The 144179-nt window shown below is 43.5% G+C and overlaps 2 protein-coding genes across 2 annotated transcripts; both read left to right on the top strand.

Moving 5' to 3' along the window:
- The first annotated feature begins 49091 nt into the window (after window positions 1–49091).
- Window positions 49092–109008, top strand: LOC139220800 (E3 ubiquitin-protein ligase HECW1). Its single transcript, XM_070852649.1, has 29 exons — window positions 49092–49118; window positions 53966–54287; window positions 55861–55968; window positions 61841–61935; window positions 70169–70244; window positions 70923–71092; window positions 77356–77498; window positions 77772–77872; window positions 78127–79088; window positions 80334–80913; window positions 86978–87070; window positions 91534–91690; window positions 92941–93044; window positions 93368–93474; window positions 93572–93757; window positions 94917–95051; window positions 96571–96685; window positions 96818–96914; window positions 97476–97559; window positions 97648–97754; window positions 101275–101389; window positions 101848–101961; window positions 102950–103102; window positions 104660–104758; window positions 104892–105021; window positions 105146–105292; window positions 105379–105493; window positions 106651–106849; window positions 108897–109008. Exons 1-29 carry the CDS (start codon window positions 49092–49094, stop codon window positions 109006–109008), a joined length of 4953 nt encoding a protein of 1650 aa, XP_070708750.1.
- Window positions 109009–116928: 7920 nt separating this feature from the next.
- Window positions 116929–141116, top strand: stk17a (serine/threonine kinase 17a). Its single transcript, XM_070852656.1, has 7 exons — window positions 116929–117104; window positions 125974–126186; window positions 136744–136891; window positions 137082–137208; window positions 137303–137351; window positions 138102–138281; window positions 140533–141116. Exons 1-7 carry the CDS (start codon window positions 116929–116931, stop codon window positions 140882–140884), a joined length of 1245 nt encoding a protein of 414 aa, XP_070708757.1. The 3' UTR covers window positions 140885–141116.
- The last annotated feature ends 3063 nt before the right edge of the window (window positions 141117–144179 follow it).

Raw genomic sequence — 144179 nt, 5'->3', positions numbered from 1 at the left:
CTTCGGCAAATTCGAGTTGAGGAAGACAAGAGCTCTTACTTTTGCCGGCTTGAGGCGACTTCTCCTCTCTGATATTATTTGTCCTGTCTTCGAGAACACTCTTTCAGATGGAACTGATGTTGCCACTAAACAGAGCTTCTTGACCATGATGTTGGTAAGGCTAGGGTATACAAGGGCCCGGCTTTTCCACCACACAAGGGGATCTTCATTTCATTTTTCACTTCATTTTTCGGGAAGATGCTCCTCCAGATAACCCCGCATCTCCATGATGGCACCTGCTGTGGGGTTTCTGGTTGGCGCTGCTCCAGCTAGCTGCTCACAGGGGTGGGAGATACAACCATTTTATAATGAAATGTGATATTATACATCCTACTAAATTTAAAGAAAAATGTGAATTATATTTGTCACCTTTACCTGTTCATGGAAATAGCTCCAAACAACTGACTCTGGTGCAGCACCGCCTTCTCCTTCCTCAAGGACTGGCTGCTGGGTGGGTTCACTGCTGCTTTGGAGTCTTGCTGCTGCAGTTGTTACTCTTTGAAAGGCTTCATCTGCTGCACTGCTGTCAGTGAAAGCCATCTTTTTAAATCGGGGATCAAGTGCAGCAGCATCTGCAAGAGTGTGGTTATATTCCATTCTGCGGAATTTAATGGACATATTTGAAAGCAGACAGTTGGCCATGTGTTTTGCCTCCTGGGTTGTTGCCCTCCTCTGAAAATCCGACGTGGCTCTCTGCAGTCCCCTGGCCAGCACGATTACCTTTGAGACAGTCATGTAGCTAGTGAGGAAATAATGAATATTGTTAGAATGATACAATTACACTTATACTAACAGTGATATATTGCATTTTTTTACACAAGTATCTTATGATCTCAAATTAATTCATTAATTATCAGGGAATTTCATGCATACTATAGAAATCTACTGCTGACCAGCTGGCTACATACCTTTCTGCACTCAGTTCCACAGTGACCTCTTCGAATGGCTTAAGGATGGTGCACATCTCCTGCAAAATGGTCCATTCATTTTGAGATAGAGTTCTGATAGGTGCATTTGTGACGGCCAGGGTGGAGATGATGGGGTTTTTATTATTGAGGAAGCTTTGCAACATGTAATAGGTGGAATTCCATCTGGTGACACAGTCCTGTTTGGGCCGTAGTATGTCCATTTTCATTTGGAGCTGTGTTTCTTTCAATTTTTCAGCACCCACTGTGCTTCTGTGGAAGTATTCAGCTGCCTCTTTCACTTTTTCAAGGATCTGTTGTTGACTTTTGAGGGCATCTTTAACCATAAGGTTCATTGTGTGAGCCAGGTGGGTCCATCCTGTGATTTGGATAGCTTTTGTTATGTTTGCAGCATTGTCTGTTAAGCAGCACACCACTTTCTTCCCAATGTCCCACTCTGCTGCAATACTCTGTAGCTTCCTTGCCAGGTTGTCTGCTGTGTGCCGCTCACTAAATTCAAAACAGTCAAGTAGGCAGGAGTGCATTTTAAAGTCTTCAATGAAGTGGCACGTTACAGACATAAATGAGGTCGTCACTCTTGATGTCCAGTAGTCTGTTATAAGGCACACAGCTGATGCTTTGGACACATGCTTTTTCAATGATGCTGCTTCCCTCTCATACATATCAAATACTTTCTGGGATATTACCCTCCTGCTTGGAAGAGTGTAGGAGGGATTGAGAGCATTGCAGAACTTTTTAAATCCTCTATCTTCCACAATCTTGAATGGCTGAAAGTCAGTGGCAATCATTTTAGAGAGTTCTTCATCAATTTTTGCCTGTCTCAGTGGGGTCAAGGCAGGTGTGGCAAAACTGTATTGAGTGAGACATGTTTGTTTGGTTCTTGTGACAGGAATGGTTTGTGTGGAAGAGGAAGGTCCTTCGCCAGATAATGATGTGGGCCCAGTGGTGTCTGAGGGAGCGTCAGGTGATGCTGGTGCTGAAGACAGAATAACAGTGGCATGGTGTCTCTCACTAGCTGATGTGGAGGCAGAACTAGCGGACTCAGTGAAAGAGGGACTGACAGAGACGTCACTCTCATTAGTGCCGGAGTCAGTTCGTTCTTTTCTGACATCTGACACTATTATTGTTGAGTTTTCATATGGCGGTGTAAGTTGTTTGTTGATCCGGACTTGAAAGAGATGTTTTTCCGACAAATATTGCATTGTGCTTTACCTTGCCTGTCGTCCCCAGAAAAGTGCATCCAAATGCTGCTACCTTTCCTTTGGCTCATTTTGTTATTTTTTTGTTTTTTTTCACGCGGTGAAATCTCCTCCTCCCTTATACACCAGCAAATGCCTTTAGTCCGGTCGGGCGGCGCTCTGTAATATCTCCTCCCCTAAGTCAACTGGACATGGAACAACTGCCAAACCGCCAGATTCAGGTGAACATCTCCCATGTTTGTTTACCATGGACTGTACATAAGAAGTGGACATCACTCGTTTCTTTGTGGGCTACTGTTTTGAATCCTTAAGTGTGTCATTTTGGTTGTCGCCATCTTGGTCTTTTGAGACAGACGTGACGTTGGTTAGTCACAGGGTAGACCCACCCAACAGTATGTCCTGCTTTATTGTCTATTTAACTCCAAATGGGGCCATATTTCACAAAACGAAACACCATACTGTATTGAAAAAGACTTGAAACTAGTGACTGAGACCATAAACTCATAAGGAAAACTGTTCACTGAGTCAATAAATCAAGTAAGAAGTCGGCTCATTTTCTTGCAGACTTCTATACAATTGAACTTCTTTTGGAACCCCCTGCTGGAAAGAGTGCAGATTTAAGGCATTCAGCATTGGCTTCACTTTAAACAAACCCAGAGGCAATATTCACTTCTTTTATATAGTCTCTGATTTTTACCAAAGGTGTCTCCAACACAGCAAATTGTGTGGATGTGATGAGCCGATGTTTAACTGCTAATTGCAGCTCTTTGGTCTCTGATGTACAAACTCTCCCTCCTTATACCTGTCAGATGACACACTGAGCCTGTGGAACCAGTCGAACAATGATTACATTTCAAAGAAATGTATTTAAATCTATTAAAAGACACAACCATAAAATTATACTTAAACTACAATTTCATTCCACAAAAACATTCCACGGTGATCAAGAAGTGCAGGAAAAACAGGAATTTTAACACCAGGACTGCCAGCATTCTAGAACCCGCTACAGGTGCCACAACAATCTGCCAGACTGCAATAGGTCATTTAATAACATCTCTGGAGTATGTTTTGACTTACTTTAAAAATTGCATCATCTAATATTCTAATGATATGATTGTACAAACCACTCTTGAGTATTTGAGTGAATGAGATGCTGGCGGCCATGTCCCAAAGTGTACCTTATATGGTAATAATACAGCCTATAATATGGCAATTGCAGCATGTAAGCATGCAGCATTTATACTTTGGACCATGTGGTGGTCCAAGATATAAATGCACAGAAATCTTGTGTTTTATTTTAGTATTTTCTGGGATCCAGAAAAAGAAAAAAGAAAAGAAAAGCATTGGAAAAGTTGTGGGCAGAACAGCTTTTGTTATTTGCATTAGAAAAACCCAAACGATCTGTCAGACCATGTGGCGGTGCGTGTGTTAAAAGAATGTACTGCGTAGGAGAAAGGAAAGAAAAAAAAGTACACAATAGCCCTTTTCAACCTTGAGGGAAAAGCACAGAAATAAACTGATTCAGATTTGAACACATCCACTTTCACACCACTCACGCATCATCCGATTTGGATTGTGATTATTCTCCTGTCCAGCGCCCAACTCTTGCTTCTGATATTTGGGATAAACCTACATTACAAGTGTGGACAATGTTTTACAGTAATCATCAATGAGAGACTTTTTCAGATTTGTGTAAAACACAAATGTGACACACACACACACACACACACACACACAGTGAGTCACTGCCACATGTATTTTGTGCAGCTTTGTGTGCTTTCAGTGGTAATATAGCAGGTTGCATTGTGGGTACATGCCCTGCACCCATGTCATTTCCACACCAAGAAAATTATTCTAATATGGGAGCGTGAAATCATTCCTTTAGGGAGAAACTGCATGTACTCAATCAACCCTGCTAAGACAGCAGAGAGGCTGGCTGACCCTGTGTGTGTGTGTGTGTGTGTGTGTGTGTGTGTGTGTGTGTGTGTGTGTGTGTGTGTGTGTGAGAGTGTGTGTGTGTGTGTGTGTGTTTGCATGCACACATGCACATAAATCCCTCAGGTTTTCCGTTCTTGCCTCCTCATCCATCCGTACCAACCATCAAACAAAATGCACGTCAAGCAGTGATGCTGCTCTTGTCAAAGAGGGGTGGTTTTGGAAGGCTTTAACAGTTAGAGGGATACTCCACAAATTCAGTGTTGCATCTTTTGTTGGAAACTGCCTAACAGGGAAATACCCACGTCCTTAAATCTCCACACTACAAGTTTTTAATGAAGGCTTGCTGTTAAAAATGTGCGCTCTCCGAGCCACGCTGGGCCTGATGACATCCCTGTGACTTTATCAAGGGTCTTTTTTTCAGACAGCAACTTCGGAGCTACAGAAGACTTTATGCAACTTCTTTCCCAGGCTGAGCAGTGCTAACTATGACATGGCAATTACATTTTTATTACATTTCATCGCAAAATTAATCAAATTAAAATCTGCTTTTGAGGAATCAGGGGTAGTGAGGACAGTTTTTGGGGTATTTTCAGGGAGATGGAAGTCTTGGTGGCTTCATAGTTTAGACAAAAAGGAGAAAATGGAAGTAAAACACTGAAAAAATAAAAGGATATTTTAACTTTATTTAGATTGTCTGCTAATACAGTTGCACCTAAAATTATTCGACGCCCATTGCAAATTAGGTTTATTGGCAAAATTTACAAACTTTCAGCTGTGTTCAATGAACAAATCAAATTAATAATAATATTACAGGTGGTTTCTCCAAATTCAACACAATATAGCACTTTCAATGACTGCAGTTTCAAAAGTGTTCAACCTCCTCTTGACAAGCATCTTTAGTTCTTAGTAGAGCACCTTCTGCTGTTCTGACCTGCTGCAAACATGATGCACAGCCAGACACCAGGTTCTGACAGCGTTCCTGAGGAATCTGAGCCCATTCCTCGTGGACAACAGCCTCCAGCTCTCTGATGTTCTTGGCTTTGTGTGCTGCAGCCTCCTTCTTCAAATCCCACCAGAGATTTTCTATGATTCAGTCAGTCAGGCGACTGTGACGGTCACTCTAGTATCTTCCAGGACTTTGTCTGAAGCCTTGGTGGACTGTGAGGTGTGTTTGGGATCGGGTCACTTGAAGGTTTTTGGCCTCCTGCCTCCTCAGAGATCTGGTGGCAGCTGTTGATAGCTTCCTCTTTCTGCCACGTCCAGGTAGTGCAGCCAGTGTTCCTGGAGCTTTAGCTTCCTTTGAACTTAGGAACTATGCTTCCAACAGTATCTCCGGGAATATTCAGTGCCTTTGTTATCTTTTTGTATCCTTTTCTTTGTTTGTGCAAGGCAATGACCTTCTTTCTTAACGTTTTGGACAATTCTCTTGACTTACCCGTATTTCTGACATGCAACAAACCCCCAGCCAGTCCAGGTATTTGATGTCTTCAAACTCAAGCACACCTGCAACTAATGAGGCCCTCGATTAGTTGCATCAGGTGTGATTGAGACAACACCTGATTTGCAAAGAAGTGCTCTTATTAAGGATTCTATTCAGAATAATTTGAATAATTTGGAAACGTCAGTAGTCATTATCAGTTGCATTTTGAATTGAATTTGGAGAAACCACCTGTAACATTCTTATTATTATTAATTAATTTATAATTAATAATAATTAATAATTAATTAATATTACAAAATTGATCTCAGCCCTGATAAACTATGTCACATGTGTTTGAGTCATGAACTTGAGGTCGTCTAAAAAGCCAAAAGGCTTTAATGAGAAATATTTTCTCTCTTTATTTAGCTGCTAATGTTATGTGGCAGGACAACCTTTCTCTGCCAGCCTCCACTAACGTGAGAAATGAGCAATCTGGTCTAAATGAACATACTTTACAAACTCTGATTTAACTGCAGCTTTTTAAAGTCTCGCGCTGATATTTTTGGAGCGGGGTTGTCAATAGTTGTTGTTTGAAGAAAAATACTTGTGTGGAATCTCATCATTTCCCAGAGGAATCAATTCAGGTTAAGAGCCAACACACGACCACTAATCAATTGTGCTATAATGTAAAAGTCAAACTGCATCTTCATCACAGCACTTTGAAAGCAAAATACACTTGAGCTAATTGCCTCAGAGTAACCCGAGCACGAATATGCATCTATATGACATCAATTGAAATACAGGACATGTGACACACACACATGCACATGTATAGAGAGACAATGTGTCCATCTCTGGCTGAACATCTAATGTCAAGGTGCCTTTGAATGAGGCTCCCATCTGCTTCAGCAGGACAGCACACAATGTCTGTTTCATGCCTACACAGATGGAGAGGACTGGGAATCTGCCTCCACACCAAGAAAGGTTAATGCTGCTGTCATATTAGCAGCACCATTTCTAAACCATTTAGACCAGAAACAAAAGTTTGGACAGAACAAGCCAAGGACAAATGACTTTGTCATCTCAAATGCAGATTTTTTTTTTTTAGCAGCACCTCTTTAGAGGCCTGCCGAACCTGCAAAATGTCACTGAAAAACTCTTGTGGAAGCAGGTCTCGATTCTTGAGACGTCAACACACAATACCCCTTAGGCTGCCTATCATCAAATATTGCAATTAGTCATCACTATATTTCTTTCTCCTTTCCTCCTCCTCTCTCCCCTTTTTCCTCCATTTGCCCCGCAGGGCTTTAAATCTCTTCATAATGAAATAAATTTACCCTGCAATATTCTAGTTTCATGAAGCATCAACTCACATTTCACCGTCATTAAGTAAGGCAGTTTGCCTTTGTTAAACAGCACTTGACCTGTCACACCATCTCCCACACCCACACTCATCTCAACAGCCCACCTGCTGTCATTCTCCCACTGCAGCCTCGCAGCTTGGACTATGTAGTTGATTGTCTACGTAAGTTTGCCTACAGACAAACAGAATGCCACGTTGAATATAAACGTAGGTTGGGCACCAGACAGAGTCACCTCTCAGCCATCTGGCTACACTGAAACAAGCTTTTGTGGCATGTGATCCCAAACGTTTGAACAGAGCCGCATCCTCCTTTACCCTGTAAAGCAGCAGAATCAAGTCGTGAAGACAACATTAACATATCTTCACCATGTAAGTTGATAGGATCATCTTGCTCAACCTATTTGGACTTGTGTCTCTGACCATCTGGCAAATGTTCGTCCAACACTGAATCTCCTTCGGCTCTAATTTTAGTGCCTAAATCCAAGGGGAGCTGCAGATTAAAGTGAAAGTTCTCTGATGGTTCATCACTACCTCTTTCACACTTTCACATTGTTTTCACACTGTAACTCCAAACATTGTTCTTGAGAAAACATTTTTTATGTGCTGCCCTGTTTAAGCTACAGTAAATGCGCATTGACAGTCACTGATTTATTTACATGTAAAGGTTCCCCAGGGGGTTTTGACCTGTAGTGATGCTGTGGAGCAGTGCTTTAATGAATGCGCCCTTGTTTCTTTTTTTCCGTCTTTCCTTTGAGTGTGACACATTTCTGCCAGTGGTTTCTCATTATTGTGCTGATCTTCATTAAACACAGCAATGTGCTAACGAAGACAGTGAAGAAGAGCTCAAGCAGGTAAACATGGATAAAAAAAACAGGTTCAAATTTTAAATTTTTACAAATTTCCTTTGTAAGGAAATTTCAGGTAGGAAGTGCATTTAACACCTTAAAGAGCAACTTGCAGGTTAGAGACCCCATTCAGTCAATGTGTGGGAAAATAATCTTGAATAAGAAGTATAAAAATATACTAATATATTCCCTGCAGTGACTCCTGGAATCATTTTTGTGAGAAGAATTTTACTCCCGGAACTGCCGTAACATAAGGGAAAGCAGTAGATTTACACAATAGAAATGAATGGATCTGAAGCTAATTTTGATACTGAGGAGGTTGTAAATATTTTTCATGCAACTATGACGGACCACAGCCGTATAATTATGAGCCTGTTTGCCGTCCAAGAGATCAGGAACAGACGAGGGAGAGAGAGAGAGAGAGAGAGAGAGACTGCTGCCTGATTACAGTTACTACATGTGAAACGCTACTTCTCATTGCTGAAATCATTAGAAAACCAGACATTCGGTGCACAGAGCACGTTTTGGTTGTGTCTCTGGGTCCGTGACCACCGCCCCTTGAGGCAGCAGAACCATACCTGTACATTTCTGAACCAAAGTGTAAATATCCCATAGTGTAAATATTTATTTCATCACAGCCATATATTTATATTTGTATTTATTTTGCTATTGCTATTTTTTTCTTTTACTATTGCTTCTTTTCACTCTCCCTGTTCTATTGTTGCTGCTGTAACATGAGAATTTCCCCCTATGGGCGATCAAATCAAATAAAGAAAAGTCTAAAGTCTAAAGTCTAAAGAAGCTGCTCCCTGTGAAGCAGCTGTGTGCGCTGAAGGAACAGCAACAGCTTTCAGTTTTAAAACTCTACTATATCACCTGCAAGATAATCCTCCAGTCTAAAATGAGCGCCACAAATAAAAGTGTTTTATGGATGGAGCAGAAAGTCCAATTTCCTCACCTGCACTAAATGCACCCAGGCACAAAGCTAACAGCTGTCCTTTTCCTGCTGGGAAAACTGAGGACTCCGTGTGCAGACAGGTTAGAGTTTGTGCAACCTGCACTATAATTTACCTGATGATATATGTTGAAATGCCACCAAAAGCTACTGAAAGCACACCAACTCACTGTAACAGATCGTTCAGACTCCTACTACTGCAGCCGACAGGGACTCCATTATGTTAAGTCATACGCTGTTGACAAAAAGAGCATTTTCAGGAGCTTTTTGCGGAAAACGGGCACTTTCTCCTCTGAATTTCTGCCCTTATATCTTGTAAATCATGTGAAATCCTGCATTACCCTTAAAAATTCATCATTTTCAGACAAGGTTGAATATGAATGTCAGAAAATAACCTGCAAGTTGCTCTTTGAACCTCATGGAAACACAATGTGCTTTAGTGAGAAACACTGAGTTTCATTTACATTGGGATATACCCATTCCAGCGTTTCCAAAAAATCTTCTCCTGAGTTGACGTGTTTAAAAAATGAGTCCCTTGTAGTGTAATTGATGATGACAGAGATTGTAAAGGTTGGCACAAACACCCCATGCAAGGTGTTAATGCACAAACAATGCATTACAATCAGATCAGCCAGACACCTTGGGATGTGGTCCGATTGCGCGTACACCTGGCTGAAATCCAGTCTGTACAGTTTGGCCACATTAGTGAGAAAAAAATCCATCAAACAAGTTGAAAGGTCACGTAACTCTGCCTCTGTCAGCTACATTAAGGAATCTCTGCAGTCAGACACTAAAGCCCACAACCATGTCAAAGGAAGAGCTCATAAAATGGTTCCCTTCATCTATTTATCAACAAGTCCGCCAGCCTGCTCCACTTTTCCAGTGTGCACATTAAAATCCAATCACAATGTTGGCACAATTGCAGTAACAATTCATTGAATGCATTAAAAATGTTAATATATGCTGACTGTAATGGTGTTTAAAGAGGCACTGCATATTTAAACATGTTTTTTTTTTTTGAGCTGTGAACTAAATTATATGATTGTGCTGTGATGAAAACACATCCAAGCTGGTGGTTATATTAACCTTTCTTATCAAATTCAATCAAAATCAACATTTCAAAATGAAGAAAATGGCTCAACACACCCAGCTTCTGTTTTGAATCAGCCCTGAATCTTGCATGGTTGGGATGAAATGTACAGGGGAAAAAAAGTAGTATTGGCACCTTCTAATCCTACTAGCAACTCCTGTCTCTCACATCCTCGCCGCCCCCACTCCCCTCCACCACCCTGCCCACTTCATACGAGTTATCAAAACTTTACGGTGGGAGGAATTAGGCTCAGACCTGGGGGTGAAGTTACACCCTGCACTCCGTTCAAACAGTAAACCACGGACAGAAAATCTCTGCCCTTCTTCGCTCTCATCTGACACAGTGGATGTCATCATTTCGCTGAGGGGAACAGCTTACATCATGAGTGGGCTTTAAATGTGTACTAACATTCAAACCAGACAGGCACACTTCATTAACACACTTAAAAGATCATCTGATCGAAGAGCTGCAAAAAGAAAATACACAAGAATTCAGATGCAGATTGTTCATTAAATCAGCCCAAGCATATGGAAAGCTTCAGAGCGGAGGCAGCTGATAGAAGAAGTGAATCAAAGAGAATGTATTTGTGATCTGAGATGAAATCCTCCATATTAACAGTTGAGTGACAAGCACAAGATCAAGGCGATACTCAAAGGCAGCAGCGTTTAAAGGGTCTGTAATATGCATATTAGACATTCACCACACATTGTCACTCATGTTTGACAACAACATAAGGAATTAAATAAGAGAACTCAGAAAACTTTCAATAGATGTGACGGGTGAGGGGTGCAGAACTCGCATCACCTCAGAATTAGTGAGAACATGAGAAATGACAATATATTTGTCATATAGCTGTCATATAAAAGCTAGTTCACCGACCCCTGCAATGAGACCACAGTTCATGTTCTGTCTCTAACAAGTCACTGTTGGTTACTCATAAGACAATCTTTCTCTAACCCTGACAAGCTAGTGTTTGTCGCCTAAACTCTGACACAAAATCCAATGGATAGATGATGGTTTGACTTTCTTCTGTCATTGCCTTTCCCCTACATGATTTGATACTATCTCTTACAACGATCCAAAACAGGAAACCACCTGCCTCTACTCAGGCAGACTTAGGCATCCTCCAGTGGGCCATTATGGAGAGACCACACAGCTTAGAAATGGCAGAAGTGATAAATGGTTGCAGCACATCCTAACTTTGACATTTTCCCTCTAGGTGACTTGCAGGAGCTGCTGTGAGACTCCTTAATGACATGAAAAGTTCTTCCAGAGGGAGATATAGAAATGTTAACTTTAAAAGTTTTGGAAAAACTCAAAAACTAAAGGCTAAAGGTTGTTTTTTTTTAAACACCAGGCATTCTGTGGGGCAGGAGCTGTGTGGACATTGCTTTGAACACTAGCATCGTCTTTTATTGAGTCATTCCACAACACCATGGCCTTTCAGCAAGTTGCATTGCAAGCTGTAATGAAAAGTGCATGAGGAAACGGTACGAGTCAGGCAGTCAAGACATGTTGGATTTTCTGACTGCAAGAAAGAACACGCATTGAACCAATATTATTGTATTCTGCGAAACTGGAAGAATGGTTGGAACTTTTACCTAGCAATGTATAAAATAGTCCTATTCAGAACCACTTTAACGAGCCACAGCCAAATGAAAATAAAGCTGCAATTTTTACAATCAAAGTGTCTTAGGTAGGTCGGTATGATGCAAGGGACTTTTTCAAGGCTATATACCACCTCAGTCGAGCTTCTGCAGATTACCATTTCTAGCCACACTAGCATCAAAAAACTTTTCATCTCGACAACTATTGCAAGGATTGTCATGAAATTGGTTATTACGTTCATGATCTGTAATCTTATTAGATTTTCACCTAACTACATCATCAGGTCAGAATTTCAGTCTGAAACTTTGGTCTTTATAACAAATACCTGCAAAACAAATGACATTCCCTTTAGCCACAGTTGTACTGACCGGCAAATGTTTCCATGCAAACATGCCAAACTAAGGTGGAGAGAACAGGAACCATTATACATGTTGAACATCAGCGTGTTAGCATTGTGTTTGTGAGCATGTCAGCATACCGACATTAACATTAGCCTCAGTGCACAGGATAGCAATAATATGCATGTGGTATTCTGAAGACCCTAGATTTTTCTAAACAAATTATAGCAAATTTATTTGGGGAAGCAATTTTGGGCTTTAATAATCATAAAAACAACTCCATGAAAGGCTTTAAGTTGTTCTGTATATTGATTTACAGTGTCACTGGAAACTCCGGTAGCCTTCACATATCTGATATGTCTAGGCAACACCACCTCTTCCATATTTCCACCCTTAACCAATCCGGAATGATGGCCACCAGGCAGTTATCCATATGTGACCCATTTACAACCAAATAAAAATGACCAACTCCACTAAAATGAAATATTTCAATGAAACTCCGAAAATTATACAATGTTGTTGAGCCTTCTGAAGAGACCCATCCCCAGTCAAAGGAGAAAAACTGGGACATACATCAAAGAAAATATTCTTGGCAAATACAACATTTCATATATGAGATTGTTAAAATGAAACGATAATGACCACTGTACGGAAATCAGACTCCCTTTATTAAATTCATTGGTACAGGTTGCTAAGCAAAACCAAATATGGCAAAACTTGTGTGAGTTTCACACCTGGCCAGGATCAAGAAGCATAATGCCAGCAGCTTTAGAAAATATCTCACCTTCTTTTTTTTGTTTCTCCCACCAAAATGGAATATTTTCACATTTTCAATATAAGATGCTTTTTATCATTGTTGTATGACCCAAGTGAAATACATATTCACTATCAATATATTCACCATTTGATACAAGTCATACTTGTACAGAAAGGTCAAGTATTTTCAATCAATTAATCAATCAATCTTTATTTATACAGTGCCAATTCATAGCATGTTACCTCAAGATGCTTTCCATAAAGAGCAGGTCTTGACCAAATTCTTTGATTAAGAGACAGACCCAATGATTCAACTACCAGAAGGTGCAGATGTTCAGGTCCAGATGTTTAGGACATCTGCAAATACCTTGGGATTCTGCAGGCATATGGGAACCATGAGGAGGACACAAGGAAGTCAGCAACAACAAAATGTTATGACCAAAAGCACACCCAAGAGGACAGACTCAAATGTTTGATGCAAGGCAAACAGATGGTAAAAAGGTGCAATTCATTGTTGTACAAGAAAAACAAATACAAAGCACCAACAAACAGCCATGATCAAAAATACTTCCTACAAGTACTACCTGACTAGACTCTTAAAACTCTCAACAAGGTACTAACAGTGACTTAGATTGCTGAAACAGTCGACACAAAGCACAAGAGGATCTGACACAGGACAGGGGAAAACACAGACAATATATATATCAGAGAAGGAAGCACAGGTGGAAATAATCAGGGTGGGGCAGACTATCACAGGACTGGGAAACACACAAAGGCAGGAAGTCAAAGGGGCCTCAAACGAGAAGGAAAAGTTGAACGGCACAATAAAACAGGGAATACATAAAACATATGAACTAACCTTAACAAACTTGATGAGACATAACAGCCAAATACCTCCACAAAGTAAGGCAGGTCCTGAAAAGTCGGCTGAATGGGAAGAACAAGGTCTGAGCCATCAATACGTACACCCTTCTAGTCATCAGATACCCTGCTGGTATAATAAGCTGGCCAAAGGAGGAGACAGAGGCTACTGATGTTAAGACAAGGAAGCTCCTCACAATGCATGGAGGGTTTCATCCCAAGTCCAGCAGCCTGAGACTGTACGCTGAGGGGAGCGAGGGAGGCCGAGGACTGGTGAGCGTCAGAGCCACTGTCAAGGACGAAACAACCAAGAACCAGAAATACATCAGGGAGAAGTGAATACCTCAGGTAGCAGAAACCTGACCATGCAGAAGAGGAAGAGGAACCTTCCTGGAGGGACAAGCCCCTACACGGCATGTTCCACCAACCGATAGAAGAGTTGGCTGATATCAAGAAATCCTATGAGTGAGTGGAAAAGGCTGGGTTAAAAGACAGCACAGGAGCACTAGCACAGCATGGCAGCAGAAAAGCAGGCACTTAGTACATCATCAATAGAATGATCTAATCCTAATCTAGATCAATAGAGGCGAGGGTCAACCACGCCAAGCAGGGACCCCCGGTGCAGGCTGTGCAGAGATGCTCCTGAAACAATCCAGCACGTAATAGCAAGGTGTAAGATGCAGGCAGGAACAGCATACATGGGATGCCATAACCAAGCGGCTAGCATAGAGCACAGGGACATCTGCACTGAGCATGGATGGAAAGTCCCACAGTCAGAATGGAATACGCCTCCCAAAGTGATTGAGAATGACTGAGCTAAGATCCTGTGGGACCTCCAGATCCACCCTGACAAGGTGGTGATGGCTAACCAACCTGACATTGTGTTGATTGACAAACAACAGAGGAAGGCAGTGGTGATAGATGTAGAAATCCCGAGCAACAGCAACATCAGGAAGAAGGAACATGAGAAGCTCGTAATACCAAGGGCTGAAGAGAAGCTAGAAAAGATGGTGGTGATTAAAGGCAACAGTGGTGCCAGTAGTGATCGGAGCACTGGGGGCTGTGACCCACAAACTGGGAGAACAACTGGCTCCACCAGATTCCAGGTACAACATCTGAGGTCTCTGTCCAGAAGAGCGCAAAATTGGCGGCAGCTGGGCTGACGAGGCTTTTTTTAGGGGCGGCTACTGCCACCCCAGCAGAGCCTCCTGCTGCTTACCATTCCATAGCGGGTTCTCTGGATTCTCAGGAGATTATCTACTTCATTCACAAGTCAGTCAGTCTTTCATTTGCCAGAGCTGCCAGATGGTCCATCTGTGTTTCCATGCAGGTGACTCAGCACAGAGTTTTGACAACAGTCCTATAATTATGCCGCGTACTCAAAACATGTCCTCATCCTTGGAATTATTCAATTATTCTCCCAAAAAGCCTCTTTCCTAGTAATTCATACAGAATTACAGAAAAGCTTAGACCTACAAAGACTGGGCACCTCACAGTAGCCTCAAAATCATCAGTCATCCATCATTGCAAGTATCAATGCAACAATATGGAAAACTCCCAAGAAATATAATAACAATATACTTAAGGTATCAAAAGACAAAGTACTTCTTCTGACGGACAAAAATCAGAGATGGGAATGGCACATGAGGAAGACCAACAGGAGCGAGGAGGAAAAGTAACTGAGAGATAGGGCCAGGGGAAAACAAGGCCACAGACACACACACACTCCATTGGAGGGGAGGGGGACAAAGAGGGCAACTGGAAGGCAGACAGGGACACCAGTCAGCCAGCAGAGAGGATGTCCACAGTGTTACAACGCATCACAGAGGCAGCAGCAGGGTCAGGAGCTCTGCCTCACCATGTGAGCACCCTTCTGGAGTTGTGCAGCACTTTGGCATGTGAGACATGAGCCTGGTAATGGCGGAGGTGTGCCCCGTGACGGGTCGTCCATTCGGAAGGACTGGCGGCAGAATCTGGGCATGTAGTGGCAGTCATCAGTGAGGCCGTGGCACCTGGGGCAGACGGCCAACTTTTGAACATTACATCCCCACTCTTTTGGGACTTTTACATTTTTACATTCCTTTTTTCAATCTTAGGCTAAACTTTTTTCCCTTTCAAGTCACATAAAGTTCTCTGTTTTTCTTTGTGTACTGTCTGGGAGGCCCATGCTGCTTTTCCCTGATTTTAAAGAACCTGAATCTCCATGACAACCTAAGCAGGGCAAGGCAAATTTATTTATATAGCACCGTACAGATACAAGGCAATTCAAAGTGCTTTACAGGGACATGAAACACTATAAAAAAAGACACAGACACATCAAAATTGCATGTGAAAGATAATAAAAGCATGAGCAAATAAATAGTTAAAGCTTCAGAGAAGATGCATTAAAGGACAGTAAAAGCATGTGGATAAATAATTACAGATTAAAATAAAGTTATGGAGCTCATTTATTAGAAAGCCACAGTAAACTGTGATGTTTTAAGGCCTGGTTTAAATGCGCTGACAGTTTTAGCAGACCACATTCTGGGAACGCTGAGTTGACCTGCTTACAAGTAAGTTAGTGATGTATTCAGGCCCAAGACCATTTATTGCTTTGTAAGAAAGTAATTTTAAAATGTATCCTTTGGCCTAAGCTCACTAACCTACCTTGCATTTTCTTATTTCATATTTATTTCCAGAAAATGTTCACTGATAAAATAAATGAAACCCCCATTGCAAATTAAGTGTATTGGGAAATTTTCAGAAATGAACAGTTCAATTAACAAAAACTAATAAACTAAAATTACAGGTGGTTTCTCCAAATTCAACAATATGCCACTTTTAATGACTACTGCAGTCTCAAAATGATTCAACCCCTTCTTGGAAAGCAAAGCGTACTTAGCAGAGCAGCCTTTTGCTGTTATGACCTGCTGCACACACGGTGCACAGCCAGACACCAGGTTCTTTACCCCTTCCAGCACAAACATCCTCCCACCACTATTTTCCGGTATTACTTATGCTGTCGGTTGTTATGATAGGAGGTTTAGGTCTTTCCTTTTCTGAGGCAGTGTAGGTCTTGCTGGTGAGTTGTGGTGCTTGGGCAGGGGAGCTGGAGTCCTGCCGGTGAGATCAGAGACAGAGAACCAACCTGTAGTCTTTTTTTACTGCCATGTTGGGAGGAGTCATCCCTGCAAACTGGAATCTACTACTGTCAAGCAGTTGGCTGCTCACAGGTTAGCAGGGGCGTAGCAGCATGCCAAGGGCTGAGGACTGAGCCAGACACAGGAACTGCCAGCCCACCGGTCCAATCAGTGACACTGTGATGCTCTCATCAGGGGCCAGCTCTGTTCACTCACTGGACTCAGTCCTACCACACATTTTGGAGCTGAGGTTTTAAAACTAAGCTTCTTCTTTTTTATCAAATCAATTGCGAAGATCTTGGATTTATTTGGTAACTGTTCATATTGAACAGTGGTACCTCACAGGTCACGGAGAGAAGCAGTGCAATACAGCACACAAACATGAGCACACACGTACAGCAGGAGGTTAACCAAAAGTCAAGGACACCGTCTCTATAGGTGCATCATGGATGATAAGAATATCAGAATCCTTCTGTATTAAACTTTTCTCTCCTGATGCAGGCCTGGAACTCTTCCACACTGTGCTTTGCACCGTGCACTCCTGTCTGTCTTTCAAAGTGTTGTATTTTACTTGATTTTATGCTTCTGTCGCGCTTCCTTTGTATCAATTACCATAATATAAAATGCCCCGAGTTCTTTTCCTTAAATAACGTCCTAAACTATTGCTTGTGTTTCTCCCTTTTGATGACAGGTCCTGCATGGAGCCTTAAGAACTTAAATTACGACGGTATATCATTAACCTTGACCTTATCACTTCATCCCTCAGCTTTAAACTGTGACCTTTCAAACTTTTATCAAACGGACCGAGAGGAAAAATAATATGAAATGATATTATTTATTTATTTATCAAATGATTATAATTATTTTAAATGAAATAGAATAAAATGAAATCACATTCAGGGTTAGAGTATTTCTTAGATTAAGCTGAGCAAAAATTACACAAAACAAAAATGATGGAAAATGAAATGACAGGCAAGTACCCTTTAAATCTTTAACTTGTGACACTATTACACCACAATACAACTGTCAATTATCAGTGTTACCTTTTTCACTTAAAGCTGGTATAAAATCTTAAACGCTGTATTTTAAAAGCTGTCATTTCAGCTTATAACCAAATACCAGTGTTAGCAAGAATCAACTGCATCAGAAATGTACAGTTTTACTCTTGTGGGCCAACAAATAAAGAAAATTAATTAAAAAAAACAGCAATAAGCACAAATAAATCAACCCCTCAGGCCTGAACGCAGCTTGGGAGCGTGCGTGTTTTTATCGCGGTGCACAATTACCTTTAGTCATCTTAATAATTGCTCATACATGTAGCTGCAGATTGAATTGTGAGGACATTAGGCAGAACCTTCAGTGCCTTTTGATGTGTTGTAAGTAGATAGTCAGCTGTGGCTTCTGCACCCATTTCTGTGGCACAAGGCGCATGTACAGGCAACCTTGAGCTCAAAACACACAGCTGCTAATCTGGCTAAGAATCATACCTAAAAATACCAACACCCTCACCACATGGGAGAACAAAGACAGACCTACATGTGAATCTAAAGCCTGAAACAAAAAGTAGGATGTCTGGCCTGGATTCAAATCACGGGGTCTCATTGGGAGAAATCCACCGGACTCCCGGCAGAGCCCCACGACTCGGCCATGACGTTACCAAAAGGGGACACACACACGACTCGCTCACAAAGCAACATCAAGTAAGAGGCTCGTGTCTGGGCAGAGACAGTTAGGACGTTAGTGCGTAGTTGTGAACTACAAGTCCTGTTTGTAAAGATTCTGTTGCTGCTAGTTTTCTTTCTGCATTGCCTGTGTTTCCCCACGCAGGGGACACGAACAGTGTTTTATCAGTGAAAGGACCAGCGCCATGAAACAGAGTTCACTGGTGGCTGGTCGCTGGGTGATAAAATAGACAGTTACTGTGCGTTAAGACCTTCTTTGCTTTGCCCTGAATGCTTTCTTTTCTCCTTTCTTTCCTTACTAACATACACGTGTTCCACATATCTTTAAAAGTGCAGTTGGTGCCATTGAACACTCAGCAGTGTTCTGCACCCCCTCCTGTTAGACCGGTACATTTCAGTCTCCATTGTGCTCTGTGCACAGTTCAACTCTCTCATGGCGCTCATCCGCCATCTTGGACTGTCCACATACATGAATATGTCACCTTCTTGCCGTCTCCTCCTTGCGCCTCCCTCACACACACACACACACACACACACACACACACACACACACACACTGTATCCTTGCCTGTATCTTTTAGACTTATTAGTAATTTGTGCCAACAGCTGCTTGTAGATTATTTGAATAGCAGATGTTTATTGAATGAAGTATTATTGATTAGTAATAGCTGGTCAGTGCTCAGATTCAAACCTTCCTGTTCACTTTGTAAACGTAAGATAGCGTATGCATATCAACATTTTTACGTGAATCCCTTTTGAGACTGAATTCACAGTTTGGTTATTAGTTAGAGTTGATATTTTTGAAAGCACTGATAATAACTAATTGTTTATTTTTATCCATTTACTAAATGCAAAGTGAGCGAAGAGAAGAAAAATCTAAATCAAATCAATAATTATAATCTTTTATTGATCCGCATGGGGGAAATTCAAGTGTTGCGACAGCCCAATGTACAACATTAAAGTACAAGATTTAAAAGTGCAATAGAAAAAAAGTAACACACTTAGAAAAAAAAAAAAGTAAGTATGATATAAGTAGCAGCAGGTATGACAATAGTCTGACAATATCTGCTGTGACCTCCCTTTGCCTTCAGAACAGCAGCAGTTCTTGCACAGTCAGGGATCTTGTAGGATCATATTGAGGTGTGTGATTAACCAGTTCTACCAGACAGGTGCTGATGATCCTCAGTTTCATATGTAGGTTGAAACAGTCATAAAGTGAAACAGAAACAGCTGGAGGAGGATTCAAACTGGGGGAGGAACAGCCAAACTGTGGCACCAAGGTGAGGCTGGTGAACAGTTTTATCATGTTCAGACTGAGCACAGCAACAAGACACCAGGTGGTTCTACTGCATCAGCATGAGGACCGTAGACGCAGCGGTCAGTCGAGGAAACTGTACCTGGAAGAATTGATGCTGTTCTGAAGGGTGGTCACACTACATAATGATTTGATTTTATAATTTTGAAAGCATCCTTACTTTACAGCATTTCTTCACACCTGCCTAAGACGTTTGCACAGTACTGTATATAGTGTGTATGTATGTACATATCAAGGCTTTTATTTGGTGGCCATTATCAGTAGGAAGGTAGCAGCGCTGCAGCTGTGTCTGTGTGGACGCCACACGCATGGGAATTACAGCAATTCAGTGAAGTATTGCTGCTTCACCCAAGTATCACAAATGGGTGGAGGTAGACAGTGTGGCCCTGGCATGGCATCTAGCCAGGTGGAGATAATTAGTAGCCTAACATCACAGACCAGTTTAAAACATCTTTGTGAACCCACTTCCAGGTTTCAAAATATTCAAAAATATCAGCTTTGCACGTGTTTAATGAAAAAGGCATTCAACACAGACACATACTGTTGTCCTATTTTCACAGTGTTACTGTAATCTAAACGACAGGTACAAGAGTTAATGTTTCCCAATTAAATACAAACAAATCAGCAACATTGTGTGAGCTCACATTTTGTGATTTAATTACTGATTTGGCTGTTGGTAAGTGTAGCACATGAGAATCCACAGCCTGGAGGGACTGCCACAGTTCCCCCACCAATAAGTGACATCCAGCTGGGACAAGATCCCTCTCCATCGACAGCCTGAGGCCACTTTCTAGCAAGGCACAGGCATTATGAGCTCAGCCAAGCCGCTTGGCGACCATGTCAAGGATATCGTCGCTACAATTAAAAACCGCCAGTGTGCTGATGCCGTCTTTTTATTTTTAGTTGACATGCACGTCTCGCATGAAACATCGCTTTCATGTGCCACAAATATGCTAACTGCAGAGAAAGCACAACTCGTGTGAGTAACGCAACATCCTATAGCCAGAGAGTGACATTAATGATGCTGTTGATGACAACAGTGCTGACGATGTTGGAGAGGTTGCACATTGTACGGCGAGGCTAAGCAAATGTATGTGCATAGCACCGCTCAGACACGAGGCAATTCAAATAATAAAACAAGACACAGAAACATTAAAATTGCATGTAGGTGATGATGATGATGATGATGATATAATGCTGTGTCAATGGACTGTAAGCTGTTATGCTCTGAACAATCCTCCTAGGACATTTTGATAAAGTTTCCTGTGAGTGTGTAATAAGGCACCAGATCATGTGCCGTTCTCTCCACCTGCCCAGCGAAGCTCTATAAAGAGAACATTAGGGAGTCAGGCCAGCATGTGCAACCGAACTGGATAGCGCAGATGCACTTGGTTTCCTCTGGCACAGCTTTACTGGATGGCAAACACGGCAGCTGGACAGGTGGTGTCCGTCTGGGAGAGGTTATTGAGTTGTTTGGCCTCCCATACTTTTGAGCATCACAGACTTGAGGTGAAAAAGTGCACAGAGCCTTCATACGCTGTATACAAATCACCAACAGCTATAATTGAATTCTTTTGTCTGAAACAATGATTTCTTGTAAAGTACTCAGTGTCAAAGAGCCCCTCCCTGTGTTTTCCAGATCCAATAGTGTTTTCCTTTTGAACTAATTCAACTTTCCTATTTCCTTCGTGGTCTGAGATGCTGATGGAGCAGGGCTGGTCGGAGCAGGGCCTTGAGTGAGAGTTGAGAGGAAGAACACAGAGGGGCATGAGGAAGGCCATGCTCTGTTTTTGTGTCACTGGAAACTAAAAATCCTCTGTCACTGTTTCCTTCTTCCATTGTTCATTGTTTCTTTCTTTGTTTTTTTTCACTGAAGGTCGGTGAGTACCCTAACATGTCACTAATAATCTCTCACTGCACAGGAGAACTGCGTGTCCACACTCATCTGCACTAATTATAATAATAATAATAATAATAATACATTTTATTTATAATGCACTTTTCATTTGGAATACAAATCTCAAAGTGCATTATGGGTTAGGTTACACAAGGAACTGAGTCGGTGAACTCCAGTGGATTTACTTTAAGATTTTGATGATAACGTTTTCCTTTGGTTTCTCCCCAAAAAAGTTTGACTAAGCTGCAGCTTTGTTTAAAACCTGTCCGATCATCTGACTGCTCATGTTTCTTGTTCTATTGTTCATAGCTGTTACAATATTGCCTTGTTTCCGATGATTGCTAAAACCATAAAGCTAAATTGAATTTGTTATTAACCAGAATTATCCTTAAACCTATGAACATAACACTCTCTGTGAAAACAAAGCGCATGCCCTTTTCTGGGACTTGTTTCTTGGACCATTTCCTCTCTAAACCGCTGGTATTACTAGTGTGAAACTTGTGCAAACTGCACGAGCGTGTCTTAAACTTGCCCACAGACCATCCAAAGGTTCGTCTTCGTCCACTCCTACATGCTTGTGTCCGAACCATTTTGCTCACTAACCAATCTGCTGCTACAGACCAGACCATACTAATATATCATTGTTGTTATTTCATATTCTGACAAATTAACGATCTCGATATTTGTCGTTTTTGCATCCCTTTTCACGAGTGGATGAACCTTAATCCAACTTTACAAGTGCAGATAAAGGGAGGATACTGACTGCAGAGAATGAAGACACGGGCAAAACATTAAAAAAAAAAGGGCCAGATTGTTCCATCAGTTATGTCCTTTTTCTTTATGTAGTTAGTTAAGAAACAAGAAAGCTGAAAGGTAAAATACTTTATGGACCCAGGTGGTGCGATGTCCCAAACTTGTTTTGAAGATGAAATGAAAATGTTTTCCTCTTTAAGACCTTTAGTGAACAGTGGTCAGGCAACATTGCGCCTCTCGTAAAACACAGTTTAATGTAATGGTCAAAGACAGCGCGCTCATAAAAACAGTGTGTGTTGGAGTGTCTGCGATGGCACTTGCCGTCCACAGATTTATGTGTGACAAAATGAAGCACCTGAAGAAGCAGCATGTCTCTTAAATGGAGGGGAAATCTTTCGGCATCAGCTTAAACAAAGAGCGAGCCACACAAAAGAGATGGTGGCATTAATCATCTGGAGTGAGATAAAACCCCGATGCTAGTGATCACCTGCCGCCTGCTCCTCACTGAGCGCACTTAAGTTTATTGTGTCCACGTTATCAGTTATAACAATGCAGCGCGTGCTACGGAGTGTGTATTTTACTCTGCTATTTTGGAATCTGCAGCCATCACAACGGGAACTATGCAGTTTGACCTGTCCTCAATCATAGTGTTCAATCTAGAAGTATGTTTCCATGTTATCCTCACCCCATACCTCCTTCAATGTCTTGTTTTTTTTAGTATCTATTCCTTTCGTATTTAATAGTAGGCCTACAAATCTTTGGGATCATTTCTATCCATGCACTCTAAGAAATGAAATGTTACATTGACTAATTGATTCATTTAGTTATGCCTACAGGTCCACACAACTGGGTTGACCAAATGAGAAAAGGACAAGACAACTGACAGGCAATACATGCTGTTAACCCTAGAACGATTTCATTAACGATTCCCTAATTTTGGGCCCCCCATGATACCTTTTCTTCATTTTATGAGACGTTGTATAGGGGACAATAAAAGAACAGTACTTCAATTTGCCATGTATTGTTGTACTTTGATATATTTTGATGTGAAGTAAAATGGTTAGTGATGGTGTCACTAACTGTTAGGTTGGTGTTCTGGGGTTGAGCAAATCTCACCAAACTGTCTGAATGAAATGCTGCATCATGCAGTTCTGTTTAATTTATTTTAATGCACACACGTTACACAAATAAAATGGATTTATGGCGAAGAATTTTGTTGTTGTTGGGTCACATCAGAGCACATTTGTAATCTAATCCCGAAACCTCATACTATTATGTTAATACCGGGGATCTCTTGTATTGATTGTCAAAAATGCTTTTCAGTATTTTAACGATAAAACAATCATGTAAAGCAAACAACATCCAGGTTTCTCTTGTTTGCTGTACATAATAGTACGAGGTTTCAGGAATACAGAATTGTTCTGAATTGAACCGATGGAACCAAGCTGTTTAAAAACCAATGTAGAATGTCGGAACGTGCTCTTCATGCTTCCCTTGTACGTGTGCAGTGGACGCAACTACGCATTAAGACAACATGTTCTCTAGCTCCTGTTAAGGTGCTCTCAGCAGTTTGAGTAGTTCTGTTGTTAATGATTTTTAGCTTGATTTGGTCCAGCAAGACGACCTACTGTATATCAACGACCACTGTAAAGTGAGAATTTTGGATTTTGGACTGCTAGTTGGTCAAAACAAAGCAATCTGAAGGCCGAATATTGATCAAGTTTGATCATTGTTAAGTCAAACCTTGACCAAAAATACCAAACATTTGCTGCTTCCTGTTTCTCCGCTTGCTGCTGTAGACACTTTACTTCTTGATACTTTGAATGGCTCTTGACAAAATATCACTTGATGTCATGCTTGTGTGATCTGACCTGATGTGGTGAAGTTTAAGAGAACATTCATCACACTTCGTAAAGCTCCCTCTGGGGACAGTACATTTTTCACATGTGCAGTAGTGGAGTGTAGAGTGCCCCCCCTTCACTAACCAATCAATTGCTACAGACCACATGCAACATTTGTTGACGTGAAAATGTGATATTACTGATCAATCACAGATTGCATTCCTTTTCATGAGTGACTGAACCCTGTTAAACGTTAAACTGACTGTAGAATATGTGGAGCCACGAAACAGAAACATCGTGCCTTTGTACGTCACCATAGTTTCTGCAGGCCTCGCCTAGTTTAAGAATAAGCCAGCCAAACTCTGAAAAGATGGCAGTGAAGCCCTCTAGTGATGATAAGGCCCAGAATTAATTTGCAAGTACATACATTTATCAGAGACCCTGCATATTCCTCAGGTAGATTACAACAATTACAGAGTGATATGAGTCCAGAAGGGGTTTGGGCGTTCAGTACTCTACGTGACCAAAGCTTCATATCAATGCACTACGTACCAAACTTCACCAGACAACTGAGTAATCCCATGTGTAGCAGCAAAAGATCCACGTGTGATGCTAACGTTATGTGAACAGTGTGTGTCCTCATCAGTGGATGTTCTGTATCTAACCATAGCAGGATACAGCTACAAATAAATATCTAAATATCTGGGATTTTTTTTGGATTTGAGGTGAGAATCAGCAAACCAGATGGCAGATAAATACTGGCTACCACATCAAAGGTGTGGCTTTCACCACAGGAAACCCAAAACACCATGAAGCTTGGGGGTCATTGTGCTCGCAGTACTCCAATACCTGTGGACGCTGAAAACTTCTTGATCAACATCCTTGGATACTTTGTCTGATGGGCTTTTGTGGATTGTGGGATAGATGTGTGAAAAACACTGGGAATGGTGAAGTGTTTAGCACTGATTAATTAGGGATCCTTCTATGAAACTGTGTGACTGTGTGTGTGATAGTGACACAAATAATACATGCGGGGTTGTTCCTCAGACCTTGCTGCACATTGCTGTTAAATACATTCAAACGTGGTGGAAGGCACAAAGAGAACATTAGGGAGTCAGGCCAGCATGCACAAGAAGCTCAGAGGACACCTCCAGGATAGTAATGCTGCCCAAAGTTAGACTAAGACTCAAAGTCAGCAGGAGAACCTGTGGCATGCAGCTGGAGGAGTGTTGTGGTGCATGGATGTTTGATAGACAGTAGCTGTAGGAAGAACAAGATGGAGCCAAATGGCAAAGGACCAAATGTCCTCCCATTTCTGAGTCACATACACTTTAAGTGTTTCAGATACATTGGAGACTGAGGATGGATTTGACTCAGATTTGACTTGATCGGCTATTTTTCAAAGAGTACAAGACAGACAATTAAAACATAGAGACAAGTACAGTGTGTAATGTGATATTTAATCCAGTCAATTAGTGTTTGTCCTTATTTCCTACAGGATCGCACAGAGCCCCCACTCTGGTGAAGTGGGAGAAAAGCTGCGGCTTCTTCATTGCAAATTGTGTGTTTGATTTCTTGCTATATGTATTCAAGGCATTCCTGTTTCAGGGCACAAAATATAGGAGGAGAGAATGGAAACGTCCACAAATATTCCCTGCAACAGAGTGGCTGTGCAACATGATTTAAGAATTAATCAGACTAATTAATATCTCCTGCAGTTCCAAAATTGTCTTTATTTCAACAAACAAAGTTCACAAGCTGAACCGTGGCAGGGTCACGCTAAATTGAAAAATGGCGGTTGTCCGAAATATTACACTCCTGACACTAGTTTGCTTAGTAGACGTCCCCCACTGTCCCACTAAAGTGATGCTGAGCGAAGTAATCGAATCCAATATGCCGCCCCAACAAACTCGGTATGTCCCTGCAACGTCGGGATTGTGTTGTTTAGTTTGTGACGTTGGAACATCGTTGCTTCATTACATGTAAACTGCTAGAACCTGCCCTCGTTAACGGGGACGTCACATGTGACATCCCAATGGTGTAGAGTGACGTCACCAAAAAGTCATATGTGACATTGCAGCAACGTGAAAGTGAAAATTAAAGTGCCGCCACATTCCTCCAACAACTGGCACCATTTTAATTGCCAGAGCATTATATCACTTGTGATCGTAGGTCATTCTAGCTTTCCAACGGCCACCGCTAGTGCAGCGAGACTAGCTGAACAAGCAGTGCCAGCCTCCTAAAACTTTCATCATCAAACACTTGTCTCTGAGTCTAGCCTCATGGAAACCTGGATTAGCTGCTGTAGCTAAATGCATTATGATCTCCTTCTGAAGCAACTTGCAGGCTGTGAAGCGTATCGGGAAATTGGTCTAAAGTCTTTTTATGTCTGTGGATTCCAGGCCAGGGCTCCCAGAGCAGCAGTTCAACACAGACCATCTTAAAATGGTCTGGTACACATCCAAAAAGAGAGAGCTATTAATAATAGAGAGCACATCAGAGCGTGTGACCCCTATTATCTCTCTGGACAGTCTTTTGGGGATAATGTCAAGGGGACTGGATAACGGTCTCATGTGCAACTCAATATTCATAAAGTGCATTCGCCTGAGGCAACGTAACAAATCTGGACAGAATTCAGGTGCAACAGAAGACCACTGCAGGTGTGACGTTAGCCCTGATATGATCAAATTAGTAGCAGAGGAAGCATCTGCCGTTTACTGAACCCAGCACTTGTATCTAGTTCCTCTGTGTGTTCTTTTAATTCAGTAAATGTCACCTGGAGAGCAGTACCAGGTCTGTGTTGAGCCAGAAATGTGTCATAAACTTTTTTTGTGGCTAATATTTTTTATTATAGTAGCAAAACCATAAGAAATAACATTGTCATTCCATTTTTGTAAGCAGTTTGTGATAATGTCTGCCATAAAATGGTTAAAGTGTGAAGTTTTTCTTGACTAAAAGAGCTTAGACTTGATATTCACTATCAACTGAACCCCGGTGGTATGGGATATGGTGTATTCCTCCAATCATGCATTGGTACTTGTCCCACTGGGATCTGACCGTCTTTTAGAGGATCATGTAGGGTAACTGTTTTGTTATCCCTTCCCTCCTGCTGGGAAAAACAAGAGCAGCTCGTGTGTATTAGAGCTCTCCGCCACTTTGTCTGTCTGCCTCCCACTCTTCTGTGACTTTAGAGTTTGAGTGAAGTGGACAGAAAGAATAGACCCAAGTCATTTAGGGGTTGAATGGGTCTTATGGTACACTGTATGTACAGTACATTTGGCTTGCTGTGTCACATTCAAAGTTGTGGGTGGTGGAAACCGCAATAATTGGCCTTTTACGGCTGCAGGAAACGTGACTGCTGCTGCGGAAAACAGCGCCATGAGAGCAGCGTGAGGGAGCCAGAACAGTCAGATTGGGGGTTGGACAGCTAAACAATAAGATGAAATTGACTATAACGCTCCGTAAAGCCAAGGGGAACTGCACATTCAGGTAATAATTCCCTGCAGTTTATCACTACAAGAGACACCTTTCAAATTGTCACATTGTACCAAACAGATTGAACACTGCATTCATTTGCTAACCTTGAATCCCCATCCTCGCTGATATTTTCTGCTAAGCCTGAGATATCATACTTTAGTCCCCGTGTGACTGGAGAAAAGAGTTTATTTCAACATAGGAGACTTAATTAAGAATTAACCTCTCTTCTTGTTGACAGTAAGATTGTAGGCGTCAGCACAATATGCGGTACAATATGCATGGGTGAGAATCTTCAGTCCAGTTTGGGAGTCTTGTTTCCTAAGCAAAGGTAAGTAAAGGAAACACTGATGCAGGCAGATGTAGTAATGTGATGCTGTGAAGAGGTGAAACAGTGAGGCGTTGTTCTGAGGTTACTAGTAGCTATATAATGTGTTTAACTTCATGTCTTATCAATCCATCAGCATCAGCAGCTCATCAGTTTCAAACTGCTGACATATCAGTAACATGACAAATCCCTTCTGCAGCCGACTCCGGAAACTGGGTCGTCTCATCGAGGAGCTTCACATGTGTACAGTTTGTATCGGCGCATCTTGCCGTCTAAAAGGGCAAAGTACACTAAAATCTAAATTAAATCAGTAGAATGTGTCTCAAACAGTCATTTTGTGAACAGTCAGAGTGTAACTGTGAGCTGACAGCACTGCTGACTGCTTCTCTGCCCGTCTGTCGTTAAGGATCGGACTTTTTCTAAACAACTTGGACAGAACGTAGCAATGACAAGACAATGAACACCTACGACTTTTGGGATTCTTGACGTGGCTTTAGAGGCCAATCCTGGAAGCACTTCAGCAGAATGGATGCATACTGTGCCTGGTGGGAGCTCTCCTCTCTCTTTCAGTGGTCGCTGCGTAAAGGCTCGTGTTTTGTCCCAGCAAGACCTACAGTACATGCGGCTACAAGTGAGTATCCCTCCGCCACAGCGCAGGAGAGAACCACTATCTGTGGAAATGCAAAGAGGAAACTTTGTACTAAACAGACTGTAACTTTGGAGGATCTCGCTTGAGCTCAAACTGCTGAGGCCGTATAATAAAGAACAAGAACTGTGGGGTTTTTTATTATTTATCTGTGAGCTCCATGCTTCCTGACCAGTGTGAGCAGGAGAATCAATGACACTGACCAAGTGTAGATACAGGCATGTGAGTATTATATTAAGGCATATTTGAAAACTTCAAAGCTATCCTTCAAAGCTGCAGTGGCTACACAATAATAAATACAGCACGAGTACTACTAGCAGGAGAAGCTACTGACAGTAGTTACTGCTGTAGTCACATTAGAGGCAATGTAGCAGTAGCAGTAGATTTCAAAACTCCTGGTGGTAAAAAGCTCAGAAGAGCAAAATACATTTGTCATTTTGTCTATTACTATTGGTAGTAACACTGGCGGTATTAGTTGCAGTAGTGGTAGCAGCCTACTGATGATGGTAAATGGTAAATAGTCTGTATTTGTACAGCACCTTTCTAGTCATTTCAACTACTCGAACCCTTTTCCATCACATCCTCATTCACCCATTCACACATCATTCATTCAGGAGGAATCTTGGAGGAGACTGTTCTTTCACACGCTGAAGTTATGCTTCAGGAGCAAGTTGGGGTTCAGTGTCTTGCCCAAGACGACATGCCGACCTTCTGATCGACTCCACCTCTGAGCCACAGCCGCTAGTTGGCGGAGTGGTAGTAGTGATGGTAGCAGCAGCAGCAGCAGCAGTGATACCAACAGTAGCACTACTAGTTTTAGTAGTCACAGCAGTAACACTGGGACTAGTAGTAGTAGAAGAAGTACTCACAGTTGTAATACCAGTTATTAGCAGCAGTAGTAACAGTGTGAGGAAACAAGCTTTATGACAATAAGTAGCAGTTGAGGTTTTAGTAGTATTACCAGCTGTGGTACTGCAATAGTGCTAGTAGTTGTGACAGAAGCAGCAGCGGTGGTAGAGGTGGTAGTGGTGGTAGAGGTGGTAGAGGTGGTAGTGGTGGTAGTGGTGGTAGTGGTGGTAGAGGTGGTAGAGGTGGTAGAGGTGGTAGTGGTGGTAGAGGTGGTAGTGGTGGTAGTGGTGGTAGAGGTGGTAGAGGTGGTAGAGGTGGTAGAGGTGGTAGTGGTGGTAGAGGTGGTAGAGGTGGTAGTGGTGGTAGTGGTGGTAGAGGTGGTAGTGGTGGTAGAGGTGGTAGTGGTGGTAGAGGTGGTAGAGGTGGTAGAGGTGGTAGTGGTGGTAGTGGTGGTAGAGGTGGTAGAGGTGGTAGAGGTGGTAGTGGTGGTAGAGGTGGTAGTGGTGGTAGTGGTGGTAGAGGTGGTAGTGGTGGTAGAGGTGGTAGAGGTGGTAGAGGTGGTAGAGGTGGTAGAGGTGGTAGAGGTGGTAGTGGTGGTAGAGGTGGTAGTGGTGGTAGTGGTGGTAGAGGTGGTAGTGGTGGTAGAGGTGGTAGTGGTGGTAGAGGTGGTAGAGGTGGTAGAGGTGGTAGAGGTGGTAGTGGTGGTAGTGGTGGTAGAGGTGGTAGTGGTGGTAGTGGTGGTAGAGGTGGTAGTGGTGGTAGAGGTGGTAGAGGTGGTAGAGGTGGTAGTGGTGGTAGAGGTGGTAGTGGTGGTAGTGGTGGTAGAGGTGGTAGTGGTGGTAGAGGTGGTAGAGGTGGTAGTGGTGGTAGTGGTGGTAGAGGTGGTAGAGGTGGTAGAGGTGGTAGTGGTGGTAGTGGTGGTAGAGGTGGTAGAGGTGGTAGTGGTGGTAGAGGTGGTAGTGGTGGTAGAGGTGGTAGAGGTGGTAGTGGTGGTAGAGGTGGTAGAGGTGGTAGAGGTGGTAGAGGTGGTAGTGGTGGTAGAGGTGGTAGAGGTGGTAGTGGTGGTAGAGGTGGTAGTGGTGGTAGTGGTGGTAGAGGTGGTAGAGGTGGTAGTGGTGGTAGAGGTGGTAGTGGTGGTAGTGGTGGTAGAGGTGGTAGTGGTGGTAGAGGTGGTAGAGGTGGTAGTGGTGGTAGAGGTGGTAGAGGTGGTAGAGGTGGTAGTGGTGGTAGAGGTGGTAGAGGTGGTAGTGGTGGTAGAGGTGGTAGAGGTGGTAGAGGTGGTAGAGGTGGTAGTGGTGGTAGAGGTGGTAGAGGTGGTAGTGGTGGTAGAGGTGGTAGTGGTGGTAGTGGTGGTAGAGGTGGTAGTGGTGGTAGTGGTGGTAGAGGTGGTAGTGGTGGTAGAGGTGGTAGAGGTGGTAGTGGTGGTAGAGGTGGTAGAGGTGGTAGTGGTGGTAGTGGTGGTAGAGGTGGTAGAGGTGGTAGTGGTGGTAGAGGTGGTAGTGGTGGTAGTGGTGGTAGAGGTGGTAGTGGTGGTAGAGGTGGTAGAGGTGGTAGTGGTGGTAGAGGTGGTAGAGGTGGTAGAGGTGGTAGTGGTGGTAGAGGTGGTAGTGGTGGTAGTGGTGGTAGAGGTGGTAGTGGTGGTAGAGGTGGTAGAGGTGGTAGTGGTGGTAGAGGTGGTAGAGGTGGTAGTGGTGGTAGAGGTGGTAGAGGTGGTAGTGGTGGTAGTGGTGGTAGAGGTGGTAGAGGTGGTAGTGGTGGTAGTGGTGGTAGAGGTGGTAGAGGTGGTAGTGGTGGTAGAGGTGGTAGTGGTGGTAGTGGTGGTAGAGGTGGTAGAGGTGGTAGTGGTGGTAGAGGTGGTAGTGGTGGTAGAGGTGGTAGAGGTGGTAGTGGTGGTAGAGGTGGTAGAGGTGGTAGTGGTGGTAGAGGTGGCGGCACAGTGATACACAGTGACAGCGCTGCTAGTAACAGTATCAGCCGTCATACTTACTAACCAAATAGTAAATTAGTGTATGTATGCCGAGTTAAATGTGCACTGGGTCTGTGCTTTTGTGGGCTGTGTTCATGTATGTAGACAAAGGATAAAGAGTCAGGGCGCAAGCATCTCACTTTAGTCGTGGCAATAAACTTGAACTTGAAGTAGTTCTCCTAGCGGTAGAAGCAGCAGAGGCAGGTGTAAACGCAGGACTGGTGGTAGGAGCAGTTTTAGCAGCTGTTGGAACAGTGTGAAAGGCTGCAGGGCCACAGTACCAATAACAGCAGTACTAATCTACTAGTAACAATAGTAGCACAGGTAGTTACAGCAGTAGGGTAAATTGTATTAGTTGCAGTGACCGTGTGAAAGCCAGCAGCAGTATTTGAAGTATTGAACGGTTCAAAGCGTGAATATGAAAATATTAGTATGAGCCTTTAAAAGCTGCTAAAGCCTGTTTGATTGTGTCACCTTCACAGCGATGCAGGCTTTGAGAAAGAACAAGACAAATACAGATGGGAGAGCAAAAGGGAGGGTAGAGAGGCAAGGCTGGTGGTGGTAGACAATGTTTTGTTCATTGCAGCAGATGCTGTGCCTTGTGCCGCTGGCCAGTACAGGAAAGGCGAAGCAATACCTAGTGAGACACACACATACATACTCCTCCTTCTTATGTAAATACCAGACTGTGCATCGGTGTGAGAGAGGGAGACAGACAGAAGCACATGATGTTCCGGGGAGCGCACAGGCGAGCCTTTTTCAACGCTTCGAAAGCAGCGAGGAGAATGACCACACTGCCCTCTAGTGCTGGGATGAGGCGCAACACCGGGAAAGACTGCAGATGATTTTTATCTCTCCCTCTCCGAGCAAGAGAACGAGTGGTTTCTCTCTATGACACTTCACTCCGTCTGCCTTGTTTCTCTCTCTCTCTCTCTCTCTCTCTCTGTCCGGTCTTATCCTTTATGGGGTTCAACGTGTGGCATCTTTAAAGTGATGGATCTGCCGTCGGGCTTTGTGATGCAGACTCCCCTTCGCCTCTTCTCCAGGATGCCGTGTGCGTGTGTGTGTCTGCATCACAGCTGTCACACACTGATGGGTTGATTTGATGTGTTTCATTTACCAAGTGACTTTATTTGAGCGACGCCTGGCCATGCAGGTAAAGGACTAACAAAACGGGAAGTAGACAGGCTCGTAAGGCAAACTGTCATGGTGTCAGCTGGGTTTTGGGATCTGGTGACGATCTGGTGAGGATTATAGCCAAATCAGGTTTTTTTTTTTTAATATGTCACCAGTTTGTAGAAATCCCACTGACCTCAGTATGTGTCCTCCAGCTGTAATCTAGTTTCATTGCCTCCTTGATTTAAAGCTGCAGGAATCAATATTTTTTTAGAGCAACAATGGATCAAATGACAAATAAAGTGAGGGTATATGACAAATCCACAGATTAACTATGCTCAGCTTTTCACCCCAGTTTGAAATGATGTGTTTGGCTTTTTTCTGCCCGCACGTTCTGCTCTCATCAACCTCATCTCGGCAGCATAACACGGCCGCTTTCAGCGAAGAAGCTCTGATATCCATAGCTGCATAACGCACTGGATGCTAGCCTGGATAAATGTATGGAGAGAGACATCTCTGAATCACCACCCACGTGATGCAGAAGTAACAACTCTTCAATCAACACGTGGAAATTGCTCCTGCAGTTTCTGTGTTGAATGGGATCGATGTCGGAGGGGGCCGATGCATCGCCTGCGACCGACTGGTCAGAGCGAAGCACAACACGTGTCACATAATGTAAATGTACTTCCTAACAACATGTGAAATATTCAGCACACGTCTGTTACACATATACTAATGTTTGTCCCCGTGTTATATGTTCGACATACATTACACGCATGGAAACGCAGTATTGCACATGTTGTTGTTGCTGCTATTGTGGCCTGGACAAGAGTTTAAGAGGAAAGCGAAGTTTTACTTTGAAGAAATGTTTTAGACGCCTAACACAAATCCAAAGTTTTTGACTTTAAAGCCCACATCTTTCGTCAGCTCGTGGTTTAGCACCCTCCCCTGGTGCCCATGATGGTTCAGGACAGGATCTCTGGAGAGAACTGACTACTAATAAGGAAGAGAAACTGCATTCATTTTAATTACTCTCCACACAGCTTTGCATCTCAAGCCCAAAGCAGAGTTATACGGACAATAATGTCAGTTTAAAGGTAAACAGACTGGGATTTGTCTACTTTAACTGCTGTCAAATTAATGTTGTTGCTCTAATTAAACGCATGACAAACTTCCCCCAGTCTTTGCATCAAAGGCCTTTTTACGTTATTTAAACTCACATTAAGATTTTATTATCAGAGATTATTATAAATTATTATAAATACTTTTATATATTTATATTTTACTTTGTGTTTGAAGTTTATTCTTATTCTTTTGGAGCTGTGTGTAACAAAAACCAGTTTCCCCCTGGGGATTATTAAAGTAATTCTGATTCTGATTCTGAAGATTTTATTATCAGAGATTATTGGACTATATATTAGATTTATATAATCCTTATATATCCCCACAGACTGCAGGACATTTTCACCCTTACATACAGCATACAGTGCATATTAGCAGCATGAATACTGTTCATGTCCAGGCCTGATCTAGCAGGGCCGTGCCTCTGATTGTTGGAATCTTTAAGTGCTGAATCAAAGAGGACAGTTTATGTAAAATGCACTTTTTCATGCATGTCTCAAACTATGAGAAAACATACTCCTGCTCCTCGGTGTGATTATCTGTCAGTACGTGTGTGTGAAAATGCTCGGTTTAGATTCAGCCCCCTTTGTGACATCACACGCGGGGCCTTTTGAGCATGTGACCTCCTTCAGCCCTTAACCCTTTAACCTTCTGCTCAACCATATGGTAGAGCACATTTTGACTCACTATATCTTATTGAAAACATGTTTTACTTACAACATCTTAACCGTTTGGTAGAGGCCAATATTTCAAAAAATGTGGGGTCTGTTCATAAAAAAACATTGATTTTTGTAATTAGTGCCCCAAGGAAATAAAATATATAAAGAATACATTTTTTCATTGCTTTTTTCTTGGTGAGGACGTTGAAGGGTTAAGCAGGCTGACGGTCCTGCCCACTGAAAACCTGAATCCGCCTCGCTGTCCGCCGTCGTTGTTATCTCTCCAACGCTAGCTCTGGTAATGATGATGATGTCGAAGGTACTAGCAAAGCACGCAAAGTGTCGCTGCTGCTGCCTCCAAAAACCCAATAACAGCCTTCATGGCCTCACCCTACCTGAGGAACTGAACACAGACATGTCCTCACAGTGACTGTAAAAACTGGACTATTCACCAGACTTGAGACTTGAAGCTGTACGTTTTGCTGCGTTTCGGCAGGTTCGCCTGTTCAACTTTGCGTTCGAATGTCGCTCAGCTGGCGTGGCTCTGCTTCGGAGACGGCAGAGCTGATGCAGGAGTTGGTGGGCGGTGTCTGCCAGTTAGATAAGAGCAGACAGGGTTTCTCAGGAGGGGGCCGCTTTAAGAGACAGGAGGCTGAAGCAGAGCGCTCGGAATGAGGGTGAATGGAGCAGTATGCACAGTATGAGAAAGATAATGAGTTAGAGCACATAAACATATTCAAGTAGGACTCCAAATATAAGCATGAACCTGAAAATGAGCAGAAATATGTTTACTTCCTTTCCGTCTGCATCTGTTTGATCCACTGGATAGCTGACCACAAGAAGGGGGCATGACATCATCGGTAGCTACAGAGGAGGTCAGGCTGTTGAAAGGCAGGAAAATGGGTAACACCAAATAATTATCCTACTTAACCACAAAGGTAGTGGCAAATTGATGGGTGATAGCAACATCCACTGATGTTTCCTTGAACTGGATGTCTGCTGGGAGCTCTTAAAGGATAACTTTGGTATCTTAAACCTGGGTTTAACTTTTGGAATTGGTCCAGCCTTAGCCGGCAGCTACAAAGTGGGCTCCAATGGCTGTGTTACAATCCTTTAGAGTTAGGTTAGGTCAGTATAGCACTAGTGATTGTTAGTTAGTTATTGCAGTAAAGGCGGAGTGGAGTATTTTACTGATCTATTATTGTTTGAACTGGACGTAACTCTTTTTAAAGAGTTAGCTTGGATCCAACTCTATATTTGCGTAACACACAATAACTCAAATCAGCTAACCAACCAACAGCAGCAGCAGCTCCAGTGTTTTTGTCCCTGGAGCATGGTGGCTTTGTAATTAGTCTTTTAGTGGATGTACTTTGATTATTTAAGTCGCCCCAAAGGATTACACTGCAGCCATTGTAGCCCATGTTCCAGCTGAGGTGTATACTGGACCAAGTTTCCAAACTTTTTGTACCTACCAGTCATTTCAAACCTAAAATATGTAGAAATAAGGCCCAGGTGCAAAAATATCAGTAGTCCAACCACCTGATCCTGAAGTGACTCGATCTAACTGTGGGTGTGAACTTGTGGTATTGGACATCACAAACAAAATAATCCTTCCCCTCACTCCTTGTCCTTTTGCTCATGTCTCAGTCAGTGGAAAGATGAATAGGCAGCTGCTGCTCCTTGTGCTTCAATGAATCAACCATAATGGATAGGAGCTGACGGAGGGACCGGGAAAATGAAACCGAGAACTGGAAGTAAGAGGAGGAGGAGGAGGAGGAGGAAGAGGAGGAGGAGGGGAGGTGGTGACTGTGTAAGCCTAAAGGGAGGAGAAGGCTGGGAGATGACAGTGAGTGACTGGAAGCGAAGAGGAATGAAAGGGAATAGGAGATAATGTAAGGGGGTGGAATGACAGGGAGATGGAGCGATATCTGGGGACAACGAGCACAGCCGGCCCAGGAAGATGTAAATGGCTGTTACTCATTTACATTCATACGGGCGATTTTCTCTGCGCCACCCTCTCCTCCTCTCAATCTCCCTGTCCTTCCTACACAAAAGCACAAGCGGAATGTAAACCGAGTCCTCGCACAGTGATCTCATAACGCGGCGACTATAAGGCTGCATAACGATGCCTGAGCTGAAAGACTCCGGTTATTTTTAGAGCTCGCGAACGCTCTTGTGAACTGAGTAGTTTGGAATCAGACATTCTGGGATATCACACGGAGGCATTAGTAGCTTCCGTCCAGCAGATGCCACCAGAGGTTCGATCCTCTCGCTCTGATCTCTGCAGCACACGACTGAAATGCTACAGCATATCACACCACAGTCGTTCTGAGGCAATGGTAACCAGCCTTTAATGCTTGGAACCCCTTAAGCTGTGTCACAGGCTGAGGGCTGTGCAAAGACTTTTCCTGTTTGAAGCCACTTGAATCTTTTTGCAGGTCTGAGCAGCTAAAAGATTCCTAAATCACTTGCTCAGTTCTTAAATGTTGGCCTTTATTTACCGCAGTGGCGCACATCGCCCTGAGACTTATACACCATTGAGTCAAATTTGAACCTAGACTCCATTCAATTGCATATCATCCACATCGTCTCTGCTGCCCAGTGCACTACAGCAGCGCTCTACCTTCGAGACACAATCCGTAAATGGTGATATCCATCCGCTGCAATACAGAGCACTGCAACGTGTCACAGGAAGGTGGTTTGGCCCAAAGAAAGTCGTGCAATCACACAAATACGCTCACTTTGTGTCACTGTGTTTTCAACAGTAAGCTTGGATCCGTAACAGTGTTGTTACAGCACTAACCCTCGCCCTGCCAGCTGAGGCGATGGGGAATTACCCTCTAAAGATGGGTCAGCAGGACCAAATCCATAGAGGTTTGGGAACAGCCTTTCAGTGTGTGTTTCAATGTTGAAAGGAGGCAGAAGCGAAGAGCTTCACCAGTGTTACCACAGCTTTACCGCACATGCTGTCCACAGTCAGCAGTCAGAGTGCTTTGGTCTAACCGCTCACACACTTCACACGCTGCATCCCTCATGCCGCCACACCGAAGGGACAACACGATGGCGGAAGCATGTGAGTCGTTATATGTTGCAGCAGACCTCAAACTGACATCAGCCCCCTCCCCCCTCCTCCCTGTCTATCAAGCCACACAGGTTGCACCGGCTGTCAGCTCCCGTCACATGAGTAAAATGGTTTGTGCAGATGCAGAACGGTTGCACTTGTCTGACAGGAGCTGACAGCTGAGAACCTGTCACCGTCTCACTGTTACACTATCCAGAGGGCTGCTGTAAACCTTTGAAATGCATTTCTTATTAATAAGCTGATATCTGCACTTTTCTGTTCTTATTGGTCATTCAACGAGAACAATGACAATCATTTGTCTTCTTCTGCGTCTTTTACTGTCTTTCAATTATTGTATTTGAGATGAATCAACAAGCTAATAGAATGATACCAGTGGTTTTCTTTCATTCTTTAGCCCATTTTCCCAAAATCAGACCTGAACTGAGGAAGAAAGCTTTTGGGTTTTCTGCACCCACTGTATGGAGCAATCTCCAGTCTGAGCTTCAACTTCAAAATACAGTAACCCTGAAGGATCGGAAGCTACGGTGGAATTTAGTGAACCCAGGGCGACTGTGTGCTAATGTTTTATTTGATCATGGAAGCGTTACTCAAATCTGGGTTTTCTATGTGCTTTCATGTTATTCTTTTTATTGAAAGTGTGTGCTGCTGCTATTCTTGGCCATGGTCTCCTTTGTTTAGGACATCCTTGATCTCAGCGGGACAAACCTGGTTAAATAAAGGCTGAATGAAATCAGTTTTAAAAAGTCTGTTTTCTAAAATCGACTTTTAGACGTGGTGTGTGAAAACACAGTTACTGTTTTATTCTCTTAACACAGACAATAGCAAGCTTGACCTTTCCATTACAGCAAAGGTTTCCTCGTTTATTCTAAAACTAACCCGCAATAGGCGAAATCCGCGAAGTAGTCAGCTTTATTTTTTATAATTATTCTATATATTTTAAGGCTGTAAAACCCCTCACCATACAGTTTAGACACTTTTCTCAGACAGGCATTAACATTTTCTCACATTTATCTCTTGATTGTTTGTCTTGCAAACAGGCAGCACTTAAAAGTCACACTGCTAGCGATTGAACATTTATGTAAATGTGGCAAGCCGAACGCATTCTGTACTGTACAGAGACACGGCACGGAGGAGATTGATTGACATTGGTCTACAGTCCCTTAGCCAATCAGGACGCAGAACACAATGCACGTTCATACACTGTAAAAAAAAAAAAATCCGCGAAACAGCGAAAGGTGAACCGCGTTATAGCGAGGGACGACTGTACAATCAATTATTTGAAAATGGATTCAACTACTAACCCTTTTTTTCCCCATAAAATTATTGCTGTTGTCAGTTCTGAATGTAAATGATTATTTGCAAGTTGGCTTTTAATGAATACTGTTATGAACATAGTTGATATGAATAACTAACTTCCTAGTTAAGGCCTGGAAACACATGTTTTGGGTAAACAACTACCTATTACTATTTGCCGTGGATGAATTTTACCTGATGACGACCTGAGAAAAGTCATGAATGTTTCCTTCATGACAAGAACATTAGGTAGTGATTCATGCGGTAATGTTGGGAAAGCTTTGTGAGTCATTCGTGAAGCAGGTAAACAGATACTGGCTACCCCTGATCAGCTTTCTAATGTCAAACAAGAGGTTTTACGTTTTCAATAATAAATAAATAGCACGTTATGAAATAACCACATGAATATATATAACATATATGGAGCTGTGGGTAACAAAAAGCAATTTCCACCTGGGGATTATTAAAGGAATTCTGATTCTGATATATAACCACACCATTCTGAACAAATCCAATAAAATATAAAACTCAGCTCGATACTGTAACATCTTATTTCATCCGGCTTCATCTAAAGACAGATTTTGTCATTTTTATGTCAGTGCTTTTCAACGTTTAGTCACAAACTCTGTCAGTCAATGCTGACATGCTGCTTATGGGACCAACTGTTGCCACCTGAATACACGGTGAATATCAGTGGTAGAAGTACGTTTACTCTTGTTAAAGTTGTAATACCTCAGTGTAGAAATACTCTGCTACAAGCAGCACTCGCGTTCTCTAGTACACTAGTAAAAATACATTAACATCAAAATATACTTAAAGCATCAAACGTAGTAATTAAATAAAAGTACTCATTATGCTGACAGGCCCGTTTCAGAATAATGCATATTACTGGATTATAATCTATAACTCGATGGACTAATGCATGATTTTATTGCTGGATCTTGCAAGAGTGAGGTTAAATCTACTTAGTGTGTACTCAGCTGTGTGACTTCATCTGGAATCACAATATATCATGTCTTATTTGTTCATCATATTTTGTGTTCAGAATCAGAATCTGTAAAGAACTACTTACTCAACTTATTAAATAAATGTAGTGGAGTGAATAAATACAGTATTTCCTTCTAGACTAGCGGAAAAGAAGTAAAGTAAAACATAATGGAATTACTCAAGTTCAGTTCAAGTGTTTGAGGAAAGATCATGGAGCTTTCCAAAAGAACTATAACATAGTCCAAATAACATGGGAATATAGCAGTAGTATTTAGCACCTTAGGGCTTCTTTTAGAGTTTTCGTGAGGAATCATCTCCAGTGGTCATCTCCTACTTCCAGCTTGATTTGCTTCCCTAAAGCCAGAATTGAACGGCAGAGCTCCGAGGATGATGAATCCATCCAAGCACTGAGCGGTCTGCAGAATGAGAAGCATCCCTAGAAGCTAACGGGGGCTGCTGCGGCAGGCTCTACCTCCTGGATGCTGACGGGGAGCTCTCATCCTCCGCTCCGCCTCAGCTGCCGCTCTGTGCGGGAGGACGGCGCTGATGCGGATGTGTGGCTGCGCTCGTGTGTGTGTGTGTGAGAGAGAGAGAGCGAGGGAGGGAGGGTGGGGTGGGGGGGTTGCAGCGCACGCGAGGAGCGCGTTTTCCGATTGGCTGTGAGGCATTGGTACCCAGCTCCGTCAAGTAAAACAGATTCACCGCGCACATGACCGGAAGTTGGACTTTCTAAATAAAAGCGCCATTAAGTCACACTTGCCTAAATCGACGGTGAAACATTATTTCAGACGCAGTTCATTCTCACAGATGTATTTATCACGTGCCAGCACCAGCGAATGGATTTCCCGATCGAAAACCCGTTAGAAACCCGTCAGAAGTCACGGTTTTGTAATGGCTTATTTTTGGCAGTAACCGGAAGTGAGTGCTGCATCGCGGCCAGCTTCACTCTGGTCCAGAGACAGAGGAAAGGATGTGAGTGGATCCTCGCTCTCGTGCGCCTCATCGGCCCTGTACTCGGTGCGTGCCGTGTTTGTGTTCCTCCTGCCTTTCACCGTCCAAATGGAGCTCAGCGGGAATTAGCAGGTCGCGTCCTCCCCCCCCCCCCCTCAGTCCTCGTCCTCCCCCTTGGAGAATGATCCACCGGCAGCTCTTTTTGTCCCAGGTAAGGTGGCCTCCATTGTTGCTGTGTAACGTGAGGTGATGCAGCCTCTCATCTTCCAGCAGCGGCCCAGCGCTCGCGAGGAGGAGACCGCGCGATGATCCGGTCCAGAACCGAGAGTGATCAAGTGGGATCTCTCGGTCGCGGCACGCAGCAGGGAATCTCCTCTGTTCGTCACATGTCTGTGTCGGGTTGTTGCTCCTCGGTGTGGAGGAACACATCACTTCAGTGGGAATGTTTTTTTTTTTTTTAGAGGAGCTTCTTCAGCCAAACACGGTTCTTCCGCAGCTCGATTCTCTATCGTTGTTAGCAAGCCGCCTCATCCCTACAAGTTGGCATTATATCAACTAAAAAGGTTAAAGAGAGTGATTTCCAGCTATTACTTCGGTGCCGAATGAAAGGGTGTACACGAATCTGAGAAGGTCTTGAAAAAAAATTCGTGTAAAACGTCCAAATTTTGTCTGTAAGCAACGCGACATCAAAGTAATTAATTTTCTGAATGGTGTTTGGCGTGACGTGGGCGCTGGAGACGTGAGGGCCGTTCAGCTTCGTCCCAGTTGCTCTTGACTTGGGGTGCACTACGAGACCTAACACAAGGAGAGGCTCCCCCCTCCCTCCCTGTGTGGGGATTCCCATCCTCTAAATCCTCTTAAAAACTGCAGAGACACACAGCATGGGTGTACTTTCCTGCTGTTTTCCTCTGTGTCTGTGTGCCAGGCACATCAGGAGCCTGTAATAAAACAATCCGGCTAAACTGAAGTGTGCTGCGAGCAGTGGTGACAGCTGCTAATGTAAGAGTTAAATACATGTATTTTTCCAAAGAGCATCATATCGGTTGTTTATTGATACCAGTGATGGTGGTTGTCATCAATCCGCTGGCTTTAACGTTGATCCTCAGAAGGTTGCTGGGGGCCCGTCCCAGCTGACACCCTGGACAGGTCCTGACACAGCGACGGCCCAACTTACCTGCATGTCTTTGGACTGTGGGAAGAAGCCAAAGCACCCCAAGGAAACCCAAGCAGATATGGGAAGAGCCCAGCCCCAACCCCAGTGGGTCAGAACCCACAGCCTGCTTACTGACCACTGCAGCACCCCCCCACCCCCCCAGACTACTACCAGTATGCAGGGAAATAAAGGTGCAGCTTTTCTTTAGAACTGTATTATGTAATTATGTTGTTATGTTTGTATGCAGGCTTGTTTCACCTGCTTCTTGTTATTTAGATCCACATTCAGGGTGAGGAGCATGAACTCACTTCCACACATACATGTAAACTGGCTTTTAGTGGTTTTCTACCCTACTCTGTAGAGTTCCTGGATTCTGGTGATCTCTATTTTTAACACTCATAAATATGCACGTCTCCGTTTGGTGCCAGCTAACAATGCTAACGTCCACCGTGTGAAGAGGAACTATGATATGAGGTTTCTGGTCTTGTTTATGAAGCCGCTTGAATGGATGAAGCTGCACAGCGGTTGGCCAAGGACCCAGCAGGGTGAACTCAGGTAGCCTATGAGAAATACTAGTGTTACAACAACACTAAAGGCCTGCGACCGGAGAGGGATTAGCCACGTGGAGTAGATGTTTGTGCTGCTGTTGCCTTTCTCTGCACGTTGTGAAAATCAAAATTAGCAAAAAGTTGACTACATGTTCTTTGAGCGGCTCGTGCTCGGTGACATGTCTGGCTCCGATCGAACAGATGTGGACCTAACGGACAACAGTCCTCCTCCTATAATCACACAGTTAGAAGCAGTAGTACCTGTGACATTCACCCCAAAAAGAAATTGTGCTACAAGTGGGAACTTTTGAGGGAACATTAGGTTCTTAGAATAGGGCAGGATATTACAGTTACAATACCAGTAATCTTAAAATGATACCAGTACCAAGTGGGCACTGGTATCGGTATAATGTAACCAATATTTGGAAATTCGGACCCATCCCTAATACCAATAGACTGCTGCATTTCATACCTTTTTTTCTCTACTTCACTAGTTACCTGTGCTTGTATGAGGTGCTATCACAGCACTCGCTTTCTAGTTTTCTCCTGAAAGAATCAGTCCACACACGCCTTTGTCTTCAGGCGCGCAGTATAACCACACTTTTGAATGCTTTGGTTGCCTTTCAGCAATGTTGCCCTGCCAACCTGCACACAAACACATTTATCCATCCTTATATCCCACATAGAAGGATTACAAAGTAACAACACAGAGGCTCCGTAGTCAGAACCAAGAGGGTAAACTGTATTACTCCACTCGACCTTGACGAAAGGCAGCACATTGTTAGATCCACACCTTCCATTCTTACCTTTCACAATAAAAGACCATATTTATTCTGCATAACTGTTTACCGGAGGGAAATTAATTCAGTCACAGCCTTCGCTAAAATGCGATAAATTGCCAAACCGTGGGAATACGTTCCGTTTTCACTGTGTTAAGATGATAAAAATCACACTGTCACAGTCCTAAGGGTAGCTCTACAATGCAGATGTGCTACAGTGATTGTGTGGAGCGTAGAATGATGCTTATAATTTCACCAATTTAACATGGAAACTGAACAACGTGACTTTGTTATGTTCTCATTTAGACGTCACAGAGTCCAGTTACAGAGCTGCTGGCTGCATTCACCAGGCACTGCTGTATATAGAACTTGTATTGATTAACAGAACAGCATGTTGGCCTTGCTCAGAGATGTAGCCTACAGTAGACACTCTGAAGTATAGTGGGGGAATCCAGCTGTGTGTTAGAGGAGCAATAAAGTCTGTTTGAATCCATGTGGAAGTAGTCTTAGCGTCTTAGTCTTTGTGGAGGCCACACTTGGAATAGTAGTTATTGTTTTCCTGAACATCTGCTTAAAGAAGTCACACCAATATTATTTATATTGCCCAATATCACGAATCACAGTTTACCTCAGGGGGCTTCTCAGTCTGTACAGTGTATGACACTCTCTGCAGCATGGCACTGGGGATGGTAATGTCGGTTTGTCAGTCTGTTGGTCTGTCTGTCAGTCCACCACCCATGTCCATTTGTTGCTCTGACTCAGATTTCTCAACAGCTATTGGTGGAATTGCCATGGGATGTGGTATATCCTTGGTGTATTTTAGGGATCCCTTAAATTTCTGTTAGCTCAGTAGCTTAGCTGAGTCTGTGCGACAGCAAACACAAAAGACAGAGAAACTCGGATTAGAACAAATAGAAGGCCGTTACTTCATTGTATCTTTACATAGCAAATACTTGTTTAATGCTACATTGATGCTCTGAATGGCGGAGAACCTTTAACGATGCTTAACAAAGTGAAATGAAGTTGGCAAGCTAACTGAAGAGGGTTATCTCGTGGATTCATTAATGCTTATGTATGATCAAATCATACACTATTGCTTGGGATCTTCAACCAGAAAAGTGAAGTCATCAGGTCTGCCTTGGGACATGGGACACGATATGTGAGCTGCTATATTCATATGTGAAACTCTGCAGGTCTTTACAGGCTAACTGTCAGTGCGTCATGGCAGGGAGAGCTTTGGGAAAGAAGTGATTGCGACTGACTTTTGCCAACCTGTGCCCTTTGGAGGAGGTTGAAGGTGCTGAATTCCTCTTTAAAAGCGACGTTGGTAGCTCCTCCTCCTGGTAAGTTGATTGTTGGCGTTGAGGCGTTGAGTTGGTCATAGTTGGCTTGGATTTATTCCAGTTCCTACAGATCTCCTGGAAGCTTGCTACATTTTTATATATGGTTTTGTTTTACCCCCTCACCACAACGAGTCTGAAGTGCTATGTTACAACATACGCAGGCTGAAGATTACTCCAGCCCGTGTGGTCTCCTTCCATCACGTGTCCAATCCTAACAGACCCACACCCAGCCATAATGTACGATATTCTCTCTGATCCCACCCTGCATCTAAGTGCGCCAAGCAAGCCTGGCCAGGCTTTGAAAATACCAAAAATGTGTTTGGCATGCCCCCGACCCACTGGGCAGAGACACTTGACTGCAATCTGTGCTGCAATGCAGGGTTCATGGAAATTGAGCATTTAGTGTGTGTGATCAAAAAGCATGAATTAGAGTCATTCACACTGAATAACAGATTCAGGCTGAAATCTAATATCTGTGTTTGTGTGCTCAATGCGAAGGTGATATTATATTAGTATATTATATAACTTTAAGAAAGGCTGCCGGTGATATTTTTAGTGTTGTGTGAATGGGCTGCACGGTGGTGCGGTGGTTGGCACTGTTGCCTCACAGCAAGAAGATTCCAGGTTCGTGTGGAGTCGTGTGTGGAGGTTCTCCAGGTACTCCGGCACAGTTCAAAGATTAAGTTAATTGGTGACTCTAAATTGCCCGTGAGCGTGAGTGGTTGGCCCTGTGGTTGGCCAGTGACCAGTCCAGGGTGTAACCCCGCTTCTCGGCCAAAGTCAGCTGGGTTTGGCTCCAGCTCCACCGCCACCCTGACGGATAAGCGGTATAGATAATGGACGTAAATGCCCTTTACTGGTCAGAAAGTGACAGTAAGTTCTATTAGATGGTTTCATGGCACAGAGCCTCATAGTTGTAATGAACCCAAGGGGAGCCCTCTAGAGCCAGCCTCACACGTCTAATACATTTGATCCCCACTAGATGAGGGTCTAAAAATAGCAAGATCATCAGTTTGTTTCTTTGTTGTGCTAATTTAACATAATATATATTTAATTATTTTCTATTATTTCTTCATTTATTTCATAAATAATATTATTCATATTACTCAAAATCTCCAGCAGAGGACTAAGTGAATTATGGAGATGTTAACATAGACAGTGTTTTCTGACCACCAGCTGTCATGAATTAGAAGGAAATCATTTCATATTGAATGGAATATAATCACAGTTTTTTGCTGATCTTGCCTACCACTGCAGCGCTCGGTCCGGGTGGACCGAAGAGGTTTTATCCAAACGCTTGTGTCAGCAATGAAGGGGAAAAAAGAGAAGCAGGCTCATTGCTACGCCCCCTTTTGGGGGAAGACAATGTCCCACATAGACGGTAACAGCGTCCTCACTTAAACAAGCCAATTTGAATTAATAACGATATGCCAAAGAGATGCTCCGCAGTTAGTTGTACCTGGATTAAACCCCACATCACCCACGCCCGATGTGCTCCATCGCCGTGCCCCGATAGAAGGGTTTTATGGCTTCAAGCTACATGCGAACACTGTACGCTCGTGTGTTAGCTGCCGCGCCGCTCATCTGCCACTGTGTGAAACGGGTCACCTGTGTTTCCTGATGCTGTACCAGCTTAGCTGATTTGGCGCAGAGCAAAACCAATTTCACTTTGACAAATTTAAAATGAACAGCTGTAAACCAGTGCTACAGATGCTTTCAGCCACAGCACGGGCAGGACAGGACAGGACAGGACAGGACAGGACAGGACAGGACAGGGCAGAGAGCCTGTGAGCCCTCATCCTCTAAAATATTCCATACAAATTCATAGCCTGTTAAAGAGCAGGTTGTATTTGGACCTGTGTTCTAAGGTAAGCTTACCTTAACTTATAGGCTATTAAGTATCGTTAGCCAGGTCAGCTGTTGCTGTCCAGCATACTGTTAGTAGAGTCACATATATCACTGTGTCTGCCTCCTGTTCACAGAGGCTTCATGTCATGTTGGAGACTGCATCTGTAGCTAACAAGCCTGTTAGACAGCATCACTGGAACAAGCTGCCCCATGAAGAAAAACAATGCCTCTCCTCGCTGTGAAGGCCTACATTCAAACGAGAAACGGAAAGGAGCATTGTTTTTGTCCACGAAAAATGGAACACAGTAACAGCGAGGAGGTACGCTTCACCCCCCCCCCCCCCCCCCCCCCTTAGCCCTGTTCTGTCAAGCTTGGTCTGAGTGACAAAGGCTGTGCTAGATCAGAGGCTTGTAACCATGAGGTTAGGTTGGTTATGTCAGAAGACGTTGAGGGCAGTCCGCTGGCATTAATCCAGTCCTCATGCTTCCTTTTCCGATATTGATGAGGGTATATCTGTCGCTTGCATTACTCGCTTCCATGGGCAATATGGGAATTAAACAAAAAAGTAGCAAACTTTATGGGAACTACTGCTGTCACCATTCTAACATTCATTTATGGAGATTCACTGTTATTCAGTGTTATATGTTCTTACTGTTTTCATATACAATCGGTCACTATACAATAGTTAGCTATCCAATTATCTCTGCAGAATCAATCCAGGTTAAGAAGAAGAAGAGGTTTTTTTTCCGTGCTTTATCAACCATAGCACTGGATTATTTCACTTCCAGCAGGCTCTCCAGTCTCTCCTACTCTGCCTGCTCTACATGTGTGCTGAATTAGTAATCATGCCGTCTTGATCGCAATTAAACTGGTTAATTATGCGAGTGTCAGAACGAGTAGGAAGGACAATTGGGGATATATCCCCAGAGATTACTATGCATGTCTGTTAATATAGCTAGCTAGGGCACCATACTAATGTGGTACTACATGGCTAATGATGTCTGTGGGGATCCGAGCATGACTGGGAAATGTGAGCCGTGCCTGTGCTCTTAACATATTTGCATATGTGTGACACATTGTGTACATCGTTGTGTCTTGAATTCCCACCTCCTTAGTTATAGCTACAACAGGATCACCGCTGGAGTCTGTCACAGGACAGCTGAAGACGTAGATTCAGAATAAGAGAATTGTTGTAGAAGGCTGTAATCGTATAGGTAGGGTGTTTTATTACAGAAGTAGGAACATGTACATATTTGAGCAGCATTTGGATGCTTATTTCATCTTCATCTTCATCTCAGCGATGTTAAAGGATAACCTGGGCCCTATATTTACATATTTTGGGTTAAAAATGATTGATATGTACAAAAGGTTTTGGAATTTGTCCAGTAGATTGCCTGAGCCAGCAACTGAGAACAGGTGGCAAACCAGCTTCAATGGAAAGGATCCCTACAGAGAGAGACCTGGAAGATCCTTTTGGTTTAACCACAAACAGCTGTTGAATTGCTCAGCTCAAAACCACCAGACTCCATTGACAAAAACAGTAATTTAGTGTTTGGCTTTTTGTCTCTGATGTTTTAAAGGGTGAGATCAGATGTGACACAATATTCATGTAACACACAATAACACAGACAAACCACCTATTTGAGGCAGCAGTAGACCAGCCAGTCCCAGGCTCTCTGAGGTTTTTGTCAATGGAGTCTGATGGGTTTGAGTGGCGCGATACCGCGGTCTGGGTCTGGTTGAACAAAAAGGATCTGACAGGTTTCAGTAAAGATCCTTTCTGTGATGTTGTTAGACACTCCCAATAACAATCTGAGCTTGTCAATGGCAAAAACAAGCACTTTTAGTAGATGTTCTTTGCACCGGTGCGCTAAAGGATTACAGCCATTGTAGTTTGCTAGCCACCCGCTCTTGGCTGCTGGCTGAGGCGATCTACTGTACCAGCTCCAAACGTTTTTGTGGCTCCCAGTCACATCGAACCCAAAATATATAAAGATAGGGCCTCAGTTTATAGAGTCATCCTTTTAAAATGAATCAGCTGGCAAGAAAGCACAGAACAATAGTTGAGTCCAGATCTTGTGGGGCTCAACTGATACGCTTTTGTTTTTTTTTTAAATCCTCTTTTTATTGGGGTTTATCAAGGTCCATGCAAACACTGTGATCATCGTACTAGACTTAGAAGCCTTGTAATAAAGCTGATTAACAAGGACTCAGTAGAACACAGATCTCCACCAGGTTATATCTGCTGTGCCTAACCATAACCTAAGCCCAACTGTAGAGGGCTCCGCTACAGGAAACACTATCTGGTCCCAAATTGCTCCCAATGGTCAACCCTGTGTGTGTCAGCTCTCTGCTTTTAGTAGCGTGTGAGTGTGCGCATGAGTGGGTGAATGAGCAGCAAAGACCTTGTAAAGTGCTTTGGAAAAAAAAAAAAAGCGCTATATAAATGTAGCCATTTGCCATTGGAATACAGCCCACTAACAGTCATGTTGCATCGTATCCTTCCTACCAGAGGTTAATCACATTCACTGGACCTGATCACATTTCAAAGAAAAGGACATTACACCATATTCCTGCAAATATTGTCTTCCTTTGCAGGCACTGCAGCAGCAATGCAGACCATGTGACCATGCATTGACACACTGATGAGATGCTGTTTTTGTTGCCATGAATATGAATATGTTTTACATGGAGCATCATGGGATGCTCTGATGTCCTAACCCGTGTTTCTGTGTGGAGGTCACGGCGTCTCTTTTCCCCTCTGTCCCCTCTGTTTGTCCATCTGTGCTCCTGCTCCTTCTGAATGATTCATATTTTTATCTGAGAAAGATGAAGTATGAAAATATAATGATATTTTCCCCCCCAACATGAGTGCACACCAATGCCATACTTTCACATGCTCTGTGCACTGCCTCTGCTTTTTGTGTCTGTGGTTTGTAACACGCCACCCTTCTCCTCCAACTTCCCTCAGGTTTTGATCTGCTTTGGGTTGACTGGTCATTATGCTGATGCAGCTCTGTAGTATCAAGGTCAGTGCCCCCAACCACCCACCCACCCACCCACCCACCCATCCCTATGATCACCTTATCCATTTGCCTGCTTAGTGCCCAGTCTGTCTGTAGGATTATGAGATTTTGAATACCAACATATTCATGTGCGGTATATTTTAATACATGTTGTGTTCTGACATTCATTATCTTTAAATGTGATCATGTTCATGCGTTATAAAGGAGTGCATCATATCCTGTATGTGCTAAATAAATAACTAATATATTGATATCACCCCAGACTGACTCAACAATGGTGCAGACTTCTCACTAACATTCACATCACATGGTGGCATGATCAAGCACGTGAAAATTGTACTTTGCGTGCAGATACTAACATTTCTTAATCACTGACTGCATGGACAAAGTGATTCGGCATTTAGAGCAATCCATCAAGGCTGGCTGAGTCGTGCCCTGAAGCTCCTTCCTAACTGGAGCATTCTCTGATCTAATCTGAGATCCCAGGATGGAAACCTCTCCCTCACATTTGGGCTTGCTGGTAAATGATGCTTCATCTTGGAGCAATCTCTGCATCCATGCCGAACAAGACACTGAACTGTCAGTGGGCCGTGCCACAAATAAAAACCATGTTTACAGGTGCCGAAAATTTCAGAGATTCTTACTTTCACGAAATGAATCCTCTCTGCCACAGTGTATTCTAAAATAATTACAAACCAAGAAACTGAACCACAGGAAAATGTATTTTAGGTCCCCCTTTTTATACACTATACTGGATAGTGCGGCTAAATTACATACAAAGTCAATGCAAAGACGCAAATGGACACAAGAACACTTGTATTTTTTTGGTGTTTTATGGAGTCTGTTTTATTGTAGGAGATTGATTTGAGATGAAGTGTGGAATTTAAAAAAATTTCACAATTATATATATAAAATAAGGATTTTCTACCAAATGTGGTGTTTGTGGTCATCGCTAAGAGCCTAATCACTAATCACATAATCACATAGCTAATCACCTCTTTGATCAGGCGACAGTCAGATGTCTCCCATCATGCCCAGGGTTTTGCACTTGGCGGAGAGCAACTGTGGAGCCTGGATCTGCCTCGATCTCATGAGGTTATCATTACTGCCGCGTGCAGGACATTAGAGCCAGCATTGCCAGCATGCACTGCGTGGTGATCACCGGCAATCGATTCTGCGGCCGGCCTGGATCATTTCCTAATATTCAATTTGAGCGAAAAATTTCCCTGGCAGAGAGCTCCGGTTTCCTGCACAGATGACTTCAGTGAATGTGTCCTTGAGGTGCATCTCAGCGTCGATAGGCTGTCCTTTATTGCCTGTGTATGCAGGGGGTGGATGCAATAACATTAACATCTATAACGTGAAATAAAAACCAAGAAACAGTTTTGTCCACCGTGGACAAAATAGCCGAAACACCCTCAATAGCATGCAATCCACTGCAAAGATATCACAAATTATGGGCTCAAAAATGACAACAGACACGAGTCAGCACCTTTCAGTACCCGACACAGTGTGCTTTGCATTTAACGTCATGTAAACAGGTAAAGAATCAACTTATGAGAACTAAAAATACACAGTTTAAAAAGGTAGTTCCAGAATGTAAGAGAGGATCCAAATAACTGTGAAACACTCAAAGTGAGCAAATCAGCCAGCCTGACTATGTTTTATTTAAAAACCTTTCAAGAAAAAGAGTGCTGAGAGACACATTTAGTGCAATTGATTGAATGCACTAAACTCTTGCTAACATTTGTTGAAATCTCCATCTCCTCCCTCCATTTGAAGTCACGTCTGCGTCCCTCTCATCACCACCACTTCTCTAAACCGCCATGACAATCGGCTATTAAATGGTGTTTGTGTGCATTGTCCAGGAGATGTGTAGATGTGTGTCCCTTTTGATTTGTACACTCAGTGTGATTGTCCAGATCTGACGGTACAAACCTGCTCAACCAATAGGTGTGAAGAACTTTCATCGTGCTAGCATGATGCTTATCTGTGAAACCTGCTTGCTGAATTCGTTCTACGCTGGACCTATCAGATATGACAAACTGTGAAACCACAATGTTTGTATTTTGTCATTCTTTAGGCCGAGCTTTTAACATTGCAACATCTTTATTTTTCATACCTCTTACCTTCATAGCATCAAATATCAGCAGCCAATGTCATTGTGAATGAATGACTGGATATTATACTGCATTATTTGATGATTCCATCAAAAACCCAAGTACACAACGACAATGGTTTTCTGTCCTATCAGCTTAATGGAGGCACACCTTAAGCATTTTAACATTTAAAAACAAGGCAGCGGATGTTAAGTAGAGCATCGTGTTGACATAATTTCCAGTGCGGAAATCTGTGTTAACAGCACTGAAGGAAATGACACATTAATAATAAGCTGGATGGGTTGGCCCTGTTACCAACATGTCAGCTACTGATATCGTGAACCACATGGTAGACTTTTCACTGTATATTTCAGTTCACCGCTGCATTCCACCAGCCTGTAGGTTAGAGGTCATCTGATTTTCAAAGGCTGATATAACAGGACAAAACCAGTCGGTAATTAATCGGCCGGTATGACCATTGCGTGATATATTTGAGAGATATCTTCTGTGGAGAGGATGCCACTAAAATCAGCTGATCCAGAGTTTGCCCTGGGACTGCAGTGGCCCAGATTTTCTAACCCTATCATCAGAAAAATGTGTTTCCTGGAGTGGAGAATCGTTTTCTGCAAGAATTACCTTTGACATAGTCTTGATTGAAAAAGGTTATGTACATGCATGACAGACAAAATCTGTCATGCATTCAGGGCTGCCCCTAATTTGCCCATAATTTATTTTAGCTTTCATTTTAATCATTTTTCAAGCTTTTAAGTAGTGAAATTTACTAAACACTCTCTAGATCTAGCCTCTAAAACATCTGCTGCTTTGCTGTATATCATTACAAACTGTCGCCTTGGACTTTGTGGTGGACACTTTTTTTTCACTATTCATTAAGGCTAACAATTATTGAAAAAATAAGTATTTAATGATGAAAACAATTGTTAGTTGCAGCCCTAACATAATAATTACTCAACAGTGTTTTTGTTCTACTTTTAGCCAAAATAAGATTAATTAGGCCCACAGTAGGCAGCTAGCAGGGAAGAAAGAGAATATTAGCAGCTGGTGTCCAGTCCGCCCAGCTGATCTTTGTTTTAAGCCTCTGAGATTAGCAGGTTTAATGTTAGCATCTGTCGTTTGCAACATTACAATGAACAATGAAAGATTTTACTTGATAAAACCTCACATGGAGCTCCATCTCCCTGTTTTGTCTGCCTTTTAGTATAATCTAGCAAAATCCTCCTAATGATGCTAAAAGCAGGTTAATTTATAGCCTAACATAAACAAATTCTGCTTTTTAATGTGTTGAACGTCACACAATGTCAAATGCATAACAAAGCGGTTTGAGCTTCGGACCAGACCTGCAAACCTGGAAACTTACCCAAGCCCAGGAGGGGTGCAGTCAGTTAACACGGTCATTGGATGAGCAACCTGTCAATAACTGGTGTTTCATTGGCTTGGGTCCACCGCGTTGACGAAGCTCAATGGTGTGTGTGTTTTTCCAGAAGCACCCAACCAACCTATGTAACATACCAATCTAACTAGCATATTGCCAAAACCAACAGCACGCAACTCAGATCACCACGCAACAACCAATCATGCTGCCTGAACAACACTGTTTGAACTCAACAAGCTTCTCCACTTCAATGTATTTGTGAAGCTTTATCAGTACTACTCCAATAATGGTTATTAGAGTATAGATTTACTTAGATGAGTGGGTGACTTCAGCTTCTAGTTGCCCCCAAAGAATAAGCTGATAATCAATCAATCAATCTTTATTTATTATAGCGCCAATTCACAACAGCGTTATCTCAAGACTCTTTCCATAAAGAGCAGGTCTAGACCAAACTCTTTAATTAGAGAGAGACCAACGATTCAGGAATTCAACATTAAGGATTCAAGAATCCCCACATGAGCAGCATCAGATATTATATTTAGCAACAGTGGCAAGTTAAGTTATTGAGATTCACACACTGTCACGCTCCTTCTCAGCTACCGAACGAGTAGCGTGAAAGACAACATTGTCAAGTATTATCCAGCATGAGTTACTGTTCTTTTAGCTGGAAACTTGCACGGATGAAAGGAAAGTAATGTTTGAACTGAATCTCGATGAGGATTATGACAGATATGGCCTTTTAAATTGGTAATATAGATATGAATGATGATTAAATAATCATTGCATAGTAACCTATATTTCTGAACTAAGATAATTGTGACATTTTAACAATATATACTAAATATGTGCTTTTACAGCACATATTTTAAAAATACATCCTTACAAATGATGCAGGATATGCTGTACAGTACCAGATTGACAAATCTCAGTCCATGGTCTTCCTATCACTGCTCTCTCCTTTAAGATCTCCATATTTCAGCTTTATCATCAACCCTTCACAAATGATAAAAAATGCATTAAAAACCTGATGACGCCCCCCCCCCAATCCCTAATGCCTAGATGTAACTTTCTCTCCTTAATATCTATTCTGGTCATAACAGCTTGCATTTGACATGCGTTTCCTGAAGTCTTGACTGTCACTGATGTGGAGTTAGTCTTTCTCTTCAGTTACAGGTCACTTCAGGCCACTGTAGCTTAAATTACCCTGTAAACTACAGTGGCCTGAAGTTGGAAAGGAAAGAAAGAAAGTAAAGAAAAATTGCGAGAGCTTATCAGAAAAACATTTGGTGCTTCTCCTCCATTTTTTTTTTTTTGTATTTGGAATAAAAAATGTTACCTCTTTATTTGGTATTTTGTTACAGAACTTGTACCAGAATCGGTTCCTCGGCTTGGCGGCCATGGCCTCCCCAACCCGTAGCAGCCAGACCCGCCAGCGCTGTAAGGATGTGGTTCGTCACAGCTACGGCCCAGAGACCTACGCTGTCAATGGCCTGAACCAAGAGGCCTTCATGCTGGGGCTGTCACGGTCCACCAGCGATACGGATCTGGTCTCTCCAGATGCTCGCTCCACCCTTACCATCAGCTCCGCCCACTACGTCATAGGCGAGTCTGATGACTTGGTGATCACATGGGACATCAAGGAGGAAGTGGATGCCGGAGACTGGATCGGCATGTATCTTGTCGGTAAGTGAGATGCAACATTGGCGACATGACGATATAATGAGTGAGTGAGGAGTGAATGATAGAGCGTTATCTGTCTTCGCTCTAAGATCATCCCCCTCCCCAATCCAGTCTAGTATTATCCTTGTTGGACTGGCCAGTCAATCACCTAGTATTCCATTCCTGTGGCACACTATGGGCCGATCCACACTTTGATTTCGTCTGCTTGTACACACCCTCCTAGCCCCCACCTTGGCTACCTCAAAAGGTGGATAGGCGTTTATTTTTGTAGCAAGCGTTCATAGTGAATAACTCCATGCCTTGCAGAACGATGTAAAAAGTCACCCTCCTGATGATGTAACTAGCTAGCCATAGCTAACTCCATGGTGTTCATCAACCAGCTGTGGAAAGCAAGTAGATTTGCTCAAGCTGTACCTAATTACATATTTGAGGTACCTGTACTTTGCATGAGTATCACTATTGTCTACGAATTTATACTTCCAATCCAATTCACTTCCCACCCTCCCACAGTGTTGGCTGTTAGTGTTGGTTGTAATGGCTGGCCAACCTAGAGACCATATGGCCCTCAAAGCTGGACAGACATCAGTTTGTGTTCATCTCAACATTGTGTTTATTCACACTGCATGTTTTTATCAGCTTCTCAGTCTTTTAATTCTCACACTGTATGGGATCGATGGTTCGGCCACGATGAGCGTGCTCGCACTGACAATGTGCATGGAACACCCGGCCGCTTTTGTCCAGTGACAATTCCAATGATGTTTACTCAGACACAGACAATCACATTACCAGCAATGTTCACAAAAAGAGAAAAAGGCAGTGTTTCTTTGAACAATTCTACCATGGACAAGAGGAAAATCGAAAAATGTGGGGCTGTAGCCAAGTGGAGTTTATATCAAGACAAGATTCAGCTAGGTTTTAGCCACAACATGTGAGTTCTGCTTCCGTCGTATTTAACCAAGCTCCCTCCAGTTTGCACTGATCTTTTGAAAGCAGCCATACTGGAAGGTTGGACAGTGGAACTGCTCAAACTGCATTTCTGGACAGAAATGTCAGAAGAAGACCATTGATTGGTCGATCGGCAATGAATCAAGTGGAGCAGTTTGGCGTTCATGTGGAGTGGAGGAACCGGGGATCGACCGGCACTCTTCTGAGGTGCACGACCCGCATTACCTCTGAGCTGTATTCAGTCTGTGTGATAGCGCAGGAGCAGACATGCTCAGAGCTGTGGGTCAGTGCTCTTATTTTGAAGAACTCCCTGATCAGCATCACTGATACAAACAGGTGTGTCGGTGTCAGACCGATGTACAGAGGACAGCCAGTTAGTCCATCAATATCAGACTTTAAACTGCAATTCAATGGCAACCCACACTAGTAAAACATGTCCAGCTGGTGATTATTGAACTAACTTCAGCTGTTTGTGTGGTGACTTTTTGTAAAATGATCAATGATCAACATGTTACAAGACACTTAACATTTCTTTATGGAGAATCAACTGCAGTTAATATTATTGTAATGTAAAGCCTAATAATGGGAAATAGGATGTAAAAAAGGACTTGTGTTTCATCTCTCTTCCCAGATGAGGCTCTGTCGGAGAACTTTCTGGACTATAAGAACCGAGGCATTAATGGATCTCACAGGGGACAGATTGTTTGGAAAATTGATTCCAGCTCCCACTTCAGTGACTGTAAGTAAAGACAAAACTTCCTCTTGTTTTTTTTTTTTAAGCGAAAACAGTTTCCCCCCCCGACAGAAATGAGATTCTCATTCAAATCAGCTCACGAAACAGCTTATTTTCTTCTGTCAAATCAATTCAGCCTCCTCGTCCGAGCCGTGTTTGCTGCTTAACAATGAACATGTTGTCTGTTTCTGTTTGTAATCATGTTTTTCAGCCAGGTTCTACCACTCACATGCAGCCTGTCGCTGTATGCTTATTCATAAGCCATTCAAATCAGACCATCTGCGCATTATTCCTGTAAATTACAGAGGAATTGTCTGTGAAATTTGGAAACACTGAGAGACTTAACCTAAAGGTGCTTTAACTGTTGTGATGAAATAAAGCATCTTTCATTTCTGTGTGAGCACCGTAGACTGTATGTAAAGATAAAGAACATGGCAGCTCCCAAAAGTGAAGCCAAAACATCCAGCTCTCCCCCTGGTGGCTGGAATATTATGCATTATAGATCATAAACCCTGCCCCTGCTGTGTCAGTAGATGGCACGTGGGAGATGGGAGCTGATTAACATGCCCTATAATATGGAGTGCTCATAACAAGAACCCATGAAAAGTCAACACGTGTGTTGAAGGCTATAGCAAAATCACAAAAATACTAAACTATGACAAGAAGATAAATCATTGAAAAGATAAATCATAGAAAAGGCAAGAGGTCAATGTTCCTTCCCAGGAAGTGTCCTTCCAAAAAGTCTCCTGTGGAAGGAGCCATGTGAGTGTGGCTCGTATGGGATGACCTCAATGCCCGTGGCTCTCAAAGTGTCAGGATTATTGTGTCCCGCAGTCATGTGGTGTCGTGCCGTCAGCTAAATGGGGATGTGGGTCCTGACGGTGTATTTATGTTGAGCCAGTCTCTCATGCAGTTTACATTTAACGCAGCCGACGTAGAAACATGCGTCGTGTTGCCAATGGGAAAGCTTCAGCAGTGAAACGTCTATGGGCTGCAAACATAGAGGAACATAGAGGAGCTAGGAGCAAAACAAGACTAAAAGGAGATCAGATATTGGACATTTGCTCTGTGTCTGTGGCTTCTGAATTCAAACAAATGTCACATAGCTACTATCACAGACCGAGTGGCTGTTCCACTTTGCATTCGCACCGCAATCAAACCGAAGCAGCCCCGCTCCAGCCGTTAGGTACACGTCAGCTCTCAAGCCGGCCTCAACAAACACATAGAAGTGATGACAGTTACAGCACATTCACTGCTCGACTCCAGTTTTGGTGCCAAGCTGTTCTCACTGTGATGTTTTTATATTGCGTCTCAAAGAGCCTATAAGCACATGTAGTGCTCCGGGAGCATGTGAAGCACCAGGGGCTGGAAAAGTAACGGGCTTGCTTACAAAGGCACATCGGTGCAGGGAGACAGTAACAAATGGTACACAATCACTGTGTTTAGGGACGTGGGGAACTGTGTTTATGAGGGAGTGAGACAGTGTGCATGCACACATGGAACAGAGTATATTTATCAGCGTAAAGCCGTTCAGGTGTTTGCATTTAGTAACACCAGACTCTGTATTACAGGTGAGGCTGGCTTTTCAAGAAGCTTAAGGCTTTCTAGGACTGAAGCTGTTATATTTAACTGTTCCAAATGCCCAAACATTCATTCTTGTCAATATAGAAAGGCCTCTCAAACAGAATTTAAACCTAATGATATTAAACTAATACAAATAACACTACTAATAACACAGTATATCGCAAATGCACAACTGCTACTGCTTATACAAATACATGTTCTTACTTATGTGCATGAGGTCAGATCAATGTTAAAGTCATTTCAGGTTTCCCTGATAAAAAATGTTGTATCTCCACATTTACCCAGTCTTTCTGGCAATTTTCTAACGTCCCAAAATAATTCCAGAAACTGTAATTATACACATCGTAACAACAGGAAATACACATGATATGTTTGGAATGTGAAATTCATCCCATAATAAGCATAAAGCTTATTAAATTGAGAAGCTGTGTGGCATTCCTAATATTTCTCAGTGTGGTTGTCTGTGACACAATTAAGCCTGGATGTCGTGTAATATCTTGTTTGCAAATATTTCCAAGAATGTTCTGTACCTTTAAGGCTGAATTGTTAAATTAACTCTCCACAGATTTCCAATAGTGCATGTATGGGTATATACGTAGATCACAGGCATGTGTCTTAATGAATAATATATGTGTTTATAGTGCAACAGATTTAGATACATTTGGTGGATTTTGCTTCATAATTCCCTACGGCCAGTCAGTGCTGAAATAATCTCTCTTTATTGGGTTTAATGATGAGCAGTTTATCTTTTATGTCCATCCAATCCACACTATCTTCTGCCAGCTGCCAATCCATGGCCTGTGTACGACATTTATTGTAAAGTAGCACTCTCCTGTCTGTGGTCCGGTCTCGTAATGCTAAAAATGCAAAAGTCGTCCAGCAAAACTACAAAAATAGTTCCCAAAATCTCGAGGATACAAGGTGATGTTTATTCAACAGTGCGATGTAGTATGTATTACCTCTCCAATAACAGGCCTGCTGATTCTTTGTATAATATGATACAAATGTAAAAAATAGGTCAACATTCCTTTCACAGGTACCAGCAGATGTAGACAGTGAATCTGATCTGTCATAGTTATATTGACGTCATGCTAGCAACATTAAACACATTACATATAGTTTCATCGTCTGTCGAACTGTATATGATACAGACGTGACCGTTTCTTAAACTCAATTATTAACCCCTTACTGCCTGACTTTATTTACAAGTATATAAAAAAAGAAATGATTTGCATTTTTACATTCGAGCAGGTGCTAAACGAAGTGGAGATTGTTAATTTGAATATAGCATAGTACAATGTAATAATAGTATAATAAAATATATATGTATATACACATAGAATATATATATATTTATTCATGTATGTATGCATCTATGTGTATATAATATATACATAGAATATGCATCCACCAGCATCAGTGGGATACAGAGGCCACCTCAGCTGCATCAAGACCGGAAGAGGTTTGAGGCGAATTGGCGACAACAGTCAACAAGGGGTTAAATTCAATTATTTTCTATGATGATGATGCTTTTCTTTAATGTCCATTATCCAAGGAAAACTCTGGCTGGCACACAGCACTGCAGCAGCATTACAGCAGAGCTTTGAGCTAAATGCCAACACCAGCACGCTAACATGCTCACAAAGACAATGTTAACATGCTGACGATTAGCACGTACAAACCTTACCATCATCACCAATTCAAGCTTGTCTTTTAGCATGCACCCATTTGCTAATTAGCACTAGATATGAAATACAGTTGGAACCGATTGAGGATGTCCTTACTTTTTCAGGTATTTGTTCATAAATGGACAAAATGACCAGACAGTGGTTTTAAACGAAGAGTCAGAGAATCTTATAGAAAGTTATAGCAAATTATCCAGAGGACAATAGTTATACCAAAGCCCATGGCAACACATTCAGCAGTTCTAGAGATAATGTTAGTCTAGACCAAAGTGGTGAACTAGTAGTGACTTGAAGCACAAGACACAATGACTTTATTAACTTTTAACCAAAACGACAGTCTTTCCCTAACATCAACCAAAGCGCTGTGGTTGCCTAAACCTAACCGCAGACTGGGCTGAAGATGCGAACCCTGGACGTCCCCCTAACTCCCTCCCTACCACTGGTGTGGGGCACGTAGGTGTACAGTAATTGGAAAGACTAGTTGATGACATACACTACACTGTGCAGTGACATGCATGGTTGCCCTTTGTTGCAGTTGTTTCAATGCTCGGTTCCTTTTAAGACTAAAAGCAGCTAACGAAGCTTCAGTTATTCCTCACTGTTGGTACTGTGGACATTTTCTGCATTTACTTTAATTTGTTTTCTCACCATGTGCAGTAATGAGGTCCCTGTCTGTGTTACCACTCCCAGTGTTTTCTAATGAGGTTTTCCATGTACTTATTCCTTGTTCTCCTTTAAAAGCTACATAAATTGAATTGTTTTCATCATGTGAATGTTATTCACATAATCATTTAGGGCTGTGTGAATAGAAGTGACTCTCTTTTTGCCTCCCTCTCTATAAGGCATGGAAGTCAGTCTGCAGCCACACTTGTTTCCAATCAGTCATTTGCATACTGTGTTGCTGTGCGTTGCCTCTCTTCTTGTCAACCCATCTGAGTGTGTCTGGCCAAACAAGCAGAAAAACATGGAGCTTTACTATGACCTTAATCCCCTCCCTCGCGTCCCCCAAGCCTTTTGGATTTTTACTCCGCTTCACCTATTTTATCAAAAGCCCATGGACTCCTAGAGACGATACATGTCACCTATTAGCTTTAACAGATCATTAAAGGAATATATCATTTCACCTTTACTTCTAATTTCTTTTTTTTTAAGCTTTAAAGTTGAACTTGCAGATTGGAGAGCTGATCAATGTGTAGGGAAATAATTTGGGGTCAATTTAGAATCAGTTCTTTACGCCTTATTGAAAAAAGTTTTCCATAATTAAAATATAATATGAAGAAATGTGTCTTATTTTTACAGTGTAGAAATAATTTCTAGCGCTAGCCATTGTTTTGCATTAAGATATTTATGTTAAATAGATTAGGCTACACCACATTAGTAATCAAATTAATCACCCTACATGGAATCAATGGATTCTAATTTTAATCATAGTATTCAGTAATATCATCAAGTCAGCATGAAACTTTGTTTTTGTCTCAATTAAACAGTAACCTATTGACGGTCCCTCAGTCAACCTCCAGCTGTGAACCACGAGGTTCCAGGAGGTGAGCCAACAGTGTTGCTGCTGCCAACGCTGGGGGGGGGGGGACTCAATGGCCTGACAGGCTGAATAGTTGATGAAAAAAGTGAAATGCAATGTAAAAAATCACTCAAATTACAGCCACTCTGACTGACTATCGCACGCTGAGCCGGAGCGCTGGTCAAACGTGGCTGCCCTTTACCTCCGAATGTGTCCCCATTGGTCTTGTCAAACATCTATCTTTTCAAATGCTTAAATATAACTATGAAACATTTAACGAGCGAGCTGCTCTGGACTGATTAAAGTATTAAAAAAATGAAAACATGTATTATGTAATATTATAGTCATATTTAATAAATAATAATGTACCATTTCAACATTTTATGTAGTTCTATGAATCATTCAAAAGCCGCTGAGGACATGTTAGAACATCTGTGTTTGTGTGTGTGTGTGTGTGTACGCGCTCTTGTATTACTTAATGAGGCCAGAAAACTGGGAGAACACCCACAGTATGGGGCCCACGGTGTTTTGTGGGGCCATTTGGCTGGACCTCACTGGGAGAGCAACTGTTTTCTGAAAACTGTCGTTGTTATTGACAAAACTAAAACTAAAAACTTTAAATATTAGTCTGGTGATGGTTAAGTTAGAGTAAAAGTCAGGGATAGGTTAGTGTGGTTTAGTTACAGTATACAATGTGTCTAATGTGTGTGTGTGTGTGTGTGTGTGTGTGTGTGTGTGCATCAGTTAAGTTCAATTCAGTGCACGTATGTTAGCGACCGGAAAACAGCACGGGGGTTAATGTTAACAAAATGTGCAAACTGTTTATTACATATCTGCACATAGAGTATATTCATGTGTACATGTGGTGTAACTGTGTGTGTACATAGATTCAGTGTGTAGTTATTCCCAACTCTCACCAGTGCAATTCAAATGAACACGATCGCATGAGACATCAAGCAGGAAGTCATTGCGGGAGACTCATCCTTAATGTATACCTATATCTTAATGTATCAAATATGGAATAAGACTGTGAGTGTCGGTGAAAGGAAACTAATTCTTGTTTGATTCTCGTGTGTGTGTCCTTCCTCAGCTGAGACGCTGGTCTGCTTCAGGTACTACCACGGAGTCACCGGAGCGCTGAGGGCCACCACACCCAGCGTAACCATCAAGAATGGCCCTGCACCTGTGAGTGTCACCACACCTCGTGGCTTCATCTTAACATCATGCAGCTTTTTGACATTGGTAGCCATTTGTTGGCCGCTCAGATTCCTCTTCAAACCGTCTTTAGCACACAGTGTGACGTGCATGACGCAAGTGCATTTAGGTGATGGATTGATTGATACTTTTACTTTAAAGAAAGAATAATGTGGATAATGTGGCTGGGATATGTGTGGAAAATGTGTTTCTGGAAGGTGGGATGAAAAACCAGTTGAATCATTGAACTCAGTTGTTCCAATGAAGTGCCAGATATAGTGTCCAAACCCTGGCCTTTTTTCACCTTCACGTCGCTGGCCTATCCCTGTGAATGTTGGATTGCTGGTCATGAAAAGTTACAGAAGTTATCATGATGTGGTAAGTTGTGAGGGGAGGATTTCCAAACGGGGTTTCCAAAGACCACTGGGCGTTAAGCACCAACCGCCACGTGCTGGGCGCACCCACAGGACGTCCGGGTATCAGAGTAAAGCAACATGCCTCATTATCCATCCGAAATCTGAGGATGCTATCTGAATAAAGCTGGCCACATATGAAATCAAGAGGTGTTTTACTTAACTTATCGCAGTAATCGTGTTGTGGTACACTAATTTTACAGTGAACAAAGACAAAGTCAGCAGCAATATGAAACCACCTGGTGATGTGTTTAACTCAAAATGTAAAACACTAAAAGTTGTCTAATGATCACCCAAAGAGTCGCCCCAACAGGCTCAGAGGTAGAGTTGAAGTTCCTTGTAGAAGTGTCCTTGGGCCCAGTTTCCCCTGTTTCCTGCTGCCTCCCTACTTCCTGGACCTCGTCCTGCCGCTGTGTGTCAGTACGGCACCCTGTCCAGCATTCTGCAGTAAAACAGCTTGGACATCATTAATCTGTGGCATTTCTGAATCAGTGTCAAGTTTGGCCAGAGGTTATGTCATTGCAAACCTTAAACTTGAGACTTTAGCAGTGGTGATTAGATTAGATTAAGTTTGGATTATTTGACATGTCACAGCTGGCTCCTAGGCCACAACAAAGGAAGAGGTGTAAGAGAGGCTTTACTGTCAATAAAGACCATTTTATTATAACAACGAAGAGCAGCCAGGGACCTGCAACGGAAAAGCAAAAGCGAGAGAGAGAGACGACCAAGGCTCTGGGGCTGTAACATACACTACAGCAGACCTTTGGGCCCTTTGGGCATCCCTGTCAGTCATAAACACAAATGAACAAGTATTTATGCTGTGCATGCAATACAACTGTGTTGCTTTTATTTTGAAAAGCCTGGCATTATTATTATTTACGTAAGGATGCACGTATCTGCGTCTGTCTGCATGGAGACAGACGATGCTAGCCAGCTATCCCTAGCCCCCTAAACATGTCGGCTCTCGTTAAAAAAAGAAAAGTTGATTCCGAATGCCGCGTTTTCAACAAGACATGGACTGCTAAATATTTCTTCACAGAAGTCAAAGGTAAAGCCACGTGCTTAGTTTGTGTTTAAGGATTACAATCTGAATTGCCACCACGTGACCAAACACGAGGAGACTCAGAGCTTCACACCCAGAGATGCAGCTGTCAAGACAAGTTATGTCATATCTCACAAAATCACCAGAAAAAGTAAACCGTTTTCTGACGGAGAGTTTATTAAGGAGTGTTTGGTGGACTCAGATATGTCCAGAGAAAAAGGGCACGTTTGAGAAGGTTCATTGTAACGAGAAGGGTTGAGGACATTGCGGGAAAACGGGAGCTTCAGCTGAAGTACAGAGCGGTTAACTTTCCCCTGGCTCTGGATGTACGTGACACTGCCCAGCTACTCATCTTCTCACGTGGGATCACTGCAGACTTCAAAATCACGGAGGAGCTGGCAGCCATGCGGTCAATGAAAGGGACAAGAACAGGGAGTGATTTCTTAACGGAGGGAAATGGAGTTTGGACAAGTCGGGACTGAAATGGGAACTGAAGAAAAATACTCACTGTTGCGATATAGTTTAGTCCTGTTCATCACCTGGTCCATGACCCATCATGCTAATATGGGTCATGTGTAGAGTAAAATTGATATATATGCTTGCAAGGAAACCAAAAAAGAGGCTGCAACAGAATCAAGTGGATCCGGTGATAGACACTGATGTTTTCATTCTATTTTCAAAAAGCCAGAGAAAATAAATTATAGCATAGTGTTTGGTCGCGCTGCCCCGCTGCATAGTGAAATAAAATAGCTTGCTACTGGATACGATGCATGGTTTTGAAACTACACCGTCCCAACATCGCTGGGAAACGTAGTTAAACTAGTAGAGTTCTGTTATTCTGCAACACTGACAGTTTCCTCTGCACTGGATGCAGCTGTGACAGGGGCTGCAATAGATATTAAATAGAAGTGGTCATTCTTTTTAGTTCTAGTTAATGCTGCCGACCCCTCACCACCCCTGCTGCATGCAACCGTGCGCTACTGCACATGAAAAGGTTGAAAATATAAAAATAAAGAAAAAATAAATAGATTGCGTTAAACTAAATGAATAATGCCTTAAAAAGCCGTAAAACATTCTAGTCAAAAGGTTATGAGAGGTTTTGTGTCGATGTTAAACCGCATCAGCACTTTCAGTTACTGCTGTACAATAGTGTATCGTAGTGCATGCATGGAGTCTGTCTCATCCAGGCCTGGTGATCTGATCCAGGATGTCTCTCCTTGTTTGAGTTTTCTGACTCTTTCACCACCTCTGATATCCAAACCTTTGGCCTCCGGACCTGCAGTTCTTCCATTCAGACAAAAAAATGCCTGGCCTTTGGATAATAAAATGGACTCCCCGTGCAAAGTACCACATCTTACTTATCAGCATATCAATATTGTCATTGCCCTTCTAAAGCCTTTATCAGTCACTGGCTGGTGTCAACAGGGTGGCCAGCTGTGCGATTGAATTTCAGTGTTTGCCTTCCTATTCTGCTGCTCTGGGCCCCTGGAAATGCTGATGGGCCCAGAACTTGATCTGTACTTGCATCCTGAGGACAAAGGAATAAAAATAACCACCATAGGAAGTGAGGGAGGGAGGGAGGGAGGGAGGGAGGGGGGAGTAGAGATGGCAAAGGAGAGTCCACACCAGGTATGTCACTCAGGTTTTTGGAAGCGAGGGGTGAAAAGCACCAGATCAAGCCGCTGCAAGACGACGCACCAAAAGGGAGAGCGAGGATGAGAAGAGAAGAGGAGACAAGATGGACAGACGGGAAAGTCTGAGCAAAACGTGTTACCAGTCCAAACTGTCAGACGCCTCCGACAGAGAAGACACACGGTTTTGTTTTTGCATGTGTGTGATGGACAGCATGTGTCTCCAGCTGGGACTGTTGTCTCCCAGTCATCCTGAGAGAAGGAGCGTGAGGAGGACGAGGCTCAGCTGGATAGCCTGGGTAACCACAGATATTCACTCTGTCCAGGTCTTTCTCTCTCTGCACTCGATGCTTGCGACGGCTAACCCATCTGCCTTCTCCCTCGTTCTCTTCTTGGGAGACACATACGACAGCTTGCACGGGTCACAAACCTAAAATGTGTCAATTATGTTGAACTTCTAAGATGCAGTACGATGCATGATAAAACTCAGCAGGTTGATGCATGTCTATGAAATCTGATGGGATGCTGAGTTTATTCTGCAGTATGTGATTTAATGTAGCCTGTAAAGTTGTACTTCATTATTGACACGTTCGATGCATTGTTTTGCTGATATAGATGAACTGATGTAAAGATCAAATGAAGCATTAAAGGAGTAGTTCAGCAACATTTTGTTGAAAATGTGAGATTGGAAGCGACCAATGGGAATCTAATATGTGTGTGTTAGAAACACACATGGTTACAAACAGACACACACACACACACACACAAGCAAACAGTTTGGGGAGGAAGTTACTGTACAGGCCTGATTTATTTATTGGCAAATAACTGTTGGATGCAGAGATTATGCAGTCTTGTCATGAGTGAGGCTGCCAGTGTTGTCTGTACGGAGTACTGATAGACTTTGAATAAGAATAAGAAGTGGATGTGGTCAACCATTGCTTTGTGGACTGCTGTTCTGAAGCCTTGAATTGAACTGTTTGGCCTTCTCAGTCTGGGTTTGTGGAGCCAGAAGTGACCATATTTGGACAAGAGGAGAGAGTCAGGTCCAGGTTGGAACCTCAGTCTTTCTGTATGGAGTTGTTCTCTCCGTGCTTGCTCGGGTTTTCTCCGGCTACTCTGACTTCCTCCCACAGTCCAAAGACATGCAGGTTAACTGGTGACTCTAAATCGGCCGTAGGTGTGAGTGTGAGTGGTCTGTCTCTGTGTGTTGGCCCTGTGGTTGGCTGGCGACCAGTTCAGGGTGTAACCCCGCCTGGATGGATGGATGGATGGATGGGGGAGTTAGGGGAGAGCAAGGGGAGGATCTGACTGAGAACCCGGGGACAGTAGGGTAGCAGCATGTCAGTTACTCCCGCCCTAAAGCATACCTGCACACTACAAGACTGCAAACTAGCAGCTGAGATCAGAAACTCACTGAAAGACAGGTCTTGGGGAGGAGACAGAGAGAGATGTTTACTGAAGTAATAAATCAACTGAGGAGGGTCACCAACACCTCTGCTCATGAAGTCAACCGTGTCAGAAATAGTTTGCACATACATTTAGACTTGGTGTTCAAATAATGCCAACACGTCCATTGATCATTGATACAGTGTAACTGGGAAAAGCCGATTCTAACCTACAATATTTTTTACGTCTGTATAGACTGTTACCATTATACAGTTTGGTTAAGATCCTAGATGGTCAATCTATGGATCTAATATATACTTATATTCAGTATATATAGCACCGGGCCCATGATGACTACCGACTGAACGACTTTAAATGATGGAATCTGACAAACAACCCCCACCAGGCCTACTCTTAACACAGAGCTGACATAACCTTCTCTCCACTACCCTCTGTTCAACCACTCTAACTGAGTTAGGTCACTCAGGCCTCTAGTCTTAAAAGGCGCTGGGATGTAATAAAATATCTCACACACGCAGCAGTTGGAGCTTTGCTGTATCTCACCTGGAATCAGATGTGGATGTCTCTTTCAAGGGTGCTTTTATTGTGGAGTCTCTCTCTTCTTACATCATTTAGGTTTCTTGCAACTCCTAAAATATACTCATAAATACTGCATGCTGTTCCTTTTATATTTTTAAAGTGCCCTGAGAATCCGTGCATTCATGCTAGTGTGTTGCAGATGGTTTATCTGTGAGATTAGAATCATTGAGGAGACCCACGCTGGCACTTTCCTCTCTGATTGTACTCAGCAAGCCAGATTAGCATCTCATTAAAACGAATTGGTCCAAACATCTGTCATTCCCTTTATCCCTTTATCTTTTTGTTTCCGCTGCCATTTTTTTTTTTTTTTGGGAAGAATCTGACATACTGACTGTTTACATGTTCCTATCCTGTCTCCATGTCATTTCTTTCGCTTTTGACAATGATCGGTTGGTCAGATCATCTGCCACCATTGTGATGAGTTAATGTGTGAACATAGATAAGCTGATTTAAGAAGAAAAATACGAATTACTTATGAATGATGACCAATATTTTAATAGAATGTGGGTTAATTCCACGTCATCATAAAAGAGATAAGCCCTTCCCATTTTAATGCTGCTTTGACCCTAAACACCACCGTAATGACTTTTATTCACAGTTATTGTGTGATTTTGGTGTGTTAAAGGGTTAGTTTGGTTCCAGCACAATACTTGTGTCACACACAATGACAAACTAATCAAGTGAGACAGCAGTAGATCAGCAACCCCTGTGTTCTGTGAGCTAGAATTCTGTTAAATGACTGTTTTGGACAATGGAGTCTGGTACCTTTTGAAGAGAGGGAAGTAACAGCTGTTTCTGGTTAAACTAAGAGGATCTCACAGGCTTCTGTAGGGATCTTCTCCATGATGTTGTTACCTGAGCACTTTCAGTGGACATACCTTGACAGGCACAGTTACCCCACAGGTTTATGTTGCAGCCATTGTAGCCTGTTGAACTCAGAATATATCAAAATAAGGCCCAAGTTCTCCTGTAAAACTGGTAAGGCTCCAGGAATACCTTTTTTTAGTCATACCTTAAACAATGTACAGAGGTCTAGAGTCTAAAAGAATCTAGAATTTGTGAAACTCAAGATTGTGACAGTCCTATGTCTCTGTGACTTAACCAGTCCTCTAAACCATCCTCTGTTTTTTGCCTGGGATGTATGGGACGTCAAACAAAACGTTTCCACTGTATGGTGAGCTGAAACAAAAGGGCGGTATTTACATTCTCCACTTACTCCTTTGTCCATCAGCTGCTCTGCCTCTCCCCCAACTCACATGCTCATCCTCTTCCTGGCTGTAGAATCAATGTCAGGATGATAAAGCAAGAGTATTGATTGTCAGATGCCATCAGGCTGGCTGTGTATATATCTATATATAGATGAAAGATGCAGATGAAAGAACCATTATGTTTACTTCCCTTCGAAATCAGAAGATGTCCAGCAGCCAGCAGCCAGCAGCTCAGAACTATAGCAGAAACCAGTGGGACAAGGTACACCATCTACTGTCCACAGAAATGGTCTTCATTGAAGAATTGCATCCAAAAATCCAAACCTCTGACGTGGAAATATGTCCAAGTGACTCAACTATGCACAAAAACGCAGGAACTGGGGAGCAGAAGCTCTGGACTGATGAGGCAAAATATTTCTCTGTAGCAGAAGGCAGTTTATTCACTGAAGGACTGCAGAGCAGAACAATAATGAGTGTCTGCAGGCAGCAGTGGAGCTGGTGGAGGTTCCTGACGAGTTTGGGGCTGCAACAAATGGAGTTGGGGATTTGGTCAGAGTTAAGGGTTAGGGTGTCCTCAGTGCTGAGAAATACAGGCAGATACTTGTCCATCATGCAATGGACAACGAGTCCCAAACAAACAGCCAACGTCATTAGGAACTATCTTCAGCATAAGGCAGAACAAGGAGTCCTGGAAGTGATGGTGCCCCCCCCCCCCCGAGCCCTGATCTCAACATCATCCAGTCTGTCTGGGATCACATGAAGAGACAGAAGATCTGAGGCAGAAGATCTGTGGTTGGTTCTCCAACATGTCTGGAACACCCTTCCTGCTGAGTTCCTTCAGAAACTCCAAGTGAACCTGGAGGAACTGATGCTGTTCTGAAGGCAAAGCGTGGTCACACTGAATACTGGTTTGGTTTAGATTCTGCTCCTGCTCACTTTGCATTTTTGAAATAACTGAAAATAAACAATTCAATTCTGTATTTTTGAAAGATTTCTTACTTTACAGCACCTCTTAACACCGGCCTAAAGGTTTTGCACAGTACCGTGTGTGTGTGTATGTGTGTACACACAGTGCTTAACAAATGTATTAGACCTCCACCCAGTGTCAGGTGTTTGCTTCCCCTGCCCTAAATTAACAGTATTGCTGATTACCAAAATATTTTTTTAATGTCTGTGATGGTTAACCCTCCAGTATGTGCAGCTCTTTAATCAAAATAATGGATTTGAAATGATGTAAAAGGAATCTGGAGTAGAGGAACTGATGGACTGGACAAGTCAGAGTCCAGATTTGAATCCTATCGAACAGATCTGGGATTTATTGAAATTTAATCCAAAGCAAGTCTGAGGGAACAGCTGGGAACTATTTGGAGCTCAATAACAAAAGAGACGGTGTAAAAGTCCATGAAAACAACCAGGGAGGTCAAACTAAAATATTTCTGGTTAAAATATGTGAATAAGGACTATTTAGTTGTTCCACTTTTTTATTTGCCTAATAAATAATAATAATACAATGTTTAATTTGAAACAAGTTTTTGACAGATTTCTAAAATATTTGTGTTTTCTCCTTTTTATGACAGCTGGTCTGATCCATTTGTTAAGCGTATATATATATATAGCGTATGTATATGAACATATAGCAAAGACGATAAAGGAATCTCGTGTCTGACATGTTTGTTTTGGGGAGAAAATGAAAACAGCTTGCTCGCTGTCCTGTCAATCGATCATAAGTGTATTTCTAATGCATTTAATTGCTACTTGTGTTCTGTTATTTACTGCTTGTACACAGTTGTTTGGCAGCAGTAACCCACTTTCTTCACGGGCATCATTAAAGTTTCATCTCACAGCAAAGGAGGGAAGACAGTGCTGTAGAACAGAAGGAGGGATTTTCATGTTTTTTTCATTCGAAGACGGTTCTTAACTTTTCATGTCTGTCTGTGTCCTCAGATATTAAAGCCCGTGGTCAGTCCTGAAGTCAATCACGGCCCAGGCAACAGGAGACTCATCAACTTTTCCCTGTCAGGTAGGACACCAGCATCTGATCAGTGTGTTCACGCACTCTGTCCTCCTCTCACCCTTCACTCGACCTGTAGCTCCATCAGCGTCCACTCTCGTAGTGTTTTAGTGCCATTGCAGCCCAGCTGATGCACTTTCTGATGAGTACCACTGAATTACTTTGATACCGAAAACTCGCTGATTATCAGAGAAGCTCTGGAGTTTTTTCTCTGATATCTAAGCAGATTTTTGGATGTTGATTTATGGGCGTCGGTGCTCAATGAGCACAGAGGAAGCAGCTTTAATACCTTAATTGCCTCCACGAACTGCTGACCGTGTTGGTGAGCGCTCAAATCAGCAGCTGAACTGGAACAGAGAGGAGGAGAGGCACACCTCATCGCCTACAGCCACACATAGATTTTTTTGTATACAAGTAGCTTTTGCTGTTTGCATCCACACGACTCTTAGTTTCAAAGCCCTTTTGAAATCACTGCTGACCTTGTTTTAGTTTGAGTTTTAGTCTGGACGCAATAAAGTACTACTAACAGTGCCACACCGATATCTATGGCAGCGACAGACTTTGCAGACCTGACTAGAATATTACCAGCACTAGAACGCTACGCTCAAGTAAAAGTGCAGTAACTTTGAATATCTTTTAACTCAAGTATAAGTACTAGTAAACATTTTTCATGTCCCCCTCCTCCAGACATCCAGGCAGTTGGCTTGAAGAAGGGGATGTTTTTCAACCCTGACCCCTACCTGAAGCTCTCCATCCAGCCTGGGAAGCACAGCATTTTCCCCTCGCTGCCACACCACGGCCAGGAGAAACGCTCCGGAGTGGTCTGCAACACAGTCAACCCACAGTGGACCACGGAGGTACGCACAGACACACCTGTAGTAGTTCAAACTTGAATGGTCACCTTACATTAAAGGAGCATTAACATTACATCCACATCTGTATCATTTTGTTAACATTAGCCTAACTTTCATGCATTTTAGAGGCAAAAAACCTGGTTTGTTCTGCCTCTGTGTCTAATTTTCAGTGGGATTGTAGATTCATTTAGTCCAGAATTTGTCCCAAAAATTGTTCCATCAAAGTACTGCGATTGTTAGATAACATTACTGATATACTGAACAAGATACAGCTTGTTAGTGCAACAGGCCAAATCAGGTTTAGTGGTTTACTAAATATATAACTTTCAAGATTCAAGATTCAAGACCTTTAGCTGTCACATACACAGTTATACACAGTGTAATGTGCAGTGAAATGTTCTGATAAATATATAGATTTATCTTATGTTTCTACTCTTATTGTTTCACTTTGTGTGTTATTTTATATTCATTTTATTTTATTATTGTTTCCGTCTGGAACAGGCACTCAGGACACACACACACATATATATATACATATATATATATATATATATATATATATGTGTGTGTGTGTGTGTGTGTGTATATATACATATATATACACATAAATACATACATACATACATATATATGTGTGTGTGTGTGTGTGTGTGTGTGTGTGTGTGTATATATATATATATATATATATATATGTATATATATGTGTGTGTGTGTGTGTGTGTGTGTGTGTGTGTGTGTGTGTATATATATGTATATATACACACATATAAAGATAGAGATAAATAAATCAATCAAAGTCTGAAACCTGTGCAGAATCTGATAACTACCTGATGATTCTGCAGCTGCACAAATATGAATTATAACACCGGCAAAGTTTTTATGGAGTTTTTGTTTCTGTGTTGATGTTGAGAAAAAGATGTCAACAAATGATTATGACACAGTTTCAGTTGACAAAACCAACAGTAGTATGTTGATCAGTGATTCCATGATGTGTGATGTAGGGGGAATGTTAAAAACCTTGGTCTGCATGTTCTGTGTAAGGATAGACCTTATTTAAGTTCTGTTTTGAAGGAGAATTATGCTTCTGAATATAAACCCAGCACAGCAGAGTGCACAACACACCGAAGGGATGATTGAGCTCTTTGGTTTCAGCAGTAGAGTAAGAGGATCAATGTAATCCATGAAAATCATGTTTGCTTTGTGGAAAACAAGATCAGCTAATTGATTTTCTCATTTAGAGACTTTTTTTCTTGGAAAACCGTACGCTTCTGGAAAGTTCATCTCCTCTCTCTCCGGTTGTGGAAGCAGCCGATTAGTGGCATGACAAAAAACTAGAAGTAATATTATCTTTCGAGGAGGAAGGACTAAATCCAGCATAATGTAAAGATCTACATGTAGAGAACATGAGGTGATGAGCATAAGTGATGCTAATGCCCAGAAAGAATCTGTGTTGATGTCTTCGACCACGTTTTATTTCCCCTCACACACAAAATATGAAATATTTGATGCTGCAAGACGAGAAAGATGGAGCTCATTCCAGCTGAATGGCAGCCTTCCTCATTCTTATCATGATGAATCTATCCCAGTTATGATGTCATGCACGCAAGTATTAGTACCACTTTATCTCAATCATCTTGGCTCATTTCCACCCCTTCGTAATGATCTCTCTACTTAAAACCAATGGTTCACAGTGTGAACACCATGGCCTTTAAGGTGAGGAATTACTGATGTCAGCTCCTGATGACGTGCTGTCAGTCACTGTCACTGAGGATTAGTCAGCCGTGCCCCCATTAGAAAAATAGATATGTTAATAATCTGTATTTAAAAGTAATTATTCCAAGTCATTCACATAAAAGGCGTCCTTTCACCAGAAACCACTTCCCAGATTGACTGTGGCAAAATAGATTGGAGCCATTAGTCATTTCAAGCCCAGGTTTAAAGTACCACAGTTATTCTTTAAAGGGAACCCATTCTGTGATCTGACATATTTCTTGTTGATCAGATACTGAAGGACTGATGATATGGGCAGGCTGGAAATGACTCACTGCTTTGTGAATAATCTGGAGCTGCTGTCCGTCCGTGCGTCCGTCTGTCCGTCTCAGAATGCCTTACAGACTCCAGCTTTTATTATGTCCCACAGGAGACTCGGCACGCTGATTTAATGCAGTGTCCCTCTTAACAGCATCCACTCAGCTCAAAGCCACTTTCCTTCTCCAAGCTTCTCCCATGTTGAGTGGGGCTCGCCTTACTTGGCAGTACTGTACTTTCCTGTACTCCAATGGGTCTCCGGAACGTAGCTAGCTCAGGCAGCGTGCGTTGAAACACTTGCAGTGCAGTTCTATTCAGATTCAAAAGACATCCTGTATCATTATATGATGGAATAATATGGAATAATTCAAAACAATGTTCTATAAATTCAGCTTTATGAATAATGAATGTGGGGTTATATTTATCTTCATGTGCCAATATGTTAGATCGGTGTTGACCTTGATGATGATGTTCGGGATTGTTTGTTGATGGTAACACTTAGCTGAGTATTACTCTTCCGTAGCTGTAAGGATGTTGAAGAAGACACAGGTAACAGCCTGTATTAGTGAGTTTAAAAAAAAATGAAATTGCTGCAGTTTTAATGGAGCTTTTATCAAGATCACATGTTTAGGAGTCTCCGTGTGCTGGCCCTGTGATTGGCTGGCCACCAGTTCAGGGTGTAACTTGCCCAAAGTCAGCTGGGATCGGCTCCAACCGCCCCCCCCCTGACCCTGACGGATAAGCAGCATAGATAATGGAAGGATTAAGAGCCTAATTTCTATAGCCTCTCAATGACTCTCTTCCTTTTTTTGGCCACACCAAACCTCGACCTTTTCCCCTGATCATAAATGTGATGTGTTAGTCCAGCGCTCGGCCAAATGCCAGCTGACCTTTCTTAAGGATCAATACCTTTCATGTGGGGAGACACATGGAAACTGATACTGTGTCTCTCTGTTTGCCACGCTGGAGCTCACACTGCTGGAAGGACAGCAGTATCTACCTTTTTGCTCACAACAGACCCTGGCTTGACTAGTCACAGTAGTGCTGTGATAATGGCACCGGGCCCTCAGGGGATAACAGGGCTTACTGTGTGCCCCCCCCCCCCCTATTATAATCAGAAGCCAGCTGCTGGATCTGTGATCCCAACTGTGGAAAGTGATTTCCTCGTCTCTCCTGCTCTTTCCTGCTCTTGTACCGCTCACTAAATAACGCTGACATTTGAATGAAGTCCTGCTCTCTCTAATGTCAGGTCAGGGAGGAATAGAGGCCCGTGACCTACACACAGCAGCCTTTTAGTCTCTGCGGTTTGCTGAGGAGGAAACAACACTGATTTGTGCCAGACTTTACATCCACATTCTCAGTTGTCATGCTAATGAAATGGTGCTCTATACCCTCACAATACTGTGCAAGCATTCCTAAAACATGAAACAGGGAAATAGACAGATATGAGACATCGTACAATGTTGTCACATTTCAAACATCCTGTATTTCTTGGTGCTGCCACAAAATAACCTTGGTGATGTCTCATCTGCTTTGTCTTTGCACTGAAAAACATCTGGCATTGTGGGTACTTACCAGGCAGTGAGGGTATAATGAAGAGACAATGTCAGGTTGCATTATGGGAAATGTAGGATCCAGTGTTTTGGGAGCTTGAGCCATACTGGGGACTAAAAGTCAAGACATCTCAGCTTCTGCTGCTCATATTTGGACCCTTTAGTTTTCATCTGTCACTCAGCAGTGCCCCGAGTTTATGGCTGTATTGATGAAGGTTCTCTGTAAAACCTTTTTCTCTGATTGGCTGTTTCTGTTCTGAGCACATGACAGATCACATGATCCTGTGATCCTGTGAGCTGCCTTTAAGCACGACTCCTTCACTTAAGTTGCTTGATTGATACATTTCTCGAATTCTTTGTTAGCAACGAACGTCTGTACTCATGAACAGGCTGTAAACAACATCGTTAAGAGGAAATCTCACAGTTTCTATATGACACATTCAGGCTCAATTCTTCCTGCCTGTCCTCCTCTCCTCCTCTCCTCCCATCCCCCTATCCCTCCTGTCCTCTGGTTCTCCCCTACGGCTTCATTCCCCTTCTCTTCCTCCAGATTAACATTGTGCTCCTCTCCCTTTCCTCTCTCTGTCTCTCTCCTGCACAATCTCACCCTCCTTTTATTGAGTTTGTCCCTCACCCTCCACTCATAAACACACACGTTTTCCTCTGCCTCACTTCTGGCTCATCTTGTAAATTATTCACTCAGACTTCTTTTCATCCTCCTCCTTTATCACCCTTTATCCCCAGCCCAGCTTTTCTTTCCCTCCTCGTCTCATTTTTCCGTCTTCTTAGCGCCGCTTATTTCATTTCATCCCATGCAATCATGTGCTCTGCTTGACTTTCAGTGTACTCCTTTCCTCATTTCACTCTCCCTTCCCTCCTTGTTTGCCTTCAATCTTTTCTAAACAGTCTTTCGGCACTAAGATAAAGAAAAAAATATATATATACACTACTCACCAAAAGTTAGGGATATTCGACTTTCAGGTGAAATATATGGAAAATGTAAAAAGTGAATGCTACAGTGATATTACATCATGAAAGTAGGGCATTTAAGTAGAAGCATGCAATGGTAGTTTTATTCATCTTAAACAATTTATTGAAAGAAAATCTACCAACAGTGGTAGGTATACCACAACAAAACATTTTCGGTGTCTCAATAAATTGGGATGTGGCCAAAGGACGTCCACTCCTCTCCTTTCTGTGACTCTTCCAGTCTCTGTATCACTGTTCCAACCTCCTGATGACACTCTGTGACCCTCTAAGCTCAGTGAACACCTCCGTCTGAGGACTTCCTGTTTGAAGCCTCCAGTGTTGAGGTGCTGCTGATCAACTGTTAGGTGTCGTCTTGGTCTCATGATGTCAGAATGTGAACAGCAGGATGAGGAGGACTGTTTAAATACCAATTCTAACTGAAGCAGGAAATGTATTGGTGGATTCATGGATCAAACCTGTTGTGAATGTTGCTGTTAAGCTTCTTGTTAGAGAACAGCAACTTGTGCAAAAAGTACTGAGACACTGAACAGTTGGACATGTGCATTCAAAGGTTTAGAGAAGGTCACATTAAGTTCACCTGGAAAGGTTAGAATGCATTTTAGGTTCATCCTGAAATTTCACCTGAAAGCTGAATATCCCTAACTTTTAGTGAGGAGTGTATGTATCGCACTACATGCAAGAACAACCACATCAGGGAACTAAACTCAGCCACTATAATACTGTAGTAACTGACTGTAAGGCTGGCTAAAGCACAGCCTGACTGCAGGGTTAGCAGAGGACAGCAGCCAACATCCTACTCCAGCAGCTAATACATCGACACACACACACACACAAATATGTGGGGCTGAAAACAAGTGGGATTAAATACACACACACACACAGTTGGAATTTTAGGGAAATGGCTGAAATGTAAGAAATAATGTATAATATACACTCCCCTCCAAAAGTATTGGAACAGTGAGGCCAGTTCCTTTATTTTTGCTGTAGACTGAAAACATTTGGGTTTGACATCAAAAGATGAATATGAGACAAGAGATCAACATTTCAGCTTTTATTTCAGGTCAGGCACAAAACAGTCACTTTGGAATCTTCTTTTGACCAACATTTTGTTTTTCGTGTCCAAAATGTCACTGTTATTTCTTTGACCCGGTGCGGCTCTATAAAGAAGTCTTAAACTTTCTGTGTAGCACCAGAAAAACCACGTCTTTGATAAACTCCAACTTCCAACTTCTAATTAGTGGTCGTTACCTACTAAAAAACACTAGGTTAACATCGTCATTGGGATCATGTCAGCATGCTGACATTAGCGTTTACAAGTACAGCCTCCCAAAGCCTCTAGCATGGCTGCAGACTCTTAGCCTTCTTTAATATTTAACCAAGACCACTGGGAGGCTCCATCGAACTCTGTCATGCAGTCTGAAGTTTAAACGGACACTGAGGATGGGTCGGCCAAGCTGATGAAGTAGAAGAAGAAAACAACTAACTGCCAAAAGGATGGCCAAGTGTTGCATGGCACAATAACTAGATGGCCAGATGAGTTAAATATCCATATGTTTCCTACAAAACATATGCTCCACTGCAACGTAGCTGTATATAAAGGTTGCTATTTTAATTTGAATGACTTCAATCATCCCAATCCAGTGACTGGTCTGTTCCTTACCATGCTCTCTCCTCTACGTCTGTCTTTTTCTCCAGAGGTTTAACTTTGTGTCCCTGCCCACCGATGTCCTGGAGATTGAGGTGAAAGACAAGTTTGCAAAGAGTCGGCCAATCATCAAGCGCTTCCTGGGGAAGCTCTCTGTCCCGGTGCAAAGGCTGCTGGAAAAACACGCCATTGGGTAAAACAGACACACTCCACGCGTGTTCATGCACAGGTTTTATGTTGTGGAGTGGGATATGATACTTCAGCGCTCGATGGTTCAGGCTGATGATGATTTAAGCTATGCTATCATTAGCTATCTGCACTGTCTACATTCCCATTAGTGCAGGTTCTTGTCTGGCCAAAGAAATATCCTAGCAACTTGTGCATTTTTAATTCTCCCATTTCCTTCCCGTCTCCCTGCGCTGCTGCTTTACACCCTCTCTCCTCTGTCTCTGTCTTTTCTCTTCAGGGATCGGGTGGTGAGTTATTCGCTGGGTCGTAGGTTGCCAACAGATCATGTCTGCGGCCAGCTGCAATTCCGCTTTGAGCTGACCTCTTCGATTCACCCCGGTACGAAAGGCATCGGGCCGTTTAGCTGCATAGGCAGACATGTTATCAATCCTGCTGTCTCCCCCTGGCCTTAAAGAAGTCTGTTATTCTGCTCTCAGGTCGTCTGTCTCTCTTTAGGAAAACTGTTTGAATCCAGTCACAAAATAACGTAATAACATAAACGTACTTGATGTTGCGTTTAGATTCTTTAATGTGAATGTCAGGAATGGGGTACAGACCATGAAAAGTAACATGGATATGTGTTATTTCCTTAGATGATGAAGAGGTCTCCCTCGTCATAGAGCCCCCCTGTCCTGACGAGCAGAATGCAGCAAATGAAAACCACGCTGGTGATGCACCTGATGATGACACACTAAGTGTGGGGCCTGACATGCCAGACCTCCCCCTCGATGCTCCCCCTGACCCTGACACCTCCACAGCAGAAGCCCCCACGCTAGAGGAGGTCCTACCTGCTGAGGAGGAGGAGGAGACACCAGAGGTGGAGCAAGGAACCGTGGAGGAGGAGAGCACAGTGAGGGAGGAACCCCCCTCTGCAGAGCCCCAGGTGGGGCAGGAGCAGGGGGCCCTGGCAAAACAGGAGGCTAGGAACGGTGAAGCGGGAGGAGAAGAGGAGGGAAGGGAGCAGAGGCAGGAGGAGGAAGAGGAGGGGGAGCAGGGAGCAGAGTCGGCGCCACAATCTGAGGAGGAGGCGACAGCAGAAGAGAAGGAGGCTGGGGAGGAGACGCAGCCAAAGCCAGACCCTGCCAGTCCTATAGCAGAAACAGCCGACGCCGGGGAGGCCCCCACAGAGGCAAGCACCGCATCGCAAGAGGTCCCTGCAGAACCAGCTGAAGGGGCCCCGCCGGGGGATGGAGAAAGAAGCTGCGTCCCCTGCGCTTGTCAGTCCCTCTTCTCAAACTACAATTCCCACGCTCCCTCGCGCCGCAAGAACCGCCCCTGCTCCCTCCCCGTGTCAGAGCTGGAGACGGTGATCGCATCGGCCTGCGGGGAGCCGGAGACGCCCCGGTCCCACTACATCCGGATACACCACCTCCTCCACAGTCTCCCGTCGGCCCAGCACAGGGCTCCCAGCCAGGAGGAGGAGGAGGGCGGGGAGGGAGAAAACACCAGCATCAGCCATGATTCCACCTCCATATCGCCAACACTGAAAACCTCCAAAGAGGAGGAGGGGCAGGAGGATGAGGAAGAGGAGGATACAACGCAGTCTCCCTCTCAGGTACGGCCAGCAACGTTCTTCCAGCTGTCCACTGAGGGTAGCTGAACGCTGTGCCCAGGTTCATCTAGAATAACTAATACGCACGTTGGAGTAAAAGTAGTTGTCAGAATTCATGCTTGATGGGTACTTCCAAAGACATCTGCTGAAAAACTACTGGAGAGAAGGGTAAGAAACAGCTCACTGCTGTTTTCACTTATTCTGTGACGGTAGATGGTCTTCTTTGAGGGAAAATGTCAAAATACACCTGCATTCAGAATTAATTAGAAAGTGAGCTAAACAGCCAGCACAGTATTCCCTGTCTACGTTCCTCATGTGTGATCACAACGTTTTGATGGGAATATTAAACCACTTTTATAGATTCGACACATTTTTACCCATGATCCACTATCTCAAATATCTCAAAAAACTACTGGATGGATTCCCATGAAAGTTCCACTGGCGTTGGTGATCCCCTGACTGACGTCCAGTACTACCAACATTCCCATCGGCCTTTGCTGTACTGTTCTGTTTTCGACATTGGCCGCAGCCCGACTGTGTCAAGCAGCACAGAGTGGATGAGGCAGGCAGGCAGGCAGGAAGTCAGAGAAACTAACGGCAAAGAGAATCTGGTCAGTTTTCAAAATGAAAGCCCCCATGCAGACTTTCAGTCATACAATATGTTCCACCATCACATCAGTATTATTTGGTAATCGGTGGCACCAGGCCAGACATTAACCGGTCAGAGGGGGTTTTAACACCTCGTTCAACAAGAGGTTCATCTTAGAAGTGGGAAAAACTCTTTCACTTTCACTTTAGCTGCTGGCTGTAAGAAAAATACGAAAAATAGCTTGTTTGGCCACGGTAGAAGCACGAAAATCACAGGAAAATGACCAAATCAACCAAATCTCTGTGCAAAACGACTCAGACGTGCCTGGTGGGATTTCAGGGTAAGAGTTTCAACTTGTCAGAGTGTACCTATACATCCAAATAATTTGACTATATTGGTCCCAAGACCCTGGTTCCTATCACAGCCCGGGATCAGGTGTGAGCCCACCACATCCAGGACACTCCGATCAAATGATGACAAGGAAAGCACTTTGTTTTTTTCTCTGAAAAAGATGTGTGGAGTCACTCTGTAGCTCATAAAATGATAATGGGTTATGTCACAGAAGTTACGTTCCGATGCCAGCAGTGTCTGTCCAGCTACCGTTTGCCCTGCGGTGCAGTAGAAGCCCTTTAATTGTTTTTCTGTGTGTATCCCGGTAGGTTCCAGAGTGTCCCGGTCCCTGCTGCCGTCGCTCCCTACCACGAAGCCTCTCCATCGAACGGCTCTCTGAGCTGAACCAGCTCCTGGAGGGGGAGGGTGTAGTAGGGGGACATGCCGCAATCAGGAGGATCTCTCCCTCCTGTCTGGAGAGCGAGGAGGGGGATTCCAGTAACGGAGGAGGAAGAAGAGTTGGCGGGAGCACCCACAGACCTCCGGGTGAGAACGAGTGTGAGTTTTGCGACACCTCCTGCTACAGCACCTCCTGCTACAGCACTTCCTGCTACAGCACCTCCTGCTACAGCAACTCGGGCTACGAGGGGAGGAGCCGCTTCTGCAGCCACACCCGCCTCTCCTCGGTGGACAGCAACAGGCTCTCCGGCAGCACCGTGTTCTCCTCCCAGGACGAAGACGAAGATGAGGAGAGCGCCTTTGAGTCGGTACCCGATGCCAGCCACGCTCCAGAGGGCCAGGAGGTGGGCGGGGCGGGAGGAGAGAGGCGGACCGGAAGGTGGAAGGAGGCCAGGAGGGGAGAGCGGGGGGACCCGGCTGTGCCAGGACCCAGCGACAGGAACAGCTTCGGTGAGATGAAAAATTCCTTCTCGGTTATCTGCTGGAGTTTCAGCTTCAGTTCAAATTTCAACACGCTCATCATTAGCCGTTAGCCCTGCTGTTTCCCTCTGGGTCACATTTCATTTGACTTGCAGGAGGCACACCGCTTCCACATCTTTACATGAAAGAGAACTGTCTGAATTAAACCAATCGCAAATGGAAACTGCATTTTAAGGTAGGAAGTGTGACAGGCAGACATAATATTAAAATAGATAACAAGTAAAAAATGAACTGATTTGAACAGGATGGGGCATATTTCAATACCAATGACTAGGACACGCTATATGGCAGAACGTACCTGCGTAGACATTCCAGACCTGCAGACCAAACCTCATGGGGCCACAGCCTTTTCTGGTTTGCGGTGTCACTGGTGGCTTAGCCCTGACCCCAGTGGGCAGCTGGGTTTGAAGAGGTTAAAAGCCTTTGTGAAATGACTCTTGAAGTTGGTGATTGTAGCTTAATGGTTAAGGCACATAGTCCAGATGCTCTAGCATTCCTGTTTAAAAAGACTCCAGCTAGCTCAATGACTGATTTACACTTTAAAGGAAATAAGATTATTCATGTGTTTTCCTTTGAGTGTTGTTACGTAATTGTAAATTATTTTACAATATACACTACTCACTAAAAGTTAGGGATATTCAGCTTTCAGGTGAAATTTCAGGATGAACCTAAAATGCATTCTAACCTTTCCAGGTGAACTTAATGTGACCTTCTCTAAACCTTTGAATGCACATGTCCAACTGTTCAGTGTCTCAGTACTTTCTGCACCAGCTGCTGTTCTCTAACAAGAAGCTTAGCAGCAACATTCACAACAGGTTTGATCCATGAATCCACCAATACATTTCCTGCTTCAGTTAGAATTGGTATTTAAACAGTCCTCCTCATCCTGCTGTTCACATTCTGACATCATGAGACCAAGACGACACCTAACAGTTGATCAGCAGCACCTCAACACTGGAGGCTTCAAACAGGAAGTCCTCAGACGGAGGTGTTCACTGAGCTTAGAGGGTCACAGAGTGTCATCAGGAGGTTGGAACAGTGATACAGAGACTGGAAGAGTCACAGAAAGGAGAGGAGTGGACGTCCTTTGGCCACGTCCCAATTTATTGAGGCACTGAAAATGTTTTGTTGTGGTATACCTACCACTGTTGGTAGATTTTCTTTCAAATAAATTGTTTAAGATGAATAAAATTACCATTGCCTGCTTCTACTTAAATGCCCTACTTTCATGATATAATATCACTGTAGCATTCACTTTTTACATTTTCCATATATTTCACCTGAAAGCTGAATATCCCTAACTTTTAGTGAGTAGTGTATTTCTTAAATAATGATCAATAAGGATTATTAACTGATTATTATTCAGTCATTGTAATTGTAGTGCAGCATGTGAGCAGACAGGAATCCCCACAGATTATCCAATGGTTAACTGATGGCCATGATGAACAAAAGGTCTTTATTAGGCCCAGCAGCCTCGGACCTCTAACAGCCGCTGTTCCTTTGTTCGTTTGTCACTACAGTTTCAAAAGCCTCCCATATGTTTACGTGTCATCTTTATAAATTCAGCAGTTCAATAAGAGGAACGCCACACCTCCACTTTTCATGTGGAAAATATGCAGGAAGTATTGTCCTTAAATGACTGTTGCTTAACAGCCAATAAATAAAAAGTGGAAGGTGGACAGGAGGACATTACTCATGAAGATCATGCCGCATTCGAGCCATCGTACATGTGATTACATGTTTCCATATATATGATTACAGCTTTTCACGGAGACTGTGTCATGACAGTCTGGTTTTTTTTTTATAACAATGCCTGGGGGGGCTGTTGGTGTAAAACAGGCAGCAGAGTTCTTAATTGAATGTAATAAATAATGACACTGATGAGAGGATGGAATGGATCAGGAATTCCCTGTGAGATGAGGGAGCATCCACTGTGCAGGCAAAGATGTTGAATTAATAGACGCCTGTTTGAAACCTGTGAGGCCTTTAACATCTAAAGAAAGAGAGAAAGAAAGAAAGAGCTCAAAAGGAGGTGTGGTCATACTGACACACGTATGATACATGATGCACATACATACTGAAGCGTTTCATATTTACTACACTCATACTGCTCATGTACAAATATTTGTACAGACTTCCAAATTCAAATCTTTCTTAACCCTTCAGAGTCTAGGACCGCCACACGGCCTCAAAGTCACATGTCGCACGTTTGAAAACGTAAAGCTGTGACACAAGCACGCAGGTGCTCAGTTCAAAGACTGTTGGAAAGCGGACACTTCAAACTTTTTACAAGTGTTTGAATTTTGTCGATCGGCCTATTAAGACTAAATTTCTGAAGAGCCGAAGTCGCGCACTACAGCTCTTCTACGAGTTAGAAGATGCTGAATGTGGGGAAGAACGTTGTGATTCTGAGGAAGACTCCTTTCAGAGGATGAAGTGGATGCTGCGCGTGAAGACGAACGAGAGGAGGTGTCCGCGCAGACCCCCGCTCCTCCAAAGATCCAACTAGTTCCTGCTCGGATTTTGTGTTTCTTTTGCACTTTTACATACAGTGTGTCCATATATTCTGTCAAAATAAATAAATACTTGTAGAATCACATAGGTGAGGTTGTGCTGAAGAGAAAGACACAAAGAAAGGCAGGCTAAGCAGTTTGAATGGGAAACACAAAGGTAAAATGAAAAGTAGTAAACAACGCTGTTTTACCCCAGACTCTGAAGGGTTAAATAACAGATAAATCAATAAAATATAAAAAAAATAGTCTAAATGAAAAGCTTAAAAAGTGCTTACCGTGCACAAATATTCTACTCACTTCCTGTAAAAAGCTGTTACCACCTTTGGTGTGAGCTGCTTCTTGGGGCCTGCGGGCAAATGAAACTGGCCTTGTTTCACTGGAGACGTCTTCACTGTGTTTGTACATTTTACATGACAACTGGAGTAGACTGTGATAGAAAAGTAGGTCTCACACACACACACACACACATGCACAGTCTTGAAGAAACAAAATGAAATTCCCCTCCTCTGAAATGCAATCAGCACACTGCCAGACTCCCTGCCAGGTTTCTCCTTTCAAGTGGTTTTCTTTCCCCCTCCTGTTCCCATCAGAACACACCAGAACATATTCTACCTAAAGGCATCAGAGGCTTATTCTCTGAAGTCCAAACATGTCCCCCCTAATTTTGCCCTTTTATCAGAGTGTTGGTGTTTTAAACCGTGCACACATTGAAATACCAGCCTTTAATTGAGAGACATTGTTCCAAAGTTGGCCGACTACATCGTGGTAGAGCATGAGTAAACGCTGGAGTTTCTCCAGACCTTGTGTGCTGTAACACGGATATGATTGCGTTCTTCCGTCAAGTGTGAAATACTGTAGCTGTAAATGTAATGTGGGTGTCAGGAAGACAAGATCTGGGTCTCCTGCCTCCTGTAGCACCAAAACTCAGCAGAATAAACAAGTGAGAGAGTGCGTCACGCTGTGGTGTAGCTGCTGTATGCAAAGACATCTGCAAAGTGGGTGTCATTGTTCAAGCGTTATTTTTGGTTCCATCTGTGGTGTTGGCCCTGTGCGCTGCGACCCCGAGGCAACCAGATGGTAAAAAGGTTCCGTTTGTTGTTGAGTACGATCAACAAAAACAAGGCACCAAGAACAGACACAAGCCAAAAACTACTGAAATCCTAAAGATGATCTGGCACAGGACGGGGGGGGGGACACAGAAACACATACTGTATACAGCGGGGGGGGCACAGGTGGAAACACACAAGGGCAGGAAGTCAAGGGGCCTGAAACAAGAATAAGGCGCAATAAAACGGGAAACGCATGAACTGGAGTGAACAAGCTTGACGAGACACGACGTTATGGGTGTGTGCTGACAGGAGCCTGAGTTTAAACAGTCATGATGGATAAATGGTAATGATAACAGCAACAGCAGTAATGATAGTAATAATAGTAATACACTGCGCACTGAACTCCCGTCCACCTGTTTGATTCAAGTCACTGTGAATCTTTAGATGTATCAACTCATCCGAATCCTTCGTGTCATTAAAAATAAAATAAATCACAAGTTGTTATTTAATGATCTTTTTCAAATTCCTCCAGATGACAAAAAAAACAGATTAACCTTGTCCAAGGCCCGGTGACACAAAGCTTCCTCTGAAGCTCACAGGGCCCCAGCACCATACCCCCCCCCCCCATGGCTACTGATGCTGGAGCACATCTGTGAGCATCCAGGATGTAGGGGATGGCTTTAGAATAGCTTCACTCCTGGGGTAGATCCCCAGGAAGTGAACAAAGACCAGCCTTAAAGAGTTTGCTAAATGTCAGGAGTGCTACATGTTATTATATAGTAATACTCAGTAGTAATGCAGTTAGTAGCATCTCATGTTGTGATTTGTGGATTAATGAGAAGTTTTTTTTCGTTTTCGCTGCAGATAAGAAGGCGCACACGTGTACATTTTTAAACGTATGTAGCAGGTACTGTAGCTGAGGCTGTGAGAAGCAACGTGTTCTAAGGGGACAGTTAACAGACCGAGCTCAGCTGTTTGATACGGACAACCTGATGAAGTCCCTGTTTGAAGGCGACTTACGCCTTCGGTGAAAATGTGATCCACATGATATTCACACCTAGTATTCATATACGTTCTAGCTGTCTGTGTTCTGTCCATTTAGTCATCAGTGCCCAGTTTTGGCAGATAGCTTGGATAGGTATGATGTCGGTGATGTTACTGCACACCCTGCCGTTATTTTTCTCTAATACTTTGGCTGCAGTCGTGTTATTTAGCCGTCCTGAAACCACCATCGCTGTCAAACTTTACCTCAGTTCTTTGGCTCAAATCATGAAAATCTGTCAAGTGAGCAGAGGCTGTGTTGATGATCTCTCTGCCCGTCGTGATTTTTCTTCCTCTTGTATGATGTTTCTGCTTTTTGCAATAATGTGTCCTCTCATATTGAAGACACTTTTCTGCCCAGTGGGGGGGGGCTGACTCACTCCAGCTGATCTTAACCACAGTCCCATCTCAAAGCATGTCGTGTGCATTTCCACGTAGCGTTAACGTATTTCCTCATCTGGATCACATGTTCATGGATCACAGCTAGCATTTTGACAGCCGGTGTCCGGCGATGCAGTGCATGTACGTTCAGCATGCATGCAGTGACATCATGGGTTTTACTGTTAGTGGTGCATCAGGAGACAGACGGACAGATCGTAGCACCTGGATGATTATGTTCAATGCCAGTGTTTTGAAATAACTTCTTTCTACACCGCTGCACGACAACTAGTCTGGTTTAAGATGCACAAATCAACAGTTCTATAATTCTAGAACTATATTAAAGTGGAAGTTTTTTTATTGTCAAGTGTTGATTGCACAGCGTAATGTTTAGATTGGTTACCTTTGAAGCCTTGCGCTCACCATGAAACACCCTCTGCCATCAGCCACGGCGTCACCAAACCACCATTCAGACAGCATCCTTTCTACCTGCTCAGCTAATAACAGGACCTGCCTGCGTATTAAAAGTAACTGGATGTTTTCTTCTGTCATCATCAAAGCTCTGACATCGGTTTGATCATCTTGTAGCAGTTTCTTAAATGAGCAGCGGTGTTACTAAGCTAATATGTTACCGTATTCTGCTGCTGATGATGATAAGAGGGGGGTGAAAAGATGCCCACTCCCACTTTAAAATTGAGGTAATTGAATTTGGTAATCCCTCACATGATCGATGAACCCAGAGAGAATCATTACTAACTTCTAACCAAAGTTTCCCTCAGCTCATCACCCCGATCTCCGCACCCTCCTTTCCCCCCCCGCCCCGACTTCAACACATGGCTTTCTGCATTAGAATTCAACATTGACACATGAGCTGCAAAACTGCCCGACATAAACATCATTCGGCTGCCACACGTGTGACAAAAACTCGTCACGTCACGTATTTTGCGCATACGGTACCAAGTGTGCGACGTCCAGTCTGAAAGGTGGTGAAGTGTGTCCCCAGCTCTGTGGTAACGTCTACCATACTGTCTCTCTGATGTCCTGTAGGCCCAGACTTCTCCCCTCCTGTTGGCCATCTTCCAGTCCTGCGACCCAGCCATGACCTTAACCATTTTCCTGCTGCCACTGACCAAGCCTTACCTCCAAGTAAGAACCAACACCTCCCAGTCTTACTCTGGAGTCACATTCCTCCTCTTTAGTTTGCTGTGCTGAACGTGGCTGTGTGTGTGTGTGTGTGTGTGTGTGTGTGTGTTTCAACCAAGTGCATGCTGCCGTGTATGTTTGCTCTCCAAACATATTCCATCTCCCCTTTTTGCCATCATCATCATCTCATCCTCCTTCCTCACACACTTCCTCAGGTTTAGATGTACAGCTCTGTACCACTTTGTGCTGCTTGGTTAATGGTCGGCTTTCCACTCAGTGCTGGTCTTCCCTCTTCTAGAGCTTGAGGGGTCCAAACTTCACTTAGCTGTTACATCATCATCCAACTGAGGGTTCCTAACCGGTGCGCTGTTCCCTTTTACAAGCACACCACACGAGAAACCTGCTTTGTGACGAACAGGTGCACTCTTCTTTCTGCTTCTCTAGATTTATACAGCAGCTGTTTATAACTCTCAAAAACAGGATGTGTGATCCACGTGCAAATAGAACGGTTTTAGGAGAAATTACATGCTGGAACTATTATTTTAACACCAGCCAGGCACTGTGACTGTGTGCAGCACCCTGAAGCTTTGGAATCACAGTGAGGTTGCCAGGTTTAGGACCATTGTGCCAAACCGAACCAAACCAAAACCTGCTCAGTGCACAAAAGTGCTGAGGGGACGGATGGTGTCAGTGCTCCAGATCCTCGTCCCTCCAAGTTGTCGGTTTTACATTTCTGTTTGTGTACACCTGCATAATGGCTTGTCCCCATTAGCCTGCAGTCTTTGGCAGCATCGGTTGTGCATCCTCAGAAATGAACAGTTGAACAGTTGGGGGCAGTAAATCAGGATGTGTTGTAACGGTAGCAACGGTCTCAGTGTAAGGTTTAGAAGAGAAGCTGATAGACTGCTGCTACTTCTGTGACAATGTCAGCATCACGGAGCATGTGAGAGCTGCAGGGTGGCACAGGGGGGGGGGGCCAACATGGCCATCTCACGGTCACCCTCGCAACAGTTAACCTCTTTTGAAAAATGTCAAGTGGCAAGGTGAGTACACAAGGCAAGCAAAAGGATGTACGTCTTGGCTATTATTTTTGGAATATTGATTTTTACAAATTCTGATCCCGCTGCTGAAGCCAGCAGCAGCCATGTGGGGGACAAAGGAGGAGGGAGGACACAAGGTGGTAGAAGTGCACAGATGGGGCGACTTTTTTAGCCAAAGAACCAGGTTGCTTCGGTCGAGGAAACTTTTTGAGGTCGCCTTCAGGCTGAATGCTTCAAACTCTCACATGTAGCAACATGCACACACAGCGGACTGGCTATCACAGCACAGAACACGTGCAGGGAGTGGGGCTTCAGTCTTTGCTCAGGACGATACTCCATTATATCATTGCATGTAATGTAGTGAATGTCATACATAGGACCTTTAAAATCCTTTCCACACTCTTCGGAGCCACAGCTCAGTCCAATCTGAACACACATACATGATGGATGCATGTTTAGATTCAGTGTGGCTTACACCTTCTGAGAATATCATTATCTCTGACTGGATAGATGTCCCTCAGATCATAGCAGAAAAGATGCCTCCGATATCTCCAGAACTTACCTAAGAGCCACGAGAGTTTTCTGCAGTATCAACGTATCCACGGGTGCTTTGCAAATAGGGCTTCTACGGGATTTGTCGGAGACAGTTTGCCAAAATCTAGTAGTAGCTGTAAATGTAAGTTTTAGATTAACTCACTGAATCCACTGCAGCGTTATTCTTCCTGGTTATATCGCCCAAAGCTCTGCCGAACTGCAGTTTGAAAACACGATTACCCTCAATAGAGGTAAGTCAAAGAACGTTAACGGGAGTTAGAATAAAAGGACACAGAGAATCTGTCAGAGGTAATGATGATGAATTCATAATAACTGTGTTGTCAGATCAGCAGTCGCAAAAAAGGTTTTCAGTGTTAAATGATGTGAAGTACAAAAACAGAGGAAGACATCTGAGACACTGTTTAAAAGGAGATTTCTTATCGTAGCCATCTGAAGGGTTGCCCATTGCAGCTTGACAGTAATGTGTGTGTGAGCATACTTTTAGTGAAGTGCTTTTTTATCATCATATAATAAGACACACACACACACACAACATTGTTTTTTTTCATGAGCTAACATAAAATGTAGATTATTGTTCAAATGCTCCAATGTAGCAAGAAGGCTGAAAGAGACAAGACGCACCTCTAAGGTGAATATTATGCCTTCTTGTCTGCACTAGGACAGAGCCAAACGATCAACAGACCTGCATGAATAATGAAATGAATAATATACAGTAAGAAGTGTCACTTATCTAGATCATGTATTACATTTGCCAAATTTACAAGAAAGCATAAATAATTGAGAATTTGTCATATGCAGCATTTCAGAACGTTTATTAATTTTCCCCTAACTCAACAACTCACAAGTTTTTATAGGAGTTTTTGGGGGTGTTCACACCCATCGGTCAGTCAGTCATTTCTTTTTACAGTAGTCTCTTGCACAATTTAAGTCTGTGGGAGAAAAGTCTTTTTGGGCCCAGTTGGCATCACATGACGGACACCGTTGTTGTAATTACATGGATTGGCCAATATGTCAAATTGGCTTCAAGGCCTGGTGCACTTCGTGGGGGCTTGGGTGGAGCTGTGGCCCCTCTGACAGCACGCTTGGGCTCGTCCAAGTAGGCTGAATCGGAGTCTACTGAGGTTGGACACCATGTCGCTCAGATGGCACGTGGATGGATACATCATCTTACCACAAATCCTCCTACTACAAATGTGTATAAACACCTACTACATCATTCCTTTAGTGCGTCTGCTCCAATTAAAAAAAAAACAGAAAAATACTTTCACCATTGTATGTAACGCTCGTACATTTCACCTTAAACATAAACGGTATAATACATTACACTAGATCTGATTCAGAATATGTTTTCTCTAACAAGTTAAGACACGAGCGAAAAGTGTTGTTGTTGCAATTACATTTACATCATTTTATTGACTCAAACGTAGCTTAAGAAATGTCACTAGGACCTCTACTCACTTGTTAGTGTCTGAAAGCTCACACCTTCACACACACCTTGTGCAGAGAGCAGAACCAAGTGAAACAAGTGAAATGTGTGAAAACACATGCAGATGTCTAAATGGGTCGCTGGACAGCGGCAGCTCTTGGTTTAAAAACAAAGAATGGATTGTAAAGCAATAACATTCTGTGGTTTAATTGTGTCAGTAATGCCCCCGACAACGGCTCAAAGTAATACACTTCATCTCAAAGATGTTGTGAAATGTTTTTCTCTCCGTCAAGGGGGAGGGAAAGCAAATGTGACTAACACGGGGGAGGGCCTTTTAAGAAAAGTGACATAATGTTGAGCTCTATGGACATTTGAGCATCTTTCAGCTCATTGCTTTGGTTTGTACTGTTTTAACTATGAAGTTATGAGGTGTGAGTCAGTGTCAGTGTGTCCAGAATGACCTGATAAGAAGACTTTTGTAGGCTGCATCCAGGACTTGTTTCTGACTCGTTTTGGTTTCTTCAAGTAGACGTGGAGCCATGCTAGAATCCTAGATCTTGTCTCTCGGTGTACAGTTGGCACAAAAACTTAAGGCGCTCTTGCTTCTATACTTGCTGTACAAGAGTACACCGCTCCAGGCTTTTTTACAAAATGGAGAGATAATCAATCAGCTCATCCGAAAAGACCTGAAAGTCCCGACGATTTTCAAGGCAGGCTTCGGTCCATGAAGGGATTAGTTATCTTTGGTTTTATGACGTACAGCATCAGCGTAGTCCTTTTGAGTGAATGGTGATCAAGGCAAGAAGATCTGGGAAGTGTGTGTGTGGGGGATACTGAGAATTAGAGCGTATGAAAGTAAGGTTTTATATGCTATTTTAGCATATATGTGGTTTATTAAACACCAGAGTGTGAGTGAATGTTTGCAAGTATATGAAAGGAAGCTTCAGATCTTGTAATCGGGATTTTTTCAAACTGATCAACTGTAGAAAAGTAGTGGGTCGTATGAATATTGGTTTACGGCCAGGGAAAATAACAAACTGGCCAAATTCCAACTAGTTTAAATCAGTTCTTTAGCTTTTCTCAGGGTTTTTTTGGGTTAATGAAGCAAGAGGTTTGTTTACATAGATAGATAGATAGATAGATAGATAGATAGATAGATAGATAGATAGATAGATAGAAGTACTTTAATTCTGGTGCTACAATAGCATAGAAGGTTAAGTGACCACCACCATGAATACAACCAAATAAATAGCAAAATAAACAAGAATAAAAAAACCACAAAATGTTCCAAGTTTTGCAGGTAAATAAATACAAATCCAGTGTTCCAGTTACATCCAGTGAACTGAAATGGGATTGACAAACACATTATTAACAGTGGCATGAAACCATGGCAGATAACCTTGTTTAATCCCCCCCCACCCCACCCCACCTCTCTGTTACCACAGACTGGGAAGCTCGTATCGACAGCCACGGCAGAGTTTTCTACGTGGACCACGTCAACCGGACCACGACCTGGCAGAGGCCGAGCCACAGCAGCAAGTGCAACCATGGCGGGATCCCCCGCTCGGGATCCACCCAGCAGATGGAACAGCTCAACCGGAGGTCAGGCTTTGAATACAGAGAGAGAGAGAGTGCAGTCATTATCAGCCAGTAGGAGCAAACAGCAGGAGAACATTTATTTAAATCTATTCCCTGTCACTTGTACGCTGTACTCCAAGGTAGACCCAGGAGCCCACAGCGTGTCAGCCTGTGGCATGTGTTGGCATGCTGGACCGCCACTGCTCTGTGACAGTGACAGTCAGTACGTCTGACTGATGTAGCACGTTTGTTTCTCTGGGTGGTTTTTCTCACTCAACACATGGACAACATCAATTTATCATGTTAGAACAAGAAGCCTTCTTGTTTTAATGAGAAACAAAAGAACTTAAAAAATGTCATATCATAAAAAAAAACAATGTTACGATATAAAAAAAAAAAGAAAAGATCTTGTTTCTTATTAGAAGGAGCAAATAACAATGTTAAACACTGCCAGTCAATCCAGACTTTATTGTCACATGCTCAGCAGTTACAGTAAGACTGCTAACAGTATCATTAAAGAAAAACACTCCAGCGAGTAAGTAATATAAAATAATATATATACAACAAAAAAAATACCACACAAGATAGCATGAGATGAATGAAATCAAATGAGCAGAATTTTAAAATAATGAAAAACACCAGGTAGATGTCTGAGAGTAGATTGTTACTTCTACTACTTCTGCTCTCAGTTTGGAATTAAAAGACTGAATTAAATCACACAGTAATATGTATGAAAAAAAAAAGAATCAGCTGACCAAGTAGATTTAAGGAATTTGACTTTTAACTGACTTTAGATTGTGCACAGGGATACATGTAGTGTGTGAGTGCTGAATGAATACTGAAAGGATAATGTGATGATAATGTATGATGATACATACATGTTAAATAACTGTGTGTATTTGAACTGTCCAATACTATATTATACTATTCGGTTGTGTTTTTATCAACCCGACAATCATTGAAGTGGAGAGAGCTGAAACAAGGCAGTGAAAGAAGGAAGGGGGGGGGTATGAAGGAGCAGATGCATGCTGTAGTCCCAGTGTATAAGGTGCAGGTCCTATAGTGGAGTTAGGCTGACATCTGGTGTCTGGAAAGGAAATTTAAACCACCAACCTTTGTTTGTGAAGGACATCGTATGCAAAGAATTGCAGTGCGATGCCGATCCAGAAATAATGCCAGCGGAAACACTCAGTGATACCGTGTGTCTTTGTGAAAGACAACCAGGTAAAGAAATAAAAACACTCCTGTAAGAGGATGACTCGTTGTTTCTGCAGGTACCAGAACATCCAGAGGACCATGGCCACAGAGGAGGATGGTGGGGGTCAGAGGCTGGAGCAGAGCTGCGGCACGGAGACCGACTCTGACTCTGCTGTGACTGGTACAGTGCTTTAACCTGGCATCACGCCTGCTTTCACACGCCAGCTAAACAAAAGACTGGAGAGATCACGCCTGTGGTGTTTTTTGATTGTGGTCAGGCTCATTTGGGGACGACTGCCCTGTGCTCTCTACGTGAAGGCTTAAACGCTGCTTCTATTGTGTATCAGTGCCGTTTTTTTATTAATAGTTTACTTGCTGATGCAGTGCAACATTCAGTATGTGATTTATTATTGGTTCATGTTATACCTTAGCCAAAACCTATTTCAGTAGACTGTTAAAAGATATTATACAAAATAAAGTCATTCACCTGCTGTCTGTCTGCAGCCCCCGCCTCCCCTGTCAATCACCAGAAGATCAGCCATCTCCTGCAATCACCTGCTGTCAAGTTCATCACACACCCAGAATTCTTCACTGTGTTGCACAGTAACTATGTAAGTACCACACACACACACACACAGAACGTTGTCTGTACACAGCTTCGTTAACTTCTCTTTACGTGAAGTGACCCTGTGGGTGTTCGCTCTGCAGGCAGCCTACCGGATGTTCACCAGCAGCAGCTGTGTGAAGCACATGATCCTCAAAGTGCGCCGCGATGCCAGGAACTTTGAGCGCTACCAACACAACAGGGACCTGGTGGTCTTCCTCAACAAGTTCGCAGACACTCAGCTGGAGCTGCCCCGAGGCTGGGAGATCAAAACCGACCCCCAGGGCAAGGTAGGTAACACGTGCAGAACAACCCTTTAATGGGGGAAGGGGCGATTACCTCACACTCAGCACTGAGCCACACTTGGAAATTCTCCAAAGAGCCAAGGACGAAACACTGGACCAACACTCTGCTCTCTGACCGTGCTGCTGTAGCAGTACTGTACAGCTGTAGCAGTACTGTACAGCTGAAGGTACACACTGTACGCTGAAGACAGACCAGGACAGGAAGCCAGCAAACACACGCTCTCTCAAACAGGACTCAGTTTAGATGGTCTGTGCTGTCTAAGGTGCGGTTGTTCTTTTATCTGTCTGTGTTACAAAGCAATGCTGTCTTCAACAAACAAACACAAGTACGAGACATTGGGCCTCACAGAAGCTTCGTCGGTCGCAGAGATATTAGAGGAGAGAGTGTTTGAGGCTGCAGTAGGATATGAGATCAGACGGAGATCAGACGGAGGCCTGTGCTAACACCCCCCGAGGCTGCTGCCCAACAGCTGCTCACCTGCGTGTTCTGTCAGGCTGAAATATGTCAAAGAAATGATCAAATGTGAAAATAAACCAAACATAATGGAAATAATAATGACTGTGTGGTGAACATAAGAACATTTTTTAATTTTGTTTTAAATATTTAACCTCCACATTCTTTCAGATTAAGGCATTATGATCGTTAAGTGTTTTTTTTCCCATATGGAGTAAGGCAGACTATCTGGACATGGCTCGTGCCAAAGGTCAGGCCCATTCGTGAGTTGTGCTCGTATGTCAGATGAAATTCTAAGTAACTAGCTGATGGATGCCACAAAGAACAATTCTGTTCATATGAGTGGTGAGCAGCGGGGCTGTTACAGAGAGGAGCAGGATGTACAGCTCATGTAATACTGTGATAAGTTCAGGCTGATCTGAGGTTGGACGGCATGTAAATGTGTGTGCTAGAATGCCCTGAGGTGTTCCTGAACGTGCTGAGGGAGGAGGGAAAAGAAAACATATAGAGATAATGAAGGAAAATAAATAATAATGACATAAGAATGATATTAAAAAGATCCAGTGTGCTTCTTGAATCTGAATTTTAAAGTTGAATCTGTTCTTTCTAATGTGGCAAATCATTTAAAATGAATACTTTAAAATACGAACTAAAATACTACCTCAGTCCTTTTTTCTTTTTGTCTCTCAGTCTTTCTTTGTGGACCACAACAGTCGAGCCACAACCTTCATTGACCCTCGCATCCCTCTGCAGAACGGCCGGCTGCCCGGCCACCTCGCTCACAGGCAGCATTTGCAGAGACTACGCAGCTACAGTGCTGGGGAGGTACTCACACACACCTAGACATCCACACTACTTACATTTGAATCCACATAGATCTCCCTTCCTGAAAGGCACCTGTAGCGTCACTGCTCACCTGTCCTGTGCTCCCTTAGGTGTTGGAGTATCACAGGGTCGTATAAAGCAGCTCAGTTAATGTAGGTGGAGATGCTCTCCGTGTACTTGTGACCAATGTGTGCACAGGCCCATTGACTCTTATTGAAGACGTAAATCATAAAACCTCAAAGTTCATTGTTTGATTTTTAAAAGTATTTTCAGCGATCACACTGTGATACACACGGTCCTGTAGTTTGGCTGAACTGGCCGGATCACTGGCAGCCGACACGCAGCTCAAGGAAGCCATTAAGGTTCTAAAGCTGCTTCTCCTCTGAGTCATAACTCAGTCAAAATGGAACACAGGCATAATACACATATTTTCGTTCAGTGTGACTTTCCAGTCATTATCTTTGATCCATCTATTGAATATAAATGTTCATCATTCTGCTGAGAAATCATCGAAAAAAAAAGATGCCCCTTGTATCTCCAGACTGGCTGAGAATCATCATTTAAGTTCCCTTCGGTATCACTGTAACGTTGTCTGGACACATAGACTCCACTATGAGAAAGACTCCACCATGAGATAGACTCCACTATGAGATAGACTCCACCATGAAATAGACTCCACCATGAGACAGACTCCACCATGAGATAGACTCCACCATGAGATAGACTCCACTATGAGATAGACTCCGCCATGAAATAGACTCCACCATGAGACAGACTCCACCATGAGATAGACTCCACCATGAGATAGACTCCAAACAGAGATAGACACCACCATGAGATAGACTCCACCATGAGATAGACTCCACCATGAGATAGACTCCACCATGACATAGACTCCACCATGAGACAGACTCCACCATGAGATAGACTCCACCATGAGATAGACTCCACTATGAGATAGACTCCACCATGAGATAGACACCACCATGAGATAGACTCCACTATGAGATAGACTCCACCATGAGATAGACTCCACCATGAGATAGACTCCACCATGAGATAGACTCCACTATGAGATAGACTCCACCATGAGATAGACTCCACCATGAGATAGACTCCACTATGAGATAGACTCCACCATGAGATAGACTCCACCATGAGATAGACTCCACTATGAGATAGACTCCACCATGAGATAGACTCCACCATGAGATAGACTCCACTATGAGATAGACTCCGCCATGAAATAGACTCCACCATGAGACAGACTCCACCATGAGATAGACTCCACCATGAGATAGACTCCAAACAGAGATAGACACCACCATGAGATAGACTCCACCATGAGATAGACTCCAAACAGAGATAGACACCACCATGAGATCACATGTATCCATGGCAACTTTATACTTCCTGTTCATTTCCCTCACAGTATTTTGCAGGAGGGAGGAGGAGGGTACAGTGTCAGCTGCTGTCTCTGTGAACAGTGTGTCCTGTTGGTGTGTGTGTGTGTTTCCAGGCCTCTGATGTGTCCCGGAGTCGCGGTGCTTCTCTGTTGGCCCGGCCCGGAAACAGCCTGGTCGCCGCCATACGAAGCCAGCATCACGCCGACTCCCAACAACTGACCGCTCCCTGTAGGCGCCATCACAACACACACGGCTGTAACTCTTGTTAATTCTGTCTGATGGCTCTGAGGCTGTGGTGATGTCTGACTGCTTGTCTCTCTCTCTCTCTCTCTCTCTCTCTCTCTCTCTCTCTCTCTCTAGCCTACAATGACAAGATAGTTGCGTTCCTTCGACAGCCGAACATATTTGACATGTTGCAGGAGCGACAGCCCAGCCTTAGCAGAAACCATGCACTGAGGCAAGCTTCTCTCTTTGATTCAGAGATACTGAAGTGTGCTTTGACTGTTATTGTCCGTGTGTGTGTGTGTGTGTGTGTGTGTGTGTGTGTGTAGCGAGGCTTCCTAGTCCACGAAGCTTGTTCCATGCAAAAACAGTGATTCCCTCACAGAGGTCTTCTATACCTTCTTAGCCTGACTCACTTAATGCTTCATCGTCGTTAATGAGGTCGTCAGAGTGAGGTAACTCAAACTCAAACTTAATGTCTGCTGCTTTGTCTAATCAGTGTGTTGTTCTGGTTACTCTTGTCTCATGTAATAGTGTGTTCACAGCACAGTACAGAAGTGCCTTCTACTCTGGAGCGTCAGTGTTACGAGCAGTGAGGCTGATTGATTGGAACCTGAATGAATTGAAAGCCACTTTTATTATAGAATGACTGTGAATATGAAAATAGATGAATCATTCTTCGTTAGAGCTCAGGAAGTCTGGGAAAATGGGTCCCACCTGCAAACCCAAACAGTTCCTTAGATTTACAATTTGAAGTCAAGTTGAAACGTAAAAGAAACAACCGTTGACTTCTCAGGGAGAAGATCCACTACATTCGGACGGAAGGCACTCAGGGGGTGGAGAAGCTGTCGTGCGACGCAGACCTGGTCATCTTGTTGAGGTAAAGAGCGCCCTGAGCCCAGAGATGTGTCTCTAATGACGCACAGAAAATAATAATAATAAATAATCCTCTTTGCTTTTCTTTGTAGTTTATATGAAGAAGAGATCATGTCTTATGTTCCGCCTCACCCCATCCACCCCGGCTTCAGCTTCTCTCCTCGCTGTTCCCCGGCCTCCTCCCCACAGAACTCTCCTGGTAGGTCCTCCAGCCAGAGCTCAGCTCCTCTGCCTCAAAGGGAAACGTGACATCCCTGCACTTGTTGGTTATTTAATGAGCCTTGTTAGCGCAGAAAGGTGACGAGTGTCGAGCATACAGCTGCTGAACTGTTTGTATTCCAGACATTGGTTTAACCCCTTACTGCCTGACTTTATTTATAAGTATATAAAAAAAGAAATGATTTGCATTTTTGCATTCGAGCAGATGCTAAATGAAGTGGAGATTGTTAATTTGAATATAGCATAGCAAAATATAGTAAAATATATACACATAGAATATATATATATTTATTCATATATGTATGCATCTATGTATATATAATGTATACATAGAATATGCATCAACCGGCATGCTGAGATATTGTACAGGAAGATTCTATGGAAGATTTAAAATGTCCACATTCATGTGAATTAACCAAAGAAATACAGTGAAGCACAATGTAGTTCATCAACCTGTAGAAATCAAAGTGAGGAGGTAGCTATACTGCACTCCAGTGGTTTCCACCAGAGGGTGGCACAGACCTGCCAGAAAATAAAACTAAATACAAAGAGCCGGCCTGGCTTTCACGATGCCATCAGAGGGATGTTTCTTGGGACGGAAACGCGTTTTTAATGCCAAAGTTTAAGAGCAGTCAGCTCGGGGGCGGCGCCGTGGCCTGACTGACTGACAGCGGCCCTCAGGTGGGCTAACACATTTATTTCACAGTGAACACCAGTTCATTCTGTTACTAAGGGCAGAAAGGGAAACATTCATCCTTTCTACACACCATACATCAGTGTTCACCTTCCTGAAACAGGCTGGGAAGTCTGGTCAGAGTCGCTTGTCCTCTCTGTTGGTCCTGCTCACCTAGCATTAGCATTAGCATTAGCATTAGCATTAGCATTAGCATTAGCATTAGCATTAGCACTTTCTGGGTTTAGCTTGATGCAGGTCTTTGAATAAGACTTTTTAATTGCAACAGTTATTAGTTGTCCATTCATCCCTCTTTCACATTATCGATGACTTTATTCTTTATTGGAAAAATAATGCATTTCATCATAGTTCTCATTTGTAAAGGTTTTTGTTTATTTTTTTAATTTGGTTTTAGTTTCATTCTTCGTTGTGAAACAGGTCAGTAACTAATATTTTATTATATTATATTATTATATATCATATTTGGCTATAAGATACACACTTTATTTATCAAGAATAAATCACATTGTCACAATCATTTCATGAGAAGAGGTAAAAAACATTTGATTCCAACCTTGTGGGCTACAGTGTATATAACAGCGTGCATCATATTTCACTTACACTGTATCTGTCAGAGGCTTTGGCAGCTATAGTCACTTTTATCAAAACCAAATACAAGCCATGTAGCTGCATGCTGAGCTAGGTTGCAGAATCAACCCTGTGCTGCCCTAACTGACAAGTTCACAGCTGCCTACAGATTTCTTGCTCTGGTTATATTACTTTAAACTGCCTTTCACACTTTTCTTCATCTGTGGGGTTTTATACAAAACGTAACTTCTCAGATGCTTTGGTACCATGATTGTCCTTTTAGCGTGGCTCGCTGATTTACTCCACTACAGCCTGGTTTACTGGTGGCTGAGTAGTGGGACTGTTTAGGGAGCTTCTACTAGACTAAATGCTGGACAGACTGCACAGGCTGAATATTTCCCTCAAACAAATGATCATCATCCAACAGCCTTTAAAAAAAAGCCAAAAAGCCTTTAGAAGCATTAAATTCAGTCTCCTCAAGAAAGGTCTTAGAGGGGTTTAAAAAGTCCCAGATATTCTCTCTCGCCTGCTGTGGGCAGTCACTTGTTGTCTGGAGACATCACATCCCTGCTGTCACTGCCAGTGGATTGTTGCAGGAGGCACCATCAGACCTGCAGCAAACTGTCACTACTGATGCTCATCAGCTCACATGGGGCAAGTGTCAGTTTTAGCAACAACTGCAGTGAGCTGCACTGAATAAATCATTTCAGATTGGTTAATCCCCCGTCTATTTTCTGCCACTCTGGGTGGAGGTAGCAATTAATCACTAACAACCAATTCTGGGCCACATAGTCCTTCATACATTATCATCCAGTATTATCATGACACAGGAATTTCATTGCGTTTGAAATTGAACCCTGCGGAGATCTTGTACTGTATTATGTCCATGATATTTGCTAATGTTGTCTCTCTGCAACCAGTTGTAGCAGCTCTTTACTGCCACCATCCTCTAATGTCACCACTGAAGCAGTCTGTGGATTCTGTGAGACACACACACACACACACACACAGAAACCCTGTAATGGTGATCATTGCTGTTTGACAGAGCCTGCTGTGCTATTTAGGGTGCACTAATGCAATCTTGATGAGCTACAGCAGACCGCATTGGGGTAGGCCTGTTACTGATGGGAGGCTCTATAAAAGGAAATTGGGTCACAGCAGGGTAGCCTGGCTTGTAATTGTGCCAAAGTTGTTAGTTGTGCCATTGTCTTGTGTAATAACCTGAACTTGAAAAACAGAGAAAGAAGTGTAGCATCAATCAGTCTGACAGAGGTCGCTCAATACTCATCGACGTAGAAATGTGATTTTTCCATCTTCCTTTGGAGTGAGATAATCTCACCGTCACTGCAACAGTCTTAAAGATGTATTCAGCCTCACTTTAGAGGATTCTTTTCTCAAACGCTGAAAGACAAAGCTTGACTTGGCCGGTCCACTGTGCATCAGTACTCAGTGTGCTGTTTTCTTTCATTTCATACGACGTCACCTCTGATGATTATCAGAGCAGTGACTTTCTCCTGTTTGAGCGACAGATCGGGTCATGTCTAGGCCAGAGGGAAAGGTGCCCAGGCTGGCTACAGGCTAGACGAGCACGATTAAAAACCTCATCGCAACTTAACCGCTGCTAAGTCACAACAGCATTCCCTGTTTCCTGTTGATATGAAATGTTTTATTTGTCAGCGGTGGAACATAATGAAGTGGCTTTTTTTCCTATATGACGCGTTGTGAGTGTGATTTATTTCAATATGTTTCACCACTTGAATTGACTGGAGTTACTGTAAGTTGAACTACCCTCCAGTATGTGAAGCGGTTAAACATAGCTCATCAGTAATCATGATAATAATCCACTAATTACAGTTTTACAGTGTTATGATGCTGCATATGACATCGATACGTCGTTAGAAGTGCTTTAACTTAACTTGCGTAGTACTTCCTCCGACTTTGTGTTACAAAAATGTCTAACCTTGTGTAGAATGTTTTATTGCTAACATTTGAAGCCTTACTGAGTCAGAACTTCGGTACATTTCAGATAGTTTGCTCCCATAAACCCGTGAAAACGCATTTCATTCAGCCGACTAAGGAGCTCCACTTTTAAATTCACTTCATTTCAGCAGTGTTTTACATGAACGTCTCTTGAATATTTTCTGTTTGTTTCTGCTGTGTGTGTGTGCGTGCATGCTGTGTGTGTGTGTGTGTGTGTGTGTGTGTGTGTGTGTGTGTGTGTGTGTGTGTGTGTGTGCAGGCTTGCAGAGGGCCAGGGCTCCAGCTCCTTACCGCAGAGACTTTGAAGCCAAACTAAGAAACTTCTACAGGAAACTAGAAGCGAAGGGTTACGGCCAGGGACCGGGCAAGATCAAGTAAGGCTCTCACAAACCACACATAGAGCAACTGACTGTACACTCAAAGTAAAAGTCGGAGATGGACAGCTCTAATGCAGTATTATTCCAAGCCCCCGTTGGATTAGAGCAGTTACAATAGCTGTATCAGTGAATATCTGGATCACAGGGTGCTTTATGGTATAGTGGTAATATTTTAGTGCATGTTCACAGGACCATAGCTACCATGGGGGGCAGTGAGCTAATGTGAAATGAAAGGTGTTTTTTGGGAATTTGGGTTTTCTAGATTTAAATAAAATGTAAACGCTTTTAGGAATTTAAGGATTTAAGTCTGCCCTTGTAGAGAAAGAAGCTGGATTTAGACCACCATGTTGACAAACTACATTTACAGTTGACTAAAGAAGACTCTCTAAGACTTTTCCTCTGGCCCTGCGCTGGGACAGTGCTTTGTGATTTCTGAACTGACCTGGATGTTGTAGGCTGCTGATCAGGAGAGAACATTTGCTGGAGGGAACCTTTAACCAGGTGATGGCGTACTCCCGCAAAGAGCTGCAGAGGAACAAACTCTACGTCACCTTCCTGGGAGAGGAGGGGTATGACACACACACACACACACACACACACAGATACACCCAACCAGTGCTGTTCTTACAAAGCTCTGAAGCCCAAAACTTAATGAGAAATCAGATACGCTGCACTGATCAGTGACTAACGCACACAAAATGAACTCCTAACTCTGTAATCGCTCTTAGTTCCACAGAGTAGTTTTAGCTTCTTTAAGCTCGTTGTTTTTTCTGGCCCACGACTCTGCTCTCGCCAGACCAGGTTTCCAGCAGCAGCAGCAGGCAGGCAGCTGTTTTCTGCTCTCATAAGCCCACTGTGCACCGGGGAGCACAGTGCAACATTTAGCTCATGTGTTTCCCAAGAGTTGACTGAGACCAAACTAGAGCGAAAAGAAAGAGAATGTGGGATCAGGTGGACACAAACATCAGAATCAGAATCAGAATCAGAATTCCTTTAATAATCCCCAGGGGGAAATGCTTGCTTTTTGTTACACACAGCTCCAAAAGAATAAGAATAAGAATACACTTCAAACACAAGTAAAATACAAATATATAAAAGTATGAATAAAAAAAAAGATGTATTAAAAATTATTATTACAAATTATTACACAGAGGTAAATTACTGCACCAGGTGAGTCCAGAGTCTTCTAATAATAATAATAATAACAATAATACCACTACTAATAAAAATATATAACAACATGCACAATCATAGTAAGGCGCTGTACTATATAATACTAATAATACTACCACTACTACTACTACCAATAATAATAATAAAACATGACATGACAAACACGACTCCAAATGAATGATACCATGTGTACTGTGTTACTGCTGGAGTCCAAAAACAGTGACGAACGCTGCTTTAAACTTGATGTGTTCAGTTTTTGTGTCCACAATATGTTTTTGTTTTTCCTTTATTTCAAAAGGCCCAAAAAAGGCCCAGTTATCACTGTCCAAATATACCAGGAGCCGAATGTCTGAAACGCTTTCCTCTGTCTTTTCCTGCCTTCAGGTTGGACTACAGCGGTCCGTCCAGAGAGTTCTTTTTCCTTTTGTCTCAGGAGCTGTTTAATCCGTACTACGGTCTGTTTGAATACTCGGCTAACGATACTTACACCGTTCAGATCAGCCCCATGTCAGCATTTGTGGAGAACCATCTGGAATGGTGAGCTGTGCAACACACACACACACACACACAGTGAGACACACACACACACACACACACACACACACACACACACACACAGTGTTTTGTGAAACGTACCGATAGTACTGATTGTGTTGACACCTGTGAGCACCCTGCTCTGTGAGGCCAATCTAAATGCCAATCCTCAATATCTGAGTGTTAATTGGTTTATCATCTGCAACTTTAAGCATTCATTAAGCATTCATTAAGCATTCAGTGCTGTTGTACAATTTCTCTGTTAATTCCAACAAACCAGAAGAGCACGGCCTATGTGCAGTTGGTTGCATGTACGTAGGCCCTCCTGGTCAGAGGGCTGAACGTCAACTGCAGAAAAGCATCACCGTGGTCACGGGTCAGATGCACACCATGTAACTGCAACACAATATGGCCACTTCGATTGTGGCCGGGGGACTCTGTTGCACGCACCTTGTTTCCTGCCTGTATGCTCACTGATGCCCCAAAAATACGGGGTCTGTGACGCTACGCCACGAAACAGTGACAGTATCACTAGTTTTATATAACAGAATGAGTTTGTGTGTAGCTCTGATGGTTACTGACAGTGTGCCTCCAAGCATTTGGGCTAGAGTGGACTGTGGATCACTCTATATACTATCGTAATGGGGCAAACGGGTTGATTGCAGATTAGGCCATCAAAGAAGTCTGCTGTATTTAAACCTGGGCCTTATTTGTACTTTTTTTTTTTTTTTTGAATATTCTTTTTATTTAGAAATGTTGACAGACATAAGAGTACAACGAGTATGTACCATCACTGACATTTCCATTTTTTTTATATATATATATACACACACAAAATGACCCACCCTCCCACCTACCCAAGAAACATGGTGGAACCTCACCTAGATTAGCAGATAGAGAGTAGTTGACACCTGACACTTACAGATCCAACAAACATAGAATTCATGAAGGTGACAATATAAGTACAGAATAATAAATTAAATAAATAATAATAATAAAATTAATAAATAATGTTATACCCAGTATTATTATTGAGTGGACATACTGTAGCTTGCACTAAGAAGAAAGAGAAGGAAAAAGAAAAAGAAAAAAAATAATAATAACAATAACAACAACAATCATTATTGTCATTATTACTAGTACTACTACTACTATAAGTAAATAAGATGGAAAATACGCAGGAGTTACTAATTTGTACATATTTTAGTGTCCAAATGACTTGAAGGTACAAGAATTAGTCCAGTACATCACCTCAGCCAGCAGCGGCAAAACAGGCTTCAGTGGCTGCAACGTGATCCTTTGGGACAACTGCACCTGATCACAGCAGGTCCACTAAAAGAGCTTGTTTGATCCACTGACAGGCTCAGAGTGTTATTCTAAGTGTGTGACAGCATCATGGAAAGGATCCCTACAAACAGCTGATACCTCACTCTCTTTTTACCTCACAGAGCACGTCAGCTGGTCTTCTGCCGCCTCAATCGAGTTTGTTTGCGTTATTAGTTTGTGTTCTCTGTTGAAGTGATTCCACTGTTGACTCTAATGTGCAGTATGTGTTCTCAGGTTCCGTTTCAGTGGCCGTATCCTGGGCCTGGCTCTGATCCATCAGTACCTGCTGGATGCTTTCTTCACCAGACCCTTCTACAAGGCCCTGCTCCGACTGTCAGTGCACACTCACACACCCCCCACATTCACCACGTGTCCCTGTGTGATTGCTGGTGCTCAGTGTGTACATGAGAACTGTGGCACTGTGCAGTTGTGTGGGTTGAATGTGTGAACTCTGTGTGTCCTTCAGGCCCACAGACCTGTCTGATCTGGAGTATCTGGACGAGGAGTTCCACCAGTCTCTCCAGTGGATGAAAGACAATGACATCACTGACATCCTGGACCTCACCTTCACCGTCAATGAGGAGGTGTTTGGCCAGGTCAGTGTGTGTGTGTGTGTGTGTGTGTGTGTGTGTTTCCAGCATTTCCTCAGTGACGAGCTTCCCGTATTCTGCTGTGGTGACTTAAACTGTTAACTAGACCCGACTCTTCCTCTGCTGCCAGGTGACGGAGCGGGAGCTGAAATCAGGTGGCTCCAACCTTCAGGTGACTGAGAAGAACAAGAAGGATTATATAGAGCGAATGGCCAAGTGGAGGGTGGAGAGAGGGGTGGTGCAGCAGACGGAGGCGCTGGTCAGAGGCTTCTACGAGGTGAACTACAGTGTTTCAGCTCGATTCAGGCTGCAATGCTCATAGATACAAAGACCTCATCACGCTGTGGTCTTTCTCCCCCGCAGGTGGTCGACTCCAGGCTGGTGTCTGTGTTTGATGCACGGGAGCTGGAGCTGGTCATCGCTGGTACAGTAGAGATCGACCTTAGTGACTGGAGGAGCAACACGGAGTACAGAGGAGGTGTGTGTGTGTATTGTGTGTGTGTATCTGTATGTGGCTGTCATCAGTAAAGGATCAGCTGGTTCAGCAGTTTGAGTCAATCTGAACGTCTCCGTCCCACCCAGAAAGCAACTTCCCCAAATCTCTTAATAGTCCACTTAACATGTTGAGAGCTTCCTGTCAACTCTCTACAGTCACCTCTCTGATACCATATACACTACTCACTAAAAGTTAGGGATATTCAGCTTTCAGGTGAAATTTCAGGATGAACCTAAAATGCATTCTAACCTTTCCAGGTGAACTTAATGTGACCTTCTCTAAACCTTTGAATGCACATGTCCAACTGTTCAGTGTTTCAGTACTTTCTGCACCAGCTGCTGTTCTCTAACAAGAAGCTTAACAGCAACATTCACAACAGGTTTGATCCATGAATCCACCAATACATTTCCTGCTTCAGTTAGAATTGGTATTTAAACAGTCCTCCTCATCATCTGTTCACATTCTGACATCATGAGACCAAGACGACACCTAACAGTTGATCAGCAGCACCTCAACACTGGAGGCTTCAAACAGGAAGTCCTCAGACGGAGGTGTTCACTGAGCTTAGAGGGTCACAGAGTGTCATCAGGAGGTTGGAACAGTGATACAGAGACTGGAAGAGTCACAGAAAGGAGAGGAGTGGACGTCCTTTGGCCACATCCCAATTTATTGAGACACTGAAAATGTTTTGTTGTGGTATACCTACCACTGTTGGTAGATTTTCTTTCAATAAATTGTTTAAGATGAATAAAACTACCATTGCATGCTTCTACTTAAATGTCCTACTTTCATGATATAATATCACTGTAGCATTCACTTTTTACATTTTCCATATATTTCACCTGAAAGTCAAATATCCCTAACTTTTTGTGAGTAGTGTATGTACGTAGACCCCCGCTGCCCCCCCAAGAGTCTTTCCAGCTTACATATACCTGCTCTAATGGGATGTTTCTAGTGAGAAGAGCTTGTCAGAATCAAGTTCATAATGCGTTCATTGGAATAATGAATCTAAAAATGATATTACAGAACCTTTCCCTGTGTTTCATGATACTTTCCATTACTTGCAGTCAAAATGCCAATATTGACCTTTGACAAATTTGCCGATTTCACCTGTAAACTCCCTGACTCCCAACCACCAGGTTACCACGATGGTCACATAGTGATGCGCTGGTTCTGGGCCGCCGTGGAGCGCTTCAACAACGAGCAGCGCCTCCGCCTGCTGCAGTTCGTCACAGGGACGTCCAGCGTGCCCTACGAAGGCTTCGCCGCATTGCGGGGATCCAACGGCCTCCGGCGCTTCTGCATCGAGAAGTGGGGCAAAGTCACATCACTACCCAGGTATCTAACCGTGTTTCCTGTAACGCTGTTGGCCCTGCAGTGCTCTCAGTGCTTTGTTCCTTAGAGTGGAGGGCCTGCTGCCTGCTTGATGAACATCGGAAAGTAGAACCATTAAAAAAAAAAAAAAAAAAGGATACATTTGTGACCTGTTTTTTAAGATTTCTATCCTCAAGAGGAACCAGTGGGCTCAGAGCGTAGAGCTTCAGACCAGGGAGGGGCATCAGAAAGCACTGAGAGACTGACTAACACATTGTTCCCCTGGTCTTTTAATGGGATTTGTGGACATTAAGAAAACACAGAATAACACCAGACGTATCCTGTACACAGCTGACGGTTTGCTGCAGCGGCAACAAGCAGAAGCTAACAGGTCATGAAGTCATGAAATATGGCACTTACATGAATGGAGGAAGCCTGGCACATGGGACCTTATCATCCATCACAGTGTGCATGTGAAGATCTGGATCTTTATATGGAAAACTATAGAAAATCGATGTGTCCTGCAATAAGATGACCAGGTTTAAAGGATTACTCAGCTTTGGCCAGAGAAACATCAAGTCAGGAACATCACCTGTGGTGAGGGAGGGTTCACTTTACTGACTTATTGTAGCAACTAGCTCTTTAATTAATTCTCATCTGACCAGAAACAAGTTTGGCAGCTTAATCTTTAGCTCTGAAGGACTAATAAAGTCTGTGTTTGGTAGAGCGATGCCCAAAACTTTCGTGTGTGGTCGTCAAAAGTTGAACCTCTGTAGACCAGATGTGACAGCAGTCCTCACAAGTCCCCATACAGGCTGCTGTAAATAGACCATTAAAGATGCCTGCTGCCTTCAAAGCGTGCCAGCATCTGACAGGATTAGCTCAACGGGGCAACATGCACTGAGACGATGCAAAGAGTGTGCAGGGAATCCTGGTTTTAAAAACAAAAGGACCTGAACTTTCACATACAGTCTAAATACTCTGACATCCACCACAGCAGTTCTCCACAGTGCACCCACTCAGCAGAAGAGCTATTTTCGTATTGCACCCACCTGTAGTGAATGCAGAGATTGTGTTGGTGTGTTCCTCCGACCTTACAGAAGGACGCTCATTTGGCAAACAGCAGTAAAAGTGGGAGCGTGCTCAGCAGAAACAGCAGGGCTGCTCAGGTTTCACTCCAGAGGCCCGAGACTACGGTGTCAAGAGCAGAATAATCGACTCACAGAGTCCGCCATGAGAATCTGCTATTAGAATTGCTTGATCGGGAGTCGGATCCAGATGCGTTCCAAAATGTAATTGGTTCTTCCTTCGGCCATGTTAGAAACGCTTTTCCATAATCCTGTGTGATCAGTGGCAGAGGTAATAAAGCTTACACTACGATCAGGGCTTTAGCTGTTGACAGCTTTACTTGTAAGTCATGGTGGTTAATATTAGCTGACGTTAGCAAACGTTACATAAACATTACTGTGTGCTGAATATTGATTCAAGATTCAAAGTGTTTATTGTCAAGTGTACAGTGCAGAAACGGGTTTCCTGTGTTGTGGGGTTAGTTTGATGACTGTGGGACTCATAACATTTCCCATCGTGCTATAATTGTCACTTTAAAGGCGCCCTGTGGAGTTGTAAAATGTAATTACATCCAGTGTTATTCACCAAATTCTCTGACTTTGGTGGACGTGTGCATGTACACCATAAACTAAACATGACAAAGTGCTCCGCAGTGCTACCAGAGATCAAAACCTCCACGGGGTCGGGCTCAAGTGATGAGCTTTGTAGGCCGGGTGCAGTCACTTGCTTCCCCTTGTTACCTTGCTTGTAGGAGTAATCTCACCCGATGTGCAGGATGTTTTTTTTTTTTTTTTGTTTTAGCAGTAGCATAACACCAAAAAACAGCCCCGGATTTGTCATTCCAGCTGCTCATACCACACTATACTGAAGGAGCTGGTCTGCATGAATAAAAGAAATCAATAAAAACACAAAAGTAAGACTACTGCTGTGAATTTCAAGTATTCCCTTGACTCTCTCTCTTTCTCTCTCTCTCTCTCTCTCTCTCTCTCTCTCTCTGTCCCAGGGCTCACACCTGCTTTAACCGTCTGGACCTGCCCCCATACCCTTCCTACACCATGCTGTATGAGAAGCTGCTCATAGCGGTGGAGGAGACCAGCACGTTCGGCCTGGAGTGAGACGGACAAACCAACACTGCATCCCTCTCTGCGTAACACTGGCTGGGCTATGACATGAAAAGGACTGCGGCAGCAACTGTGGGCTTAATACATTGCAAAGATACCTGGATTGTACCTGCCAAAGCTTGTGGCCAGGTGGATATATGTATGTCTCTGTTATGGGTCTGTGTTAGAGTGTCTCACCGAGCCATAAGGATCTTTATGACAGCGCCACAGCAGGACTACGATTATTTTTATATTAATCACTAACACTGGAGAATATCAAACACTGTAACAGTGTTTTTTTTTAATATTTATATATATATATATATATATATAAGCATATGGAAGGTTAAAATGGTAATACTTAAAGTAATAGAAAATGCTAACAACTAACAGTAAAATGAAAGCTACACACTAGCACTGACAACAAGAATCTAAAGCAGCAGATAACAGATGCATACTTGACTTATGACTGCACAAATAATGCAAACGATGCACACACACACACACTATAAATTTTGTCATTTTTCATGCACCAAATGACAATTGGAGAAGTTATAATTACAATTCTACGATTCTGCGTGGCTGTCCAAAACAAAAAAGACAAAAAGAAACGGATTAGAGACAGATTAGAAATATGCTTTCAGCATATTCAAATTGTGACGTTTATTTGTGTATCTTGTTTGTGAATTCAAACTTGAATGTGAATGATGAGTGAAAATGTCAGTACACAGATTAGCAGGTGGTTTGCTGCTCTTATACATTCAGAGAAAATGTATACGTTTGGCTTTAAAAAAAAAAAAAAGTGGGTTTAAAAAGGCTCATCAAACGAATGCAAAGACTGTAGCCCCAATGCCAAAGGAGCAATCATATCCCACAAGGATCATTATGTATTTTATCATGACGTTGGCAGGCCAGCAGGAACCAGGCTTATATAGAGGCACGGAAGGAATTAGAGAATGGCAGTGTAGCTTGGTGCCAGACACCAGCCATCGGTAGGACCCTGTCAAATCTAAAACTACAGCCAGTGGAAAGAGCTCCAGTCAGAGCAGAAGCCCAGCACAGCGATCGGAGAGGGAGTTTTCACAATACACAACAATATGCAGAGCTGCCTAAGAAACAGAAAAGAGAAGGATGGATTAGTTTTTCTAGACCACTTAGCCAGTTGAAGTCATCATGGTTTTAAGAAATCAATCAGTCGATTAAGAAATCCTACACTTTGCAAGGTAATTAAGTGTGAAGGCAAACCATGTATTTGCCGATAATTCAGGAAAGTAGGGCCCCAAAATCTGATCCCAGAGGAGCTCGTGTGGAGCTGGACCACTGACAGAATATGTCAATAGGTGAGACGTCTGTACACATTCTCTTCTTATAGCAATGAAAGTTCTTTTTCTAGCTATGTCAATAATCTGAAAGCCAATGCTGTTAAAATCTGTAACGAGCGCCTCAGTGATGAGCAGAGACGCGAGAGAAGTGCTCAAAGTGTGAAAGTGGAGTGGTCTGACACTGGAACTGGGAAAAGACTTCCTAAACAACTGTCTGATTCAGATACAGTACACAGATAAAGGGTGTCGCACGCCCCCTTAAACAGGTTTGTCTAATGAGCAATCACAGACTACTGCAATACTTTATCCTCATCTGATACTGACCTAGCATTGGTCTGGTCCAAGGAGGCCTAGATCTGGACCTGCAGCCTCCCGCTGGTCCAGCCCAAAGTGAGGACAGCAGGTGGGAACAGACCTCTCATGTTCTCCTCTGAATGGATAAAAATGACAAAGGACTCCCGACTGTCTCTCCAAGCTGTCTTGTCCTGCGACGCTTTCGAGAGGAAACAACGATGTCACGCCTCCTCTATCAAAGTAGCCATCAGTTCCAACACAAGGGCTTCTGGGATTCCTTCTCTGGAGACCGAGGGTGATCACACCAAGAAAATCCACGATGCCGAACGCCATGTGGGCGCCGTGTCCAGCTGGATGCTGCTGGCCAGAGTGGTTCTTCAGCTCTCAGCCTCTCTGTTCTTGCTCTTCAAGTCCTCCGCTGATGAACTTCTTCTCTGTGACTGTACCGTCACTACGGTGTTGCTCTTTGCATAGAGCAGGTACTCTAATGTCTGAACTTTTTTTTTACTGTCTCAAACGATGTGACTGGTGCAGAGCAGCATGTATGTCTGCAAGGGGCCTGGGGTCATTGGGTCGGCTCCCCAAACTGGTCCTTCTGGTATACACCCACGGTGTGTACTAGGGCCCTTAGACAAACCTGTGTAATATATGCAATAGTTAAGACCTTTACTCCGACCTGTTCCACAGTCTGCCATGTTATTTCAGACGATGGCTGACTGCAGCGTACCCTCAGCATCCCCGGCCGCTCGTCTACATCTCCAGTCCAGTAATGAAACTGTGCCTCAGTTACTTACTGCCTCATATGTGGCCTGTGGGGTTGTGGTGCTCAGAGGTTAGTACCTGAGCCTGAAGAAGAAAGATCCTGAGTTCAGACGTTTGCCTTGGTTCTTTTTGAAAACAGTTTGCATGCTCTCCCAAGTGTTCGGGTTTTGTCTCACGTTCCAAACACAAGTCGGGTTCATCGCAGGCTCCATTCACACTTTGCCACCTCGTGCTTCTAGGGCAGACGGCTATCAGATCTCAGAGGAGCTACATGCTAATGCAATCGAGAAGCATTAAAGCTGGATTGAAGTCTGGTATATTTTAGCCAGATGTTGAAAAGGTAAAAAAAAAAGCTTTCATCTCTCATAGCAGCACTCGTTATCTTTAGCCCTCCTCAGTGGAACTATGCGATTTGTCATGGCGACCTTTGAATTATGTTAAGGGTTAAAAGGGAACTCCACTAATTGTATACATTAAATTGTCCTTCTGGGTGTTGGGTGTGAAATGAATGTGTGAAATGAAGAAAGACTCTGGGGGTGTGGGAATAGAAAAAAGTGAGCTTTAGCAGACCTCTGTTGCCCCTCATCATCTCTGCTGCAGCTCTATTCTACAGCTGCTTGCATCACACCCCCGAATTCCTGACTAAACTGTTGAGCTGAACTGTGGGTAATGTAGGTTCTGACAAGGAAGAGATAATGTCTCTGGCTCTGCTACACTGGTTTTGACACCCTTTTTTAAAAAAAACCTGCCCATCATGGGTCTGATAATGTTACAGTAATGCAACATCTATCAGTAGAGTGATCCTTTGGAGGTGTGGTCAGCGATTCTGGGGAAAGATTGTACTTCTTTTTTTTTTTAGATCAACAGCAAAACAAGTAACACCCCTCACGTCCTGTTAACTGTTGCCAGTAGCTCCTCTCCTGCTGTCCTGTGAACGTGCACCGTGGAATGTCTCGCTTTGTCTGTTACCCGTCTACAGAGCTAGGTCTGTGTTGGAACGTAGAATGGGCAGCTAGCCGACCGTGATCGCTGACTACACCTTTAACAGAGCAGATTTATGTGTGACGGCGAGCAAAACATTTGGTTGTAGTCATGCAAGTCGTCCATGGTTTTGTGTCAGTTGTTGGAGGGTTCTTATCTCGGGGTGGTGAATAAGCGCATCAAACTTTCATGCAGGGGACCAGAGTTTACATCCTGTCACAGACCTGCAGTTGATGTTCACCTTTTATTAGCCCAAGCATCCCAATTAACCAAGTGCTTTGTTTGCCCTGACCACACCTTAACCGAAGCTTATTTGCCATGGCCATGATCTTCCCTTAACTTGCCATACTGTAGTTGCCATTTTCATACAAATAGTTTGCACTGGATACAAAAATGTTGTCATTGAACGACATCTGGGGTTTCAGAGAATCATCCAACATAGATGTTCTTGGGCTTAACATCTGATGGTTAGTGTAAGTAGGGGCCTAAATCACAAAGGGTTAGAGGCATTTGTCTGTTAGCCCCGAGAGACTGGAGATCTGTACAGTCTTTCCCCGTCACTCATCCACAGCTTGGATAAGCTCCAACCCCCTACCACCCCCTGAGTCTGAACAGAAATTGGACATATACAGTAAATGCGACTTCTGGTGTTTCACACATGTTCGTATGCTCGTTAGTTGGGAGTATTTAGCTCCAGCTGAACTTTGGACCATCGTCACACATCGGCAGGTCGTCAGATTTCATGACATGATCGGACACTGTTTTTCCTGAACGGGTGCTCTCCTGTGTTATTCTTGCAGATGTTCAGACCACTACACGTAGAAAGAGGAGGCAAAGCAAATTTAAGACTGAGTTGGATTAGAATCAGACGGCTGTCTTACTCTGTCCTGGTACTCCCACTGTACCGGCAGTCCGATCGTTAGCGCTGCACTCATCCTTGGCAGTGGCGAGGCCTTAATCCACTCATCTGTACAACCAAGAGGAAAGGCTGTGATTATGTTGCATCTTCCCTGTTTTTTCTTTTCTACAATCTTTTGTACTGTTATTTATACTGCATTGTATTTCTAAGTAAAGGGAAGTCCATATGCTTTTCTTGAATGTTTTGTTTGTTTGCAGTTTTTTCGATGTCGTAATGAGAAGCATCAGTCAAAGAGTTTGCCTTCACTTTTGAAGCCTTTGCGTTTTGATACATGTGTCTTTTCTATTATCTATTGAATTAGCTGGTTCTCTGTTGCAGTGCAGGAAACGCGCCACCATGGTCTCCATTCATCTCGTAGTATTTCTCCTTTTCTGTTCACCGTCGGTGGTCGCGTCGTCAGTTTCATTTTGAGATTCTGTCAGTGTATTCTGGAATTCCTTCTTTTTTTTTTTTTTTGTTCATGTCACTGATGTGTCGCTGTGTCAGAGACATTTCAGAACCGCATGTATCCAGCAAATAATCTGTGCTTTGTGCAGTTTATGGTGACATGTGACATGCATAGAAATAAGATTTATGTATGTCAGTTGTTGAAAGGCTAAAGACAGTGTTCAGACGTCTTGTTTGTCCTGGGTTGATATGTTGAGTACATGCATTGTAAATCTTAAACACATTTATTCTGGAAAAGAATGGTTCAGAACACTCACACAACACTGATATGTAAGTGCATCGATAGCAGCTATTATAGAAATATTTAATACCTTTTGAAGAAATAAAGAATCATGGGATGTCTACAGCAAAGTAAGGTGATGGTAAATTGTAGCAGCCGTTTAGTATCTGTCTTTTCAAGCTATTTATCTATTTTCATTTTAAAAAGGGAGTTTAACAAAGGGAATATGTTAATGCTGGATGGATGGTGACAGTTTTGCTGGGAGGTGACACTGACGCATGCATATTTTTGTTTTGTTTCTAGTTTGTGTGTGTAGATTATACACGTGTACATAATGTTGACAGGTACAGTCCTGATTTGTCTGACAACGGGTTGCTAAATACTCAGGCTGTGCTATCGCTCCACCACACAATACAACTGTTTATGAATCTCAATAAAAAGGTCACTTTGTTACTTTGCTGTCATTGTGTGAATAAATTGGGACAGACTAAAACTAAAAAAGGTGCCAGCATTAAAAAATGACAAGGTTTGTGCATCGAACAGTGAAGCTCTGCTTTCATTATGTGAGAAAAAAAAGATTTTGTCAAAATAAAATGAGCAAAGTAACAAGTCTGTTGGAGACTTGTAAGAAAAACAAGACCAATCTGCATAATTGATATATTCATATACATTCTTACTTTATTCCTTCCCCTCAGTTTAGACAATGACTGAACAACAATCTCCGTCTCCAGCCAAAATCACTAATAAGATATTTAAATGTTACTATTTGTTTTACCATTAATATCTGCAGTAATAGAGGCAAAGATACACCAGATGGTGTCCCCTAGTTTAAGCATAAATATCTGGTTAGAACAGTCGTTTTTACAAACACATGTGGCACATTAGAATGGAAATTTAAATTGTCAAATTTACAACTAACATAACATATTGGTCACTCCTTTTTTGAATAAAAAAAAGTTACTGGGTTAAAAACAAAAACTGCTATTGATTCTATGCGCAAATTCCAAAATATTAATTGATGAGTTAACACAGACTGTGTGTTAGAGGTGGACATAGCACACTGATTTGTGGACTAATATTTTGTAGCCTGGAGTCTGGCATTTTGGCCGTCACCATTTTGTTTTTTTAGGAGCCAGAGGTGGTGCACAGGCAGGAGCTCCTGTGTCTCAGAGGTGGACTGGGTGGAGCCACTAGACTCTCCCTCTGCTGGCCATTAGAAAGAATGCAGGTGTAAGGCTCTTCACATTGGCTCCCCTTTTCAGACCCAGAGGCTACGTCCACGTGTTTGTCAACAACAACAACATCAAAGACAACAATAATAACAACATCAACAATAACGTCAACAACAATAATAACAACATCTATAACATCAACAATAACATCATCAACAATAATAACAACATCAACAACAATAACATCAATAACATCAACAATAACAGCATCAATAATATCAACAATAACATCAACAATAATATCAATAACATCAACAATAACAGCATCAATAATATCAACAATAACATCAATAATAGCATCAATAACATCAATAATAACTGCATCAATAACATCAATAATAACTGCATCAATAACATCAATAATATCAACAATAACATCAATAATATCAACAATAACATCAATAACATCAACAATAACAGCATCAATAATATCAACAATAACATCAATAATATCAACAATAACATCAATAATATCAATAATAACATCAACAATAACAGCATCAATAATATCAACAATAACATCTATCAGTATGTGCGCCTGAAACGCTGTGTGTCAGACAGAGTGGTCAGCAACACTGGGGCCCCACAGGGGACTGTCCTCTCTCCTTTCCTCTTCACCCTCTACACCACAGACTTCAACTACTGCACAGAGACCTGTCATCTCCAGAAGTTTTCTGATGACTCAGCAGTGGTTGGATGTATCAGCAAGGGTGATGAGGTCGAGTACAGGGCTGTTGTGGACAACTTTGTCACATGATGTGAACAGAACCATCTACAGCTCAATGTGACAAAGACAAAGGAACTGGTGGTGGATCTGAGGAGGACCAAGGTGCCGGTGACCCCTGTTTTCATTCAGGGGGTCAGTGTGGACGTTGTTGAGGATTATAAGTACTAATGTGTCCAACCCACTCCATGAAGTGCTGGTTAGATATAGGAGTTCTTTCAGTGCCAGACTAATTGTACCACGATGCACTGGTACCACTACAGAGCGCCACAGGAAATCATTCCTGCCTGTGGCCATTAACCTATACAGCTCCTCACTCTGTGTGTACATGTTGTTGTATGTTATTATTGGTAGTAGTAGTAGTGGTAGTAGTATTATTAGTATTATATAGTATAACGCCTTACTCTGAATGTACATGTTGTATATTATTATTATTAGTGCTATTATTATTATTATTATTACACATCATTTTTTAATACATACTTTTTATATATTTATATTTTTACTTTGTGTTTGAAGTTCATTCTTATTCTTTTGGAGCTGTGTGTAACAAAAAGCTATTTCCCCCTGGGGATTATTAAAGGAATTCTGATTCTGATTCTGATTCTGATTCTGATCTCCAACATCAACAATAACATCAATAACATCAACAATAACATCAATAACAGCATAAATAACATCAGTGCTTTAACTTTCTTAATGTGAACGCAGCACAAAGCGCCACTCTCCACTATCGATGCCTCCCATTGGTCAGCCGCTCTGTCAGTCATCATGAGTTCCCATGGTTACGGACAGCACAGCGGCAGCCTCCTGTCAGTGAGGAGCCGGTGAGCAGACTGTCGGTGAGCTCCGTGCGGGCTGAGGAACTTCATCACCATGAGCCTGTCGGTTACGTTACGTGTCACAATATCAAACTGTGGCCAGCTGTGATCTTCTCCTGTCTCACTGTCACGCAGCGTGGACACAGATAACTCGCAGCGCTCCGCCGTCTCTAAAAGTTCCCCCTGGACTCTCGCTAACCGCCGAACGACGCCATGATCCAAGACTGTCCACGCGCCGGGGACCCGAGAAGCCGAACCCGCCTCCAGCAGCGCGGCCCGGCGGCCGAACCGGGCCAGGGCCGCGGCCTGCTGTCCAGAATCCAAAGCCCCATCAGCACCGAGCCGTTCGGCGACCACTACACCATCATCCCCGGGAAGGAGCTCGGAAGGTACGAGGGCGCCGCGCGCGCGCGCAGGCTGCAGCGGAGTTGTGTTTTTAAGTTGATCAAAGTGTTTTTAGTTTAAGCTCCCGTGTCTGAGAGCTCCGTGGGACAGGCTGCACCTCTGTGCACCGCATGCAGCCTGTCCAGTCCAGTGGGACGGGGCCATGACAGCCAGTGTGTTGTGGAGGGACCCCCTCCCCAGTGCAGCAGCACAGGGTCTACCTTCTCCTCCTGGTTCACTTTGCCCACTGACCGTAGTGATGAAGTGTGTTCAGAGATGCAGAGAAACCCATCAGATCAGATCATTAGCTCAGTGTTAGGTGTGTGTGTGTGTGTGTGTGTGTGTGTGTGTGTGTGTGTGTGTGTGTGTGTGTGTGTGTGTGAGACAGGAGAAATCCACCTTAGTCTCAGGTTTATGTTGGGAAGTCAGACCCAGTCCGGTGCTTCATGCCTGGGACCTGTGGGCTCCTCTGAACAGCTAATGTTTCACCAGATGTCTCTGAGGTTAATTATTTGGGGAGCTGCCCTCCATCCTGTTGGCTCCACTGATCTGGGATATAGTGCCTAAGAAAGTCACAAGGCCAATCCCTTTTTGATTAGAATGTGCTTTTACCACAGCTCAGCACCCCCAGGGTGACTGACGGCTCTGTCGGCGCACCGTCCAGGCCAACAGTGGTGAGCCGGTGTGTGCCGGCCCAGGTCCAGACCTCAGAGAGGAGAGCAGAGAGGGTTCGGGCCAAGTTATTTCAGTCAGCGATCTGCTGTAATACGGCTGTGTTAGCTATGTATGAGGGCCACAACAAAGGCTGAGTGTGTGTCTGTCTGAGTGTGTGTGTGTGTGTGTGTGGGGGGGGGGGGGGTCTTTGAATCGCATGACCTGACATTGTGACTGAGATTAGCTGCCACAGAACACCATGAAAGGTTACATTAATCTGCATCTGCTACTCTGATCTGCAGCATTGTGCTCGGCAGATCAGGTGACTCAAGTTCAAGTTCATGAACAGCAGGGCGTCATGTCGTCTTAGACTCTCTGATGTTCTCTCTTACATATTTCAAGTAATTCATTTATCACCAGGATTTTTTCACTGTCTGTGAAATCAGTCCTCTCAGACTTTCAGACCATGTTTAGTGAGTCACTCAGTGTTCTGTACCTTCGTTTGGTGGTGTGGAAGGTGCAAATTGGAAAAAAAGATTTCAAACGATGCGCATCAGCTTCAGTTCTTGTGTTGGTCAGTGTGGATAAAGGTAAACTCTCAGTCAGGGGTGTCAAACATACGGCCCGTGGGCCAAAACCGGCCCGCCACAGGGTCCAATCCGGCCCCGCGGGATGAGGGATGAGTGTGCAAAGTGTAAAAACTACAGAGAAGACAGATTTCAGGTCGTTCATAATGTTTTGTAAAAAGATAGTTCACGTTGTCAGAATGGGGAGGGAAACATTTGGAGCTGTCGTTGTTTAAAGGTCATTATGCTGTGATTTCACTGGTCCGGCCCGCTGGAGATCAAACTGGGCTGCATGTGGCCCCTGAACTAAAACGAGTCTCTAAGTGCTTCACATTAAGATGCAGAAATTAGAAAATGTGATCAAACGGGAACAACATGCATGAGTGGAGTACAGAAACTATACTGCACACAGCCAACAGTCATTACCACCAACAAAGTGCAACTGTGTGAGCACACACACACACACACACACACACACACACAGTAAGCCAGTGAGAAAATGTGAATCAGTTAACTACATGCATACCAAAGAACAAGACATATGGACCGACTAGTTTAGCTCACATGTACTGAGCCACCAATGTTTTGTGTGCTGTGCTGTTTAGTACTGTAGCATTAACCCTTTCTAGGCCACTCACTGAAATACTTAGAAATTCAGAATATCAACCCTGGACCGTTACTGGTGGTCATTACAAGTCTTTTTTACTTCTGTGAGTTTTTCAAAAAAAAAAAAAGTTCCCAGCATGCTGCAGCATGCGTCTCAGTAGTTATTGTTATATTTGGACTGATAGATGAAGTGATGGCTTCTTCGCTGAAATAGATTGAATGCACTTCCAGTGGTCCTCACTGGGAGCCTGAACAGAGTTTTATTATACCGTGTATAATAAATATAATAAATTCACCTTCTTCTACAAATTGGAACACAGCAAAACGGACAAGAATCAGATCAAGCCAGATCAGTTCATCACCTTGGAGCTCCCAGCTCAGATGATTCTTTTTGCTCCTCTGTCAAAGCGTTGCTGAGGCTATTTGTAGCAGGGTCATTGTGACAGGGGTGGGGGCGTCGGTGTAATAACAGATGAGGGGTTTGCGGATCTCTTGCCGTACAACTTGTGCCGTTCGTGATCACCATTAAACTGGGCTCTGCTCCATGCTGGTTTGTTGTGAGTGTGACTTTTCACCTGGACTCTGAACATCATCACACGGAGGAAAACACCCTTAATGCCGGCTGGAACACAGACATTACTTATTTAGTGTGTTCACTTTGAGAGAACGATCCCTCCTGGCCGTCCTCGGTGTGAATTTCAAGCCAAAATACTATTTGACAGTCACGGTGAACTGTTCGAATATTATTTTAGTTAATTGTTTCAGCTCTAGGTAATCCGTCAGAATGACAGCTTTATTTATCTGTGTGTTCTGATGGTAGACTTCTTATTGGTACATCGTTGTTAAGAGCTGTGAGCTCACCGTCCCATTCACAAGCCCCAGGGCCTGCTGTTAAACTGTCCCTGAATCATCACAATAAGGAAACTGGACATTGCAAAAAAGGAGGCTAAGCCTTTGTAATAAAATGGTTACTGTTTGACCCCCACTGCCTGGCTACTTTTCACAGTTAGGGGTTGAGATAGGCTGAGGATGGGGTGGGGGGGGGTTTAAGGTAATACCCTGCGGTGGGAGTCCCAGATGGCCCGCAGCCAAGCTTCTTTAGTGACCGCGACAATGGTGAAGCAGTCACTGAATTCCATATGGTTAAGACTTTTAAAAGCTTTTTCCATGATGGGTCTTAGTGACAGAAATGGCCACTCTCTTATTAGCCCATATGGTCCTGGGCAGAGCTCTTTAGTGATTGCAAATAACCCCCTTGTCATCTGGCACATGGTATCGCACTAGGAGCCCACTGTCATGGCTGTGGTTACCGTCATGGCAACTGTTTCTAGATGACATTTGATTTTTGGAATAAGTCAAAATGAAATGTGATGAAAATGTTGGCTAGCATTAATGTTTTCCACCCAGAGTTTTAATCTCTTCAGCGGGGGGGTGGGCTTACACCAGGTCAGCGGGTCGCAGACTTTCCAGAGGCATTGACATGTTGTTTGCCTCGGCCGGGTTGTCGTCCGTGCACCTCCGGGTGCCCAACTCTGGGCCCAGTGTTCAGTGTCTGTCTGCTATGTATTGTGGGCAGTGATGGGATCCTGCAGCACTTACTTGATGGCCACCCTCTACCTGTAGCCACCACCAGGGACTGAGAACACTCAGAACTTCCATCTCGGTAGGGGTCATCCTGCCTCTGTGTTTGTGGCTCTGGGCCCACCCTGGTGTTGATGCTCCGAGCCAGTGAACATCTTTATGTCATTAAATGGATCCAGGGTTGCCTAGCAATGAGACCAGAGCTAGGGATCCACTGTCATTGTATTAGAAAGCTGATATAGTCGAGGTTTCTAAAGCCAACCAGCTAGTTATCCCATAATATGACATCAAACTAAACTGGCCACATTGTAATTATCATGCCATTGACTGCTACTTAAATTCTGCGTAATTAAAAGCTATAATCTAACACAACACAGTCCTTCTAGTGTATAAAAGCTGAAGGGCACCTGAAGGGCATGATTAGTTCAAATACATCTGAGCATGGTTAGATTAGTTAGATTAGACTGAGAGGGAATCAAGAGGGAAATATATCTGCAGTGTAAGTATTTACATTTATTATGAAGCTCTGTATAAGAACAGTGTATATGGTGCGACCCGTTTGATAACCTTAGTAAACACTCTCTAACTAGGCCATGTTGACCCCATGAGCAGCTGGTGCAACCTGCTGCAGCTCACCATCAGACGTCTTATCAGTGCATTAATGCACACAGAGCGCTGCAAGGCTTCAGGCCTGTTACCTCCCCAAGCCAAACACTGCGTCCATTAGACTGCTTCTTTGCAGTAATCATGCCACCACCTCTGGCTTGGTCTGTGTGCACACACACACACACACACACACACACACACACACACACACACACACACACACACACACACACGGCACAAAAGCCATCTCTTTCAGGGTGTAGCCTGTGAATGAGGCTGCTGGCTTTGGAAATGTGCTGACGCTGCTTTAGAAAAGGCTGCGGTGGCCCAGTATGGTTTCTAAAGAGCAAGGCCAGACTCCCAAAACAAGCAGCATCAATCTGCTGTCCCCAGCCGTGACCACGCCCGGACCAAAGGGTCTGTAGGGGAGGACGCCAAAATAAAAACAAGTGAGAGATAAAAAATCCTACAAACTCTAACTGAGTTGTATAAAAAACTGTTTTATGGGTTGTTGTTTTTTTGTTTTACAAGGGATCATGTTGGAATCCGTTGACTGTGTTGTGCTCTATGTATACCACAGTGCATGGTGCTAAAGTATAAAGTATAAAGCCTCAGACCCCTCACTCAGTCCCTCCCTCCCCCTTTTCTCTTCACTCTTTTCTGTGTAATCATCAGTCAGTCAGTCAGACAGTATCCTATGAAGGGTTTGCTCCTCTTTTACCAGCGTTTGTGCGAATGTCATGAAATCGACAAGGACAGTAGAAGTCGGGGAACTGGAATTATTCCTCCGACAGTCACAAAATGTTTTAATCCAGGTCAGGGCTGGGCAGCGTGGGTTACATTCACATTCATTTGAGTGGATCCTTTGCTGTTTGTAGCTCTTCTGCCTCTCTTCTGTCGACCCCATTGTCTCACCTCCAAATCTCATATAGCACGTTATGGAATTACGCCACCACAGCGCAAAAAGGCAAATTAGTTTTTAATAATCAAATTATGATACAGTTTGACAACTGGTAGAATCAATCAAGAGGAAGTTATTTAGTGGATAAACCCCCGAAGACGGAGCAACCAGCCGCACCAGCCCCATGACTCTCACATGAGGCCGGCTGAGGATGAGGCAGCCCAGACTTAGTGCTTCAGGCCCAGAGCCGCTCGTCATGCTCGTCTAGTCCTTTATGAGCACCACACAGTCTGCTTCATTGTGTTTTGGCTTCCCTCTCCCTGTTCTCGCTCTCAGCAGTGCTTCAGTAAAGAATGATGTGACCTGCTCTCCTCTCAGATTACTCTTTCGCTCTCGTTGTGGAGGCGAGCCAGTTCCGATTGGAATGAATGTTTAACGGCCTTCTGTAGCACGGCATGATTACAGTAGTCCTCTTTGTGAGAGCTCAGATAGCCTTCAAGGTTTTTTTTTCGCAGCGGGGGGGTTTATTTTAAAAGCTGGTCATTCTGAACTAATGACTGCTTTGTGTTACTATCTGAAGATGTGAAACAGGAAACAGATAATGAAGATTGGCTCTGTGTATTCAGTCTACAGTTGGTCACGTGGTGTAGCATTTACAGACTAGTTTGATCTCGCTGTTTCGGTACGCTGAGGAAATGTCAAGTCATCGCTGAATAACAGCATGACTGGATAAACTTTACATTTATGCCACCTTTAGATATTGTTTTGTGATGTTAAATGCACCTGACTTTCTACATTTTAATACAAGTAAATGGTAAATGGTCTGTATTTGTATTCCTCCTTTCTAGTTATTTCAACTACTCAAAGCTCTTTACATGACATCCTCATTCACCCATCATTCATTCAGGAGGAATGTAATTTGGAGGAGACTATTCTTTCATACTCATTCACACACTGAAGCTGCTTCAGGAGCAAGTTGGGGTTCAGTGTCCCTTCACTGGAGCTGGAGATCGAACCCCCAGCTTTCTGATTGAGGGACGACCCACTCTACCACTGAGCCACAGCCGCCCCCTTTTAAAGTACTTAAAGTACTTTTACCCTGAAGGTAAAGTTTATCTCACCTACCAGATTACACGGTGATGAAGCAGAGTGCGCGCAGGGGAACAACGACATTAACTGTATAATTCCATCACATCTGTCTGGGCTCCTTGTGATCGACTGGTTGCTGCCTGTGTCGGACCCCAGGGGGACTAGCTGACATCAAGGCGGGAGCTGATGGGGAGTCAGCCGGTCGGGCACCTGGTGTAAGAGGTGAACGTCGGTAACCTGATCCCTTGTGAACTACACCAAACACATCTGTCTTATCAACAAAAGCCTCCAGTGCAGTTATACGTTCTTTCGAAGAAAAGATGCTGCCCAGTTGGTTAAGTACTGACACAAGAGCAGACCGACAGGATGGTCCACATCAGCGGCAGCCATCTTGGTTGTTTACAAGATTCTTCTGTGGGGTATCATGTCAAACCCGCCCCATCTCGGATAAACGTTTGTGATTGGCACATCCCGGGCCAGGTCAGCTGGAAGTCTGTGTGAATGGCAGGGGGGGGGGGTCGGACTCATTTGCCAGAGCAAATAAAACATGAGCTCACAGATTAGTCTGGTTCCCAGGCTACATCACATTGTCACGTTGGCACTGAAATCAAAGCCTGGAACATCAACACTGTACTGTATAAATGTGCTGTGCCACAGCCAGAGTGAAGTTGAGATGTCATCAGGTAGCTTTTTCCATCCTAATAATGTTTCTTTTCTGTCTGAGCTTTGTCCTCCCAGTGGGTTTTTTTCTTTTTTGGGTTCATTTTCACAGTGTCACTACAGTTTAAATCGCTCTCGCTGCTTGTAGCGTTCAGAAGAGAAGATACAGAAGTATACTGAATGTAAAATGGTTTGGAAATGATCACTGGCTAAACGTCTGCTCAAATGATTGATTGATTAAGCTTGGACCCAGTGCTGTTATATTGTATATTATACAGGACAAGTATGTTACGGCCAGCAGGAACAGACACAAACCAAATCCAGTCACAGTGGCTGAGTATCCAGCAGACTGCTAACAGGCCTCCTGCTGTGCCGTGCTGCACTAGACTCCCCGGGTGCTTAACAAGCCTAACATTTGTTAAAGCCTAACACTGTTTCCCTATGGTGGCTCATAGACTCTGGAAACATCAGTAAGACTACATTTCAGCATCTGCTTCTCCGCGCCGGTGTTAAGTAAGGCTCCTTCATTTGTGCCTGGGTGCTTTTGACAAATGTGCTAGAATTTTTCTAATACCCCCATATATGTTCACGTCAAGTCACAGAATCAGCGGTAGCCACATTCAGAGAAGCAGGGAGGGCGGTGTTGGCGTCTCGGTGTGATTGAGTGCTGGCTATGTGGATCGGTCGTGTTCAGGCAGGGTGCTGCTGGTGATTATTGGAGCATTAACTGCCAGCGGTAGCCAGAGGGAAGGCACGACCAGCTGCATTTCACAGGCTTTCCCTCGGGTAGCACGCTCATGCACATGCACACGGACATGTGTGCGCATACATTGCTGTGGTCCTCATATGGGACAGCTCTCTCGCCTGAAACAGAAGTGGGTCAGGCCACATGGTTGGGATAGAAAGAGAGAGGAAGGGAAAACGCTGCCACAACCAGCTCCTCAAAATGCTTTTGACTTGTGCTTTTAAACCCAGCGTCTAACTAACTGTAGGACTAACTCGAGAACTGTTGATTGGATCTTCTTCAGTTCTTGAAAACACGCAAGACAAGAGCCATGCTGAAGACAGCTGGTCCTTCTAAGCAGCACCTAAAGTCTATAGTAGATGTAGGATGGTAATAGTCTAAACTCTACTCTGCCAAACAGTGGTACCATCTACTTTACAGCTGTGCTTTAACGTGTTTGTGCATGGACGGGCTGTGATAAAGTATTGACAATGGCTCATTTTCAGGTATGTTGAAGCAGGAAAACAAGGGAATCTCTGGCTTAAGTGATTCCTTAACTGATTAATCCTTTTTTTTTTTTGGTTTCAGTACTTTTGGTTCATGACTAAGTACTTGCAAACCATTTCCCATCAGCCTCAGCTGTGCTTTGTGTTTAAACAAAAAGGTAAAGAAGTGGAAAGCATCGTTACTGCGAGCAGTGGTGATAGCTTAAGGAAAAAAATATGGATATGAAAGAATTTCAAGGCAGTTGGTGGAGTTTATCAAACACTGAACAAAAATACATAGAACACAGAAACCACTGAGACCATGAAAGTGACCCTGGACTTACTCCATGGTTTCTTTTCTGTATTAAAGAATGTTTTCTTCAGTCTGTTCATTCCTTATCACTGAGGTCTCACTTCACCAGCCAGAGAACAGAATTTAGAAAACAAACCTACAGGGTCTCTTTCAGAAGAGCATCATCTCTTACTGAAATCAGACTGGGCTCAATGCTGAGCCGTGATGTCTGTTAGTGCAGTGGGCTCCCACTGTTCCATCTTTATTTAACCCTTTGAGGGTCTTCAGCACTTTCTAGTGTGTTATGATTTTTATTTTTAGCATATTTTATCAGTTTTTCATGCATATTGCTTATAATTTTGCAAGATGGTGAATTTTTCAGAGTTCTCAATTTTTTTCATGTATTTTTTAGACCATAAAATGATGCGCATCATGACAAAAACATGGCAATTTAAGGGTTAATTTTTAAAAAAACTAATTAAAATTTGATATGCATGATTAGGGCTGATGCTGGTCTAAAAAACTATTTAAAAAAAAATTTAAAAAAAGAAAGATTTTTAACATTTTTATGGCTTGTTTTTATGCATACACATTTATGTGTGTAAGGATCTTTAACGTGATTATTTCTGAGGACCTTCAAGGGGTTAAGCATGGTCCTTATGGATGCAGTGCTGACACACAACACCACTGATGGTCTTCTTGTCTTACAGGGGGAAGTTTGCTGTGGTCAGAAAATGTGTGGAGAAATGCACAGGCCACGAGTACGCCGCGAAATTCATGAGGAAGAGACGAAAAGGCCAAGACTGCCGGATGGAGATCATCCACGAGATCGCCGTGCTCGAGTTGGCCACAGCCAGCCACCGGGTGGTCAACCTCCACCAGGTGTACGAGATGCCCTCAGAGATGGTGCTGGTCCTGGAGTTGTGAGTATCTATGCACAAGACGCTGAAAGCCAGACAGACCAAACATTTTGAAACTTTTGGTGTTTAAATCTTAAAATCCTTTTGTAATTCTGGGTCCATCCCGTCGCGAGCGTGTTCACATGGGGGACTTTTTAATTAGAAGCAACATCAAGAGAACCATGGGTGGGGTACGACCGTGGAGGTGCTAACACAGCAGATCCAACGTGTGTGTAAAAAGGGTGAGCCAGCAGGGCGAGATGCCCGTCTATGCTTTGTAAAATCACAGGCTAGGGCAGCAATTTGCTGGCTTCTTTCCTGCGCAACACTGCATGATCATGTGGAGAAGTGGACTTGTTAAAACCCACAGGGAGGTTAGCTTAGTGCAAGCACAGAAAAATGATGTTCAGTGAGGTTAAATACAATTCAACTGCACAGCTAAAATGGTATAAGCTGTACAAACATAAGGAATAACATTCAAAGGAAGTATAGTGTGCAGCACTTTGAAGTGAGATCATTGCAGTTTTGACTGGTGAGTAGGAAAATAAATAACACTTCCTTTTACCTTCCTCTGGGATATTTGTGCCTTTTCAATCTCACGATGAACAAACTCACAGGTGATGCACTAAATAGTCCATTTGGTTATGAAAGAAACAGATCCCTGTGTTGGAAGAAGAAGAAGAAATCACTCAGAACTATCAGAATTATCATGACAGGCAAAGTGCTGCAGCTGAGTGTCAGTCCGTCCCTGTCAGGAGCTCGTTTGTCAGTAACAGGGTGTTTGATCAGATCCTCTGAAGCTACCATGACGATGTACCCTCTGTTAAAAGTGAGCATGTTTTATGAGAGCAGAAGACCTGAGGCGGTCATGTTGGCCATTAGCTGTGCTTCATGATGCAGAGTCCAGAGAAGGAGAAGCTGTTTTTTTTGAGTGCATAAAATGGTAACTGGCATTCGACTGGAGGGCTGAGGCAAAATAGGAGAAAGGGGGGGAAAAAACTTCCATTATAGACAGGAAATAAAGAGTATGAGCACATTGTTGCTGCCACAGTGCATATGGTCAGTGGTCTCTATAGAGTTCAGAACGGTTTAGACTTTGTCTGCTTCCTGTCCTTCATCGTCACCAGCTCCTCGTGTGATTGTTGGTTGGTTTTTAGTTTTCTGCTGATGTCCGGAGGTGTTGAAATATGGGCCATAAATGTTCACGTGTAGCTTGTGAGCCGACCTATTTAGTTTGCCTGTGACTAAACACAGAAAACCCCCAGGAAGTAAACAGTGTGACTCTCTCCGAGAAAATGAGCGAGAAGGGAAGAAGGCAGAATGTAGCTGGAGCCGCAGGCTAAACCTTAATGCTCCAGCAAACACTAGCTATTCCAATAATGTGCCTTGCCTGTGTCCTTTTGTGTATCTATATACACACACACACACACACACACACACACATTATTTACACATATCACAACTTCAGTGACAGTCTTCTTGTACTTCAGTTAGTGGGATGAACATTGTTTTATCATCACATGTTGGTAACCAGCCACCATGACGGGCTATGGTTCTTTACTATGGTTGGTATACACCCCCCCCTGTCTCTCCACATTGTTTTAGTGTTCCCCGCTCAGGCACATGGTATGATGTGCTGTACGATAGGTGGATTGGGTTTCCTGTGTCCCAGGCTGAAGGGGGACAGACAGACAGACTGACAGCAGTTTGATGTGTGAAATCCAACACTAACTAATGAGCAAGTGGAGCATAGCTCAGTTTGACCCAGTATGTGGGACACACACACACACACACACACACACACACAGATGCAAACACACGTGATACTGATGAAGAGTGTTGACTACAGTAGCCGCACCAGTTGTCGATGATCTCATCTCACTGGTCATGCCCAGGCTATGCTTGACCTGGTTCCCATAGTGTGTGGGTGTCTCCACATGCCATATTGGATTTTGCCTGCATCCGTCACCATAGTGACACTCAGAGCCCCCACTATACACACACACACACACACACACACACACACACACACACACAAAACCACTGTGTTAACCAGCTGAGGACACACCACTAGACTGGGATTAGTTATTGATTTCAACATAGTCATTTTTTTCTGTCCGTTTGGCACAGTGCACGGCCCTCAATACTGGGCGAGCCAAAAGCCTTTGGAACGGTTGCTGTAGAGAAGAAACCAGCCAAATGTGCAAGTCAGAGCTGTCACACATTCAGGAAGTTAGTCGTCGGTGCTCCTGCAGTCTGTGGAAAAACTGAAAAAGACTTTTACTCCTTGGCTTCTTCTCTTCATAAACAAATGGAGTTCCTATTTAATGTTAGAAGATAGTTTCGAATTGAAACGAATGACTGTAGGTCCACAGGTCGTTACACTAATTATCTGCATTAACTGTTACTAGAAGGTCAGGGCCTCTTTGACTGAGTGAAGAGGCTTCCAGCGCTGTGAGAGTCGTAGTGTTCTGCAGGATTACGTGCCGTCAGCAGCACGTGCCACACACTGCAATCTGTCCTGTTAAGGAGATCCCTTTTAAATGCTCCAGTGGGTTTCCCCCCCCCCAACACACACACACACACACCCAGTCCATAATCCCAGTTCTAGGCATTGTTCATAAAAAGGATAATCTCTGAATTAACTGCTGCCCTGAATGAGGATAGTGCTCCTGTTATGGACACAGCCAACAGGCACACACACACACACACACACACACACACACACACACACACACCATAATGATAGAGAAAATGCTGCCGTTTGGCTAGTGGCTGGTGGGTTATTAATTCCCATAAAAATGTAAGAAGTTCATGAAGCAACAGGTCTAATTGATGTGAGGAATATTTGCACATAGATCTCCCTACAGTTAGGCTGTAGCAGACAGCTGCACTCACAGTTACAACCCCCTCTACACATCAGGTGTATCAATACATGTACAAACCTTCAGCTGTGTTTAATGAACATCTCAAACGAGAACATTTCAAATAGCTCAGCACAACTAATATTACAGGTAGTTTCTCCAAATTCAACACAATCTGCCACTCTGCTGCAGTCTCAGAATGATTCCAGTGGATTGCCTCAGCTGGCAGCAGCGAACGGGTTGCGATGGCTGCAACATGATCCTTCTGAGGCATCCTCATCTGTCGAAGTAAAGCCACTAAAAATGCTTTTGTTTCCTCTGACTCAGAGTGTTATTCTAAGTGTGTGACAGCATTACAGAAAGGATCCCTACAGAGAGAGACCTGGAAGATCCTTTTGGTTGTTGGTCTACCGCTGCCTTGATCTGTTCATTTGTTTGTGTGACTTTCAAACCCAAAATGTGTCATAAATAAAAACAGGGCCTAGGTGTCAGTTAGGGACTGTTTACAGTTTGGGATCTGAAAATGATCACTTTAATAAGCTGGTCATGAGTCTACGAATGATCTGATGGCGCCAACACACACATTTGGGGCTTCCCACGAATAAAAAAGTAAAAGCCAGCAGCCATCAAACCCCCCCCCCCGCCACCCAGAGCAAACAAGACAGTATGTTGTTCATAGATTTATGATACAAAACCACATTAAACCACGATCACAGGACCTTTCCTTCACATTCTGCGCCTCCAGACATTACCGAAGTCTCTCATGTGTCACTGAATGAAACATTTTCTTGCAGTGGGGACGAAGCAGAAACGATAACGACAGTAGCTCAGGCTGTGGTAAAGCAGCTGGGCTTGAAGAGTCAAAGAAAACTTAAGTGTGCACCAGATGTTGAACCACTGAAAGAGGTTGAAGTGGTGCTTGAAACTGAATTGCCGTGTTGACGCGTGTAGATAAAATGCAGGCGATAAAAAGGAGAGCGAAGAGAAGAAGTGAAACGTTCAGCCGAGGTCCAAGCACGGGGCAGAGCTGAAGCATCATCACGGCATGATCCTCCTTTGCATTTTATAGTTCACTCCGTTTTCACTGCCAGTTTCAGTAATCAGTTCATTTGAACTTTGCTCACGATATTAACAGTGAATGTTTAATGACCTTGCAGTGCATGTCACTGTGCTGTATGCTCAAACATACATACATACACATACATGTCTGCATCATATCTGTAGGTTAAGTACATTATCAAATTGTAATATTGATCAGAGGACAGTAAATAAGTTCAGGTCTGTGTGTCATGATGAATGTCTGGTGGAGCGAGCTCATGTCGGCACCCTTCGGTCCATCTTTACCTCTGTGCTTCTGTTCGCAGAAGAAACAGAGCAGAAGGCTTTCATTCTCTCTTCTTTATGTGGCTGACGGCTGACGGAGGCCGGTGTTGTTTTTTTTTCGAGGCTCAAAGAGAGAGAAAGGGACGAGGAAGCGAGAGGGTGACGGAGAGAACAGTTCAACAGAAAGAGGAAGGTTTCCAGAGAGAATCAATGAGAGCGATAGAGAGCGGCGAAGACTGGCCGAGCTCCAAACCAGGAGCTCATTATGCCAGTCGAGCTGCACGAGTGCACGTGACCGGCCAAAGCGTGGCCGCTCGCCCAGTGAGAGAGAGAGAGAGAGAGAGTGTGTCATACAGGGAGAAAACCATAGGAACCACCGGCTGGTTAATACTAACACACCAACAGCTTTCTGGTGACTCCTGGTCAGCTGGGCCATACATTAAGGATAAGGTTGGTGTGGATATATCTTTATTCCACTGTTACCAAATCCCATGAAAACACCACAAACCAAAGGTGTTAGTGCATGTCACACTTTCTGACGTCCCTACTCTGTGTGGCTCTCGCTCCCAGACAGCAGTGTGAAGAAATCCTTCAGACTGGTTCACTGATGTCTGGTTCCATTTTAAAAAAAAAGGTTCAGTAGTCTTCTAAAACTCTCTCTAAGCCTCATTATCAAATGTTTCTCAAACAGTAGGACAATCCACATTCAGTGCTCCAGTGAGTATTTGTGGCAGCAGGACAGTGTGTGTGTGTGTGTGTGTGTGTGTGTGTGTGTGTGTGTGTGTGGGATTGAGCGAAAAATAAACTACAGCGTGTGTGTGTGTTCATGGTAATGAAGCGACATGTCACCCAGTGCAACAGTATAGCTCACTGATGTGCACCTAATAGTTTTGGACAACAATGGATCTGTGTGGCACAGAGCAGGAAGAGGCTTCAGGCTTTGGATCCACACACACACACACACACACACACACACACACACACAATACTGGTTAGTAGGTGCATTCACTGTTGGTTTGGGTCTTGGGGTTTGCTGGCGGTAAGAAAAACACAGAATATCAGCAGACTTTTCTTATGAGCTCAATTTTTGAGCAGCCAAAAGCTCAAAACATAAAGTCGGAAACTGAAAATATTGTGGATCTATAAGTGGAGATTGTCCACACGTCATTAAAACCCCCTGCACTTAACAATGTGTTTATGTTCTAGTTGATATAATGCTAACATGAAGATCTGTCAGGCTTTAGATACACACAGTACAATCACCGCAGCATATTCATTAATAATATTCAGAAATAACTATAATCAATGAGATAGTCACAGACTGGGTGCTCGGTGTCCCAGCATAGAAATACTGTTTAGTTCCTGGGACTGTCTCAGGGACAATGTGTGGGGTTGGCTCAGCTCATTTCCCCCCCCTGGGGCCTCAGAGCAGGTTAATGTAACCTAAATGTGATGGATGGTGATGTTGAATTGAATTTGGATAATGTGTGTTCATTACCAAACTGCAATTAGCTGCGTCTCTGCAGTAAATGGAGCGGTCACCACATGGGGGGCTCAGTTTGGTGGGCATGAAGACATTATGAGTGCAGGGTGAAAGGCTGCTCCAAGGCATTCACTAGACCTCACTGTGGCTCTGTCGTCCCCTCCCTCTCTGTCCCTTTGTCTCTGCTGTCCCTTTGTGGAGATGGATCGTCTCTGTCGGTGCATCTCTTTCTACCTTGAGATGGAACAATTAGGCATCTTCGCCAAGGAGGCGAGGATGTTCAGAAACAGACTAGTCTACTGCTCTAAATATGCATTTTGAAGTGTAAATGTGCAAAAGGGGTTTGCGCAGTCATTGAAGTCTTCCATCACATAAGCAGTACATGCCCTCCCCGTTCCCCCATTGGTGTTACTGTGTTGGTGTTTATGGGCTGAAGCAGGTCACACAGGAAGCAGATTATTTGGGTCAGCTGACGTTCGTGTTTTCAGTTTTTACTATACGATGTCAGCCTGAGCGCATCACGTGGCTGATCAAAGCTGAATTGATCCTTTTCCCACAGCACTGACACCGACACTGATCTCATTCATCACATTAGGAAGGCCTACATTAGCCTGACCTCTCACGGGGCCTCAAAACAGCCATCAGCTGTACTGGCCCACTGAAGACCTCCTCGGCCCACCATGCTGCCCCCCCCCCTTTGTTTTTCCTTTGTTGGAGGCCAGAGCGAAGCCGCAGATTGTTGTGTTCTCCTAAAACAGAGCGTGCATAAAGAGGCTGAAAGCAGCTGCAGAAGGTCTGGTGTGACGAAGCGAACGAACATTAAACCATCGGAACCTTTTCTAGCAGGATCTCCAAATACAAGACTGCAGCAGAATACAGGACCTTTGATAAAGTAGCTCTGCAGCCTGACCATCTGAGGCTCACAGGGGTTGTGGCATCTATGTAATCACTAAAAAAGTCTCTTAGTGATGCTAGTGTTTTGTATTGTATTCATTTTTTAACAGATATGCATGTCTTTTCCATCATAGATCTAAACACCATGTAAAAATTCAAATGTGAGAAAAGGAAAACAAAACATCAAAAGCTCGGTTCAATACAGTAAGATGGCTCAGAGGACCACACTCTATGTTTCTGGATGTTCTTTCGCGCTTTTTGGTTGTTTGGAAGTTTGGAAAAGGGACATCTGAAGTGGCTGAAGGAGACAGAGACAGAAATCCCCTGTCGTTGGTGTAAGAAAGGGGAAGCTTAGCATCAACATCTGTGCAGATTGAAACTGGAACATCCTGTTTCAGTGTCAAAGAGAGCTGATCTTCAGAAATAGTGTTTAGGGTGTGGGAACAGCTGAGCCTTCAAATGACAGGTTCCCAAAATACACTACTTTAAACCAGATCATCACAATTGTATCCCGTATTCTGCACTCTGTTTGTCTGCTCATCACGGGGCTCATACAGAGTCTTAAACAAAGTAGGCAATGCAGGTATGAGATACTCCTTAAAGAGAGGGTGAGACAGGTTTTATTTGAGGTTTTACACCCTGCTAACCTTTTGTAAAGACGGACATGTGAGGGGTCAGTGGACCACAGCAGGTTTTTAATAAAAGGCCAGTTATTGGTGTAGTCAGTGTAGCTATAATGAATCTAAAAGTCATGTCCCTAAGTGGAGGTCCTGTGTGTCCGGCCTTCCACGGGGGTACATTAGGTGGAGTTTAGTTGTTTTCCGCTTGTCAGACTGGATTAGTTTCTGTCTGAACCTCTGAGGAATGAACTTTCATTCCAACAGTTTAATGCACGTGCAGGAAGCAGACAAGCGTGAAGGTGCATGCATGTGTGTGTGTGTGTGTGTGTGTGTGTGCAATGGTGACACAGAATAGAATCACTTCGCACCCCCCCCCTCAGCTGACCTAATTATTAATCATAACTCTTCTTCTCCTTTCTGCTCTCCGGTTTGTGACATCTCCCCTATTCACACACCGCCTTTTCATTAAAGCACCAGGGCGTGATTTATCGGCCTGTGCACAACAAAGGCCATCTAGTGGGCTGTGTGGGCCGACAGATGTTAAACCAGGCTTCACTAAGCCAGGCTCATTTTCAGGAAGCAGGTGTAAATGAGCCGTACTAGCCTGGTCCCAGTCGGGCTCATGTGATGGTGATTAGGATGACATTGTGTTTTCTCTCTGTGTGATTTTACGGATTGAAATGATGACGTTACAAAGAACCAGAGGGCCGTCAGGTTGTCCGTTCGTACATCTGTCAGTCTGTCCCTTTCTTATGATATCACGATGTCTCAGGAACGCCTTTAAAAAAATGTAATTCACGTAAATGTTGAATACATTTTAGAACCGAAGGTCACCTTAACTGTGACATCGTAATGATCTGGCTGTTACTCAGGAGCAGAGGGGCAGATTGGGACTACGTCTCTTCTGTGCAGGTTGAAGATGTGTGTGAAGCATCCACGTTTTAGAATTTGTAGCTTCTTTGCAGCAACATCCTTATTTGAGGCATTGGCTACTGTCATGGCCAAAGCAACACGTGATCACACTTATTCAATCAATCAATCAATCAATCAATCATTATTTATACCCAACGAGACCCAACGATTCATGAATTCAACATTAAGGATTCAAGAATTCCCACACGAGCAGCATCAGGTATTATACTGAGCAACAGTGGCAGGAAGAACTCCCCTTTAACGGGAAGAAACCTGGAACAGACCCAGCTGGACAAAGTCAGAAATCAACTCCAAGGAGCCTCACAATTGGTAGAGTAACCTACATCCTCCATCGTCAGAGCCTGGACTCAGATGAGAAACAGGTCATGAAGAGTCTTCACCACATACAGTACTGCGCCAACGTTTCAGGCAGGTGTGAGGAAATGCTGTAAAGTAAGAATGCTTTCAAAAATATCAAATCTAATTGTTTTTTGTTTTTTTTTATCAATTTACAAAATGCAAAGTGAGAAGAATCTAAACCAAACCAGTATTCAGTGTGACCACGCTTTGCCTTCAGAACAGCATCAGTTCCTCCAGGTTCACTTGGAGTTTCTGAAGGAACTCAGCAGGAAGGTTGTTCCAGACATGTTGGAGAACCAACCACAGATCTTCTGCCTCAGATCTTCTGCCTCTTCATGTGATCCAGACAGACTGGATGATGCTGATGTTCCTTTGAACAGCACGTCCTGTCTGCTCTGAAGTCTTTGCCTGAGAGACCTTGCTGATGCAGTAGAACCACCTGGCGTCTTGTTGCTGTGCTCAGTCTGAACATGATAAAACTGTTCACCAGCCTCACCTTGGTGCCAGAATTTGGCTGTTCCTCCCCAGTTTGAATCCTCCTCCAGCTGTTTCTGTTTCACTTCATGACTGTTTTAACCTACATATGAAACTGATGCTCATCAGCACCTGTCTGGTAGAACTGGTTAATCACACACCTCAATATGATCCTACAAGATCCCTGACTGTGCAAGAACTGCTGCTGTTCTGAAGGCAAAGGGAGGTCACAGCAGATATTGATTTGATTTAGGTTTTTCTTCTGTTCGCTCACTTTGCATTTGGTAAATTGATCAAAATAAACAATTTAATTTGATATTTTTGAAAGCATTCTTACTTTACAGCATTTCTTCTCACCTAAGACGTTTCCTCAGTACTGTGGGAGGCTGGACAGACATGGACTTGTGCTGCAACATGACAGACGTGACAGTAATTCTAGACCCATCCCGACTGCGTTAGTCTGAAACAAATCTGTCAATTGTACAAACTTCACTTCAGATCTGCTCCAGTCCTCAACTTAGCTCACTGATGGTTTTGTGGTTTATTATCTGAATGATGTGGAAAATGCTACATATTTCGACGCACCACGTAGACCTACATAAACAGTGTCTTTATCACACTTCAGAAATGACAGGAAGGCCTGACATACGTAGAATAGCAAGGCTATGCACAGGGGCGCTTAAAATGAGGACGCGTAGACTAAACTTTCATCAGACGGTTGGAAAATAAAAGCTTCCTGTCCTGAGCACTCACTGTGGAGCGAGGTCAGGACCAGTGTGAGCCTCGCCGTAGCCGGACACACACACACACACACACACACACACTTCCGCCTGAGTGTAGAATGGAGGTTTTGTGGGGAACCATGTGACATTCAGTCCCAAGCATCAGGTCTAAACTCCAGACTGTTGCCAGTGTTTTTCTTCTCTCCAGCTGGTTAAAGGCCTTTTCTGCTCACCTTGAAAAACCAAAACATACTCCCACACCCCTCCTCTTCCTCCCTCTGCCCAGCTTCCTCTGAGATAAAGCCTAATTCTCCGGCACCCTGAGGGGCGGCCTTGTCTATTCCTGACTGCCTTCAGTCGAATTGAGTTTACCCGTCAGAGTTTATCTCAGGTCAGAGGAAATTTAAAGGTGCTTTAAGAAGTATTTTATTGGTTCAGACAGTTTTTCGTTCACTTCATGAACACAGCCGTGTTGTCTGGTCTCAGCGGTGGAGAGAAAGTGATCAGCCAACAGTTTGAATGGCCTTTTTTCAAGTGGAGCTCATGAGTGCACAGAAGTTGCTATTCACTGTGCTATTTCTGCCACTGCCTCCAGCAAGTGTTACCACACACACACACACACACACACACACACACACACACACACACACGGGCTGGATAGTGATCTACTTCCATGGTGTCTTGTGGGATTCACCCTAAAAAGCCTGTCATAGGAGCTTCATAATCATTTTAGTGAAGTTGTGTGTGAAGTCTGTAGTTTGGGTTTCCAGCACAAAACAAACTCAAACTCTAAATTACAGATGAAAGTGTTTGTCTGTCTGATGGCCTGGCCAGTACGTACCCCACCTCTCACCAAGTGCATGCTGGGACAGGCCGGCACTGCACAGGTTAAGTGAACGTGTTTCTTCATGACGTGTGTGCGTTTGCAGTGCGGCCGGAGGTGAGATCTTCAACCAGTGTGTGTCAGACCAGGAAGACGAGGCCTTCAGCGAGGAGGATGTGAAGAGGCTCATGAGGCAGATCCTGGAGGGAGTCTCCTTTCTCCACCAGAACAACGTAGTCCACCTCGACCTGAAGGTCAGTGGACACACACAGACATGATCCTCCGCTTGCATTCATGTCCACTCTCCTTCGTTCATGTAGTCAGACCGGTCAGTCCAGATAAAAATACATTCATTCTCATTGCTCTGATGTTATGACATCATCGCTGTGACAGTAGATTCGTGTTTCCTGTCCAACACTAACGCGTGCTGTGATGTCCCATCAGCCTCAGAACATCCTGCTGACCAGCAGCTCTCCCGTGGGCGACATTAAGATCGTGGACTTTGGTCTGTCCAGGATGGTCAGCAGCCACCAGGAGCTCAGAGAGATCATGGGAACACCGGAGTACGTGGGTGAGTCGGTGCACTCCCACCACGTTGAGCTAATGTTTGCACCGATTTGATGTGAGCGATAACTTACTGTTGTCATATGTGTTGGTGTTTTCAGCTCCTGAGATTTTGAATTATGAGCCCATAAGCACAGCGACAGATATGTGGTAAGAAAACTCAGCTTCATAGTAGTGGTGCTCTGTTTGTACGGGTGGGTTCAACTTCTAGGGGATCATCACAACGTTTGCAGGGGCATAGGGGGCATATATAAGTACAAACCAAAGTTTTGCAGGTGTTTGACCTGATGGCGCTAGATGAAAACTGAGAGGATCGCTAAAGTCATTAGGATTCATCCTCTGTGGGTCATGAATTTCTGAGCAAAGCTTCACGGAACTCCATCATGTAGACATACGCGACAAAAGAGAGCTCGGAAACATTTGTTACTGCATAAGACACACAAAGAACAATGAGAACAAGCTCAATATACGGCGTGTTACTGTCTCTGAAGAGTGGGGGCCTAAGAGGAGGATCATTTCTGGTCTTACATTTCATGGATCATCTTAATCATTTCAAGTAATTTACTACTTGTCGTCAAAGCTTTAGCCATTTATGAGTGAAAACATATATATTATATATATTTCCACACTGCTTTGCTTTAAATCAAACGTTCTGTGGAGCTTTTACCTTTATAGCAGACAAATGTAGCTAAAGAAAGTAGGAAAACCAGATTTAGCTAATTATTAGCCTTGTTACAGATAATTATGTTTTCTTTTATTTGGTTGTTTTGCTTTTTTCCCATCCTTGTTATCCTGTCCTTGCTATAGACACACTGTTACTGCTGTTTGGACGCACATTTTATTGTATATAGTTTATATGGTTTCCTAACCCGTCTGCTTTGTGCTCCCTGCTGCGTCCAGGAGTATTGGAGTTTTGGCCTACGTGATGCTGACAGGAATCTCTCCATTCCTGGGCGAGGACAAGCAGGAGACATTTCTCAATATTTCCCAGCTCAATGTGAGCTACAGTGAAGAGGAGCTGCAGCACCGTGACCAGGCCGCCCTGTCCTTCATCCAGACGCTGCTCCGCAAAGAGCCACAGTCAGTCCACGCCGCACTCGCACTTCAACACATAAGCTTATGTGGCATAAAAGTAGGCCTCCACAGCACCGCTGAAACTCTCGGTGTGATGGGGTCCCTTAAGTTGTGATTTACAAAAAGAGGAAACGGGAAAGATCCCAACACATTAGCTCCATTTATCCTCTCAGCATCTTACAGAGCAATACAAAGTCTGCGCTTCTGTATTTTTTAACTTGAAGCAGCAAAAGTCAGTTACAGTGAAAGTGTAAACTACAGAGGGGAAAAGAAGTCGCCTCTTTTGACACATTTTTCTACATGTACAAATGTGGCAGACTTGAGATGAAGTTTTAATGATACATTCATTACCTGCTGAGTTCTTCACACATACACATCAGAGCTAGTTTGGAGTGAGTGAGGTAGCCTCCGTTAACTTTCCTCCTGTTCTCTTTGGTCTCTGCCGCTGTGTTTTGCACCCAAAGTCACCAGATAGTTCTCAGTTTTACATGTTTTTCACTATGAAAAGTGATTGTGGCTTGTAAAGCCACTACTAACTACAATGTGGATGTGGCTGCTGAAGAACAGACTGGACCAGAGCACAGGCAGAGCACGGTGCAGCCCAAAGCTCTGTGCATGTGGCTTGTGGCTAAATGTACATTGTATTCTTAACCCCCCCATGATGAGTACAAACATCTAGTGATGCACTTGGGACAAATCGTCAGTGATAGTACCAGGTTTCATCAGGGGTTTCAGGCCATTCAACTTCAGTCCCCCTCTCCCTGGAAACCTGACCAGGAGTGATTTAAGTAGTTGTTAGTCCAAGTAGTTGTTAGTCCAAGTAGTTGTTAGTCCAAGTAGTTGTTAGTCCAAGTAGTTGTTAGTCCAAGTAGTTGTTAGTCCAAGTAGTTGTTAGTCCAAGTAGTTGTTAGTCCACACCTTGTTCCCTCTGATCCGCAGCCATAACGAAGCTGTCCCTGCAGCCTCTGAGGCTCTACTGATTGCTTGTCATTTGTCTGCTTCTGCTATGGCTATAGGCCTTACATGGAGACTTCCTTGCAAAACCCCTCACCCCCACCTTGATGGGCATACACTGAGCATGCCACCCCCTGCCTACGACACTCTACCACCAGCTCAGCATATTTCCCCTTTTTTGGCCTTCATTCCTCCTCCCAGGAAACCGTGACCTCCATCATAGCTACTTGTTCTGTTGTTGCTGAAAACAACACAATTCCTGGTCTGTGGTTTCCACGATGTCTTCAGGGAATCTCATTTGTTTCTCAAGGTCCACCTTCAACTGCAAGTCATGTGCTGTTCCCAAGAGGTCTGCCTGGGCTTCTGGTTTGGGATTCAGGTGTTCTCCTGCTCTCACGAATGCAATGCTGTGTCTTGCTGGTCAGAGACATTTGACCTTGTCAATGGTGCTACAGATGGACTCTATGTTCAGCACCTGGCCCTCCTCGAGTGCTTTGGGACAACTGCTGAGGATGTGCTCCGGGGAAATGTCGGTGTTTTAGCCTTGCCCCAGCAGAAGAGGTTGGATGGGATGGGAAGCACATTTTACACCTACTGAATGAGGAACTTGATGCAAAAAGGTTCCACTCACAGCTCAGACCACGAAACCCTCTAATCTCTTACTTGTTTTCATCACGTCCATGCACCCCCCCTTCCTTCTGGACTAGGTCGTGCCTCTCTTTGCCCTCCATCGTTGGTCTTTAGAATGTTTCCCAGTCCAGCTTAGTCCATTCTTCCAGAGCTTCCTCTTGTGCTTCATCACTGTTAAACCCATACAGGAAGGCGGTGGATTTTCTAGCTCTCTCTTTGGTCTGCCTTCTGTGCCACTCAGTTTTTCTGAGAGGCAACAGCTTCTTTCTGAGGATGCCCTGTAGTTCTGTCAGCCCAGTCTTCTCCTCGCCCCCTAGAACTGCTTCTTCAGAAGTTGCAGTTCGTGTCTCAACTGGGTGATCTTCTCTGTCCTGCAGTTTTTGCCGTACAGGCTCTTGGTTTTGCCTCTCTTTACTGTGCCGAACCTTTCAGTTGTGATTGCTGACCATCATGGGTAGCCATAGTGTGGAGTTTCCAGCCTGCTACCACCTTGATGGTTGCTTCTAGCACCACTCATCCACTCTGCTGGCTGGTACCTATTTAACCTACAGTCTGAAATACATAGACTTTGAAATAACATTTCTTTGCTTTGACAGAAATGAAACACACACTTAGACAGCATTGTCAAAGATACGTTACACTTCTGTGTGTGTGTGTGTGTGTGTGTGTTCAGGGACCGGGCCACATCAGAGCAGTGTCTCAGACACCCCTGGCTTCAGTCCTCAGAGCCTCAGGAAACTCAGACGGAGAAGGAGGACCAGGAGGCATCCAGCTCCACGAGCAGCCCTGAAACCCCCAGCAGCACGAGCACAGCGGAGGAGGACGAGGAGGAGGAGGGGGAAGGCCCCGTGACGGAGGAGCTGATAGTGATGGCTGCCTACACCCTGGGTCAGTGCCGCCAGTCCTCCACCACCTCCTCGGAGAAGGAGGCCCTGGCTGCTGAGCAGAAGGCCATCTCCAAACGCTTCAAGTTCGAGGAGCCTTTCAGTACCCTGCAGGAGGTCCCCGGGGAGTTCATATTCTGACCCCACCCACCACATGACAGTACTGTCTGAGCAGCAAAGTTAGTGTTGTCATGGTAACAAAATAAACCTGATTATACAATATCCCCTCCATATATACTGTATGTGTATAATCAGATGCTATTGCACAGTCAATTTGATTTTATTTAAGCGTTTGGATTTTAAATGCATTTTTAAGTACCTACTCACATAATCACCTAGCTTGACACAACACCCACCCACCCCCCCACCCATCCACCCCACGTCCTGAAGCAGCTACAGTAGCTCCATGTCTCCTGTATTTCATTTGGTTTGCTGTTGTATTTAGTTTTCTTTCCCCCCCCTGGACAATTGGCAGGGTGACACACTGAGATATTTTCCAGAAGCTACATCAGAGTTTGCAAATTGAACTTCTTCCTAGAGCGGCCACTTCAGACCAAGTGTCAGCAATCAGACAGGGAGACGTCCATCACAAAGGAGGCCATGAGACAGCGGCTGAGTCCTGGACCCCTCGGGCCTTCCAATCTGCAGGGCTGCACCCAGAAATGCGCTATGGCAGGGCGTCAGATAGAGAAAAGTGAGAAAGTAGATTTCAGGGCCTTGTACTGGTGTCATAGCTGTCTTGTCATTCTGCTCAGTTACTAGAAATCAATGCATGAAGAATTCTTAGGGGCCATACCGGCCATGATCAAGTCTCAGTCCAGCCCTGGTTAATCCTGTCTCACCGGTGACAGCACTTAATCTGTGAGGTTTCATCACTTAGGATAACGTGATGGAACCATATTGTTTTGATCACAGGGCAAAGGGCATTCTGGGAAACGAGATGTCACTGTAACGCAGACACAGACGAGTCATATGAGGGAAACTAACAAATGAACTCCTGCCATAGAGACCAGGTGACGTGTAGAGTGTGTCTGCTTGGTGCAGTGATGCGCTGGGAGGTGTCAGCTGATCCCGAGGCTCCACTCTGCCAGGTGGAAGTCTCCCCCCAGGACTGTGTCCACACTACACACACAACCCCAGCCATCACACACGTGCATGAACTGATGACTGAAGGTGGGACTGTTCGTCACACTCATTACAAAACTGTGAGAAGTAACTCACTTTTCTTTTTTCTCTTTTCTTTTTTGTTTTTTACAATGATTTTCACTTTCAGAAGCCAAATCTTTGGTGATTTCTGTCCATTTTCCTCGTCCATGCTGCTCCTTCTGAACACAACCACCTCCTACTTACTCAGCCCTGTTTGTATTTTGTCTTATTTTATATTTGGTGCCATGCTTGGAGAAAATATTTGATTTTAGCTCTTGCTGATTTTTTTTTTATATATATATATATTTCAGGCATTTAAGTGTAATATTGCAGATACCTCTGACACAAAATCTCTGGATTTTTCTAATTCTGTGTACATAATGCAAATGTTTGTTGTCGGTCAGAGGTGTATTAAACAGTACTGTTTGAAGAGCCATTTCACATATTCCTTTTCCATTAGTGAGTGAGCAGCCCACTGTTTAGCTGTGCATGTGGACAGTGAGACACCGGTGGGTCTGTTCTGTGGACTTACTGTATGTTGATGAAACGATAAGCTCTGTTACTATGGGAACAGATTTGTACATGAATGTCCTGTACTGTAAATAAACATTTCAAAAGTGTGCAGAGAGTTGGAGTTATCAGAAAGGTGTTTAGGGGAACTGACGATCACAGAGTTATTGATCGATACTGACAGACGACATAATAACCCCCCCCCCGCAGAGGAACGGGGCTCAGTGTAAAGCAGCTATTGAGTGCCAAACGTGTTTCAAGTTCAATTGATCCAGTTCATTCTCACCCAGATAATCTGGTTTGTTCTTTAAACACGGTGAATCGATTGTTCATCTCAGCACCGTGCTCATATTTTACAATAAAACCGATCAAAGCATGAATATGCATCATTCCATCACTACTGCATGGTTGGATTACAAACTGAGCAAAGTGGGCCTCGGGCTCTCAGGGGTCTTGAGGGAAGTTATTTCATGGTGATCAGACAAATTAAAGCAGGAAGGAACAAACGGAAGTGGTCCTAAATGACAGCAGTTCATTGAAGTTCAGACCTTCAACATATTCCTAATATGACCCAAACAATTTTCTAATCATCTATCAGCAGGGCCCTTTAGAAACATCCACCAGATCTGACCAAGAGGTAAAAAGTTGGTCCATTCATTGGACATTTTCAGGAGCTTTCAGCTGTGTGCCACGGCCTTCATCGGTCAGCTGTTTGTGAACACCAGAACAAAACCGGCCACAGCATCCACTGGAATGGGTGCTGACAGGAGGCGGTGGACCGCTGGAGAAAGACACATCTGACACCAGAACGGGGGACGACTTTCTACAATCATCTACAATCAGCCACCGACTGAGCAACTCCAGCTTCTGGTGAGGACAGAAGGAGGAGTTCTGATGAGAGCTCCAGAAAATGTCCACTAAGTGGAAAGGATTCTGCTCTGATGGTGGTGGATCTTCAAGCCCATGCAAGTTACTCTTCTGTCTTGTTTTTGGTTTGTAACAGAAACTGATTAAAGCTTCTTTCTGTTCACACATAAGACGTGTTTTCACATTGCTGAGCCGCAGCACTACCTCCAGTGACCACTAGATGGAAGCAACAGTTCACCTCAGAGGATGAGGGGGTGTGATTATAATGGGGAGGTTGAAGGGACTTCCCTAAAAGCTGTGATAGTTGCAGCATTTTAACAAAAGCCTTATCTTTAAAACAAACTGTGCAGTTTGTTTTAAAGATAAGGCTTTTATCACCTCAAGGAATGAGTACGCTGCACCAGGCAATGGGATGTAATCAAAGTCAAATGTTCCAACTATTGAAGGGCATCAACAGCTGTACAAACAGAGAGAGTTTACTGTGAATGTGACACCATCATTGACTAAACTGACTCAGTGTCTCTGTGACCCGTCGACTCCACAATGTCTCACAAACATATTGCTTTTCTCTACTTTTGTCAGTAGACAGTAAACAGTAAGTTCCTCACAAACTTTCTCTGAGATCATTTTCCCAGCCAGAGTTCATCGTTGCGAACATTCTCAAGTGTACCGTCTCTGAGACGACACACACACACTCTGTGTCTGTGGGAGTGATGCTGCCAGGCAGCCATGCAATTTATAAAATCAATTTATAAATCTGATTCAGCAGCACTATATGGTGTTAAGTACAGAGTCACTAATTAAAGCAGACGCCCATTACCCTCCTGTGTCATTGAGCTTTGCCTCAAGCTCACACACACACACACACACACACACTTTGCACAGTGAACCCTCAGTGTTAGCAGGGTGACAG

Source organism: Pempheris klunzingeri, chromosome 21 (assembly GCF_042242105.1).
Source record: "Pempheris klunzingeri isolate RE-2024b chromosome 21, fPemKlu1.hap1, whole genome shotgun sequence".
Lineage (NCBI taxonomy): Eukaryota > Metazoa > Chordata > Actinopteri > Acropomatiformes > Pempheridae > Pempheris > Pempheris klunzingeri.
Note: the sequence above shows the minus strand (reverse complement) of the source record. Positions and strands in the feature narration are given on the sequence as shown.

What these genes read in the sequence shown, in the direction of transcription:
- LOC139220800 (XM_070852649.1), top strand. Translation starts at nt 49,092, where the DNA reads ATGCTGATGCAGCTCTGTAGTATCAAG. An exon ending in CATCAACTTTTCCCTGTCAG is followed by an intron (nt 70,245 to 70,922) that starts GTAGGACACCAG and finishes CCCCTCCTCCAG; the next exon opens with ACATCCAGGCAGTTGGCTTG. An exon ending in CTCTGACTCTGCTGTGACTG is followed by an intron (nt 93,045 to 93,367) that starts GTACAGTGCTTT and finishes GTCTGTCTGCAG; the next exon opens with CCCCCGCCTCCCCTGTCAAT.
- stk17a (XM_070852656.1), top strand. Translation starts at nt 116,929, where the DNA reads ATGATCCAAGACTGTCCACGCGCCGGGGACCCGAGAAGCCGAACCCGC. An exon ending in CCCGGGAAGGAGCTCGGAAG is followed by an intron (nt 117,105 to 125,973) that starts GTACGAGGGCGC and finishes CTTGTCTTACAG; the next exon opens with GGGGAAGTTTGCTGTGGTCA. An exon ending in ATGGTGCTGGTCCTGGAGTT is followed by an intron (nt 126,187 to 136,743) that starts GTGAGTATCTAT and finishes GTGCGTTTGCAG; the next exon opens with TGCGGCCGGAGGTGAGATCT.